Source organism: Myotis nattereri (assembly GCF_964212035.1).
Source record: "Myotis nattereri genome assembly, chromosome: 3".
Classification (NCBI taxonomy): domain Eukaryota; kingdom Metazoa; phylum Chordata; class Mammalia; order Chiroptera; family Vespertilionidae; genus Myotis; species Myotis nattereri.
Genome location: NC_138077.1, coordinates 57,927,792 through 58,071,970, shown reverse-complemented (window position 1 = coordinate 58,071,970; position 144,179 = coordinate 57,927,792). Strand labels below are relative to the sequence as shown.

Genomic DNA, 144,179 nt, shown 5'->3' with positions numbered 1-144,179 from the left:
AGCCCGTATGTCTCTTTCCCTTCCCTGAACTGCCATTATAGTTTCAATTGGAACCTCATGATAAAAAATAGGAGGTAAACAGTAACTATGGCAACAAAACAATAGTGCCTTTTCACTAGTAAAACTAAAACCTACTCATGACCAGAAATCATCATGTTTAGTTTTCCTATGGTTCATTCTTGCCAAATTCCCTAAGACTCTGGTCTGTGCTTATTGCATCCTTTGTATTCATTCCTAGAAGTGGACCACCATATTTGGGAACAGCAGTCTATGCTTGGAAAAGCAAAACATTTGAAGGGTACAAACATTTGAAGACCCTAGGGTCCTAGAGGATGGAGCTTTCTAAGGTAAAAAGCACTTATATATAAACATAGATGAATTTTGAACTTGATCAGCACATGAATATTTCCTCCCATAATAGCAAGAAATCTGGGTCTTCAGTTTGGTATCAATAGCCCAATTAAAGTTTCTCCTTGTACCATGTGAGACACAGGGAATCCAGAATATGCTAATCTAATCATCAGAGGCAGCCAGAGGGTGGATGATATGTAAAAATGGAACCTCAATATCATTTTGATTCTGTCTACTTATTCAGCAATTCTGCTTTTGCTGGATTGGGCACGGGGGAGGGAAGAGCATTATGGAGGAAGAATAAAAACAAAGAAATAGAGAATAGACACCTCATTTGTTCAAACGTAAAATTCTACATTCAGGCTTGTGTCATGAAATAAACAATTGAAAGTGGTCCCTTACTGGTAGATGGGGAGGTATAGCTGGTGAGGCTCATGTCCCCATGTATTCTGTTCTGTCTAGAAAAACCCACAAGCCTTTGGAAATTGGAGGCCTATCTGAAAGTTTTGGTAATTTGGGCTTTGACCTTTGGGTCTTTGCATGTGTTAATCTCTAACCCTTCATCTCATCCTGAATCAGAAGTGCATTGATTGGCCTCTAGGAAGTGGGGTAGGGTCAATGTTTGCTATGATATTTAGTACTTCAAGTATTTCAGGCACACAGATTAAAGTAATGAACAAACAGGTAGGTGTTCCCCTTCCCCTCAAACCCAGGGCTTTTAGCAGAGTATCTGTTGCTTTGTGATTATTAGGCTGTATCTGTTATCAGTAATCTGTAGTCATTCGGTTTCAGTTTTTTTAAAACCACTCCCATTTTTCACAGGGTGCTGGAGCTGCAGCTTACAATGAGAAATCAGGTAGGATCACCTCACTCTCAGACTTATTTAAGAAAGTGTTTACTCATATTTGTCCTCAGTGGATAAAGGGGAATGCAGAAGGAGACTGTCTTCCCTGCAAGTGTTCAGATGTGTAATTGCAGGACCTGTGGCAACCTGGACTGTGCCTCAGAAGGGGGACTGCTTCAGGGGCAGTGTGCATCAGCAGACACGTTCTCTAAGGGCTTCCATTGATCCCTTTCTTTGCCCACAGGATGTAAGACTCTTCTGATCACAAAAATACTATTGAAAAGAAAACTCTATAAGAAAGGAACATTTAAGAAGAAAACAAAGGGAGTTGAAGTTAAAAAGTATAATAGAAATGGAAAAAAACAAGATAAAATTGAGGAACTTTCAGAAAGTAAAAACTAAAATGAAAAATAGAAAACAAAGATAAAATTAGAAGACCAGTCAAAGGGCCCAATGTTTAATTGATAGTAATTCCAGAAACAATTAGATCAGGAACCAGAGAACTTAACAATGAAATTATTCAAGAAAACTTCTCCAAACTAAAGGACACGAGTTTCCAGATGAATGCCTTAGTGCTCAGTTCAATAGGAATAAAAAGGAACAAGAAGAATAAAAAGAGCAATCCCAGGGTATACCATGAAGAAATTTCAGAAACACTGAGAACAAAATTTTAGAAGGAAGAAAATAAAAAAAGGAAGAAGAATCAGAATGGTTTTAGATTTCTCACCATCAACACTGGAAGCTTAAACAAAATGGAGGAAATGTTTTCAAATTTCCAATACAAAGGAATTTCTAACTTTCAATATCGGCAAGAGCCTACTGATCATTGTAGACTCTGATTCAGGAGAAAATTCAAGTCTGTCCAAATAAAAGACATTCTTCCATATTTACATGTGTTTGGATATGTTTAAAGTAGCTCTGGAAAGATACATAAGAAGCAATAATATAAAAATTATAAGTGCACATATCCTTGACATAGCAATCCCACTGCTAGGAATTTGTCATACAGATAAAAGTGAGGAATAATCTATGTGCAAGGCGATTTGTTGCAGTATCATAGTATATTTTGCATTGTAGTCCCTTCAGACAAGCAACTAGCTAGCTAGATGCAGTGGAGGGAGACTCTTTGCTGCATACTTTCATGCCTTTGAATTTCATAGGTGTTATTACCTATTTAAAAACAAACAGGAGGTCATCCAAGATGGTGGCTTAGGTAAACACCAGAAATTGCTGCCTGGCACAACTACTTCAAAAATACAAAAAGTCAAAATGGACATCATCCAGAACCACAGGAAGGCTGGCTGAGTGGAAATTCTACAACTAGAAGGAAAGAGAAAAGCACACTGAGACTCAGAGGAGGTGCGGAAGTAAAGTGCAGAGGTATGGAGGTGCACGTGGAAAAGGCTGGCAACTGATGACGCGGTTGTCTTTTTCAATCGGGAGGGAGTCTCAAGCTCCCGACTGCTCTGAACTCCAGTTCCGGGTGAGTCTCTGGGGACTCAGACTCATACTGGTAGAAACTGGACTGTCTAGCATTGGTCGGAACTCAAGGGCGGTTTTCTCTCAGAGGTGCTTGCAGTGATTACTGGGACACTGAGACCCGGGGCCACATAGGGTAGGACTGAGAATCAGCCATAGCTGTTTGCTCCACCCTGTTGATTCCCTGAGACCCCGCCCCACCCAAGTTGTGTGCAGAGGCTTTTGCATATGAATGGCCTGGCCCTTTGCAATCTGAAAATTACCTAACAAACTGCAGCTGGGTCAGAGAAACCCAGAACTTCCAAAAGAAGGCCCAAGGCCCCATAGCAGCTTGCATTGCTTCACAGCTGGGCCTCATCTGGGCACCTCCAAACCCAAAACAAAGAAGAGGAATCTGCAGATCTCTCCATAGCTCCTGCTGGGTAGCCTCAGGCAGAGGCTAAATTAACACCTCCTTAGAGATCCAAGAGCCTGTGTACCTATTGGTCAGAGTGGGACCATCCAGATTACAACTCCCCAGATCCATAATGGACACACTCAAGGGGCAGACTCAGTGAGCACAAAAGCCCCACTGAAGCAAGTCTTGCCCAAGAAGGGTGTCTCTAGCACAGAAGTTGTCTCAGCGTAGACACAGCTGATTCTCACAGCCAATTGGCCTGGGGATCAATTCTTCCCAGTGATACTTACAACAGTCAAGGCTTAACTGCAACAATACTGTTCACAAAGCCCACAAAGGGGTGCACCAAGAGTGTCCACCTCAGGTAATTGGGGAGGCTGAGCCACTGGGCCCTATAGGACACCTAGCACAGAAAGCTACTCTCAACACAGGGAAGCATAATAAATGCGGAGACAAAGAAACAGGTCACAAATGACAGAAATGGAGGAAAGCAAACTACTGGATATAGAGTTCAAAACCACACTTATAAGGTTTTTCAAGAATTTTCTAGAAACCGCTGATTAATTTAGTGAGACCCTCAAGAAATCTAGTAAGACCCTCGAGGATATGAAAAAGGACCAACTAGAAATTAAGCATACACTGACTGAAATAAAGAATATTATACAGAGTTCCAACAGCAGACTAGAGGATCACAAGAATCAAGTCAAAGATCTGAAATTTGAAGAAGCAAAAAACACCCAACGGAAGAAAAAAGAAAAAGGAATCCAAAAATATGAAGATAGTGTAAGGAGCCTCTGGGACAACTTCAAGTGTACCAACATCAGAATTATGGGGGTGCCAGAAGAAGAGAGAGAGCAAGATATTGAAAACCTATTTGAAGAAATAATGACAGAAACCTTCCCCTACCTGGTGAAAGAAATAGACTTACAAGTCCAGGAAGCACAGAGAACCCCAAACAAAAGGAATCCAAAGAGGACCACACCAAGACACGTCATCATTAAAATGCCAAGAGCAACAGACAAAGAGAGAAACTTAAAAGCAGCAAGAGAAAAACAGTCAGTTACCTACAAGGGAGTACCCATACGACTGTCAGCTGATTTCTCAACAGAAACCATGTAGGCCAGAAGTGAGTGGCAAGAAATATTCAAAGTGATGAATAGCAAGAACCTACAACCTAGATTACTTTACCCAGCAAAGCTATCATTCAGAATTGAAGGTCAGATAAAGAGCTTCACAGATAAGAAAAAGCTAAAGGAGTTCATCACCACCAAACCAGTATTATATGAAATGCTGAAAGATATCCTTTAAGAAGAGGAAGAAGTTGAAAAAGGTAAGGATACAAATTATGAACAACAAATACACATCTTTCAACAAGTGAATCTAAAAATAAGGTGAATAAATAATCTGATGAACAGAATAAACTGGTGAATATAATAGAATCAGGGCCATAGAAAGGGAGTTGGCTGACTATTCTCCGGGGGGAAAGGGGTGTGGATGGTTCGGGAAGAGCCTGGACAAAAATCGTACACCTATGGATGAGGCCATGGAGGGGAAGCGGGTAAGGGCAGAGGGTGGGGTGGGAACTGGGTGGAGGGGATCTATGCGGGGGGGGGGGGGGGGGGGCGGGGCGGATAAAGAGGAACAACTGTAATAATCTGAGCAATAAAGATTTAGTTAAAAAAAACAACAAAGGGATAAAACAAACAGACAACCACTATCCCTTAATCTTTTAAAGCTTTTGTATAATAATTTTGAAAAGTAATCAATACAGTAAGAAACACTTTGGAAGCTGATATTTGCAATGCATATAACCAGTAAAGAACTAGTATCCAGAAAATATAAATGAACATCTTTGAATCAACAGAAAATGCAAGAATCCCCTTAAAAATATGGACAAGACCATGAAAAAGGAATTCACAGAAGAGGAAACTGACATGTTTAATAAACAGAGTTTTAAAAATACTCAGCATCATTAAAACAATAATGATGTATTATTTCACATCTATCAACTTGAAAAATGTAATGTCTGGCAATATTAAGTATTGAAGATGTAGAAGTTTAAATTAGAGCAATTATTTTGAAGAGTAAGTCAGGGTTTGCAAGTGTACTATTGAAAAGGCATAATTAAAAACCCACTAAATAAAAAGTAGGAGGAAAGATGTAAGAAATCATAAACTTAAAAACTATAAATAAACGAGTTCCCATATAAAATTTAAATCGAGTCTCAAGTTGTATTCAATCTGTAATTTTGCCCTTGGGAGGATGTCTGTTTCTCCTCCGTGGAAGGGTAGAGGCTGTTCAGGTGATTTGACCCCACCCAAACTCTGCGAGAGCCATTCCCATGAGTGGGCTCTGTGTGCATTGAAGATGGCTCAGGTACGTGCGTGACTGGGAAGGTGGGATGAGAGAATTACTTTGGTTTATTTCCCGCCCTCTGTGGTGTGAACACATGCATGCCACCCCCAAACAATGCTCCATATGCTGTTTACTCCTAGTTTCCCAGGGAAGAAGCCACACTGTAGCAGAACAAGGAGATCACAAGCCTCTAATAGAGCTCATCCCTCAAGGCAATACAGTCTCCTCACATCGACCTTCACCAGATAAAGCCTGTAAAGTACAGAGCCCTCCTCCTCTCCTCATGCTACTTCATCCTCCCCTCTCCCCCAGCCTTTTAAACATCTACTTCTTCCAACTTTAAGCCTTTGCTCCTTTCCTATATTACGGCCCTTTCCTTGGCAATTAGCAAAGCCCATGTTTCCCTTTGCAAAATCTTCACAACCTATGACATTAGTTGGAAGTCAGAGCCATTCCTTCCCTAACCATGTTAGACTAGAGGGAGGAAGGTGCTGGAAGCGGAATGCCTGGGAATTAAGGAAAGGAAGAGGACATGAAGATATTTTTGCCCTGAAGGAGGCAGTTTACTTCCCCTCCCTCCCTCCTATCTTCCGTCCTTTATTTTTATTTATTATTGTTAGTCTCTTACTGTGCCTAATTTATGAATTAAACTTTATCATAGGTATGTGTGGATGAAAGGGGCCACATGCTGACCTGACAAGCTCAGGGGAGGCCTGCATGGCAGTCTTGCAAACTCAGAGACCTAAAGTAACCACAAAAGATTGTCTGAAATTAAAGTTTAACTAAAGCAGTTATGGTGGATAGTTACGTCCTAGGCCGGTATCTTCACTGACAAGGTCAACCTTTACCTTAACTGAGCCTATCTGTGTTTTTGCATCTATTGTTACAGAAAAACTGGACAAGAACCAAACAGCACTCTGAGAGTTTGGAGTTACACTTTATTCACTTTTGCGGCCCTAGGGAAATGAATCCAAATTCTAAGCAAAGCTACAAGCAGAGCTTCCCTTTTTATGGAAGAGCCAGCCCTTTGTGTGCTTGCTGGCGGCAGCCTTGAAAACTACACAGTTCTATCAATTAAAAATGCACCTGGTATGGCATTGGGTGTATCTAGTCTCTGGTGTACAAGGTCAGACAGCTAATTTATCTCCCCCATTATTCAAGCAGGCTAGAAAGCAAGTTACTTTTTCAGAATAAGAGGCTGTCCAAAGAATAGCAGAGAATTCCAAACAGTTGTTTTACAGAATAGGGGTTTTCCTTCACATCCCCCTCCCCCCCCCTTGTCCCACAAGCTTTTCAGCCTTGTGGTACAACAACCACGGGATGTTATGGTGAACATGGGTGTTGATCGATCTTTTACTACTTCCTGCTAGAAAGGGACGATGTTCAAGGGGTTAACATCCCATTTCTTCCTCTTGGAAAGGTTTGTAGGGAATTCTTCGGGCTTGTAGGACCATTTGAAGTTTAAAAGTATCTAGATGGGATGAGATAAAGCAAGTTAACAGATTTAGAAGACATGCTCCTGTCTAGATCCCCCATTTCTAAATCCCCCCCCCTCCCCCCCATGCAGCCCAGGACTCAGATAACTTCTGTTTTATTTATCTTGTTTCGTTTTTTTGTGTAGGAAGCAGTAATTTTATGTTGCTTCTGTATTTCAGCAAGGGCAGAAGAGTTCTCCTCCTGGGACTAGCCTCGGGTTCCTGCAGCGTTTATAAAAAGATAAAATGAGAATTACTAGAAAGATAAAAACAATGATTATCTAGAAATACCAGAGCATTTTGCCTTTAAGAGAAGATAAGAAAGAAAGTGTAAGGAAGAATTCAGAGTGTTCTCTGAATCCTTTGGAGCAGGTTGATTGGCCAGGTCCATTGTCTTCTTGAGGGTGATCTGCAGTAGGTGTGTCTGGTCAGAGGTCATCTTCCAGTCAGGCTCCTTGCTGTCCTGGGCACAGAAGGAGCTGGGCTTGTGACCTGGCAGAGACAAACTATAACAAATGGTCCACTGGAAGGGAAGGAAAAAATTTCATCTTTAACAACCTCTATTAAAATAGGATTTTTCTCCTTAAAACTCCTCTATGGTTATCAAAAGTCAAATTAAGACTAATTTATCTACCGTATTCAATTTGGTCTGATGTTTGCATAAATACAACAAGAATGGTAACTGACTATCTTTGCTGGAATTTCATGATTGAATCTTAATGTGCCCCATAGGGCCAGGAAGCCAAGCCATCCAGCTGCCATCAGGCCTGCCTGCAGTATCTGCTGAGTTAGGTGAATCCCTCACCTGAAGCAACTCCACCTGAGCCCACGCTCTAGGCTTTAAGGCCCATCTCAGTAGCCCTCCTACTCGTTGCAGCCCAGAGTGTGTGGGGGTTCCACAGGGATGCAGAGGCATCCTTATTGCTCCTCTTCTACTCTGACCAACCACCAGTGATGGTAGGGCATGGGCCTGACGCTCCAGCATCAGGGCAGCCATCTTCAGGGCTCGCAAGCAGGATACCAGGCTTTTCCCATGGCACTCTTATTGGCTTCAAGTCTTTAGAGTTCAGACAGGTCTCTTTAAAACATGATACTTCAGTCAAAGTTTTCCGTTAATAAAACCACTATTAGGAACCAGTCTTATTGAATATATGCAAAGAAATGTATTGCCATGATTTATTAAGCATTGCCAAATTCTAGAGGAATTATATAAGGAGAAAAACATACTGACCTGACCTGCTCCAAGATTTCCTGATTTTCCCTGCCAGTCCCTTTTCATGGACTCTTCAGAGTAATATAACCATCTTTAAATGACAAGAAGAAATTTATAATATGTCTATATTCAAATAGATAGTTATAGCTTCTCCTGTAGTAAGGCCCCCCTTACTTGACTTTTTCTCTCAGAATGCACTAAAGGAGCTTTATTTCCTTACAGGGTTTTACATGTCACAGGTCCTCACAGGGTCTATAATTCCTGTAACAGAGGGCTAGTATTTACCACTTCACTACTTCCTTCTGTTCCAAACAGGCCTTCCCCAGTTTCCTACAGTTGAGGTTTGTACCACCCCTGACATGGGCATGGTCACACAGGCCTGCAAGACAGTATACAGGCTGCCAACTGTTAACTGTCTCTTAATAGAGGCCAAAACCTGATGGTTATTTTTCTTTGCCCAGTTGGGCACTTGCCCTCTCGGCAGCTACAGCTACATTCAAACCTGTAAGAGAATCAAAGGTGAATATAACATATTAATACAATGAAACATAATATTGGCACCATGGCCGCTTCAGGCAGCTAAATCTTCTGCTACTACACATGAGATATGGTAGGGCTATATGAACATCTTAGGGAGGTGACTAAAGTCTACTCTTGACCTTCCTACATAAGGCCAAATTGTCCTTGTCTCTTTGGAGCCATGTCCATGAAGATGCAGGCATCATCTAAGTTTATTATACAATTTTCTGCAGGTTACTGTCAGGGCTGTGCACTGCGGCCAGTTCTTCTTTCTAGCTATAAGCACAGTCTGTCCAATTTCCTTAATATGTATCCTGGCACAGGAGAAGGTTGTTTTGCTGTATACAGGTAGCTTAACCCCTATACAACTGAGCTTGGACCTCTGCCTAGCAAACTGCAGTCTATAAGTTCAATATGCAGCCTCCGGTTCTCCTAACCCAACGAGGTTTCGGCCAGTCTCTGAGTCAGACTCCTCCTCTCTTGGAGAATTTCAAAGTCCTGATGGCTCCCAGGTCCAGGGAGAGTGCCCTTTTCTTTGCCTTTTTGTTAACCCTGTTTATTAGTTACAGGGCCTTGCTATCCTTGACTTCCCACCAGTCCCCTTTGTGGCAGAGCAACAACCAGGCCTCTTCCAAGGGAGTGCACTGGAAGGGGATATTAGCCCCTCCTCTTCCAGCAGCAACAGGTACTGAACCCTTTCAGTACATTTGCAAACAGGGAGATTTCGCTAGCTCTATCCGCAGCTTTTATAGATCCCAGGCTTGCTGCTCTATTCCTGGGGCTGTAGGAAGGCTAGTACCAGTCACTGGCTTCTGTTTTAACTGTTGTAGCCAGTAAGCTAAAGGCCCAAGTCTTGTATTGCTTGTTGTAAGTACTCCTTACTCTCTGGGCAATAGAGGGGCAGCTCTAGTGGCAGGTAAATTTCAGCTTTCCCCACTTCTCTCGCTGCTGCTTCTTCTTTCTGGGCCGCAGCGGGCAGCTCAGGCATCCAGTCCCCCTTCTTTGACCTGGCTCTCAGGGGCTGAGTCTGCCTGGCAAACAGTTCTAAATCACCTGGGCAGCTGCAGACTTCAGCTCTGTTTCTCCTCTGCTTTTCTCCTGGGAGTTTAGTTGTTTTTAATGTATTAGAATTCTTTATTCTTAGAAACTTTAATCTTTTAATGATTACCAAAAGTGAACAGTCAGCAATTTTAGATTAATATTTATGAACACATTTTAAAGTACTTTTACTCTTAAGATATATCTAGACCAGCCGTGGGCAAACTACGGCCTGCGGGCCGGATCCGGCCCGTTTGAAATGAATAAAACTAAAAAAAAAAAAAAAAAAGACCGTACCCTTTTATGTAATGATGTTTACTTTGAATTTATATTAGTTCACACAAACACTCCATCCATGCTTTTGTTCCGGCCCTCCGGTCCAGTTTAATAACCCATTGTGGCCCTCAAGTCAAAAAGTTTGCCCACCCTGATCTAGGCCTTGAAGTTAGTTGATAATGCACCTGCTAGCAGTCTGCAGCCAGTAACATAACTGCTAACACCCCCCTTCTTTGTCTCAGCCCAGGCCCGTTGCTTTCCCTCACAGATTTCTTGCAGAAGGAGGCCACCTGAAATTCAGTTACAGATACTTTTCAGAATCAGGATGAGGGAGGAAGGGAAAGACCAGGTTATGTCCTCTATGAGGATTCTAATAAATAACTGAAAATGGCAAGTCAAATAAAACACATAACCACAAAGACAAAGACAACAGACCACACGAGACACACAATCAGGGGTTAATGAGGTCTATAGACAGTTAATAATAACTTCAGCCTTAGGTGGCTCATGTTGGACTATGATGTCACAGGCAGGGTCAGGGCCAGTAAATCTCTCCGCCCTGCAGAGCTGTTAGGCCTCTGTGTCTACCAAAGAGATAAGAAAACCATAAATAACAAGTTCTTTGAAATTTTCTACTTTGTTAATTTGCTAAGAAAATAGTTGAAAAGATTTCTCTCTTGCTTTTTTATAAGCAATCTCAGAACTAAGCAATCTTGGAACCTAGCCAGCCTTTATTTTAGCCTTTAAATCTACCCTAGAACTTCAAAAGTTCAATTTAATACAGCGAATTTACAACCCAGATAAGAGCAACTGATAGACAGAAATTTTTGTTAGCAAAGTGGGCTGATTCCTTCTGTAATGGCGAGCAAAAGACTCTGAGAACTGCTAGAGACTCTTGCAGCCCATCGCAGGTCCAGTCCAAATGTTCAGCCAGATGAATTAACAGAATGTAGAATAAATCAAAGTAGCTCTCACTTACACAGGCCAGTTAATGAGTAGCCAAACAGATAAAACACTCGTACTCACATTCTCTCAGTAGACTAGCCCAGACTGGAGCTGAGCAAATAAACGAAACAATGCCCAACTCCCCAAATGGGCATGGGGGCACTCCTGGCACCCATGTCCCGGAGCAGAATTCTCAACCAACTTCTTGGTGAGAACCTACCGGAGGAGTTAAGACTGTGTCCAGTCCCCCTTCTCAGTAGCAAATTGGCTAGTCCCACACAAACAAACAGCTGTTCACTCAGAGTTTAAACAAATTCCCAAATTCTAAACAAATTCCAAATTCTAAGAAATTCCAAATAAATTACAAATTCCAAACAAATTCCAAATTCAAAACAAATTACAAATTCCAAACAAATCCCCAATTCCAAAGGGAACTCTGTGGCTTCCCGGGAGGTGATCAAGCTTCCCCTCCACTCATTCTGAGAGGGCCAAATGGTAGGGGATTGGGGCCCCTACCTTACCAATTCTGTCAACAGGTCCCAAGGTGTGTCCGTCCACACTCTCCAGATGCTGGCCGGGTCCTGGGCTGAGGTCCAGGAGTGCCCGGAGTCCCCCCGGTTCAATTCTGCTAAATCAGCAGAGCAGCGCCTCCCGGGGGCCTATCCGGCTCCCCCAGTCCTCAAACCCAGTCCACACCGGAGGCCAAGAGGCCACGATGGTTGGTTCCCCAGTCTTCCCGAAATGTCAGGGAACCAATTATGTTACAGAAAAACCGAACAAGAACCAAACGGCACTCTGAGAGTTTGGAGTTACACTTTATTCACCTCGGCGGGCCTAGGGAAATGATTCCAAATTCAAAGCAAAGCTACAAGTAGAACTTCCCTTTTTATGGAAGAGCCAGCCCTTTGTGTGCTTGCTGGCGGCGGCCTTGAACACTACACAGTTCTGTCAATTAAAAATGCACCTGGCATGGCATTGGGTGTATCTAGTCTCTGGTGTACAAGGTCAGACAGCTAATTTATCTCCCCCATTATTCAAGCAGGCTAGAAAGCAAGTTACTTTTTCAGAATAAGAGGCTGTCCAAAGAATAGCAGAGAATTCCAAACAGTTGTTTTACAGAATAGGGGTTTTCCTTCACAGTATGATAACGTACCCTTGAAATGTCTGGGTAGCTTGTAATTTCCCTTTTTCTGGAGCCCTTGGGGCACAATCAAATTTGCTGGGCTCCAGGACAGATACCACAAATTCCTTCATTATCATATTAATTGTTCCTGCACCCACCTAAATATGTGTCCATCATTTTACTTTTTATCCAATCCCAGGGGTTTCCCATGCTTTGCTTTATCCCACCTCCTTAATCTATCACCAATGAATTTCATGTAACCCACCAATGTCCCTACTTTGATTGCAGTGTATAAATACAAATGTAACCCGCCATTCTCCAGAGTATTATCTCAATTCGTTGAGGTTCTGCTACCTGGCATATGTCGACAGTTTGGCTCAAATAAACTCACAAAAAGTCTTTACAGGTTTCAATGTTTTTTTTTTACATTAACATATGTATAGGGGAAAACATAGTATATATAGGGTTTGGTCCTATCTGCCTTTTTAGGCATTCACTGGGGGTCTTGGAATTTATCCCCCTGCAGATGTGTTTGTGTGTGTCAGGTGGGGAGGCAATATTTGCCTCCCACAATTTACCATTTATAGACTCAAGGCTCTTTTCCTTTATCTTGTCACTTCTCTAAAAATTAATTGTTCCTTTACTAAGAAGCTATATATATAAACTTACATTCTGAGCAAAACTTTGAGTTACTTATCTCTGGGCACTCCCATATGTGTCATACATTATATACAGGTTAATAAACTTCTGCTTTTTTTTGTTGTTGTTGTTAATCTCTCTTGTCAGTCCAATTTGCAGGGCCCCTCGTGAAAGCCTAAAATGGGTAGAGAAGGAGATTTTTCCTCTTCTACAGCAATATGTCAAACAGGAATAAGATTTTAGAAGTGTTAGCTAACATCACAGCAGTAATCATATTGCAATATATAAATGTATCAAACTAACCCATTGTACACCTTAACTTACACATTATATGTGAATTATAACTCAATTTTTTAAAGTTTTTTTTTAATATAAGAAGGTAAAATCAACATGTTTAAGGTGAAATGAACCTGTTTCTGAGTACAATGGATTAGCTAGTGGCTGACCTATGCTCACAGCTCAAGCAACCAAGAAATAGAAGCAAAATAGAGAAATCATCTGTGTAAGGCAGAGGAGAGCTGCTGAATCAACAAGAACTGGAGAGGCTCAGCCCCCACAGAGGAAGAAACTTGGGGAGGGAGAGCTGGCTTCTGAGCCACTTTCCCCGGGGTCATTTGCTGATTCTGGGCATGGGCCAGGGGCTGATCATTCCGGACCTTGGGAGACCGATGGGTGGAGTTATTGGAGGGGATTTGGGAGGTCTATGAGATTCTGGGGCTGCAAGAAGGTGGAGTTTCAAAATAGAAACAGAAAGCCGCTGAATGAAGAACAGAGCCTTCAGAAATCTTGTGAAACAGATTAGAATTACTAGATTTACCAGCAGGATTTCTGCTGAAAATCCTGAAGAGACAGGATTAAAATGGAGGTAGACTGAGCCTTACCAGGGCTGCACTCAGCCTCAACTCAGCCTGGTTCATTATTGGATTCAGGTGTCCAGCCTCAATGAAGTATAGTAACCTCCATCTTTGGTAAAAACTGCTGTTTAAAATTTTAACCCTGCTATTCTGGCTTCTGTAAACATTTGCTTCCTTCAATAATAGGGAAAATAGGACTACTCCCCACTCCAGAGAGGCCATAAAATATGCCCCAGACAGAGTTGTCAGTGCCAACACCAGGCCAGGCCTTGAGATATGGTTTTATGGCCCTGTCTCAGCAAACAGGACCTTTTCTCAGAAGGTCCGGAAGTCTCATTCCAAATTTGGAAAACAAAGAGCTGAAAAACATATAAATTGAAAAGACTTCCACCATATTGGGCCCCAGTATTTGAGAAGCAAGAGTTCCTCTGGGCCCACCAGCGAAAATGAACAGGACTCCAAATAAATTTGGCTTATTGATTAAGGCGTCTTCTGATTTACAATATAACACAATGAGAAAGAAGATGCTTTATAAAATTAAAATGTAATGTAGTTTCAAATTTAAATTAATGTAATTTTTACTTTATATGGGAACGTAAATGAACAAAAATGTCAAACAGTATTCCTGATTCAAAAGGGGTCCTGAGAAGAATTTGTTCTAGCAGTCATTCAAATGTACTGGTAGCCAATTTGAGACCCTTGGCATACAAGAATATCAATAATGGGAATATTAAAAAAGATCTACACTTTTCATCATATTCTCTAAAAGATTTCAGGTGAATTAAATATTAAATACTTAAAAATCAAAAGAAGCGCACCCCCACCAATGTGAATAGACTATCACAAGGGGAAATCACTTTTTCACTCTTGATGGAATAGAAATAAAAAGATGGACAGATTCATGACTTAGATAGTTTTACCTCTGATGCAATGAATACCAACAAAGCTGAGATTTAAAAATTTAGAAGGATGGAGGAAGTGTTTGCATATAAACACAAAAATTCAATAACTTAAAAGTATAAATAATTAAAAGAGTTCATACAAGAAGAAACATGATTTTAAATCATGACTTTTTAAACTTTTGTTCAAACTTTTCAGTAAAATAACTGCAATTTAAACCTACTTGGAAGTTTCATTCTGTACCTAAAAAAGAATTAGAAAAACTTTTAAAAAGTGATAAAATCGCCAGCCTGCAAGGGTCTAGAAAGCACACATGCTCACATATTAATGATAGCAATGTAAAGGGAGCCAGCCTTTCTGTGGGGCAAAATGGTACTTTATTGAAAAAATCATAAATATTCCTAATCCCTGACCAAGTAATAAAACTTATCCTGAGGAAATAATGTTTAATAAAAAAGTATACATATACAACATTTATTTTATGCCAGTAAAATACTGGAAGAAAGCTAAGATCCCAACATTACAGAAATATAGAAGCTAACTGTGGTGTACCAAAATGATATACTCTAATGATACACTAAAATCATTAAAGTAAAGGTGATAGAGGAAATAGAAAACATTTGGTTAAATCACACTACAGGAAAGGAAGAATACCAAATTGTGTGTACACACCCATAATTATAAAAGGACCATGAATATGTATGGGCAGAGATATAGAGAATGTTTCTAGTTGGACTAAGAGCCACAAGACTTGTAGTGAGTTATTCTGTAAAGGTGTTAAAATTATCTACACTAATAAAAGAGAAAAATGGTAATTGGCGTACGGCGATACCGTTTTCATTGGCTAATCAGGGCTATATGCAAATTAACTGCCAACTAAGATTGGCAGTTAACTGCCAACAAGATGGCGGCTAATTTGCATATGTAGGCACAATGCAGGGAGGCGAAAGGGAAAGCAGGAAGAAGCCCCCTGCCACTGACAGTGATCGGAAACCCAGCGGGGAGGTAAGAGCTGGGGGGCAGGGCAAAGGCGGCCCTGGGGCCGCCTTTGCCCTGCCCCCCAGCCATGATTGGAGAATCAGGCGCCTTTGCCGCCCTGGCCAGTGATAGCAGGAAGTAGGGGTGGAGCCAGCGATGGGAGCTGGGCATGGTTGAAGCTGGCAGTCCCGGGAGCTAGGGGTCCCTTGCCTGGGCCTAAAGCGAAGCCCAAGATCGCGGGGCCGCTTCAGCTGCGGGTCCCCGCTGCCCGGGCCGGACGCCTAGGCCAGAGGCGTTAGGCCTGGGCAGGGGCAGAGCCTGCAACTGCGGGGAGCTGGGGGTCCCCTGCCCAGGCCTGACACCTCTGCTGGAGGCCTCACGCCTGGTCAAGGGGCCGATCCGGTGATTGGTGATCGGAGGGTGATGAGGGTCAACTCCTCTGGCCGAGGCATCAGGCCTGGGTGGGGGGCGGAGCCGGGGATTGGGGGGATATGATGGTCCCCTTGCCCAGGCCTGAAGCCTGGGTCAGAGGCGTCAGGCTTGGGCGGGGGGTGGAGCAAGCGATCAGAGGGAGATGGGGGTCCCCTGCCCAGGCATGATTCCTGGGCCAGAGGCCTCAGGCCTGGGCGGGGGCCAGAGCCAGTGATCGGGGGGAGATGGGGGTCCCCTGTCCAAGCCTGACACCTCTGGCGGAGGCGTCAGTCTTGGGCAAGGGGCCGATCAGGCGATCGGAGGGTGATGGGGGTCAATGCCTGAGGGCTCCCAGTATGTGAGAGGGGGCAGGCTGGGCTGAGGGACACTCTCCCTGCCCCCCCACACCCAGTGCACGAATTTCGTGCACCGGGCCCCTAGTGTTTTTAGAGAATTTAATATTGCTATAATGAGAGCAGGATTTTCTTTGCAGGGCATAAGACTGGCTCTACCCTAGCCTATCTAATAATAGCCAAACATGGTAATTGACCGTACCTTCGCTATGCCTCCCATTGGCTAATCAGCACGATATGCAAATTAACTGCCAACAAAGATGGTGGCTAATTTGCATACTGCAGGCAGGGCAAGACAGCGTGAGCTGCCAGCGCTCCCCCATCCAGGCCAGCCCCAGAAGCCCCAGAAGCTGGCAAGGCAGCCCCAGAAGTCGGCCTGCCTTGCCGCCCAGGATCCGATCTGGTCCCGGGTGGCAAGGCAGGCTCGGCCCAGAAGCCCCAGAAGCTGGCCTGCCTTGCTGCCCGGGATCTGATTTAGTCCCAGTGGCAAGGCAGTCCGGGCCCAGAAGCCCCAGAAGATGGCCTGTCTTGCCACCCGGGATCCAATCCGGTCCCGGGCGGCAAGGCAGGCCGGGCCCAGAAGCCCCAGAAGCCGCCTGATATGGTAGTAACTCTATCAGTAAGCACTCTGAAAGTCAGTGACATAAATGCACTAATTAAAAGACAGATTATGAGGGTGAATCAAAAACAAAACCCACTTTAAATATAAAGACACATATAGATTAAAAGTAAATGAATTAAGCTGCAGCCTGTTTTGCTCAGTGGATAGAGCATTAGCCCGTGGACTGAAGGGTCCTAGGTTCGATTCCAGTCAAGGGCATATACCTCAGTTGCTGGCTTGATCCCCAGTCCCTATCAACGCATGTGCAGGAGGCAACCAATCAATGTGTCTCTCCTTTTCCCTTCACTCTCTCTAAGACTCAATGGAAAAATATCCTTGGGTGAAGATGAACAAAAACAAAGTAAATGGATTAAGTAACATTAAAGAGATTATAAGAAAAATACATTCCAAATTTTGTTAGTTGTATAATGGTTATGTTTCAATTATTAACACCTAAGAAATTGGGTGAAGGGTACATATAATATGCTGTAGTATTTTATAGTTTTTTTTACATGTATGAGATTATTTCAAATTAAAATATTAAAAAATTAAAAATTAATAAAATATTAATTGAAATGTATCTGCATTACATGAAAAATCTCCTAACTGCTTCTAGCATAATTTATTAAATTGTGCTAAAATTTACAAGGGTTCAATTAAAAAATATCTTAATTCTAAATGACTTAATAGAAAATATATAATAGTGCAGTTATAAGCACTTACCTGAAAATAAAAATTTAAAGAAGGGATTAGCCAAAGAAAATATATGCATAACCCATGGACACAGACAACAGTATGGTGATGGCCAGAGAGAAGTGGGGGGCAAGAGCTGGGTAGAGGGGGCAAAAGGGGGGAAATAGGGACATCCTATATAATAATAATAAAAGGCTAATATTTACATTGACTGAATGGCAGAATGACCGGTTGCTATGATGCGCACTGGCCACCAGGGGGCAGACGCTCAATGCAGGAGCTGCCCCCTGGTGGTCAGTGCACTTCCATATGGGGACTGCCACTCAGCCAGAAGCTGGCTCATGGCTGGCCTGCGCAGTGGTGGTGGCAGGCGCCTCTCCCACCTCGTGGCAGCACTAAGAATGTCCAACTAACGGTTTAGACCTGATCCCTTGGGGGCCTAAGCCTTTAGTCAGAAATCCCCCGAGAGCTCCCTGGCTGCCAGAAGGATGTCTGACTGCAAGCTTAGGCCTGATCCCCCAGGGAGTGGGCCTGAGTCGACAGGTGGACATCCCCCAAGGGGTCCTGTACTGTGAATGGGCGCAGGCCTGGCTGGGGGACTCCCCCGGAGTGCACAAATTTTTGTGCACCAGGCCTCTAGTATAATAATAAAAGGCTAATATGCAAATTGTCCCCTCGGGAGTTCGACTGGGAGCTTGATCACTTGCTATGATGTGCACTGACAACCAGGGGGCAGTGTGGAACATGGTGGGCAACCAGGGGTGGCAGTGGGGTGCTGAGGGAGCGAGGGAAGGAGGAGGTGGGGATGCCAGGAGGCAGGGAACCTGATCGGCCCTGATCACCAGCCAGGCCTAGGGACCCTACCCGTGCACAAATTTTGTGCACCGGGCCTCTAGTAAAAATATAGTTTTTGCTGCCTTCTTAACTGGACAGATGGAAAAATAATGTCGTTTACATTTAGTTATATGAACCTTATTGAATGCTCATTTTCATAAAAAGAGAACAAGTTAGAGGTAAACAATGGTCAGAGTGAGTCACTCCACTCTAGCAAAATGTTCTGTAGGGGAGGAAAAACAATTTTCCTTCTACCCTTATAAGGTCTTGGCTGAGACCCCCTATAATAAAAGACAGATTAACAAAAGAAAAACAAACAGAATTGTATTAACATGTATGCTTGGGAGAGACTCAGGGAGAATGCATAACCCCCAGAGGTGGCTTAGAATTCAGATTTAAATACCATCTTAATAGCTGAAGGGACATGGGTTGGGGGATGCAGGTCTCTTAGGGGAGAGTAAAGTATTTTGGGGAAAGATGAATGGGCCTTAGAAGAGTAAGATGAGACACATGATAGTTTGCAATTTGTCTGGGAGTTGTGTTGACTTCTAGTCTCCTCTCCTGTGAAGAGTCAATCTTCCTGGGTTCATGAAACTCCTGGGGAGGGAATTTATGACAACTGAGTTCCTTTTGGTGGCTCTGTCTTTAGATAGATAGGGGGAATTCAGAGAAAGCCTCTTCCTGCATTTGCTGCTCTGTGAGTCCCTTCAGCTCAAAATAATCAATATAGCAAAGCAGCATATTTGGGGGTGGCATGTCTTGAACTCCTACAGTCATATTGGGGGGTGGCATTCTCTACTACCCTTTAGTTCCAACTGAGAGTGTTAGCAAGCAGAAAGGAACTATTAGGTCATAGCCACCTGCCAGAAAGTAATTTGAGAAGTAGGACTACAGTGGGTAGAATTGTGCCCACCAAAAACATGTTGAAGTGCCAACCCCCATACCTGTGTATGCAACTTTTGGAAACTGGGTCTTTACAGATGTAATTAAGCTAAAATGAACTCATACTGAGTTTTATTGAAACACAGTCATGCTTATTTGTTTACAGATCTTCTAAGGCTGCACATGATGAAAATCATTAAAAATCAATTTGCTCAGGTTTTGAAAAGGGAAGTGATCTTCCCTCCACTCTTCATTTTCACTTTAGAAAACTTGCAAGGAATGGTTCATTTGTTCTCTGCCTCTTTGAGGTGCATGTAAATGGTTTTGAAATCTGTAAAAAGCCTTCTGCTGGATTTACAACCCAGGAATGTTTTTTCAAGGACCAGGGAACCATCTCTTTGAAATGCCATCCTCAAGGGAGATGGCACCCCATCTCCCAGTTTCCCTGGGAGGGCAGGAGCCTAACTTCCACTGGCATCTGGCTCCAAGTTGTAACTAGTCCCTGTCCCAGAGACAGGAGACACTTCTTTTGAATGAAGCAATTAGCTAACCCAGATGGACACCCCAATTACCAGGTGAATTTAGGATGAGCAATGTGTGACAAATGGTGCTGTCAAGTCCTCTTACTTGAGGACTAGTTATCATTTGCCTTGAGAACATGTGTGTAATGGATTGTATCTGCCTGGCTATATACAAAGCTGAGATTTCTTTCTGTCATTGCAATCCCTTTAGTGGCTTGCCTGTGATGAGTATCACACTCAGGCTTAATGCTTAATCAGTAATAAAACTATTTTTTTTCTCTTCTCCTTTATGGAGAGGTTTTCTGGGCTGGCAGAAGTTTTGTTTTTTAATTATATTTCTCCAGCAGTTGTTTCTGGTCTATGAAGGCAGAAATTGAGTACAGTGGGGCCTTGATTTACGAGTGTCCCGACTAACGAGTTTTTTGAGATACCAGCTGTCTCTCGGCCGATTTTTTGCATTGAGTTGATAGAGTAATTTGAGTTAACGAGCTCGGTCTTGGAACGAATTAAACTCATAAGTCAAGGCCCCACTGTAATTGTAACAGAGACCATATAAATCAGTGGTTCTCAACCTTGGCTGCACATTAGAATCACCTTAGAATCTTTTTAAAATCCTGATTTCTGGGCCTCATCCTCCTGAAATTCTGTTTCTTTGTTATGGGGGCGGGGAGGTGGCACAATATTAGTAACAAAGAAACAGAATTCCCGGAGGATGAGGCCCAGAAATCAGGATTTTAAAAAGATTTCCAGGTGATTCTAATGTGCAGTCAAGGTTGAGAACCACTGGTATAACTGGTCTAAAATCTTTATTATCTGGCTCTTTATAGAAAAAGGCTGCAGCTGACTTCTGGTCTATGTGTGCGCGCAAGAAAAGCTAAGTTATTCAGTATAGCAAAGTCAGAGGAATTTGGGGTAGGGTCCTGGGAACATGAGGAAGGTAAAGAGGAGGAGGTGGATCTTAGGACAAGGGGGTGCAAACCCAAATGTCTAGAGGGGTGGAAGTTAAAGTAAATGAGTGCAATGGGCCAAATGGAAATTTCAGTGAATAGAAGCCAGGAGTCAGCTGGTCCTGGCTCCACTTGATCGCTGATATGTGAGGAAGTAAACCAGCCAAACATTGGCAAACCATCCGACTTTTTTCCAAGAGAACCTGGAAATCTCACACTGTTAAAATATGAGCATCTAATTCAAATTTGAAAAGCAGGTCTCAAGACAGGCTTCAGTTGGTGATCACCAAGTTTAACTTCTGGTCTAGAGAGTGGGGAGGACTCTCCATGTTAAAATGGGATGAGCAGGATGTTTAGAGAGTGCCCTGGAGGAAATGGTTCGGGTGGGAAATGGCTGATAAATTCCTAGAAATATTTATGTGTGACCTGGGAGTTGATTCCAATGCTGAGATGTAATTAGTGAATATGTTAGTGATGATTTGAAGGGAAAAAAGGGGGTGGTGTCTCTAGCAAAAAAGCAGGGTGGAAACAGGAGCCAAGAAGCCGATTTCAATGTGGACTTTCTCTGGAAAAAATAGTCCCCCTGAAAAGAGATATATTGGAGAGGGCTATGGACCTTCCTACAGTGCACTGGATGGGAATGTGGGCTCTTTTATGTGGATACTAGAGGCTTGGTGCACGAAATTCGTGCACAAGGGCGGGGCCGGGGGGGGGGGGGCGGTCCATCTGCCTGGCCTGCACCGTCTCGCAATCCGGGACCTTTCAGACATCCCTCTCACAATCCGGGGCTGCTGGCTCCTAACTGCTCGCCTGCCTGCCTGATCACCCCTAAAACTCAAGCTTCTTCTTTTTTTATTTTTAATATTTATATTTCTTCTGTATTTCTTATTTTAAAAGTCAAGCTTCTAGAGAACATGAAGTATTTAACATTATTCCATATTCCTTACAGAGAGCTAAGCATGGTAAACACAGCAAATACTAAATACTTATGGGCTTCTATACAAACACTTTCCAACCAGGAATGTTTTAATAGGCAGTCTCCAAAAACTTGAACTGGAAAACCTAAAAGTAGAGTGCTCAGATTTCAGGCATCAGGTGCTATTAGCAGGATTTCTATCCCATTTAAACTTTAATTCTTAGCTCTCAACAGTCTGGACAAACTGCCCTTCACTGTCCCAAAGTTTCTTATTCGTCACTATCTCATGTTCCTTTTTTTTTTTTTTTTGAGTTCAATGTTTTATATCCACATCAGTATCAACGTACCATACAAAACCCACCTGCCAGCCTAGCTGGGTAGGCGAGGGGGGTGGGGGGTGATCCATGGCAGCATAGAAAATTGGGGTTCTTGTCCCAAAAGAGGAGAAAATGGGTTTATAGTCAAGGAAACAAAATCAGAACCCAACATGATCAAGGAGAAGCCTTGAAACTGCTTCGAGCAGAGATGCTGTGGGCAGCAGTGCATCTCAGCTGGTGCAGCAGTACCTGCAGTAGTCTTGGTTCCTGGGAAGCCTGGGGTCAGATAGGGCCCAGCTCTTGAGGTTATTTTTAATAATTTTGCTTTGGAAGAGGAAGGCTTCTGGGCAGCAGCTCCATGTGGCGGTAACCAGTGGGAGTTTCACTTCAGGGTTTGGAGGGGAAGTTGGGTCTGTGGGGCGGGGCCGGGGGCGGGGGCGGAGGCGGGACCGCCAGGCCCCAAATGTCACAGCTGAGGTTCTTGGAAGTGGCCCAGCAAAGTTCCTTCCTGCCTTCTTCTTGCCCTGATCCCAGGTCTATGGCTTAAAAATCAGGGCACCAGGCTGGGGCTGAGCACCCCAGGGGCCTTTGTAAACATGGCAGGTACAGGCAGGGGGACCATGGGGGAACTGTAGGAACTGGTGGGGGCAGCCAGAGCCAGGGGAGGGCAGTACTCATAGGGAAAGGGGGCATGTGGTGGAGGAGGTATGCTCCTCTAATAGAGACTTAGAGGTACAGAGACCAAGAGAGACAGAGAGGACAGAGATGGGGATAGAAAGAGTGACAGGAAGAGAGAGACTCAGAGAAAGCAAGAGAGAGATTGAGACAGAGAAAGATTCACAAAGAAGAGAGACAGACAGACAGAAAGATGTAGTCCTGCTCTGTATGAGTCAGCCGGCTGTAGGGGGTGGGGGGCGGGATGGGGGAGGCCAGGCTCGCACGGAATGTGCCAGTGGGATGGTAAGTGCATCCTTGTGTTGCACGAGAGAGGTGTGCTGGTAATGCAGCACCAGCTCCTTCAGAGACCCGTACAGGTTGCAGGGCCACGCAAAACCCAAGCCAGTGGCCGAGCGGTAGATAACACAGTGCTTGGTATCACAGTCCACCACCACAGAGCAGGCATAGCAGCCCCGCTGGCTGCTCTCACGGATAAGGAAGGTACCATCCCGCTTGCTGTTCAGCATTTCCTCAGACGTGTGCGGTTCATTCCTCATGGTGGAGGAGGTCATCCTCATCCTCCATCAGTGCATACTGGTCTTCAGTCTCAGTTTTGATTCCCAACCACTCGGTGATTTTCTTCTGCCAGGCGCCTTTCTGGGTGAGCCATACCAGGTACTGGTCTTGGGTCTTGCGCAGCTGCATGAGGTCTGGCTTCAGGCTATTCATGCACTTATCTCAGTTGTCCAAGGCCTGTGTCCACAGCTCCTGTTCCAGCTTCGGGCGGCTCTCGTGGATCTCAGCGATGCAAGACTTGAGCCGTTCTGAGTTCAGCAGGACCCTCTGCATCTCTTTCTCATGGCCCTCACGCCGGAAGCGCTCCAAGTACTCCTTGCTGCGCTTCTCTTGAGTCTGGCCCTGCTCTTGGAAGATCTTGATGGTTTCATTGAAGGCTTCGATTGAAGGTTTCATTGAAGCGGTGCGCTTCATCTGCAGTTCCTGGGAGGTGCATGTGTACTCCTCCTAGAGCTGGTCGTACTTGCGGCTCTTGTCCTCAGCTTCAAACCAAGGTAACAAACAAATAATTTCCACCAGAAGTCACGTCCAAATACTGTGAGACTAAGGACTATAGGGCTGACTATGTACATTCTAAGAAACAGGCTCACGTTCTGGCCCTAGGCACCCAGGCATCCTTCACAATCCCACAATCCTCTGGTTGCATAGGCCGGTTCTTCTAAATCCTCCTTAAATGGTGTTTCCTTCAGTCGCGTTGCAACGTCCAGGGCCTCTAGTTGGAGAGGATTTTTCTGTTCTTTGATGTTGGAACTATTGGAATCAGTGAAGTTTTGGGAATATTGCCACTGCCATGAACATGTCGGTCCCAAGTGCACTCATGAAACAACTGCCCATGCAGTCCACTGGTTCACAATGCGAAAGGTACTGGTCTGAGCCATTTTCCAACTGGATCTTCCTCTTCCCCAGCACACTCCAAACCTACACCAGGCTGACCACCCCAACCCCACAGACCCTTAAGACCTTCCCCCCTATTTCTTTGATGTTCCCCCACCAAACTCACACCCTATCACGTTGTCTAGGGGTGCCCCTAACGGCTCCCTGTTCAATCCACCGTCCATTCGTTTAGGACATGATGGACCCTGGCTCTTTATATATTAGGATTAGTGGAGAATAATTCACACAGGATAGTGAACTTGGGGACTTAGAGTAATGAGTGGCCTATAACAAGCCCTCAATACATTTTGGCTTTTGTAATTAGCTATTGTTTTCTGGAATACATCTGGAAACACAGATCCCTTGGCCAGGATGCACACTTGCCAAGAAAGAAACAAAGGAAGCTCAGCCACTTTTCAGTTCTAAAGGAAAAGGTTTGGTAACATGTGGTGGTTTTAAAACATGTCTGCAAATTCTTAAACACTCCTCCCAAGAAGTGGAGTCTAATTCTCCTCTCCTTGAATGTGGGCTGGACTTAGTGACTTGCTTCTAATGAATAACATATTGGAGAAAAGACACATAACTTCTGAGGGCTAATTCACAAAAAATGATCCAGCTTTGCTCTCTGACTCAATCCCTCTCTCTCTCTCTCTCTCTCTCTCTCTCTCTCTCTCTCTCTCTCTTTCTCTCTCTCTCTCTCTCTCTTTCTCTTCCTCTCTCTCTCTCTTTTTATCCCTTAGGAACTGAGCTGCCATGCTAGAAGTTCAGCTACCCTGAAGCTGCCATGCTGGAAGACCATGTGGTGAGCCCATGTGCTGATAGAGATGCCAGAGGAGCCCCGGCTATTGCAGCTACCCGCCCCCGTCTCCTGCTGCTTGAGTTTTCCCAGTCTAGGCACCAGATGCATGTGAGTAAAATAGCCCTTGAGATGACTCCAGTCTCAGCCACGATTGGACCACAAACACTTGAGGGAGATTGCCTAGATGAGCCCAGTTAAACCCCCAAATCTTGAGAGATAATATGGTAATGAGTGATCGTTGTCTTATACTACTAAATTTTGGGGAGGGTTGTTAAGAAGTAAAAGATAAGCTGGAATAATGTATTTAGCTCCTCCTATGTCAAGAATTTTTTTTTTTTTAAAAGTTAGGTACATTGCCTGATATAAAAAGAAAGCATGGTGAAATTTCTTTATGTCCACGCCTTTATTTCATTGACAGATTTTGGGATTTAGGGGAGAAATTGTTATGTAGGGTGGAGATCTTATTTCTTTTAATTTGGACATATGACTGATTTATAGAAACAGAAAAAAAAATCACCTCTTCCACACATCAAAGGCTTCTAGAATGTAAGGGCTTGAGATATCCACCTTGTTGTATGTAGAATAACTCACAAGTTTGTGCTTTCTGACTGGCGATAGATAAACATCCACATGTCAAGGGCATGTACCTTGGTTGCGGGCACATCCCCAGTGGGGAGTGTGCAGGAGGCAGCTGATCGATGTTTCTCTCTCATATCGATGTTTCTAACTCTCTATCCCTCTCCCTTCCTCTCTGTAAGAAATCAATAAAATATATTTTAAAAAAAACACACAAAACAACACATCCACATACCCTGAATTTGAGACTGCAGGAGGAAGGACATGGCTCATTTCTTCAGAAGGTGCTCTGGCTGGGCTGTGAACACACATGGATTGAGCAGATGGCACCAGGTCTCAATCACTGATGCTGTAAAATGTCATACCCAGTTATGTCAGGGGCTGGCTTCTCCAGGGATCAGATGCTGACCTGAAATGTGATGTGTAGGGCGTTTAGGGAGCACCCTTGAACAGCTGAGTCAACAAGCCCTTCCTTAAAGGGGACTCTGTGTGGTGCATCACTGTGGCCAACAGAAGTTGCCAAGTATTTCAGAAGAGATGAAAACTGGCTGAGTATGGATCCTCCATTTTGCTTCGAAGTATGACTTTGGAGAATAAATCTCTGGATTCCAACCAGGGTGATGATTTTCAAGTGGAACTGACTGAGCTGTGAGAAAAGGAGACTCAGAAAGCTATCGCTTCCCTGGAGTTTTAGGGATGATTTTATGAACCCCTGAGTTCTGAAATTTCTGGCTATGTGGCCAAATTCTGGGAAAAGTGTTTGTCAACTCAAATCTATGAATCTATTTTAGTTTCTGGTGTTTGGATTTGAACACATTTTTCACTACTCACTGGACTTGAGAAAAAGATTTTTGAAGTAAAATTAGTAAGGACACAGGATGTAATAAAAACATATGTGGATGTTGTATTGTTAAAAGCCACTTTTCTTGTACCCTATGACAACATCCCCAAAACAGAAAAGAAAAAGGATTTCTCCCTAAGTGTCTCTATTTATGAAAGAAGAAAGTAACAGTGTCACATGGGCATCCCTAAACCAATCCCACTAGAAGGGAATGAGTTGACTAAAACTGGCTTAGCCCAACCATTAGTCAAATGTGGCCTTGAGAGGGTATCTGTTTACCTAAGTACTTTGCTCTCAGTATCTAAACAAAGTTAATCCTACCAGATCTGAGGCCCTGAACCTAACTGTCCCCTATATCTGGGCTCCTGAGCATTAAAGAGTAAAAGCCAACATGATATAGAAAAATGTTAGTTACATGCAAACAAGTGGTTAGAATAAGATGGAACTTGGAGACATTGTAGAAAATAGGTCTACCTTTCATCTAGCGCCAGTATTCCACCTTTGTGTGGAAATTACTGAAAAATCGGTACAGTGGTCTGGTAGGGTTAAGTTCTCCTAAAGAGGAAGAAGAGACTGCCTTTGAGTAAGTAACCAACCTACTCAAAGTGTCCGTCACATTTAGCAAGGATTAACCAACTCAAAGTGGTCATAGCAATGTTAATACAAGACAAAATGGACCTTAAGACAATGAGAATGAATAAAGGAGAAAGAGTGTTACTCATTAATGACAGAAAGGAACAATTTACTTGGATGATATAAAAATTATGAATCATAACACAGTTTTAAATTAAGCAAAAGCACAAGAAGATAAATTAACTAAAAAGTGGTGAAATTATAGTAGTCCCCCCCTTACCCACAGTTTTACTTTCCACAGTAAATTTCCATTACCACAGTTAGAAAATATTAAATTTCCCCAACCATCAATATCATCTGCTCCTGACATCCAACCATCAACATTGTCATGGCTCAATGATCCAGGACCACCAGAAGCAGATGATCCTCCTTCTGATATATCATCAGAATACATCATTCACCTCACTTCATCTCATCACATAGGCATTTTATCATCTCACATCATCACAAGAAGAATAGTGAATATATAGTACAATAATATATTTTGAAAGTGACCACAATCACATAAGTTATTATACTATCCTATATAATAAAAGGGTAATGTGCAAATTGATTGAATGGTGGAATGAACAGTCGCTATGATGCACACTGACTACCAGGGGGCAGATGCTCAACACAGGAGCTGCCCTCTGGTGGTCAGTGTTCTCCCACAGGGGGAGCACTGCTCAGCCACAAGCTGGGCTGAGGGATGGTGAGACTCTACCGCCTCTGTGGCAGTGCTAAGGATGTGGGCCTAAGCCCTCAGTCGGAATTCCTTAGCCAACAGTCAAACAGCCCCTGAGGGCTCCCAGACTATGAATGTCATGCACCAGGCCTCTAGTTTACACTAATAAAAGAGAACGATGAGAATTAACCATCACTCCGTCACCCCACCACTCTGTTACACCCACAAGCCACGCCCACCAGCCAATCAGGAGCAAGTATGCCAATTAACCCAACTAAGATGGTGGGGGGCATGGAGCTAGAGCAAGCAGGAGGCTTGGGTTGCCCCTGGAGATGGAGGAAGCCAAGCTTCCCGCCTACCCTGGCTGGCCCTGGGCTCTGCTCAAGGCTACAAAGTTTCAATTATAGAAGATAAATAAATCCCCCCAAAAAAACAAAGGAAGAAAAAAAGGAGAGGCTGGGAGCTTGGGTCGCTGGGGGGCATGGCCAGCCTGAAAATGGCCATCAGCCCCTCACCCAGGCTGGCCAGGCACCCCAGTGGGGACCCCCCCACCCTGAAGGACGTGTGGCGAGCCTGAAAACAGCCCTCAGCCTCTCACCCAGGCTGGCCACACGCCCATGGGATGAGGGTCTCCCCACTGGGGGCCTTGACCAGCCTGCAAACAGCCATCAGCCCCTCACCCATGTTGGCCAGGCACCCCAGCAGGATGCCCACCCTGATCCGGGACACCTTTCAGGGCAAACCAGCCGGCCCCCACCTGTGCACCAGGCCTCTATCCTATATAATCCTATCTAATAAAAGAGGAACATGGTAATTAACCGTACATCCGATACCCTTCCCATTGGCTAATCAGGGCGATATGCAAATTAACTGCCAGCCAAGATGGCGGCCGGCAGCCAGGCAGCTTGAAGCGAACATGAGGCTTGCTTGCTTCAGTGACGGAGGACTCCAACGTTCCCCGCCTGCCTCTGCCGGCCTCTGAGCTTGCGGTTTGAAACATTGTTACAGATATAGAAGCTAAACAAAACCCCAGAAACCTGCTTTCAGCCAGCCGGGATTTCAGAGCTGGAGTTGAAACAGTGTTTCGATTATAGAACCCAAACAAACCAGATACCTGCTTTCAGCAGTGGAAGCCTAAGAGCTGGAGCCAAGCCTCAGAGCTAAAGCTGGCCCAGAATAAAAAGAAAAAAAAGAAAAAAAGGAGCGGTTGGGAGCTTCAGTCACCTGCCAGCCTGAAAACAGCCCTCAGCCCCTCACCCAGACTGGCCAGGCACCCCAGTGGGGACCCCCCACCCTGATCCAGGACACCCTTCAGGGCAAACCAGCTGGCCCCCACCTGTGCACCAGGCCTGTATGCTATATAGTAAAAGGGTAATATGCCTCCCAGCACCAGGATCAGTGGAGCCGTGAAGCCTCCCGGCACCGGGATCAGCGTGACAGGGGGCAGCGCCCAAACCCCCTGATCACCCTGCGGCTCTGTGTGTGACAGGGGGCGGGGCCACAACCTCCCTATCTGCCCTGCTCTGTTCGTGACAGGGGAAGGCTCCCCAACCCCCTGATCAGCCCTGCTCTGTGCCTGATAGGGGGGAGCTCCCCAACCCCCTGATCGCCCTGCGGCTCTATGTGTGACAGACTGCGGCGCCTCAACCCCCTGATCGGCCCTGCTCTGTGTGTGACAAGGTGCAGCACCCCCCCACTCCCCACCCCCCCATGGGCCCTGCTCTGTGTGTGACAGGGTAGAGCCATAACCTCCCCATTGGCCCTGCCCTGAGTGTGACAGTGGTGGCGCCCCAACCCCCTGATTGGCCCTGCTCTGTGCGTGACAGGGGGTGGCGCCGCAACCTCCCCATCGACCCTGCCTTGAGTGTGACTGGGGACGGTGCCCCAACCCCCCAATCGGCCCTACCCTGAGGGTGACTGAGGGTGGCATCACAACCTCCCCATCCACCCTGCTCTGTGCATGACAGGGGGCAGCTCCCCAACTCCCCAATCATCCGTGCTCTGAGCCCGACCAGGGGCTGCACCTAGGGATTGGGCCTGCCCTCCGCCACCCGGGAGCAGGCCTAAGCCAGCAGGTCGTTATCTCCCGAGGGGTCCCAGACTACGAGAGGGCACAGGCCAGGCTGAGGCCCCCCCCCCCCAGTGCACAAATGTTTGTGCACCGGGCCTCTAGTCCTATATAATAAAAGGGTAATATGCAAATTGACCCTAATAGCAGAACGACTGGGAATGATTGGTCACTATGACATACACTGACCACCAGGGGGCAGATGCTCAATGCATGAGCTGCTCCCTGGTGGTCAGTGTGCTCCCACAGGGGGAGCTCTGCTCAGCCACAAGCCAGGCTGATGGCTGCCAGCACAGTGGTGATGGCAGGAGCCTCTCCCCCCTCCTCAGCAGTGCTAAGGATGTCCAACTGCAGCTTAGGCCTGCTCCCTTCTGGCAAGTGGACATCCCCTGAGGCCTGCCGGGCTGCCAGAGGGATGTCTGGATGCCAGCTTAGGCCCGTTCCCCAGGGAGCAGGCCTAAGCCAACAGGTGGACATCCCCCGAGGGGTCCCAGACTGTGAGAGGGCACAGGCTCGGCTGAGGGACCCCCCCGAGTGCACAAATTTTTGTGTACTGGGCCTCTAGTATTATTATAATTGTTCTATTTTATTATTAACTAGTGTTAATCTCTTAGTGGACTAACTTACAAATTAAGCTTTATCATAGGTATGTACATATAGGGAAAACATACTATATATAAGGTTCTTTACAATCTGCAGTTTTAGGCATCCACTGAGGGGAGGCAGGGTCTTGGAATGTATCCTGTGAAAATAATGAGGGACTATTGTACAAAGATAAATTATCAAATCATGCACCATATATTAGACTCCATACCCTCACTACCACAGCTTTGTTATTTGGACCACATAAATATGAATGGTTAACTTGGCCTAAGGGTAGAACTGGATTCAAATGTAGGAGACAGAAATATTCCCTGCTATGAGGAAGAGGAAACTGTTAAGTAGGAGAGATGAGGCAAGGGCAAGGCCAGTGAGGGACACTGCTGTGAACTCTCAACAGCTCTAGCAGCTGGACAATGGGTTTATTTGCCTGAAGAAGAGATCTGGGCAGAGCATCACTATGTAAGTATAGCATCCTGCTGAGCTCTGGAGCAAGATTGCCTGAGTTTATATCTCAGCCTGATCAGTCACTAGCTGTGTAACCTCGGGGAAAGATTTTTAACCTTTTTGTGCTTCAGTTTCTTCATAGTAAAATGGAATTAATATTAATTTTCTTATAAATTTGTTGTGAGTATTAATTATTACACTTTATCATTTTTTTTACTACATTTATCCATGTTTTATGATTTTCAAGGACATTTATTTCTTCCAGGATAGATTTCTCAAAAGTTATGAATACATTAATGAATGTTTGTCTTGGTAACTGATTGGCTGTAGAAATGAAGGGAAGCAATCAATTTTAAAACCTACCCTAAAAGTTTGAAAGGTGCTCGCGATCTATGTGGCTGTCAGGACCCGGTCTCAGGGGGTTTGCAGTTTGAAAGGTGCTCGTAATCTACCTAGCAGCCAGGACCTGGTCTCATAGGGTTTGCAGTTTGAAAGGTGCTCATGATCTATGTGGCAGCCAGGACCCGGTTTCAGGGGGTTTTACCCAAGCAGTTTGAAAGGTGCTCAGGATCTACTTGGTGGTCAGGACCCGGTCTCATGGGGTTTGCAGTTTGAAAGGTGCTCGGGATCTACATGGCGTCCAGGACCCGGTTTCAGGGGGTTTTACCCATGCAGTTCGAAAGGTGCTCAGGATCTACATGGTGGCCAGGACCCGGTCTCAGATGGTTTGCAGTTTGAAAGGTGCTCGGGATCTACATGGCGTCCAGGACCCGGTCTCACTCAGGGGGTTTGACCCGCGCAGTTTGAAAGATGCTCGCGATCTACATGGTGGCCAGGACCCGGTCTCATGGGGTTTGCCATTTGAAAGGTGCTCACAGTCTACGTAGTGGCCAGGACCCCATCTCATGGGGTTTGCAGTTTGAAAGGTGCTAGTGATCTACGAGGCGGCCAGGACCTGGTCTCATGGGGTTTGCAGTTTGAAAGGTGCTCGCGATCTACGTGGCAGCCAGGACCCGGTTTCAGGGGGTTTTACCCGGGCAGTTCAAAAGGTGCTCAGGATCTACATGGCAGCGAGTCTCAGGTGGTTTGCAGTCTGAAAGGTGCTCGGGATCTACATGGCGGCCAGGACCCAGTCTCACTCAGGGGGTTTTACACGCGCAGTTTGAAAGGTGCTTGCGATCTACGTGGCAGTCAGGACCCGGTCTCATGGGGTTTGCAGTCTGAAAGGTGCTCATGATCTACTTAGGGGTTAGTGCCGCTTCTTCCCTGCCCCGCACGGCTTCTCCCATCACGGCTGGGGGGTGGGCAAAGGCTGCCCGGTTCTTCAATCAGGGCTGGGGGGCGGGGCAAAGGCCCCCAGTTCTTGCCTGCCCCCTGGGTTTCCAATCACCCTCAGTGGCAAGCGGCTTCTCCCGTCCTTTCCCTTTCGCCTCCCAGCATTGCATCTGCATATGCAAATTAATTGCCATCTTTGTTGGCAGTTAATTTGCATATCACCCTGATTAGCCAATGGGAAGCATAGCGGAGGTACTGTTAATTACCCTTTTTGTCTTCTATTAGATAGGATACACATTTGCTCTTTAGCAATGCATACAGGCATATCAAAGGTAAAGTTTGGTAAACAGTAAAAGGATTATCAGGTTAGGGAATTGCCTTGAGCCACCACTATCTCAACAGATGAGGTTCTTAGCATCAGTCCTGCTAACGCCCAAGGTCTATCAGCCTTCTGTGTTCCTTGGTGCACTCTCATGATACTATCAGCAGAGGGGCTTCCTGCATTCCTCCTTTTTGTTTTCTTAATAAATCTTGAAAAGTGTATGCCATCTGTAGGGCTTGAGTCCTTTTAAGACTCTTCATTCCGCATCTGCAGACTAGAAATAAACATTTAAGAACAAGAATGAGACAGACAATAGTGGCTATGCTAAGAGGCAGGTGTAAGGAGATCCAGTGAAAAGGATTAAATTCTTTCATGTCCTTTTTAAATTGCTGCCAGGCTTCTAAAGAACTAGTTTGTAAGTTTGCCTGGGATAATTATACAATATGCTGTTGCAATTCTAAAATATCAAGGGTTGTGTTACCTTTACCCCAAGCACCAAGAAGGTGATTTTTCACTGATTCCCAAGGGTGTAAGGTACTCTTATAGGGAATGGGGGTAACACAAATCTGGGAAAAATTATAATGACACTGTAAGGACATTCTTTGCTCTAAGCTGTGAATTTTATTGCCCATCCATAGAACTGTAGATTTTAATGCCGATAATTCTATCTCAAATTGGCTGTCAATTTTTTTTTCTGTACATTTTCCTTAACTTGATGTACAAACCGAGAAGTTTGAACAGTTTGTACCATGGATGAAGCAGCAATTCCTACAGAAGTAAGTAACAATACTAGAGCAAAGAGTCCTGCAATGAACATTCCAAGAAATCTTTTTTGTCATTTTAAGATTTTTACCAGGTCATGTAACAGTTGGTAGGTTTGATGAGATTCCCAAGGCTCCATTAGGTTAATAAGAACCCAAGTGAAAGCAGGTTGTTTTAAAATCATTAGGGAATCTTTTTGGAATGTAGAATTAATACAATGGGATAGTGTGCAGCCTGTGTATGACACCTCATACAAATGGCTTGTTGCATTAAGGCACATCTGGATAGGGCCTGAGAGGAGTATAAAAGGATCAAATACACAAGCGGTGGTAAATGCTGTCTTATTGGGAGTTCCCCATAAGGTACAAATGGAGTTATTAAAGCTATAGTTAAAACTATACCATTTTATAGGTGCAAGTGCAGAAGCTAATGTCCATTGTGTGTTTTGTAGGGGCCAATTATCTTGTTGTAATTGAGATCCAGCAAATCCTCCTCCATATCATGAGTGGAGTGATTTGCTTCAACTTATAGGTAGAATGTGGTCCCCTTCCATTTAAGTTGCTATTGTTAATATAAGCAGACTCATAGGGGCTCCAATCCACAAAGGAAAACTGTTATTAAGTTTGCTGCTGGTCGGGTGGTTACTATAGCAGTCTTGCCAATTGATTTCTTCCTCTGAGGGTTGCCATTCATAAAACTTTTTACATAATGGCTTAGCTTGATGTACAAACTAAGGGGATAACTTAGTAATGTTACATTTTCTGTACCTTTCCCAGGAGCAATTAGTGATAGTAGATGTATTTGGGCTTTTGCTTCCCTCTCCTTTGGTGTCCATAACCAGAAACGTCTTTTTAATTCTACACACAAAGGAGCAGCAGTTGAATTCTGTGTAATACAAAAGGGAAGCTGGATGGTGACATCCGTGTAATTATATCTCACCCAGATACTTCCTTGTCCCACCTGTGGTCCCCTTAGATGACCAAGGTGCTGGTATTATTGGTGACTATACTAGGCGGGGGATCAGCCCAAGTAAGGGGTCTCACCCATGGAGGGTCAGGAACATAAGTCCAATATACTTCCCCATTTGCCCCTGGTAGTATTACCACACAACTGATGACGCTAGCATGGCATTCTCAGGTGTTCTTGGGGTTTTTGTCTCCTCACAAATTCACTCAGCTTTCTGGACTGTCGTCTTCATCATCTCCCAGGTCATCTCCAGACTGTTTGTCATCTGTCTTGTTCTCCTCCCATTCCTTATCTTCAGCATGTTGCTTGGGGCTACTGCTTTTTGGGGCTGGAGTAGTTGTCTGTCTGCAGCCGCAGGTACAGGGTGAGGCTCCAGCTGCAAGGTCCTCATTAGTCTGGTCAGTTCCTCTCTTGGATCCATGTTGAAGTTTAATGTTCCTTGCAGGAATTCACATGGGCTTGGAGGAGTTTTCTGGAAATACAGAAGCATATCCTCGACCAAATGTTAACAAAGGGTTGGGACCCTTCCATAAACCAGATTTGTGATCTTTCCATTTAACCAAACCATTTTCCTTTGGTTTATTCTGACACCAGTGTACTTCCATAGGTTTCTTGCAAACATTGTTACAAGTGAAAAAAATTAAAGTAATTAAGGCTTGGTGTAGTCTACCTACAGGAGATTTCTCCAGCATCACTATTCCCCCTTTTTGTTTTTCAAGTTGGGATTTTAGCCACTGATGTTGGCATTCTATAACTGCCTGATCTTGGGAATTGAATGGTATTCCCGTAATGTGTGTTGAATTTTCCATTTTGTACAAAATTTCTGGAAATGACAGCTTGTGTATGCAGGTCCATTATCAGTTTTAATAATTTTTGGAATTCCCATGATGGCAAAAGCAGCTAGGCAATGATTAATGATCTGTTTTGTTGTTTTTCCTGTGAATGCAGTGGCCCATAGGACCCAATGCATCCAAAAGGAGTATAGTGTGTTACATCCATTTGCCATATATGGTCCCTTATCAATCCTCGAGGGCTAATTCCTGTATTAGGCCCTTCAAGCAGATGTAACATGCAAGTGGGACATTACTTGATAATCTGTTTTGCCAGCTGTCTAGTGATTGAGAATTTAATTGTTTAGACAACATTTTGGCAGGTTGATATAAAAGCTGATGAAATTCTGTGGCCTGTTTTAATAAAACAACCAATTGATTGGCATATGCATTTCTTTTTGATAAAGGACCATGCAAGGTGGTATGAGCCCTGATATGAGTAATATAAAAGGGATATTGTCTTTGCTGCACAATTTGCTGTACCTGTCTAAATAATATAAATACACTTTGGTCACTGAGACATCTTAATCGAGCAGTCTCAATTCTGTTTACAAGGCCAGCAGTGTAGGCAGAATCAGAAATAATATTAAGAGGCTCTTGGAAATCCTGCAATGCAGCCTTGATAGCTTCTAATTCAATTCTTTGCACAGAAGTGTGACTTATCTGAATTCATTGCATGATAAGCAGCTTTACCATCAGTAAAAACAGTTAATGCTCCAGGAATAGGCTCCTACCTAGTATTTTTTGGTATAATAATAGGGGTGTAATATAAAAATTGTAGTAACTTGTTTTTTAGTATGTGACAACTGAATTCCCCTGAATATCCACTTAGTCCAATCTGCCAATTTAAATCAGTCTGAAATTACATTTCTAATTGCTTTCCAGTGAGGGGAAGATAGATGCATTGGGGTTCTTCTCCTCTAAGCTGCCTGCAGTGCTTTTCGAGTTGAGTTCTATATATGTAACCAAAGTTTTAGAGGATTGATGGCGTAGGTGGACCCATTCAATAATAGTTGGAGAGTTCTTATTTTGGAAAATAACTCCAGTGGGACTATTTGCAGTAGGATTAATCTGCCCTAATAAAGGTAATTCAGGCTGTACCCATGCTACTGAGGAGATTGCCTGCTCAATCCTTTGTAACTCCTTCCTAGCTTCATCTGAATATTCAGGATGAGGAAAGATTAGAGTCATCCCTAAGTATATTGAATAAATTTATCATTTCTCCTGTAGAGATTTTTAGATACGGTCTTAACCAATTAATGTACCCTAATAATTTTTGAAAGTCATTTAAGGTCTTAAGGCAATCCTTTCATATTTCCACCTTTTGAGGCCTAATACATTGGTTTTCAATTATGGTTCCTAGATATTTGAAGGGCATTTCTCTCTATATCTTTTCTGGAGCAATCTTTAAGCCCCATTTAAGGGAGTTCCTTTTCTAATTGGGAAAACATTGCTAAAGTCTGTTCCTCCTGTGGGCTTGCTAAGAGCAAGACATCCATATAATGGATAATGTAATAATATTGGGAATATTTTGTCCCTTAAAGGTTGGATAGCTTGAACTACATATTTTTGACATGAAGTGGGGCTATTGGCCATTCCTTGAGGTAAAACTTTCCATTGATATCTTTTCATATGCTCTATATTATTAATAGATGGCACTGAAAAGGCAAATCTTTGTTTATCTTGAGGTGCCAAGCGAATGGTGGAAAAACAATCCTTAAGATCTACTACTGTAAAAAAAAAAAGATCTACTACTGTAAGAGACTGATCTAGAGGGATTTGTGAAGGTGCTAGGAGTCCAGGCTGTAAAGCTCCCATGGTATGCATAGTAGCATTAACTGCTCTAAGATCATTGCCACTTTCCTGTTGCCTTCTTAGGTATTGTCAATATAGCCATATTCCATGGGCTATTGGTAGGCTCTATGTGGCTAGCCTCTACTTGTCCTTATTAATTCATGAATATGACCTAATTTCTCCTTGGTTAATGGCCACTGATCCACCCATATAGGTCTATTATCTTTCCATTGTATAGGATCAGCATAGGGGCGAGGAGACTGAGCAGTGACCATTCCTAAAAAGGTTGATATCTTAATCCTGTCTTCCTGGGTTTCCTTTGGTTTGAATGGGTTCTTAATTCCCTGACAATTTTTTCCTAAGCCTTGACCGGATTGATATCACATCTGAGTTATTAACTGTTGTCCCTTGCCAGTAATAATATAAGCTTGTAAACCTTCTAAAACATCATGGCCCCATAAGTTGACTGCAATTCCAGAGACTATGTAGGGCTGAAACCATCCTGTTTGTCCTTCCTCATCTTGCTACTTTAACACTTCAGCACTACATTGGGTATTATCAGAAACTCTGACCCCTGTAATAGAGTCCATAGCTTCTACCATGGACCAATTTGGAGGCCAGAATTTTTTACTAATAACACGGACATCCACTCCAGTGTCTACTAAACCCTTAAACAGTTTTCCCTCTATTCTTAATTAATCATAGGACAGGTTTTATTAATTTCATGTACCCAAAAGATATCTGAGCTTCTAATCCTTGCGTTCCTCTTTTCCTATTTATAGCTTCACCTTGCTGAAATAAGTTAGAAGTAGGAGCTAGGCAATTCTTTGTCCTGGAGTAATTTGCATAATATGTTTGCATTCTAGTATTATTTTCATTTCTCCCTCATAGTCTGAATCTATGACTCCAGGCAAAACAGTTAGTCCTTTCAGAGTATTTCCACTCCTTCCTAAGACTAATCCTAACTCTCCCAGTGATACAGGCCCCCAAATTCCTGTAGGAACAGCTTGCCAAGCCATATCAGGGAATCCAAAGTGACCCCTACTGTGCTGTTGAGACCCAGGCCTGTGCTCCCTGGAGTAGTTTGGATGAGAGGAATTCCCTGTAAACGCCATGTTGTTGACAGGGTTGGGGGAAGCCCCTCTGGCCATTTCTCTGCAGCTGGCTGTTCCCTATGTTGCGATTTAATAGCTGCCCAATTCTATGAAATTTAGATCTACATTGAGTAGCCCAATGATTTCCTTTTTGACATCTATGACATAAAGAGGTTGGATCTGCGTTGTTTGAATCAGGAGGAGAAATACTCACACCTTTCCCTTGGGCTCCACCCTGAGTCCTTTTTGGTTGCCTATACTCCTTTTTGAAATGTCCTGGCTTTCCACAATTAAAACATTTTTTACTCCCTGCCATTATAGCGGCAGCAAGTATGTTTGCTTGAAAAATGCCTGATACCACATCCTGACATGCTGGAATTATTTCTGAAATGGTACCATTTCTCTTAGCGGAGTCAGACATTTCTTACAACCAGCATTGGCATTTTCATAGGCTAATTGCCGAATTAAAATGTCTCCTGCCATTTCATGTTGTATTTGTCATCTCACTGCTTGAGTGAGGCAAGCCAAAAAATCAGAAAATGATTCCGTGGGTCCCTGAATACACTTACTAAAAGCTCCCTCAGGATCCCCTTTTGCTGGTAAAGCCCACCAGGCTTTTCTTCCACAAAGTCTAATCTGCTCATAAGCTTGTTGCACATACTGTGGCTGATTCTGCAAGTCACTGTATTGTCCTCGTCCTGCTAACATCTCAAAAGTTATTTGAACATTCTGCCCTTGATTAGCATGAGCCTGCTCTTGACATCTCTCTAAAAATTCGCCCTTCCATAACAAATAATCTCAATCCAGGGCTGCACAGGCCAGAGAATACCAATTGAAAGGAGGTAGGTATGCTTCATAAATGTTAGTCATAATTTCTCCGGTAAGTGGAGTGGTGGGTCCATTTTTGTACTATGCTCTCATGCAAGGCCTTTATCATCTTAAAGTAAAATTTGTCATGCTGTCTTATTATTTGATTTGGGAAATGTGGATTAGCTACCTGTATAATAGGAAAAGCAAGTCTCTCCTCCACCGTCATTTCCTTTAATCCTTCTCAGGTAGCTCTTTGCACAGTTAATTCTATTAGCAGCGAATTAAATATTTCAGGATCAGGACATGGACGTGGAGGGGGACATGAAGGTCACTCCTCCAATTTTTCTTTCTGCTCCTCTTTAGGAGCGGAGGGTGTAAGGGGAGGAGGTCTATCCTCTTTTGCCTCTCTAAAAGGTTCTAGCAAATGCAATACCATGCTCCACAAAGAGAACCAATTTGGGGGTTTTCCCCTGCTGATGAGCTATTTTCAATTTCCGACCAACTCTTTCCCAACACTCAACATCTAATGTACCCTGGTCATGAAACCAGGGATTATGTTCTATAATAATATGCAAAAACTGTAAGAGAATACCTTTGACACCTTAATTACTTTATCCTTGAGCATGTTAGCCAAAAGTCTACAATAATGTTTTTCCCCTTTACTCTAATTCTGCCCCATTGTAACCTGGCTGAATCAAAACGTTCCCATCCACATATGGCAGTGTGACTTTGACGTTGGCACCGGCTCTGTGTGTGCTGAACCTCCCACCTTTCTGGTGAATTTTCACATTTTCTTTTTCACTTTGTTTCTCGCTCAGGTGAATCTTCTCCTCCAATCTCCTTTTTTGGGTGCCAGAATGCCGAGACCTGCATGGCTGGGTTCAGGATCTGAAGGAGGGGCTGACACAAAAATGAAAACACTAGTTAAGAAATGTGAATTATTAAGGGTGGGTGCCAGGTGGTCTCTCTTTCATGAAGAGCACACTGACCTCTGGCTGATCTGCTTTTTATTTACTTGAATACACATTTGTCCTTTAGCAATGCATACAGGCATATCTAAGGTAAATTTTGGTAAACAGTAAAAGGATTATCAGGTTAGGGCAGTGGTTCTAAACCTTCATAATGCCGTGACCCTTTAATACAGTTCCTCATGTCATGGTGACCCCCCAACCATAAAATTATTTTTGTTGCTACTTCATAACTATAATTTTGCTACTGTTATGAATCATAATGTAAATATCTGATATGCAGGATGTATTTTCATTGTTACAAATTTAACATAATTAAAACATAGTGATTAATCACAAAAACAATATGTAATTATATATGTGTTTTCCGATGGTCTTAGGCGACCCCTGTGAAAGGGTCATTCAACCCCCAAAGGGTCTCGACCCACGGGTTGAGAACTGCTGGGTTAGGGAATTGCCTTGAGCCACCACTATCTCAACAGATCAGGTTCTTAGTATCAGCCCTGCTAACGCCCAAGGTCCATCAGCCTTCTACATTCCTGAGTGCACTTTCATGATAGTATCGGTACTGGGTGGCTTCCCGCACTATATGTCTGTTCTTGTGCTAGTACCAGGCAGTTTTAGGAATAGTGGCTTTATAATACAGCTTGATGTCTGGTATTGCGATCCCTCCTACTTTGTTCTTCTTTCTCAGGATTGCTGCAGCTATTCGGGGTCTTTTTTTATTCCAGATGAATTTTTGGAGAGTTCATTGTAGGTCTGCGAAATATGCTGTTGGTATTTTAATGGGCGAGTGCATTGAATCTATAGATTGCTTTGGGTAGTATGGACATTTTAATGATGTTGATTCTACCAATCCATGAACATGGTATGTTCTCCCATCTGTTTATATCTTCCTCTATCTCTTTTTTCAGTGTCCTGTAGTTTTCCCAGTACAGTACTTTTATCTCCATAGTTAAAGTTTATTCCTAGATATCTTAATTTTTTTGTGTGCAATGTTAAATGGGATTCTTTTTTAGATCTCTCTTTCTGTAAGTTCACTATTGGTGTATAAAAATGCCATAGATTTCTGGGTGTTAATTTTGTATCCTGCTACATTGACGAATTCATTTACTAAGTTTAATAATGTTTGATAGAGTCTTTAGGGGTTTTTATGTACAATATCATGTCATCTGCTAATAATGACAGTATTGTGTCTTCTTTTCCAATTTGGATGCCTTTTATTTCTTTTTCTTATCTGATCACTATTGCAAGCACTTCCAGTGCTATGACAAACAGGAGTGGTGAGAGTGGGCATCCCTGTCTTGTTCCTGTTCTTAGGGGAAATGGTTTTAGTTTTTGCCCATTGAGTATGATGTTGGCTGTTGGTTTGTCATATAAGGCTTTTATTATGTTGAGATATGATCCCTCTATTCGCACTTTGCTGAGGGTTTTTATCAAGAAAGGGTGTTGGATTTTGTCAAATGCTTTTTCTGCATCAATTCATATGACTATGTGATTTTTATCACTCAATTTGTTTATGTGATGTATCATGTTTCTTTATTTGCAGATATTGTACCATCCTTGCATCCCCGGGATAAATCCTACTTGGTCATGGTGTATAATCTTTCTGATGTAATGCTGGGTCTGGTTTGCTAGAATTTTGTTGAGGATTTTGGCATCCATGTTCATGAGGGATATTGGCCTGTAATTCTCTTTCTTTGTGTTGTCTTTATCTGGTTTTGGTATTAGGGTAATGCTGGGTTCATAGAATGAACTTGAAAGTGTTCCTTCCTCTTGAGTGTTTTGGAATAGTCTGAGGAGGATAGGTCTTAGTTCTTTGAATGCTTGGTAAAACTCCCCTGTGAAACCATCTGGCCTGGGCTTTTGTTTGCTGGAAGCTTTTTGATAACTGCTTCAATTCCATCCATAGTTATTGGCCTATTGAGATTTTTAGATTCTTCCTGATTGAGTTTTGGAAGCTTGTATTTTTCTAGGAATATGTCCATTTCCTCTAGGTTGTCTAGTTTGTTGGAATAGAGTTGTTCATAGTATTTTTTTTTTTACAATCCTTTGTATTTCTGTGGGGTCTATTGTTATTTTGCCTCTTTCATTTCTGATTTTGTTTATTTGGGTCCTCTCTCTCTGCTTCTTGGTGAGCCTGGCTAGAGGTTCATCAATCTTGTTTATCCTTTCAAAGAACCAGCTTTTGGTTTCATTGATCTTTAGTATCGGGGTTTTTGTTTTTTTTGGTCTCTATGTCATTTATTTTTGCTCTGATCTTTATTATGTCCTTCCTTATGTCCACTCTGGGCTTTTCTTGTTGCTCTCTTTCTAATTCTTTAAGTTGTAGAGTTAGATAACTTATTACTATTTTTTCTCATTTTTGAGAAAGGCCTGTAGAGTTATAAACTTCCCTCTCAGGACTGCTTTAACTGTGTCCCATAGATTTTGGAGTGTTGTGTTTTCATTGTCATTCGTTTCCAGGATGCTTTTAATTTCATCTTTGATCTCTTTGGTAACCCAATCATTGTTTAATAGCATGCTATTCAGCTTCCAAGTGTTTTAATTTTTTTTATTGTAGTTTATTTCTAATATTATGCCATTGTGGTCTGAGAAGATGCTTGATATGATTTCAATCTTCTTGAATTTGGGAAGACTGTCTGGAACCCAATATGTGGTATTTTTTAAAAAATGTCACATGTGCACTTGAGAAGAACATATATTCCATGGCTTTGGGGTGAAATGTTCTGAAGATGTCAATTAAGTCCATCTGATCTAGTGAGTCATTTAGGATTGCTGTTCATTTGCTGATTTTTTGTATAGAGCAGTGGTTCTCAACCTTCTGGCCCTTTAAATACAGTTCCTCATGTTGTGACCTTATTTTTGTTGCTACTTCATAACTGTAATGTTGCTGCTGTTATGAATCATAATGTAAATATCTGATATGCAGGATGGTCTTAGGTGACCCCTGTGGAAGGGTTGTTTGACCGCCAAAGGGGTCGCGACCCACAGGTTGAGAACCGCTGGTCTAGAGGATTTATCCAGTGATGTCAGTAGAGTATTAAAGTCCTCTACTATGATTGTATTGTTGTTGATCTCTCTGTTGATATCTTCCAGGAGTTCTTTTTATGTATTTGAGTGCTCCTGTGTTGGGTGCATATATGTTTACTAGAGTTATGTCTTCTTGTTGAATTGCTCCCTTTAGTATTATGAAGTGGCCTTCCTTATCTCTTGTTATGGCCTTCACTCTGAGGTCTATTTTGAAGATATAAGTATTGCTACCCTAACTTTTTTTCATTTCCATTTGCCTAGAAGATATTTTCACTTTCAGTATGTGTGAATTTCTTGTTCTGAGGTGCGTCTCTTGTATACAACATATATATGGGTCATGTTTTGTTATCCATTCAGCCATTCGATGTCTTTTGATTGAAGCTTTTAATCTGTTATATTTAAAGTTATTATTAATAGGTATTTGTTTGTAGCCCTTTTAATTTTTTTGCCAGTGTTCCTTTTTACCTTTTTATTTCTTCTTTTTGCACCAGTCCTTTTAGCATTTCTTGCATTGCTGACTTGGTGGTGATAAACCCCCTTCGCCTTTTTTTGTCTGTGAAGCTCCTGATTTCACCTTCAATTTTGACTGATAGCCTTGCTTGAATAGAGTATTTTGGGATTTAGTCCCTTGCTTTGCATCACTTTGTAAACTTCCTTTTATTCCTTTCTGGCCTGATGTGTTTCTACTGAGAAATCATTTGATAATCTAATGGGAGATCCCTTGTATGTAACTTTCTGTCTCTTTCTTGCAGCCTGTAAGATTCTTTCTTTGTCTTGAACGTTTGCCATCATTATTATGCCGTGTCTTGGTGTGGGTCTTTTTGGGTTCATCTTGTTTGGGATTCTCTGGGCTTGTGTGACTTTTTCTTCCCCAAATCAGGGAAGTTTTCTGACATTATTTCTTCAAATAGGTTTTCTAAACCTTGTTCCTCTCCCTGTCATTCTGGCATCTCTATTATTCATATGTTGCTTCATTTCATGTTATCCCAAAGCTCCCCTAGGTTCTCCTCCTGTGGTTTAATATTTTTCTCCAATTGCAGTTCAGTTTGGGTGTGTTTTGCTTCCCTGTCTTCTAATTTGCTAGTTTGGTCCTCCACTGGAGAAAATATTCTTGCAGCATTTGAAAACTATTATCCAGGAGCCCATGTCACTGACAAATAAGAGAAGTTCTGACATTTGTCTTCATTGTCTCATTTTCATTTCACTTGTTAATGTGAATAAAAGTATCGACCAACTTTTATGTCAGAACTACACTCATTAATTGCAGCCACAAATTGTCTATAAATATTAGCTAGGCAACAATCTTTGGAAAGTCATTGACTATTTGAAATTTATAAGAAAGAGTATTGTATATTTTATTATTATTTGTAAATTATGTGCTATACAATGTTTATATTTAAAAAATTTATAATGAACAAAGAGATATATGCTCTCCCCCCCCCCACCCCCCCCGCAAGAGAGCTGGTTGTTCAATATCTAACAGTACGTCACAGGTAATCAAGCATGGCATAGTGTAAAAAAATATTGTTTTTCTTTTTAAGTATAACTTAGATTGTACTCTTTCTGAGAGCTAATGCTTGTCTTGAGATAAATGCATGTGTGTCTGATTCAATGTTAGCTGCCACATGACGAGGAAAAATCTTTACTCTTCATCTCACACAAACTTGGAAAGATCCGGTCTATTCTGGACTGTCTGTAGACGCCTCCCTCCACTTCCCACCAGATGGTAGTATTAGTGAACCTAAATGACTCCTGTTTGGGAACATGCACATTAGGAATTACTGTACTGGCAGAGTGAAAGGTATTGGAGACTGTGGAGGTTTGAAGAAAATGAATTTCCTGAAAGTGACATGAGCACAGGAAACAAAGCCAGGAATGGGTGTGTCCATCATAGCTCTCAGCCACACAGTAGTGACTATTTCCCCACAAGGTGTCCCAACCCAAACCACAAGTAAAATCAGAATCCTCTTCTCCCCAGAGTTTGGGGGTCCGGAACTGGGCAAACAGCTTATCGTTTACCTCACATCATCATTTTCAGGAAATAAAATCTCTGAGGACTGCACTTGGAGTGGTAACAGAGAGGATGGTTGCTTCACTTCTTCTAAAGTCACATCATATTTAGTGGACCTAGGCCAGGAGTTTCAGGAACAAGGACAAGAGGTGCTCACAACTCGCTGGTTCAGAACAGATGGGAAAACCACCCTTTCCCCAGTGTATATTGCAATGGATGAAATGGGGAGGGTTTGTAAAGAGGTCTATTGAGAAGTTGAAAGGAGCCTGATGCTAGAAGTTTGCATAGAAGGTTGTAGAGAAGCCAAAAAAGGAAATTTAGATGAAGCAGAGAAAGGGAAGGTCAGCTCAAAAATGCAGCTGTGGTTTTTATATTAAGATCAACCCCTGGGGGTAAGAGATCAACTAAAGGACTTGTATGCATGCATATAAGCATAACCAGTGGACATAAGACATTGGGGGATAGGGGAGGCTAGGGGACTGTCTAGGGCGGGGGGATAAAATAGACACATATGTAATAACCTTTGTAATACTTTAAGCAATAACTTAAAAAAAAATCAACCCCTGGCATGGCTCAGGGGTTGAGTGTCGACCTATGAACCAGGAGGTCACGGTTTGATTCCTGGACAAGGCACATGTCTGGGTTGCAGGCTCGAACCTCATTGTGAGGTGTGCAGGAGGCAGCTGATCAATTATTCTCTCTTATCATTGATGTTTCTACCTCTCTCTCCCTTCCTCTCTAAATCAATAAATATGTTATTTTTTAAAAAAAGATCAGCTGTGGCTATGAACTGAAAGGAGAACTTAGATCAGCCATGTGAACATGGCCACTCCTATGTTGGAGGGCCACTGTCCCCAGGCCTGGAGGGAATACTTGCTTCCCTGGAAGGAAATGAGTTTCAGGAGGTAGACACCCATAGGAGATAGAGAATTGAGATAGGATAAGCACACTGTGGGAAGGGGGAGGGTAGAAGTTCAGGAGTGAATAGGTTCAAAACAACTTAGGAGAGAAGACAAAGTACTCCAGGGGCTGATGACAGTCAACAACTTCCTTCTTGTAGCACTTTCTTTCCTTGGCTTTCAAGACCTGCCCTCCAGATCCTTTGTTAGCTTCTCCCCAATCCACCCAGGGATGATGAGTGGAATTTGAGTGGCTAGGTACACTGCTGATAATGAAATAAATCCTTGAAAGAAAAGCAGAAATGGCTAACTAAAACTTCTACTATACAGGGTGGGGCAAAATTAGTAGCTTTACAGTTGTTTATATGGAAAAATAATACAGTAATTAATAAATAATAATACAAGAATAACCTATGTGTTTCACATATCTATACTAATAATAGCCTAGGTGGCGTCATGCCCTCGCGTGTAACAATGTCTCATGGTGGCCTCCACAAGATGGCCTCCACAAGATGGCTACATGCACAGCAGAGGCGGGGCCTGATGGATGCTCCACACAGTAAGGCCTGGGGGTCCCGCAGCTCTGTGAGGCACTGAGGAGGCGGGTCCTGGCAGAGGAGGCAGGTCATGGCAGGGGAGGGCAGTTGTGAGTGATCAGGATGACTTAGAAGGAAAGGTGGGGGCCATCAGGTCAGCAGGGGAGGGCAGTTGGGGGCAATCAGGGAAGCAGGGGAGCAGTTAGGGGGTGATCAGGCTGGCAGGCAGAAGTGGTTAAGGGCAATCAGGCAGGCAGGCAGGCAGGCAGGTGAGCGATTAGGAGTCAGAGGTCCTGGATTGTGAGGTCCCTGAGTGATCCGGCCTAAACTGGCAGTTGTACATCCTCCAAGAGGTCCCAGGTTGGAGAGGGTACAGGCTGGGTTGAGGGACCCCCCACCCCCATGAACAAATTTCGTGCACCCGGCCTCTAGTAATTATATAACTATGGGTGTTTGCCTCACCCATAAATAAAGGGTTTCAGTTTCATTCTGATATATTCCTTGAAAATGATGATGTGAGGAAAAAGAGAAACTCTTGCCCAGTTCTGGATCCCCAAACTCTGGGAAGAAAAGGATGTTGATTTTACTTGTGGTTTGGGGTGGGACGCCTTGTGGGGAATCAGTCACTGCTGTGAGGCTGAGGCTATGACTTGCCCTTCTGTGCCCTCACTATCTCCTCTTCTGTGCACCAAGCTGCTTTGAACTGGATGATGAGCACCACCTGCAGGCAGAAAACTGGAGAAAATATCTGAATACAGTTCAGCATTATTATAGATCAGAACAAATGCCCCGTGAACTCTCTTTGGATCATCTCTGAAATGTAGTTTCTTTTTGATTAAGGGACAATATGGCAGGTCCAGTCCTGCAGGGGGAAGCAGCCCTAATTTTGGCAGAATCTGAGAGACGTCACTACCTCCTTCGCAGAAGAAACAGAATCCACCAGGGAAGGACTTTCATACCTTCCATCAACAGCCATTCAGAATTCCCCACTTCTCTACTCCATCTCCACCTGTTCCTGGTGGGTGGGAAAAGTGTCCCCTTCCTCAGGTTACTACTGCCTCGAGGATTCCACCCCATCTTCTCCCACAACCTGTATCTTCAACTTCCCTTCACTTCTTTCTACCAATATTTAAACATGCCTAAGACTCTTCCATGTTAAAAAGATTTTAAAAGCCAGAAAACAACATAACAACAACTGCCTGATCTTATAACTCCATAAACTGCTGCCTAACTCCCTTTCCGCTTCAGTCACACTTCTGGAAGAGCTGGCTTTGCTTGTCTCCACTTCCTTCCCTTCCTTCCCTCCATCCAGGGCCATCTCCGACTCCTGCCCCGACTAGGAGACAGTGCTTGCAAGGTCCTCAGCAGTCCAAGAGACACTTCTCCAACCTGATGCACTGGTAGCGTTTGAATGAAAATCGCTCCCTCTCACTGGAAGCACTCTTATTATAGGTCAAGGATGCACACACTCCTAGCCTCTCTTCCACCTTTCTGGACTCCTCTGGGTGTTCCTACCTGGTAGATGTCATTATGATCTACTCCCCCACTTTTCAACTATTTTCATCTCATGGCACACATAAACCAATTACTAAAATTCTGTGGCACACCAATAAAATATTATATTTTTTGCCAATCTGACAAAAAAATAGGTATAGTTTTGATTCATTCACACCAGACGGCTATTGTTGTGCTGGCTGTTGTCATATTTTTATTTGACAATCTAAGGGAAGAGAGGTCAATGTCCCTGACTAAATAGTCAGGTATTGCATGTTTTAAAAATTCTTGTGCACACCGGTTGCTCACGCCATCTGTCATCGTGAGCATCTTCTCTCACTGCCCTAATCCTTCATCCAGTCCTGCAGCTGTGCCTTCAGTATGGATTTGGAATCCTACCTTTTCTCAGAAGGTCCTCCTCTGCCAGCACCCTGGTCTCAGCCACTCCCATCTCCCACCTGGGACAACACAGTAGCTGCTTGTAGGTCTCCCTGCCTCTTCTCTAGCTGCCACACAACAGCCAGTGGTTCTGTACACGTACAACACAATGGCATGCCCTCTTCTCACACCTCCAAGGTTATCCCCCTTCATCCCTAGGCCTCAGGTTACACCTCACCGCCCATAAGCCCTCCCTGAACCTGTCCTAATTTGTTCCATTCTCTGAACACCTCTGTACTCCTGCCAAGAGCACACAATCTGTTGTGTCCTAACTCCTCTGTCCCACAGCTTCCTGAGCTCAGAGAGGGCAGGAACTGTGTCCATCTGTTGAATCCATCCCAAGTGCATGGCACGTTGTAAATGTTATGTAAAAAACCTGTGAATGTACTGTCCTCCCCTCCTACCCCCATTTCTAGACAAACAATATTAGCAGATCCAGGAACAAACTGCAAAGGAAGGAAAAGGAGGTAAAATTCTCACAGCTCATTAATTGTTGAAAGAAGTTCCCAAATGGACCCCAAATGTTCTAAAGATCCACAGTTTGATGAGCTATTTTGCTTCCTTGTCAAATGTCCTGTTGAGGCAAAAATAAAGCTGCAGGAAATCTGTGACACAAAGCTGCTGATTGCCCCTGTGGCTTGTGTGTGTGGTAGATGAGCCCTGGGTTTAGGGACCGTGTTCATCCAAATACCTGGATGGCCTTGCCCTGGGGCCCAGATGAAAGTGAAAATTCTGAGGGGTTCACTCATCAAATCTGAGGTTGCTGTTTACAGCCAAAGGCAGTTACCTAAGAGCAGGGAGGAGTTCCCTCCCCCACCCCCCAAAGGAAAGTGAAAGAGGCAAAGTTAACTGCTTGAGCTGGGGTAGGACTAGCAGTCTTGCCCTGACCAGGGCTGAGGATGGCTGCGCCCGGCTACTTCCCGCTGCTGGTCGAGGGGTCCTGGGGTCCCGATCCCCCGAAGAGCTTGATCACCAAGTTGCAGTTGTACTTCCAGAGCCAGAAGAGATCCGGAGGCGGGGAGTGTGAGGTCCAACAGGAACCCGGCAGCCCGGCCCGCTTCCTAGTGCTCTTCCACCCGCTTGACGGTGAGGGGCGCCGGGGCGGGGGTGAGAGGAGACCATGGGGCTCTCCCTGTGGGGACCCTTGGACTGGGGCGCGCAGCGGGACCGGCTCCAGCAGCAGCCTTATGCGGCGGGCGGGTTGCAGAATGGACCAGAAATGCGCGGGGTCGCTGGCTTCCTCTGCCCCATGCTTCTAGGAACTCAGCGGTGCTGCCTCTGCCCTGAGGTGGCGGGTGGGGGCAGAACCGCACCAGGGAGAACGGAAAGGCACTGAGAGCCTGGGTACTCGCCTCCTTTTACAAGGCTAATTGTGCATTAATGTATTAATACCCAGAGTGCTAATAGCAGAGTTGCATCTCTTGCGCTCTTGGACTTCTGCTTATTAAGGCAGCAGTTCTAGAACTCCCAAGGTTTATGGGAACACGATTTTAAGGGAAGAGAAAGTTTCCCGGGATAAAAGTCCAAATATACGTTAGGGAGATAAATTTGGTTGAAAATAGGCACATTGGTTTCTGTTGGGAGAGACCATGAAAATCAGACCTTTGAAGTGATCCATGCAGTTATTCTGAGTGAGGACAAGTGAGTCCTTAACAATGAAAGTCAGTGTGGGGCTGGAAGAGACATATTTGTGTGCTGTTGTGGATTTGGTAACTGATTCTATGGGAATGGGCAGTACTCCATTTGAGAGGGCGGAAGAGGAAGAGCCCTTCTTCCTTCTGTTAATTTTTAGCGGGGAGGGGGATGGGGCTAAGCCAGTGGTCAGCAAACTCATTAGTCAACAGAGCCAAATATCAACAGTACAACGATTGAAATTTCTTTTGAGAGCCACATTTTTTAAACTTAAACTATATGGGTAGGTACATTGTTATTAACTTAATTAGGGTACCCCTAAGCTGGCCTTTGCTAAAAACGTCCTCAATCTGATCGAGGTATGTTCGCTGAGGTCAACCCCTTCCAACTCTCCCATCCACACTCATCTTTTATCTAATGAAAAAAGTATACAAGACGAGTGTGGATGGGAGAGTTGGAAGGGGTCGACCTCAGCAAACATACCTCAATCAGATTGAACTCTTTAAAAGGTGGCTTCTAGGTTTTCATTTATGCAACTAGCACTAACCACTGCAAATGAGACTGCTGACTGCCTGGCTCACTCACCTCCTGCATGAATTTCACGCCTCCCCTGAGCTATGTATCCCGCGCTCTGCCAGCGCTGAGTCTCCTATCACCCTATTGACTAACACCCCCCACTTCTTCTAACTCCACTTCTTCAAAATAGACTCGCCAAAGGCCAAAAACCAACTTCTGCGAAAGGGCCACAAAGTTTCAATCTCACTGAACGTGCGCGCCTGCACGTGGTATTTTGTGGTAGAGCCACACTCAAGGGGCCAAAGAGCTGCATGTGGCTTGGGAGCCATGGTTTGCTGACCACTGGGCTAAGCAATGGGAGGAGTCATGAGATTTCCCCATGGGTCATGGAGCTTCCCAGTGCTTCTGGGGTCACCTGGGGAGGGGCAGAGACCTGCTTAAAATCACATTGCCTGGGTGAAATAGAGTTATTGCAGGGAGATGACAGCTTGCTCTTGATCACCACTGTCTTTGTTGGCTGTTCGCTGGCACCTGTCCCTCGGTTTCAGGCTGGTCCTCAGACTGGGTTGAAGGAGGTTGAGAGTTTTGAGCTTTTGAGGGGGAAGTTCCCCCCTCACTGGCAATTGAGCAGCTGAGTTCTCTCCTCCCGCTTGCTTTTGCTGTTGAAGAAAAGGAGGCCCTGGCTGGTGGGTTCAGTGGTTAGAGCATTGGCCAGTGCACTGAAGGGTTGCAGGTTCAATCCTGGATGGATGTGTCTCTCTCACATCGAAGTTTCGTTCTCTCTCTCTCTCTCTCTCTTCCTCTCTCCCTCCTTTCCACTCTCTAAAAATCAATGGAATAAATATCCACTGGTGAGGATTAACAACAATAACAACAACAACAACAAAACCACACAAAAAAAGAAAGGGGGAGGACGAATATCAAACATCTGCTTGCTTAAGACAGTCACCAGGTCATTTAGGGGGAAGCACGTGATCAGACACTCCCAGAGCACACACTTTTTCCATTGGAATCTCACAGGAGAGGATGTGGACAACTCCTAATCTCACTTTCCTTCCCTGGATTTGAGAAGCGTTTGGGCCAGAGAAGAGGCAAGGAGGCTTACAAGGCCATGAGAGCAATTGGGAAGCTTTAAGCAAGAATCCAGAAAGGAAAGATGAAACCCAGAGAGGAAGGGGTACACAGAGGAGTGTGAAAGAAGTGAGGCAGGCAGGGGGCAGGAGACAGGAGACCTGCTGGGCCTAGAGCTTTATGGAAACAGGTACACAGTTTTCCAAGGATTAATTTCACCAAGGAATGCACAGAAGGGCAGCTGTATGATATAAGTCATTTTCTCAAGGGATGTTACCACTTTGATTCCAACTGTTAGCATCACCAAGATTCTGGTTCTTAGCAACTCCTCTTTCTTCTTTAGCATCTCATTAACCCTCAGCAGGTTAAACAGACACAGCCCAGCTCTGTCCTAGAGACTCAGGAACCCTGAGTGAGGGTAGGTGAGGGCGTCAGCACTTTGAACAAGCACCCTCGGTTTCTCTGAGGCACTAAAGTTTGAGAATGCTGGTTGTTGATGTCCCTGGATGAACAAAATGCGAGCCCATTATAGGAAATACACACAGCATAGAAATACAACCAGTGCAAAATATGATTCTGTGATGATAACATCATTCTGTTCTAGCCCTCAAATTAGAACCTATTTCAGTCTCCTGCTAGGCTTCTTCCTTCACCTGTTCTAGCCCACGACCTCCTACCTCCACCCCCAGGCTGCTCAATGGCTCCTTTGTGTTACCCCCAGCACAGACATCTCATAATCCCTGCAACTGATGACCTTTTATGGTCAAAGTTCTTGAGGAGTGGAAAGTCCCAGTCAGTTTCGGTTTCCTATCAGAAGACAGCTTTCTCAGCAGCAAGTTGCCAGGCAATTTGCTAACAATGAATGACCTGCCCTGGCAGTCCTAGGGCAGGAAATCTTGTTTTTTCAGGAAGACCCATCCCCTCCACACCAGGAAGGGGACTCAGCAGGTGCAGGCTCGTGGTATAACATGCCTTTAGTCATATAATTCACATAATCAGGCTGAGCCACCAGCATTTCTCTGTGGAAATGACTGTAGAGCAACCTGAACTATTGAGAAGCTGCATCTTACTTTTATATAGTTTATTGAATTTCTGAAAAGTTGAGTGTAAATTGACTTGGGAGATTTTTGGACATTTATCATCCTCTCTGGTCATAATTTGGCTCCTGATTATTGTCAGTCTCTTTGGGGTAAGGAAACCCATTAATAACAGTAAGTGTGGATGGTTTGAGATTAGTGCAGAAAGGACGTAGGTCAGGGTGGCTGGACATCAGAGATTCAGCCTTATTCCTCCCAGATTCAGCTTTTCCTTGTTGGGGAGCACTTACTGATCTTGCTACCCTCTGCCCTCTTGAAGTAGTGATGCCCATGCATATTGCACACAGAACAGAATGGCACATTTATTTATTTTTAATTTATTTTTAATAGATTTCAGAGAGGAAGGGAGATAAAGATAGAAATATTAATGATGAAGGAGAATCATTGTTTGGCTGCCTCTTGCATGCCTCCTATGTGGGATAGAGACCAAAACCCGGTCATGTGCCCTGACAGGGAATCAAACTGTGACCTCTTGGTTCATAGGTTGAAGCTCAACCACTGAGCACACCAGCTGAGCCAGGCTGACATTTTAATTTTATAATTTAATTTAATTGGTTTAGTTTATTCTCACCCAAGGACATTTTTTCCATTGATTGGAAGGTATAGGGGGGAAAGGGAGAGAGAGAGAAAAAGAAACACTGATGTGAGAGAGACACATCAATTGGTTTCCTTCTGCACTCGCCCTGATTGGGGCCAGGGGATGGAACCTGAAACCCAGGTATGTGCCCTTGACCAAGAATCAAACTCCTGGCCCTTCCATGGGAGGGTTGACACTCTTACCATGGAGCAACACAGGCCAGGGCCAGGCTGGCACATTTAAATGCATGGCCCTAGCCAGTCACGGGTTTCATCGATTCCCGTCAAGGGCACATGCCCAGGTTTCGAGCTCCATCCCCATTAGGAAGCATGCAGTAGGTAGCCGATCAATGATTCTCTCTTATCATTGATGTTTCTATCTTTCTCTGTCCCTCTCCCTTCCTCTCTGATATCAATAAAAAAATAAAAAAAAACAAATGTCTGGACAGGACTCTACCAAAGTCTAGGGAATAATAAAAGGAAGGTATCACAGAGGTCCATGGACAGCCTGACTTACAAAACTTAGCTTCCTCTCTGGCACCGGGTTCTTATGCAGCCCTTACTCAATCTTAGGGCAGCCCCTTAGGAGTCTCTGTGAAGACATCTTTCCTCCCATCAGGAGTGAAATTTGAGTCTTAAATTATTTTTGGGGGTCTGTTTCATTCTATTGGCATCCTATCCTTCCATGGATGGTTGAGGTGGGAAAGCTACTTAAGCCTCTCTTTTTGAAAGATTCCTACCTGTATCTTTGGCCTCATTAGGCCAACCATATCAGAATGCAACATGGTAACCCAACATTCATGGCAGGGATACAACAATGAACAGCAGGGAACTCTCAAAGTTTCCCCTTCACCCCAACGTTTTTGTACCATCTGACTATGTCGACTACATCTTCTCATCTACACTCACTCCCTATTCTCCATAGTCTGTGATACACTAGCTTTGCCTTTCTTTCTCTGCCTGCCTCTTATAATTATAACTTACATTTGCATACCTCTTGTGTGTGTTACAAAATTCATTCACAGAACACTGGTTTGAATGAGAAAACAGATTTAAGAGATGTGAAGATAGTTTCTCAATGTCACTCATCTAGAGTTGGAATTTTAATCCAGGTTTTTTGAATGCTTATGTTCACTGTTCAGTTTTTTTCACTATAGCCCAGCTGCCTGATGTGCGATTTTGTTTTTAAATCTCTCCATCCATTTTTTCCTTTTCCTTTTCCTATCAGATGTGAGACTTTTATCTTCACAAGTTAACAGCATTGATTGACAAACTTTTAAACTAGGCTCCTGGCTATTCTGCTCCTGGTTACCAGAGTCACCTTCCTAAAACATGGCTTTTATCATGCCATGTCCCATCACCCAATGTTCATGGGCTCACCGTGATGGATGCTTTAATTATTTCATTTACTGTACAATAAATATTGCTCCCTTTTTGAGTGCCCACTGAGCATCAGGTACTATACTACATTCTTTATGTTTCTTCAGTTGAATCCACATAACACCCATATAATACAATCATTATTAATTGCTTATTATACAAGAAGACTGAGGCTCCGGAAATACTTAAGGTTAAAAAAAAAGTTTAAAGATAGAATTCAAATCCATGACTGCTTGATAAACTTTTCCTTTTTTTTCCTTTTTTTCCCCCATGTAAGGTCTCTCTTGGGGAAATGACTGAGTAATTGATTGATGATGACAAAGGCTTTGGAAATACGGAATAATGTTGTGAATAAAGATTACTTGATGGTTCTTCTTCTCCTCCCTTCTTTTTTGATATTTCAGTGCGGCAGAACGTTCTGGAGAGAGAGAACCATGAGTTGGCATTGCCAGGAAAAGGAACATTTAAGTTAACGGTCAAGTTGCCTCCAGACCCAAATGAAGTCCATGATGCCTCTAAGGAGAAAATTCCAGCAAAGGTTAGTAAAGGAGCAAGTAGACAGGAAGTAGGGTGTTCTCCCAAGGTGTGTGGGATGGGAAGCACAATGAGGAACACCTAGTGGAACTAAAAATTTAAATCAAACTGCAGTGAGAAATGCAACTTACAGATGTGGTGGGACAGGTATGGAATAATGAAGGAGGAGGCACGTTTTGTTTGCTTTTAGACACTTTCAGAAAAGTCAAGATTTGGGGGTTATAATAAGGATGGTTTATGATATAACATTTTGTGTTGCTCTTAACCTGAAACTTGCTGTATTAGTTTTACTTTTACATTGTTTTGAGGAGATGGCGATCCATACTACATGTATTAAGTATTTCCTAAAATGGTATAGTAATAGTATATTTACCTTGTTGGTTTGTTGGACTGTTGTGAGGGTTGGATGAGACAACCTGTGTAAAGCAAATGGTACAGTGTTCATGGGAAAGACTCAATAAATGTTAAATGGGGAAAAGATGCAGATCTTACCCCATGCCTCAGACACTTGGTAATCACTGGGGTTTCTGTTATTTGAGACTAGTTTTTGCCAGTGATTTTTGCTCTGAGTAACTGGAGGTGCCACTACATAAGGGGGATCATTCACAAGCATTATTACTGTATTTTTTCACGATGTGACTGCTGACCTTATATCTCCAGGCTGGTCTCAGGCACATTTTCTTAATGTAAAGAAATTTGCATTATTGGCAATTTATTAATGCTACTTTATTGTTTGAATTTCAGGAATCCAAGGCCAAAGAACATGACAAAGAACCAGGTAAGGTTTCAATTGAGATGACTGGCCTTCATGAGGCAGTTTTGTTTTGATTAAAGATGGCACTTGTAGACATACATCATCCTTATCCTCTTTACTTCACAAGGCAGGTTTTTCTCAACTTGGCAGTGCCTTGGGCTCATTCTCATTATACTCCCAGCAACCTGTTCAGAGGGTGAACACTGGGGCAGCCATTTGAGCTCTAAAGGCTGAGGTCAGAAGGATGGAAACAGCTCTCTCTGTGGGGACTGGGAGACACCTTGCAATTGAGTGGAGGGCTAAGAGGGCCTGAAGGAAGGTGATGAACTGACCTTTAGAGCCCTCTTGTGCCGAAGCTGCCATGGAGAAGCAAGTGCATGATGTATCAGTGGGTGCTGTTTGTGGCCAAGTCAGTTTCTGAGCACTGGGTGTGGGAAGTGCTGTCCTCAGGAGTCACTACAGGAAGGTGTGGGTCCTCTGTGGATGAAAGCTTGAGTGCTGGGTGCAGAATGCGGTGCAACCCTCCAGAGCAGCAGCTCCTCTCCTCCATCTGCTGTAAGAGTTCCGGACACCTAGTGGCTGTTTTGAAGTCTGTTGCTTAACTAGTGTCTGGGTGTTAGCCTGTGGCCCTGACATTTACTAAAGAAGCCAGTACCTCTACCCCACTTTTCTGGGCTAAGCATGGTGTTATAAAGGAGATGAAAGAGTGAAATGTGTTGAAAGGCTGAGCAAGAGAGATAAAGTGATACATATCCAGATCTTAGGGGAGAGAAAATTCCAAAAAAAAAGTGTAAGTATTTTCTTCTAAAGTAGAAATTGTCTTGAGAACATGTTTAGATTTTTGCAATTTTCTCTTTTTGAAAATGGTACTGGGATGAGAGCTTGGGGTCATTGTCAGGGTTCTTGGTCCATTGTCAGAACTCTAGTAATTCATTAGAATGGTGATCAAAATGAGGATAAAGGGTGGTTGCCTAGTAGTCCCATATCTAAGGAATGAGGAGAGCAGAGGACACAGCACCATGAAGGCACTAGGCATGCCTGAAACCCACAGCTTCAGGTTAAAGATTGACAGGCAGTGATAGAGTAGGGAAAGGCACACACCAACATCAGGGGCATGAGCACTAAGCCAGTGTCCTGTTTCAGGTCACGCTGAGCTGGGTTGGGGCTCAATGGTGGAAACCAGCAAGTGGAAGAACTAGAAGAGAGACGAGTAAGAGCAGAGAAATACTGGCCACATGTGGTCAGCAAATTCCGTTTATTCCAAGTCTATATTTGAGGCTTAGACTGGCTTCTAAATCCCAGAGCACTGTCTGACCTTCCTGTAAGAAAATATGTTAGCGACAATGTGTCTGAAGCCATGTGTGTCATCTGCCTCCAAACATCGTCTTGAGAACATGTTTAGATTTTTGCAATTTTCTCTTTTTGAAAATGGTACTGGGATGAGAGCTTGGGTTCATTGTCAGGGCTCTTGGTCCATTGTCAGAACTTCTGTCTTTTTTATTTGTCTTCAAGTGCATAACCAGTTTGCCCACCACCTACTAGAAATTTGTCTTTTCTTTAAGCTTTCACATATGTTGGTCTCATTCATTCCTCCCTCCCTCATACTCATTATCACTTTACAAAGCCAGCATGGCAGAATACCCTGCTTGGTCTCTCTGTACCAGATGTCTTTCTCCTTAAATCTAACCAGTCTTTTGTATTGCGGGATATCTGTTCATCTTTTTCACAGAAACCTTCCCTGGCTCACCTTACCACCAACTGTAAGATAAAGTCCAGACCCCATTCTTAATGAAGCTGACTTTTCTGGCCTCATTTCTTTCATCTCTGTACATGAGAGTTCCTTGAGCTTTTTTGGTCAGATCACCATTTCCTAAATAGTTTGGCACAACACGATATTCTGCTTGTACTCTGTTGCTCACAGTACACTCTACCCAACTTTTCTCTATCTAAATTCCATAGACCTTTTGAAATCTACTCAGATTTCTCCTCTTCTCTAAACCCTTTCCAAGCCAGCCAATCCCTTTATCTCTTTTTCTTGGCATCCTGACTTAATTGCTGGTGCTCTTTATATGGCAATGCCTCTCTTGTGATGAAGCTTCTAATAGTGGGGTGATAAAACTGTATTGCTAGCAAGGCTCTTATCATTCACTCAGTCCAATACTCTCATTTTTAAATTAAGAGATGTGCCCAAGCTCACATGGCTAAAGAGTGGCAGAGTCAGGGGTTGAACTCATAGGGCCTCACCTCCAGCCCAGTACTCATTCTGGTTTGTCATTCATGACTCATTGAATGCTAGTTTATGTTGCTGTTGAATCCTCAAGCTATTTTTTATGTGGCATAAATGTGTGTGTGTGTGTGTGTGTGTGTGTGTATTTGTTGGGGTGATCTAAATGCTGTAACAAACAAGTCCCCAGATTACAGTGCAGTGTAGTTGGCAGCTAGGGTGGTGGGGCAGTGTAGTTGGCAGCTAGGGTGGTGGGTGGAGTGTAGACTGCTTTATGCAGTCATTTGGGAATCCAGGCCCCCTTGATACAGGCCTGCAAGGTCACAGCAAGAGAGAATGGAGATCCATCTGAAGGAGACACGTATAGGTCATGCTTGGAAGTGGAATTCACCCCTTCTTCCCATATTCCATTAGCCACACGAACTCTACTATAGGAACTTAACTGTAGGAAGTCTGGGCGATATTTCCCAGAAAGAAAACAAAATGGATTTGATAAGCACATGACATTTTACTCTGTCATAATAAACATTTACAAATGTTAGTTTCTTTTCTTATTTTTCTTGAATAACTCCGTTAGAAAATAAGTTCCTTATCCAATGTTTTTTTGTATGTACCTCTCCACATATCCAGTACCTTTAACATACCAAGAGCTCCAACTGTATATTTGTGCAAAGAATGTGTAAAGATACTATTATACCCATCATGCTTCTCTGCACTGGATTAAGCATAGAGTAAGACTGACCTTATGCATATGTGTAACTCACTTATGGTCAACAATCGGGAGGAACAAGCTGGCTGGAGTGATTGCTATTCACTGAATTTAATGTACATGTATAGCCTCTAGGCCATTTAACTGTCTCTGTGTATCCCCTAGTCATTCAGTGCAAGCATCTTTTTTTTCTATTCAGTGATGGGAAGTACTGCTTTTCATAGCATAAAGTGTTAGATCATGCTCATGTTTGCCATCATCAGATATTCTTGCTTTCCTCCAGTGGTCCAAGCACTAAATCTCCAATTCAACAGATATTCATTGAGCCTCAAGTATATACCATGTGCTAGCAATACCAGGATGCATAAACATGTTCCTTACCTTTGAGAAACTGAGTTCAATAAGTATACTATGGTGCTGTGATAGAAGTATATGTTAGCAGAAAAAGGGGTAATAAAATTGAACATCAATATCACAATTCATTTAAGCTAAAAGCTCTCTAAGATTTGTTTTTATTTGAGTTAGCTAAGAGGTTGGGAAGGAAAGAGGGCAGTGTCTTATGATAATTTACTTTGCTGAAAACATGGTAGATAAATATAACATCTTGACCTTCTTTGTATCCCTAAAATCAGATGCATCAGAAGATACACAAATTTCTCTCAACAAAAGATCAGAAAAAAAGGAAGATATCCCAAAGCAATGTGAAAATATTCCCTCTTTGGTTGCATTTGAAAATCTCAAAGCAAATGTGACTGACATGACGCTAACCTTGTTGGTGGAGAACATAAGTGGCCTGTCCAGTGCTGATTTTGAAGTGGAAGTAATACAAGATTTTGATGTTGGCGTAGTTACCTTTCGAAAATACATAGGTAAGATGAACTGACCCTTCATGTTCAGTCTTCTTTGCACAGCACTTTTGGGATTTGGGACACCCAGCTAATGGAATGTCTCTGAAAGTTGGACTCTTGTTAGTAGCTGGTAAGAGAGGATGCCAAGTTAATATAGATCCTTTTTTTTTTTTTTGAAAGAGAAGCAATTTTGTTGTGAATCCAAATTATGGCATGTTTAATGAATTAAATTTATTGTATGAGTTTTGTTTGTGTGTGTGTGTGTGTGTGTGTGTGTGTGTGTGTGTGTGTGTGAGAGAGAGAGAGAGAGAGAGAAAGAGAGAGAGAGAGAGAACCTAAATGAAAATCTAATGAAGTCCATGGATCTTAAAGTGATTCTGAGCACAGGAGTGAGTGTTTTCACGTGCTATCTCATTGAGAGAAGTAAATATGGATCTGTGTTACCAAATTGGATTTGAAGGTAATAATTATAATACTAGCAAACACTCAAATGCTATTAGTATAAGTCAGGTACTATGCTAAGCTCTTTACATGTATTACTTAATTTGTTCTGTTCACTAACCTTTTGAGATTATTATTATTTCTCATTTTATACCTGAGGAGACAGAGGTGCAGACATGCTAATAAATGAAGAACTGGATTTGAACCCTGGCAGCAGACCTCTATACAGCCTGTTCTGTTATCCCCTTTGCCATATATCTTCTCAGTATTTTCAGGGTCATCCACATTTGCATGGAGAGTAAGTGCATGTCATGCAGAAAATGAGTGTTATTTGAGGTCTGTGGGAGGAGTCTGTGAGTTGGAAGAGCCATCTCCAGAAAAATGGGAACATTTTCCAATTCCAAGTCATCACTATTCCATAGCTGAGGCAGTGGAAGAGCACAGGTCATGCCTTGCCCAGGTGGCTCCATTGGTTATAATGTTATCCCATGCACCAAAAATGTTCAGGGTTTGATGCTGATGTTTTTCTGTCACACTGATGTTTCCCTCACTCTCTCCCTTCCTTTCTCTCTTAAATCAACAAAAACATATCTTGGGTGAGGATTAAAAATAAAAAAAGAGTGAGGTCATGATGTCAAAATTCTAGCTTCAACATTTAACTTATTATGTGAGGTTGGCCAAGTTACTATCCTCTGTGTGCTTTGTTTTCTTCACCTATAAAATGGGGATAAGAATACCTGCCTTATTCAGTTTTTGTGAGAATTAAAGAAATAATATTTGAAAAACTCTTAACATCGTTCCTGGTAAGGACATGGTAAGGACTCAATAAGGGAGCTACTCTACTTTCAAGTTTATGATTATTTCTCATAAAGGAATAACTAGATGGACCTGCTTTTGTTTAGTGAGCAAAAACTTTGAATTCCTATTATGTGTACATGTCTAGGTGCTGTAGTAGTAATATGAGATGTTGATGTTGCCGAAATGAATAATTCTTGGTCCCTGTTTCTGAGGAACTCCTACGAGCCAGGGTGGGAACCAATACACAAATGAACAGTGAAGACCAAGAGGAGAAGTTGCCTCCAGTGGCTGTGAACAGCAGGCTGTGGGGAATGGGAGGAAAGGGGACCCAAACAGGGCAGTGTGGCTTTGCCCTGCCTCCATCCTTCTATGAAGCTTAGACTCCTGCAGTACCAGGCTATCAGGTCCCCAGTATACTATGTTCCATGTCACTGCTGTTCCCTCTGCCTGAAATGCTTCCTCCCATATCTATCTGGTAAACTCTTCTTCATCTTTCAAAACTCAGATTGGTGACTACTTACTCTGGGAATCCTTGTCTGAGTGCCAATATTAGTCTTCCGGCCTCATTTGATACCACAATAGACCACTTGTTTGCTTTCAAGACTTCCTCCCTCCTGGAAGGTGAATGTTCAAGAACTTGTTGTATTCAACTCCCTCCCCAGCTCCTAGCATAGTGCCAGACACAATGTGGGCCCAGCATCAATATTTATTTATTTGAAAGAGATAATTGGGTTGAGTCCTGAAGGACCAAGATAAAATATTGGAGGAGGGTATTTCAAGCACAGGAAACCATATAAACAAAGACAAAGGAGAATGGTTTTCAAAATAATGACTAGTTTCTGTGGCAGTATGAAAATAAAATGAATGGCATGGAATAACCAGAGGTGATATTTAGAAATTCGTTTGGAGTCAAATAGCAAAGGACATATTTCACCTAGCTCAGGAGTGTGAACTCATGCCTGCAGGTAATGGGGAGCCACTGAAAGACTTGAGAAAGGGGTGAAGTGAAGAGATTTGAATAGTAAAGAGTACTCAGGTGGTTATATCAAGGAGGGCTGGAGCGGGCTGTTAGTGAAGGTAGGGACACAACTCTGTGGTAAGACATTCATAAGTGCATCATTGTTCAGAGACTGGGAATTTTTGGCAAATAAATTGCCTGCTCCACCCCCTGCCCAGGCCTGACACCTCTGGCCCAGGCTTCAGGCCTTGACAGGGGACACCCAGACCCCTCCGATTGCCGGCTCCGCCCCCCGCCCAGGCCTGATGCCTCAGCCAGAGGTGTCAGGCCTGGACAGGGGACCCCCATCTCCCCCCAGTCAATGGTTCCACCCTGTCCAGGCCTGTTGCCTCGGCCAGAGGCGTGGACCCCCATCACCCTCCAATTGCTGGATTGGCCCTTTGCCCAGTACTGAGGCCTTCACCAGATGTGTCAGGCCTGGGCAGGGGACCCCCATCTTCCCCTGATCACTGGCTTCTGGGAGGCTTCTGGGGCTTCTGGGGCCAGCTTGTGGCCCGGGATCAGAACCCATCATGGGTGGCAGGCAGGTGGCTTCTGGGGTTGCACATGGGGGCCTGGATAGTGGCTCTTGTGCTGGTGGCAGCGCTGTCCTGCCCTGCCTGCAGTATGCAAATTAGCGGCAATCTTTGTTGGTGGTTAATTTGCATATAATGCTGATTAGCCCATGGGAGGCGTAGCAAAGGTACAGTCAATTATCGTGTTTGTCTATTATTAGATAGGATAATTTTCTGATTGATTAATTTTGGTTTGCAGATGCCATGAAATTTGTTGAAGATTGTGCCATGCACCATTCAGTGACACGACTTCAGCTTTCTCCAAGACTTCTGGAAGCGACAAAAACAATCAGGGTTGAAAACCTGCCGCCTGATGTTGACACCTATAATTTGAAATGTTTATTTGAAAATCCACAAAATGGAGGGGGAGGAATTGTCAGTATTGAATGTTTTCCTGAAGAGAGTTCAGCTCTGATAGAATTTTTTGACAGAAAAGGTAATGTCTATTAGCCTGATTTTGTACACCTTACCTGGCATAATTTAAATATGTTAACAGATCTTATTATTATAGTTATCAGTTAAATTATGATATATTTTATTTTTATTCATATATTTCCTTGGTAATCCAGTTTGGAATTCTGTTCATCTGCGATATGATACTTAATGTGTCCAGTGATTCAAACATTAAAGAAGTAATGTCACTTTGTTGAAAGATATCAAGTTTTTCTTATAAGTCTCTACCTATGAGAACTGAAAAATATGTAATTCTTAGAATCCTGGAAATACTGTGTTAAAAAAGAGATTATCTGCTTTTTAACTGTACATTTGGCAGAAATTCTCAAGTTAATTTCAACAATTTTAGATAAAGAAATACTCAGAAACGCATATGCTCTTAGAAACTATCACTATGTCCCCTTTCACCTGTCAGGATCATCATTCAGAAGTTAATAGGGGCGATTTCACATGATCAGTGGGTGCAGTGACCCTGTGAAAACCATGTCCAGCTGAACCTCAGGGAGCCACTCCTGAGGGTTTTGTAGACATAAATTGCTAGTTCTCTGAGACACTTGCAAAGCCGGCTTAGAGATTCCATTCATGTTCAGAGGTCAAGACTGAGGAATTAGTGAACCTGACTTCCTAAGGAAAGGAGAAACATTGTGTTTGGGGTTAAACGGGGGAGCGTGAGATAGGATCAAGTGATATGCCACCCACTTAAGATAAATTGCTTCATGGGGTGCTTGGAAGAACCTTCTTCAGCTTTTATGAGTTGGAGAAGGTGGGGTGAAGGTATGTTTTAGCTTAAAATAGAATGAAAGACCTAGTGTTCCTTGGGCAAAGGTAGAGCTACATAAACCTGGCTACTCTAGAATTTGGCTCCCAGCCAATGGTGGGAGTTGACAACTTTGTGGCTTTTGAATAAATTGAGGGCATGGGGCAGTTGGGTGTGTCTTCAGAATGCCTAGTTACTTGGGTACCACTAATAGGAAGTATTTAATTGAGGCTTATCTTATTTTTTAAATTTTTTATTGTTTTAAGTGTTACATATAGTATTACATATGTCTCTTTTTTCCCCGAATTGACCTCCACCTACCTACCCCACCCTCCAGCACATGCTCTCACCCTGCTAGTGCCTGTGTCTATTGGTTATGCTTATATGCATGCATACAGGTCCGTTGGTTGATCTCTTTCCCCCATTCCTCCACCTTCCCACAAAAGTTTGACCATCTGTTTGATGCTTCTCTGTCTCTGCATCTATTTGTTTTAAATTAAATCTTTATTGTTCAGATTATTACAGTTATTCCTCTTTTTCCCCTCATAGCTCCCCTCCACCCATTCCCCCCCTTCTGCTCTCACCCCCCCCCCACTGTCCTCATCCATAGGTGCACGATTTTTGTTCAGCCTCTTCCCACACCCCTTTCCCCCCAAGAATAGTCAGTCCACTCCCTTTCTATGGCCCTGATTCTATTATAATCACCAATTTATTCTGTTCATCAGATTATTTATTCACTTGATTTTTAGATTTACTTGTTGATAGATGTGTATTTGTTGTTCATAGTTTGTATCTTTACTTTTTCTTCTTCTTCCTCTTCTTAAAGGATATCTTTCAGCATTTCATATAATACTGGTTTGGTGGTGATTAACTCCTTTAGCTTTTTCTTATCTGGGAAGCTCTTTATCTGACCTTCAATTCTGAATGATAGCTTTGCTGGATAAAGTAATCTTGGTTGTAGGTTCTTGGTATTCATCACTTTGAATATTTCTTGCCACTCCCTTCTGGCCTGCAAAGTTTCTGTTGAGAAATCAGCTGACAGTCGTATGGGTACTCCCTTAGAGGTAACTGACAGTCTTTCTCTTGCTGCTTTTAAGATTCTCTCTTTGTCTTTTGCTCTTGGAATTTTAATTATGATGTGTCTTGGTGTGGTCCTCTTTGGATTCCTTTTGTTTGGGGTTCTCTGCACATCCTAGACTTGTAAGTCTATTTCTTTCACCAGGTAGGGGAAGTTTTCTGTCATTATTTCTTCAAATAGGTTTTCAATATCTTGCTCTCTCTCTTCTTCTGGCACCCCTATAATTTGGATGTTGGTACTCTTGAAGCTGTCCCAGAGGCTCCTTACACTATCTTCGTATTTTCGGATTCTGTTTTCATTTTGCTTTTCTGGTTTGGTGTTTTTTGCTTCTTCATATTTCAAATCTTTGACTTGATTCTTGCGATCCTCTAGTCTGCTGATGGGATTCTGTATAATATTCTTTATTTCAGTCAGTGTATGCTTAATTTCTAGTTGGTCCTTTATCATAACCTCGACGGTCTCATTAGATTTCTTGAGGGTCTCATTAAGTTTATCGGTGGTTTCTAGAAAATTCTTGAAAAACCTTAAAAGTGTGGTTTTCAACTCTATATCCAGTAGTTTGCTTTCCTCCATTTCTGTCATTTATAACCTGTTTCTTTGTCTCCGCATTTTGGCTGCTTCCCTGTGTTGATAGAGTGGCTTTGTGTGCTAGGTGTCCTATAGGGCCCAGTGGTTCAGCCTCCCCAATTACCTGAGGTAGACACTCTTGGTGCACCCCCTTGTGGGCTTTGTGCACAGTCTTGTTGTAGTTAAGCCTTGATTGTTGTAGGTAACACTGGGAGGAATTGACCTCCAGGCCAGTTGGCTATGAGAATCAGCTGTGTCTGCAGTGGGAGAACTTCTGTGCTAGAGAAACCCCTCCGGGGTAAGACTTGCTTCAATGGGGCTTTGATACTCACTGAGTCTGCCCCCTGAGTGTGTCCTTTATGGATCCGAAGAGCTGCAATCTGGATGGTCCCACTCTGACCACCGGGCACACTGGCTCCTGGATCTCTAAGGAGGTGCTAATCTAGCCTTTGCCTGAGGCTACCCGGCAGGAGCCAGCTGTGACACAATGCAAGTTGCCCTGGGGCCTTGGGCCAGGTGCAGTTTGTTAGGTAATTATCAGATTGCAAAGGGCTATGTCTTTCATATGCAAAAGCCTCTGTGCATGCTTGGGTGGGGCGGGGTGCCAGGGAAGCAACAGGGCGGAGCGAGCAGTTATGGCTACTCTCAGTCCTGCCCTCAGAGGCCTTGCTTCTCAGTGTCCCAGCAATCGCTGCAAGCACCTCCGAGAGAAAGCCGACCGATGCCACAGTACAGTTTCTCCCATATGAGTCTGGGTCTCCAGAGACTCACCTGGAACTGGAGCTCAGAGCTTGAGACTCCCTCCCAATTGAAAAAGACAACTGTGTCCTCAGCCGCCAGCCCTCTCCGCATGCACCTCTGTACCTCTGTATTTTACTTCTGCCCTGCACCTCCTCTGAGTCTCGGTATGCTTTTCTCTTTCTTTCTAGTTGTAGAATTTCCACCCAGCCAGCCTTCCTGTGGTTCTGGATGATGTCTGTTCCGTCTTTTAGTTGTATTTCTTATGTGGTTGTGCGTGGCAGCAATCTCCAGTGTTTACCTATGCCGCCATCTTGGTTTTTCTCTCTGCATCTATTTTTGTTCATCAGTTTATGTTGTTCATTATATGCCACAAAGGAGTGAGATCATGTGATATTTATCTTTCTCTGACTGGCTTATTTTCCTTGGCATAATGGTCTCCTGTCCCATCCATGCTGTTGCAAAGGATAGGAATTCCTTTTTTTAACAGCAGTATAGTATTCCATTGTGTAGATTTACTACAGTTTTCTTTTTTTAAATTTTTTTTATTGCTTAAAATATTACAGAGTAGTACATTTGTCTCCTTTTTTTCCCCGCCCTTGACCTTCCCCCAGCCTCCCCTACCCTCCAGTGTCTTGTGTCCATTGGTTATGCTTATATGTATGCATACAAGTCCTTTGGTTGATCTCTTACCCCGCCCACCCAAGCCTCCCCAGCCTTCCTGCTGTAGTTTGACAGTCTGTTTAATGCCTCTGTATCTATTTTTGTTCCTCAATTTATAATGGTCTTTATTAACCATAAGTGAGTGAGATCATGTGGTATTTTTCTTTCACGAACTGGCTTATTTCACTTAGCATAATGCTCTCCACTTCCATCCATGCTGTTGAAAATGGTAAGAATTCCTTCTTTTTTATAGCAGGATAGTATTCCATTGTGTACATGTACCACAGTTTTCTAATCCATTCATCTACTGATGGGCACTTAGGCTGTTTCCAGATCTTAGCTATGGTGAATTGTGCTGCTATGAACATAGGGGTGCATATATGCTTTTGGATTGGTGTTTCTGTTTTCTTGGGATATATTCCTAGAAGTGGGATTACTGGGTCAAATGGCAGTTCCATTTTTAATTTTTTGAGGAAACACCATACTGTTTTCCACAGTGGCTGCACCAGTCTGCATTCCCACCAGCGGTTCACCTTTTGCTTGGCATCCTCGCCAGCACTTGTTGTTTGTTGATGTGTTGATGATAGCCACTCTGACAGGTGTGAGATGGTACCTCATTGTTGTTTTGATTGGCATCACAGATGATTAGTGACTTTGAGCATGTTTTCATATGTCTCTCTGCTTTCTCTATGTCCTCTTTTGAAAGGTGTCTATTTAGGTCCTTTGCCCATTTTTTGATTGGATTGTTTATCTTCCTTTTGTTAAGTTGTATGAGTTCCCTATAAATTTTAAACCCTTATCAGAAATAACATTAGCAAATATGTTCTCCCATGCATTGGGCTTTCTTGTTGTTTTGTTGATGGTTTCTTTTGATGTGCAGAAGCTTTTTATTTTGATGTGGTCCCATTTGTTTATTTTCTCTTCATTTCCATTTCCCTAGGAGCTGTATTTGTAAAGATATTGCTATGACATATCTGCTATTGTTAAAGATATTATTATGACATGTCTGCTGTTTTGCTGCCTATGTCTTCTTCTAAGATTTTCATATTACGTTTAAGTCCTTTATACATTTTGAGTTTATTTTTGTGTAAGTTGGTGATCTAGTTTCATTTTTTTGCATGTATCTGTCCAATTTTTTCAACACCATTTATTGAAGAGACTGTCTTGACTCCATTGTATGCTCTTGCCTCTTTTGTCAAATATTAATTGAGCATATAATGGCTTGTGTCGATTTCTGGGTTCTCTGTTTTTTATCCATTGGTCTATATGTCTGTTCTTGTGCCAGTACCAGGCAGTCTTGAGAACAGCGGCTTTGTAAGATAGCTTGATATCTGGTATTTTGATCCCTCCAACATTGTTTTTCTTTCTCAAGATTACTGTAGCTATTTGGGGTGTTTTTTTTTTTTAATTCCAGATGAATTTTTGGAGAGTGTGTTCTAGGTCTTTGAAGTATAAGGCTGGTATTTTAATGGGGATTGCATTGAATCTATAGATTGCTTTGGGTATTATGGACATTTTAATGATGTTGATTCTATCAGTTCATGAACATGATATATTCTTCCATTTGTTTATGTCTTTTCTCTATCTCTTTTTTCCACATCCTGTAAATTCCTGAGTATAGTGCCTTTACCTTCTTGGTTAAATTTTTTCCCAGGTGTCTTAATTTTTGTTGCAAAGGTAAATGAGATTTTTCTTTTAGTTTCTCTTTCTGTGAATTCATTATTGGCGTATAAAAAAAGCCATAGATTTCTGAGCATTAATGTTGTATCCTGCTACATTGCTGAATTCACTTATTAAGCCTAGTAGTTTTTTGATAGAGTTTGTAGGGTTTTCAATGTACAATATCATGTCATCTCCGAATAATGACAATTTTACGTCTCCTTTTCCAATTTGGATGCCTTTTATATATTTTTCTTGTCTGATCACTATGTCTAGCACTTCCAGTACTATGTCAAACAGGAGTGGTGAGATGGGCATCCCTGTCTTGTTCCTTTTCTTAGGGGAAATGGTTTTAGTTTTTGCCCATTGAGTATGATGTTGGCTGTAGGTTTGCCATATAAGGCTTTTATTATGTTGAGGTATGATCCCTCTATTCGCACTTTGCTGAGGGTTTTTTTTTTTTTATCAAGAAAGGGTGTTGGATTTTGTCAAATGCTTTTTCCGCATCCATTGATATGACTATGTCATTTTTGTCTCTCAATTTATTCATGTGATGTATCACGTTTATTGATTTGTGGATATTGTACCAGTCTTGCATTCCTGGAATAAATCTCACTTGGTCATGGTGTATGATCCTGCTGGATCCGATTTACTAGAATTTTGTTGAGGATTTTAACATCTATGCTCATCAGGGATAATGGCCTGTAATTGTCTTTCTTTGTAGTGTCTTTACTGGTTTTTGGATTAGGGTAATGCTGGCTTGGTAGAAAGAACTTGGAAGTGGCCTTCCCCTTGAATTTTTTAGAATAGTTCGAGGAGGATAGGTTTTAGTTCTTTGAATGTTTGATAAAACTCCTCCGTGAAGCCATTTGTTCCAGGGCTTTTGTCTGCTGGAGTTTTTTTGTTTTTTTTTTTAATTACTGTTTCAATTTCATCTATAGTTATTGGCCTATTGAGGTTTTTTGATTCTTTCTGATTGAGTTTTGGAAGGTTGTATTTTTCTAGGAATATGTCCATTTTGTCGAGGTTGTCCAGTTTGTTGGAGTAGAGTTGTTTGTAGTATTTTTTTTACAAACCTTTATATGTCTGTTGAGTTGTTACTTCACCTCTGTCATTTCTGATTTTGTTTATTTGTGTCTTCTGTCTCTGTTTCTTGGGGAGCCTGGCTAGAGGTTCATCAATCTTGGTTATCCTTTCAAAGAACCTGTTCTTGGTTTCATTGGTCTTTTGTATTGTTGTTTTTTTCTTGGTCTCTTTGTTGTTTATTTCTGTTCTGATCTTTATAATTTCCTTCCTTCTGCTTACTCTGGGCCTTTCTTGTTGCTCTATTTCTAATTCTTAAAGTGACAGGGTTAGATAATTTATTACCATTTTTTTCTTGTTTTTTTGAGGTAGGCTTGTAGAGCTATGAACATCCCTCTCAGGACTGCTTTCACTGTGTCCCATAGATTTGGGATTGTTGTGTTTTCATTGTCATTTGTTTCTAGGATGCTTTTTATTTCTTCTGTGATCTCTTTATGACCCAATCATTGTTTAATAGGATGCTATTTAGTGTCCAAGTGTTTGCTTTTTTCATTGTTTTTATTGTAATTGATTTCTAATTTTCTGTCTTTGTGATCTGAGAAGATGCTTGTTATGATTTCTATTTTCTTGACTTTGAAGAGAGTTTTTCTGTGTCATAATATGTGGTCTGTCTTTGAAAATGTCCCATGTGCACTTGAGAAGAATATATATTCTGTAGCATTGGGGTGAAATGTTCTGAAGATGTCAATTAAGTCCATCTGATCTAGTGAGTCATTTAAGATTTCCGTTTCTTTGCTGATTTTTTCTTTAGAGGATTTATCCAGTGGTGTCAATGGGGTACTAAAGTCCCCTACTATGATTGTATTGCTGTCGATTTCTCCCTTGATATTTTCCAGAAGTTTTTTTTTTATGTATCTGAGTTTTCCTGTATTGGATGCATATATGTTTATCAGAGTTATGCCCTATTGTTGAATTGCTCCCTTTAGTATTATGAAACGGCTCTTCTTATCTCTTGTTATGGCCTTCATTTTGAGGTCTATTTTTTCAGATTGTATTGCTACCCCAGCTTTTTTCTGATTTCTATTTTCCTGAAAATTTTTTTCCATCCCTTCACTATCAGTCTGTTGAGTCCTTGGTTCTGAGGTGGGTCTCTTATAGACAGAAAATGTGTGGGTCATGTTTTCTTATCCATTCAGCTACCCTATATCTTTTGATTTGAGATTTTAATCCAGTGACATTTGAGGTTGTTATTGATAGGTAATTGTTAGTCGCCATTTTTATTCTTTATGCATGTGGTCCTTCTTCCCTTTCTATTTCTTCTTTTTATAGTAGTCCCTTTAGCTATACTTGCATTACTGGCTTGGTGGTAATAAAGTCCCTTAGTCCTTTTTTGGCTGTGAAGTTCCTGATTTCACCTTAAATTTTTATTGATAGCCTTGCTGGGTATAGTATTCTTGGATTCAGTCCCTTGCTTTGCATCACTTTGTATATTTCATTCCTATCCCTTATGGTCTGATGTCTTTCTGTTGAGAAATAAGTTGCTATTTTAATGGGAGATTTCTTGCTGGTAACTTTCTCTCTCTCTCTGGCAGCCTTTAGAATTCTTACTTTGTTGTTGATGTTTGCCAGTTTAACTATGATGTGTCTTGGTGTTGGTCTTTTTGGGTTCAACTTGTTTGGGAGTCTAGGTGCTTCTTGGACTTGTGTGGCTTTTTTCTTCCCAACATCAGGGAAGTTTTCTGTCATTATTTCTTCAAACAGGTTTTCTATTCCTTGCTCCACTTCCTCTTAATCTGGCAACCCTATTATGTGTATGTTGTTCGTTTCATGTTGTCTAAAAGCTGTCTTAGACTCTCCTCCTGCTTTTTAGGTTTCCTTTCCAGTTGCTGCTGTGTTTGTGTGTTATTTTCTACCTCGTCTTCTAACTTACTGATGCAGTACTTCACTTCTTCTAGTCTGCTGTTGAAGCCTTCAATTGTTTTCTTTATTGCAGCTATGTCATTCTTCATTTCCTCTTGATTCCTTTTCATGTTGATGACATTCTCATCCAGCTCCTTATAATTCTCATTGAGTTGTGTGTATTTGTCAGCCAGGCGTTTAAGCATCCTTAAAACCATTACTCTGCTTTTTTTCTCTGACATGTTACTTGTCTCCACTTCATATAATTCCTCCTCTGGTGATTTCTCTTTTTCTTTCCTTTGCAGATTGTTTTTTATTGTCTCCCCATTTTTTGCTGTAACGATTTAATTGTTTCTATGTCTTAGGTCCAACTACTTTGCTATCCAGGTTCTTTTGAGGGTGGTGCTATGTAGTTGATGATTTTGGGGACCAAGTGGTGCAAAATCTCAAATTCCCTGGGCTTGGTGATCTAGTGTAGCTCCCTGCTTGAGCTATTTGGGTTCTCCTGATGTACTTGGGTCTTGAATGTTAGTTTCTGGTTCATGGATGAAGTCTTGCCATGGATTGTCTGGCAATGTGACTCACCTCCAGCTTTATTGTGCAAGCTGTTGTGGATGTGATTGTGGTTCCAGCTCTTGTGAAAAGGGTTGCCTGAGATCTCACTGGAATGTGTTCACTGTGAATTCCTGGAGTGCACAGCCTGGAAGGAGGGGGTTACAGGGCCTGAGGCTCAAGTACTATGACTTTGGCCATTGTTGTGTGACTCTTGCTTGGGTAGTCTCACTCTGCAACTCACTATGAGGATCTCAGAGTCCATGACGGTGGGGGGCAGCTGTCCCATACTCTGCAGTAGAGGCAGTGGGACTCTGGCCAAGGTGATTTCTCTCTGTGAGTGACGAGGGGGTCAGGAGCCAGCAGCTGCGGATGTGGGAGTTTCATAGTCTGTGGCTGGAACAGTGTGGGGAGTCCTCAGTAACTCACCCAGGTGTCCAAAAGCAAACACCAGAAGGGGGAAGTCATGGATCCTGCTGAGGGAACTTTGCACCCTTGGTTGGAGAGGCATGTGCCCAGTGGCAGCTCATAGAGGGGCCCCGCATGCTCGATCAGCATGACCACGGTTTTCAGAGGTCATTAGCCAGGGAGGGGAAGTGCCAGTTTTGTTGCAGGGGCCCTGTTCCCTTAGTTGGATATGCACACACCTAGTGGAGCTTCAAGGAGGCACCCTGGGGCTGCCTTCCAGTGCGGCAGACTCAGGGGAGCCTGTGCACTGGTTCGGTGCAACTGGGGTGTCTGGAGGTCAGCTGCCAGGGAGGGGGAAGTCCCACTTACTGCTGCAGGGGCCTTGTGCTCTTTGTTAGATACGCTCGTGCACCCAGCGGTGGCTCACAGAGGCACCTGGGGGCTGCCTGCTTGGGTGGCAGACTTGGGGGACCTGCTCACTGGATCAGGGTGACCATGGTATCTATGGGCCATCAGCCGGGGAGGGGGAAGTCTGAGTTTTTGCTGCGGGAACCATGTGCCCTAGGTGGTGGATGTCCTAGGGTCTGCAGGTCTGTGGGCAGGGCAGCAGGATTTTGGCAGTTGTGACTGCAGTGTCCCAGGTAGTGTCTAAGGCCAGTCTTGGTGATGGTGATGTTGAGTTCCTAGAGGAGGCCTCTCCCCCTTGAAGATGGCATGAATTCTGTGACTGAGCCTGGCAGCCTGGGGAGTGCCTACATCAATGCCAGGGGCTCCCTGTCCAAAAGAGCCTGGTCTACTAGCTCCTGATACTCCTGCAGTGTCTGACTATCCCTCACTCACTCACACACACAGCATACATGTCCACATACCCCCTCACTCACTCGCACCCTCCCCCTCACCTCAGTCCTGCCAGCCGCCTTCTTCCCAAGTCTCTTGAGATTTATTTTATACCCGAGCTACACCTGTGAACAGTAGGATCCTCTCAAAGGTTCCATTTCACTTGACATCTTTGAACCATCTGACTACGTTGGTCATGCCTCCTCCCTAACCTTGCTCATTCCCTGTTTTCCAGGGTCTCAGATACACTGACTTTCCCGTTCTCACTCTGGACATTTGCAGAGCTCTGCAGAGTGCTACAAAGTGGATTTATAGACATCGCTTTACAGGCATTGCTATTATTGTAATCCTTATTTTACAAATGAAGAAACTGAGGTACAGAAAGGTCAAATCACTTGACCAAGGTTCCACAGCTAGTGAGGGACAGAGGCAGGATTTGAACCTTGGCAGTCTGGGCCCATAATCAATGCTTTTAAGTTCTCCACTTTTCCCCAGTTTCCCGTTCACCTATAGCATGAATTTTTCTTGTTTGAAATTTCACCACTTATGGTGGGTTACCAATAATGAGGCAAACTGTCGATAAAGATGGGTTAAGAACAGAATTTATTTAGCAGCATTGTTTTATATGTAGAAATGATTCACTCTGAAATCATTTGGTTCCATGTGGTATCAGTGGTCACTGGTACTGCCCAGGCTTGTAGCGTGTACGGGGCCACATGGGAAGTTGAGGCTATGTGTCTGGATCTCTGAAGGCCTTGTTTTTTGCATTATGTCTGGCTCAAGGCCGAGGATCCAATCATTACAAGTGAAGTTATTTTTAACGTCTTTCCACAAGGATGCTATTTTAATCCAAGTTGTTACTGGAATTCATTCTAATTCCCTTCCTTCTTAGACTCCTTGTACCTGTCTAATAACTACCACAAAATGCGTTTGGGAAGGAAGAGTATACACCCACCCACACACAGACATGCCCATATACCATCCTAGCGACTGTCCCAGTAAAAGTGGCAAGAGACTGATTATAGTAGGAATGGGGGAGGTGCAGGATTTGCTGAATCAGTCTCTGGGCTGGGCTCTGATGACTTTGAGGATGACCTTGGTTTTGAACCCTTGGTAGAAGGGCAAGAGCGTGGGCTTTGGGGTCAAAAAGACACTGATTTGAATTTTAGCTCAGACATTTACAGTCTACATGACCCTATACGAGTTATCTATTTTTTACTAGCCTGAGGTGTTGCTGTTTTTTAAAAGATTTTTATATATTTTTATTGATTTCAGAGAGGAAGGGAGGGAGAGAGAGAGATAGAAACATCAGTGATGAGAGAGAATCACTGAATGGCTGCCTCTTGCATAGCCCACACTGGGGATCAAGCCCACAACCCGGGCATGTGCCATTGACCAGAATCGAACCGGAAACCTTCAGTCCACAGGCCCATGCTCTATCCACTGAGCCAAACCAGCAAGGGCTAGCCTGAGTTTTATCATTTGTAAATAGTGATGATGATACTAATAGTGTGTCTATCTCAAGGGTTGTCATGAGGATTAAGTTAATTAAATATATGTAAAGCACTTAGAATAGTGTCTGACACTTAGTAAACTCTGATAATTATTATTATGCGCCTCCCCTGAGAAATAATAATGGAAGCTAAGTCATCTATGAAGCCTAAAATTGCCAGAGGCACAAGAAACAGCACATAGTATGATTCTCAGACAAGGTTGGCTTTAAGCACCAAAATATTCTTTACACTGGCCCAAACAGTATCCCCATGCTTGTGACCAGAGTCATATCTATTTCTTAACTTGGTGGTGATATATCAGTGTATCACAAAAACGGAAAACGGAATTTACATAACAGAATTTCACCATACAGTGGTCTTGGCCAGAAAGTAATTACTCCATTACACAAGGGATACCTGTGCAGTGTTAATACATATCAATTCATATTTGAGCACTTTGAGAGTAGAGCTGCCCTTTTAGTACTATGTTGTAACATCAAAGTTCTACAAACACTAGGATTGCCCCCCACACCCCACAATAGGAAAGTTTTGTTTGTTTTGATTTGAAACCTATTACCCTGGGATTACTTTACTTTATTTCTTTCCTTCTAAGTGTTAGACACCATCATGACCAAGAAGCTCGACCTCAACAATATGCCGCTCTCCGTGTTCCCGTATTATACCTCCTTGGGCACAGCGTTGTATGGAAAGGAGAAGCCTCTGATCAAGCTTCCAGCACCATTTAAAGAATCTTTGGATCTTTCTTTATGGAAGTTCTTACACAAAAGGAATCATCTGATTGAGGAGATAAATGAAGAAGTGAGACGTTCTCACTGTGAGCTAACATGGTCCCCACTCAATGGTGAAGTTACCATCAGACCTGCAGCCACCTTAGTCAATCAAGGAAGAAAAAGAATCAAGAACTGGAAGAAAGATGCTTCCACAGCCTTCTTTGGCATCAGGTCTAGATTTAAAGCTAGCCCATTTAAAGTGGACCCGGTAGTGTGGGATATCATGAAAAATGAGTTAGAAGATGAAAGAATTTCGATTGAGTTTGATACAGACATGGGGATTGTAACCTTAGTGGGGAAATCAGAGGATGTACAAAACATTGAGCCACAAATCAAGGAATTAATAGAAAACGCCACTCAAAAAGTTAAAAGAGAACAGCTAAGTCTGAAGGAGAAAGTGACCATTTCTCCAAGAAAGTATTCTCTTTTGTGCCACAGTGGTGTGCAGGAGCGTCTCCGCAGGGAGTACCCAGAGATGGAGATTTTTTACGACAGAGCCACCCAACACATGTGCTTTAAAGGACTCGGTATAGATGTGTATAAAGCAAAGTGTGAAGTCCAGGAAAAGGTGTACACCATGGTTCAGAAAAGCATTCAGCTCCCCCCTGAGGTTTTGCAGTTTTTGCAACAGGTCGACTGTTCAGAACTCTCCAAGTCTCTTTTGATAGCACAGAAAATTCTTGCAGTTTATGAGCTAGAGGGCACAACTGTTTTCTTAACCGGCTGTTCTTCTGAAGTCCTCTTAGAAGCTGAGAAGCAAATGGTCAGTGCCTTAAGTTATAAGCGCATAGACGTCGAGGACAGGGAACTTCTTAGCAGCAAGAAATGGAAAGCCATCACTAACAATTTGCCAAAGAAACATAATTCCTCCTCAAAGACTCTAACGATCAATGAGTTAACTTCAGGAACCACAGCTGAGATCATTATTGCAGGCTGTGTGAAAGAAGTAAATGAAATCTACCACTTCCTTTCTGACTTTCTGGAAAAAAACATGAAAATAGAGAGATTCCTTGAAGTAAAGCCTCCCTTAGTTATTGATTATTTAAAGGCAGAGAAGAAGCTATTCTTGCAAAAGATAAGGATGAACAAGCTAAATGTTCAGGTAGATTTCAATGCTAGGAACAAACCAAAAGGCATTTTACTAACTGGCTCAAAGGCTGAAGTCCTGAAGGGAATGAACATCCTCAAGCAAGCCAGGGATTCAGTTTGTGTTAAAAGCATCAGTATTGATAAGCCAGGAGCCAGCCAGTTCTTCCGGGATAGACCACGGGATTATAAACGTGAGGTACGGTCATTTGGTTGTTTTGTGGAACTACTGCAGAATGAAGGACAGAAGGAGGGAGGTGGCAGTGATGGGCAGAAGGCCTCCTGTCGGACAGAATTGGCCCCTGGAGTCTCGCTGATTGTACAGCAAGGCGACTTGACACGGTTTCCTGTTGAAGTGGTGGTGAATGCCGCAAACGAGGACCTCCGTCTCAGTGGGGGCCTGGCTGCTGCTCTTTCAAAGGCAGCTGGCCCTGAGCTCCAAGCAGACTGTGACCGGATAGTGAAAGAAATGGGTAAGATTGCAATTGGCCATGCCACCATCTCGAAACCAGGAAAGCTCCCATACCACCAGGTGATCCATGCAGTAGGACCCAAGTGGAACAGCAATGATGCTCATGAGTGTGTGTTACAGTTAAAGAATGCCGTGAAAAATAGTCTCCATTTGGCTGATAAATGCCAGTACCAATCCATAGCCATCCCTGCCATTAGTTCTGGAAACAGTGGCTTTCCCTTATCCCAGTGTGTGGAGGCCATTGTTTTGGCAATCAAGGAATCCTTCCAGTATAACTGGGCTGGATGCACCTTGAAAGAGGTTTACCTTGTTGATTTCGCTGAGAAGACTGTTGAGGCCTTTGCTGAAACTGTGAAAACTGTATTTCAAAACAACAAGCCTGATGCTGCTTCCCTGCCCAGTGTACCTGCAGGAGTCCAGCCGGGCCCGAGAAACAATGATGGAAACAGACAAATGCTGCTGTGCCCAGGCGGTCTGAGGATCCTGTTGGTGAAAGGAGACGTGCAGAATGCTATGGTGAGTGTCCCTTTTACAGAACACCCGCTAGGTGCTGCAACTCCAGGGAGTTTGTTGCCAAAGGAAGATTAGGATCAAGGGAGAATTAGGGAGAAAATCCCATGTTCTCCATGCCGACCTGGAAACAAAATTCCTTAGACAATTGGGCTACTTCTCCACGGCATTTACTAATAGAGGGTGTCCAGTTATCTGTGGACCTGGAAGATCACCAGGTTCCCAGTAAATGTGAAAATCCACAACAATGGTTTACAATTTCAAGGCTCTCTGTTTATTCAGGGCCTTCATACCTGTGATATTTTGGCAAATCTGAGGTTAATTTCCTATCAAATTTACTGATATCAGATATAGAGCATAGAGTGGTGACAGAAGACAGGAATCTTGTCAGTGGAACTGAACCAGGTTGAGCCTGGAGGCCTGAGTCTGAGGACCAATCAGCACCCAGCACCAGTATGAAGCTGTGGGAAGGAAAGTGGAAACTGAACCTGAAAGTGATCTGAGTACTATGTGGGGACAGTTATTGTAGGTGTGCCAGGGGGGTCATGTGTTTTTTTAAAACATATTTAACAACCTCTTCAACACGGGCTCTAGCTAATGGAAATAGCCCTGGAAGCCCCTGCTGTGCCAGATGTTCCTTCCTTTCTTTGAGGATTGTGGGCAGGCCTGGGGAAGAGATTCCTAGGGAATGCCATGTGCCTATCTTCTTTGGAGAAATACCTATTCAGATCCTTTGCCCACTTTTAAATTGGGTTATCTTTTTAAAAATAATATTTTTATTGATTTAAGACAGGAAGTGAGAGGGAGAAAGAGATAGAAACATCAGTGGTGAGAGAGAATCCTTGATCAGCTGCCTCCTGCACGCCCTCTACTGAGGATGGAGCCTGCAACCCGAGCATGTGCCCTTGACTGGAATCGAACCTGGGACCTCTCAGTCCACAGGCTGACACTCTATCCACTGAGCTAAACCAGCTAGGGCAATTGGGTTATCTTTTTATTACTTAATTTTAAGAGTTTTTATGTATTTTGGATAGAGGTTCCTTACCAGATTATGATTTGCAAATATTTTTTCCATTCTGTGGGTCATCTTCCTTATATCATAAGCTTAAATGATAATTACAAGAACAATGGCTAACAATGATGACTTAGTATGTGCCAGGCACTATGCTAAGTGCTTTGCTTGCATTTTCTCAGTCAATGCCATGAGGTAGATTCCAGGATTATTATTCTTCTCAAAGAGAAGAAGGAATGAGACTTAGAGGGGCTAAGTAATTCGCCCAACTCTCACAGCTAACAAATGGTAGAGGCAAGATTGGAATCTGTTCAGGAACTACTTCAAAAATATTATAAAATGATTTAGTTTCTCATTAAAAAAACCAAATACATAAATAAGAAACTCTTTTGACCCCAAGTCAGTAATTGGAATGTTCCATTTCCTGTCGATTTTGAACACTAAATAGTACGATCTTTCTTCCATTCCTTTTTCTCCCATAGATGTTTGAGTCTGATGCCACAGTACCTGCCATGTGTTGCTTGTCCAGGACCCATGCAGGACAGCTTTGAAAATGACTTAGTCACATTCCTTCTCCTCTCTTCTCTTGGTGTCTTACTCTAGCTGATTAATCTGCTCAAATGTCCTGCTGGAAAAGCTTCCATGGCTTCTCACTGTCTGTCGGGAAGTCCAGATGGCCTGGCACTTGAGGTCCTCTGCAGTCCACCCCCACGGTAACATTGCCAGCCTGGCTTGCACCATTTTGCTGTAGAAGCTGTCTATCAGCTCAACAGCTCACACCCACCATGCATGTGTTCCCCCTTCTGAATGATTTCCCTGTCTCCCCCTGCCTGCTTCAACTGTTCCCAAAGGGCCCATATCACACAGGATGTACTCAGTGGCCACCAATGGCACTTCCTCTAGACTCCTTCAGTGATCCCACTTTTTGACAGCTCTCTTTTGTCCTGGAGTGTAATTTAAATAAGTATCTAATAACACATTGTCTTGGGTTGTATTTGTGTCTGAAAAAGTCTTCTTAGTTGTCCCCATTGTGCCAAGTCCGATGGCTCAAATACAGTAATCCTTGATGAATGCTTTTTATTAGAATTTGAAACAAATTGTTGGTTTTTGTCTTTAGGCTGATGTTGTCGTCAACTCCATTCCTCGGGATCTCAGCCTTAATAGTGGGCCCCTTTCTAAGGCCCTCTTGGCAAAAGCTGGGCCAAATCTCCAGAAGGAATTGAATGCAGCTGGACAAGGGATAGCTGTGGACGTGGGCACGATTCTTCAAACCACTGGTTGTAATCTGCAATGCTACCAAGTGCTTCATGTGGTGGCTCCGAGCTGGAAAAATGGTGACACATCTTCACACAAGGTGGGGTCTGGTTTTAAATTCCCCAGGAAATTGGTTACCCCTTTGTTCTCTTTTCAATTATTGTACCCTGTTTCTCTTCTGCAATAACATCACATTCATGGCAGGTTCCATCATTATGACCCTTTCTTTTAGTGTAGCTGACTGCTCCTGAAGACTAGTTATTGAAGATAGGGAAGAGTTATTGAAGATCGCACATCTTGTTTAAAAAAGTTGATTTCAGAGGGGAAGGGAGAGGGAGAGAGAGATAGAAATATCAATGAGAGAGAATCATTGATCGGCTGCCTCCTGCACGACCTCCTACTGGGAATCGAGCTTACAATCCAGGCATATGCCTTGACCAGGAATGGAACCATGACCTCCTGGTTCATAGGTTGATGCTCAACCACTGAGCCACACTGGCCAGGTAAAGATAGCACATCTTTAGTGAGGAAGGTAAGGTGAGGGCATGAAGGATTAGTTGCTTTGATTCTTTCCTTCATTGCTAAGTGCATGTGAACCTTTTTGAAGGGTTTCTTACGTGCTCTTTTCCTTTTCCTGTATTTTTCTTTCCCTTCTGACTGCCCTTAGCCTGCCTTTTGTTGAAAGCAAAAAGGAGTAGACAGAGATCACAAAGTTGCTAAATTCTTTTTTTCCTAACTCCCATTTCTAGGCAAAAATGTATAAGAATGTTCTTTGTACTTTTCAGATCATGCAAGACATAATCAGAAAATGTTTGGAAATGACTGAGAACTTATCCTTAAACTCAATTGCGTTTCCAGCCATAGGAACAGGCAATTTGGGGTTTCCTAAGACTGTTTTTGCTGAATTGATCATTTCGGAAGTGTTCAAATTTAGTAGCAACAATCAACCAACAGCTTTACAAGAGGTTTGCTTTGTGCTGCACCCGAGTGATCACGGGAATATTCAGGTACAGCTTTACTCATTTCTGGTTATTTTGCCAACTGAGCCCTAATGGTATCCAATGTCTTCTTGGTCTAACGGGTTGTTTCTTCCATGTATTTCCCATGCAGGAAAGTAAAAGAACACTGTTGGCTAGTTGAAGCATGGGAATTTTTAAGCAAAGTTATGGATATAGAAAAAAAAAATTAGCTTCTTATTTAGGAAAACTTCAAACATGTACAAACATAAACAAAATAGTATAATAAACTCCCTTATAACCATCACTCATCTTCACAATGATCAACCTATGGCTAATATGTTTTATCTCTATCTCCTTTATTGCCCTTTTTCCCATACTATTTTTAAAATTATTTATTTTTAATAGTCACTGAGAATGTTTTTATTGACTTTTGTTTTTAGAGAGAGAGGAAGGAAGAAAGAGAAAGGAAGAGAGAGAAAGAGAGAGAGAGAGAGAGAGAGAGAGAGAGAGAGAGAGAGAGAGAGGTGAGAAACATTGCTCACACACTTACTGGGAATTGAACCTGAAACCTAGGTATGTGCCCAACCCACAACCTTCTGGTGTATGGGAAGACACTCCAACCAACTAAACCACTTTGCCAGGGCCCCCTATTATTTTGAAGCAAATCCAGATATACATTTTACCCATAAACAAATCAGTATTTATTTTATTTTATTTTTTAAAAATATTTTATTGATTTTTTACAGAGAGGAAGGGAGAAGAAGAGGGATAGAGAGTTAGAAACATCGATTCAGCTGCTTCCTGCACACTCCCTATTGGGGATGTGCCCGCAACCAAGGTACATGCCCTTGACCAGAATCGAACCTGGGACCCTTCAGTCCGCAGGCCGATGCTTTAACCACTGAGCCAAACCGGTCAGGGCAGTATTTATTTTAGACATTGAAATTTAAAAAGTAACAACACCATGACCCTGGCTGGTGTGGCTCAATTGGTTGAGCATTGTCCCATGCACTGAGAGGTCGCAGGTTCGATTCCCAGTCAACGCACATACCTTGATTGCAGGCTCGATCTCTTTTTGGGGGCATGTAGGAGACAGTCAATCAATGTTTCTCTGTCAGTGCTGTTTCACTTATCTCTCTCAAGTCAATAAAAACATAATTTTTTTTAAACAAGGAAGTGTTTTCCTTCACTTAAAAAAGTAACACCACCACAATACTCTTTCACACATGAAATAAGTTGACAATCATTCCTTTATTTCATCAATTATCAAGTCAATGTTCAAATTTACAACTGTCACATAAATGTTTTGTTTTTACAGCTTGTTTGTTTGTATCAGAAGCCAAACAAGGCCTATATATTGCAGTGGAGTTGACATGTTCCTTAACCTTCTTTTAATCTATAGTATTTTCTTCCATATGAACACAGAAATTTTTATCTATAATAATAAAAGCATAATATGCTAATTAGACTGGACAGCCGAACAACCTTGTGGCCATCATTCTGCACGTCCTTCCAGATGAAGCTGTGTTGGTGGGGGCCAAGGCAGAGACGGTTATGGGCAATCAGGCAGGCAGGCGAGCAGTTCAGAGTGATCAGACAGGCAGGCAGGCGGTTAGGGGTGATTAGGAAGGCAGTTGAACTAATAGGGGTGACCAGGCAGGCAGTTAAGCTGATAGGGGTGATCAGGCAGGCAGGCAGAGTGGTTAAGGTGATCAGGCAGGAAAGGAGGCAAGCAGTTAGGAGCCAGCGGTCCTGGATTGAGAGAAGGATGTCCGACTGCTGGTTTAGGTTTGATCTCGCTGGCAGTTGGACATCCCCCAAGTGGTCCCGGGTTTTGAGAGGTTGCAGGCTGGGCTGAGGAACACCCCACCCATGCACTAATTCCATGCAATGGGCCTCTAGTACATAATATAAAAGCATAGTTGTGGTCCTATAAATAGGAGATTGTCAGGATGAAATACAACTGAAGGATATGGTAAGAATGAACTCAGCACATACCCTTTGGAATAGGAGATTTGGTACAAGAAATCATAGAGAGTCCATCGACCAGCTCACATTTGCTGAACATCAGCTATGGGTGAGCCACTGGACTCTACATTATGGGAGAACAAGAGGCATTTAATAAGAGGCCATTATCCCTGCCTCCAAGTCCTTAGAGTCCAGTTGAGTAAATGATATTAAATGTTTGGAAACTTCCATGCTAGTGCAAGAATTAAATGAACAGATCAAGGCTAGCAGCCCAGCAGATGTCCATGAATCATTGGACCATTTGAATTTTTACGTCATTCATTTTTTCCTGGATCTAATACTACCTTTAAGTTCTTACGAAGCAAACAATTCTAATCTAAATTCTATTCAGACAACCAAACCACCTGACCAAGATAGTATGGTCTATTTAGTTGGTCTGAATAACTATAGTAATTTCTAGTCAATAAATGCTTTTTGAACAACCCCCCTATGACCCGCTTTACACAAGGTGATGTGGATCATGGGATGGGTATGTAGGACATACTTCCCCTCCTGTCAATCATAATTACTCTGGGAGCTAAGATTTATACACATACAATGAACTAAATTAGAGAGAAAGTGCTGAAGTTTTTGAATGGGTGAATAGGGGAGCGAGTCCTATGACATGGACCTGAACCTTCAACTTTCATTATTGCTGTGCAACCCCAGGGCCTGTTTCCTTTCCTAAAGGCTCAGGTTCCTCTGCAAGTATTCAGGAGAAGGATTAGTCTCTACAGACACCTTTACTGCCACTGGAAATAGTATTGATTGTCTTCACATGACTGTGACACTTTTTCACTTAAGACTTTTGATGACAGTTAAACTTTGGTTATATTTGCACACACAAAAAAACAACACCAAAACTTATTGAGATGTTTAGAGGTAACAGAGGTTGCAAAACATGGTCTGAACATGGCCTCTAGATGTGCTTTATTTGGTCTAGTTTTAAAAATTTTTGAATCAGTTCCTAATATTTCAAAATCAAACATTTCACATAATACTCCAGATGTCCACTTGTACCTAAAATTTCAAGCATTCTGACACATTGGGTATGGGTTTCTGTCTGAACAGTTTGCTGTGGCTGAATGGCAGGTGCTGTATAGTCCTCCGGAGTCACATTCTGCACCTTTACACTTGTAGCTTCCTGCCTGGCCCCTGGAGGTCTATGAGTCTGACACCCTCAGTCTATAGTCTGTTCCAGTTCTTTTCCTTTATTGTATCAGCCTTTTAGCCAAGATGTTACTTGGTACTTTTTGTTTTTTACCAACAAAATTCTCTGTTGCTTGTTTTACAAAATTGTGATGATTTTGGAGTGTCACAACCAGGCAAAGAAATGGAACTCATAAGTTCATTAAACCTAAAATACAGCCTCTTGCTCCAAAATGCACTACTCCACTAGCCATTCCTGTTTTGGTACAATTAAGAAGTTAAAAACTGAAGTATCTGTGTTCTTGTAATTGTCTTTCTCTTAACACTATATTTTTAACAACTGGCAACTTACTTGTTCTTACCGAATATGAAAGAAATATATATTCATTGTAGGAACTTTGAACAATGCAAAATGCATAAATTATTTTAGTCATATTTCATTCTAGTCTTCTTCTATATATATGTACTTTGCAAAGTGGTGTCATAATAATATAATTAAAGTTAACCTTCTTTCATTTAATAGTGTAAAGTGAGTAGTTCCCTATTCCATTAACTACTCTTTGAAAATGCAATTCCTAATGGCTGCTAAATATTTTAACACAGGGATATACTAAAATGTATTTAACCATTTCCCTATTGGATTTTAAACTGTTGTATTCTCTTCTTGATTTTAATGAAAAGCACTGTAATGAATATTTTTGTATTTACATCTTTGTTCCCATTTTGATAATTTTCGTGGGATGCATTTGTAGAAATAATATGTGTATTTTTATAACTTTAAAAATATATAATGATAATAACAATACTTTGAGAATTGTTCTCTCATCAATATTTGTGCATTTATGATCATAAACTGTGATGAATCAAATTTGTCTATCTACTAAGGATTGTAGTAATCAAAACTGTCTTTGTGTTTCCAGGCATTTTCAGATGAATTTGACAAAATAGCCAATGGAAATTTCATCAGTGACAAAATTGCCAAGACTCAGAATACACAAGGTTCAGTAAAGATATAATTTCATTTTTCCTAAATTTATTTCATTCTTATTTTGTTGTTCTTTTCTGGGGTTCAGAAAAAAATATTAAATTAAGAAATTATTTCTAGTTATTAAATTACTATTTAATGATAAGTGAAAGATGGCAGTGATGATTTTTTTTAAATAATTTTAAATTAAATCTTTACTGTTCAGATTATTACAGTTTTTTTCTCTTTTTCCCCCCCATAGTTCCCCTCCACCGAGTTCCCACCCCAACTTCTGCCCTTACCCCTGCCACTGTCCTCATCCATAGGTGTGTGATTTTTGTCCAGTCTCTTCCCGCCCCCCCCACCCATTCCCCCCTGAGAATTGTCAGTCCACTCCCTTTCTATGTCCCTGATTCTATTATATTCACGACTTTATTCTGGTCATCAAATTATTTGTCTTCTTAATGGATATCTTTCAGCATTTCATGTAATACTGGTTTGGTGGTGATGAACTCCTTTAGCTTTTTCTTATCAGTGAAGCTCTTTATCTGACCTTCAATTCTGAATGATAGCTTTTCTGAGTAAAGTAATCTTGGTTGTAGGTCTTTGCTATTCATCACTGGATATTTCTTGCCACTCCCTTCTGGCCTGCAAAGTTTCTGTTGAGAAATCAGCTGACAGTCGTATGGGTATTCCCTTGTAGGTAACTAACTGTTTTTCTCTTGTTGCTTTTAAGATTTTCTCTTTGTCTTTTGCCCTTGGCATTTTAATTATGATGTGTCTTGGTGTGGTCTTCTTTGGATTCCTTTTGTTTGGGGTTCTCTGCACATCCTGGACTTGTAAGTCTATTTCTTTCACCAGGTAGGGGAAGTTTTTTGTCATTATTTCTTCCAATAGGTTTTCAATATCTTGCTCTCTCTCTTCTTCTGGCACCCCTATAATTCGGATGTTGGTACTCTTGAAGTTGTCCCAGAGGCTTTTTACACTATCTTCATATTTTTGGATTCTGTTTTCTTTTTGTTTTTCCAGTTGGGAGTTTTTGCTTCTTCATATTTCAAATCTTTGACTTGATTCTTGTGATCCTCTAGTCTGCTGTTGGAACTCTGCATAATATTCTTTATTTCAGTCAGTGTATGCTTAATTTCTAGTTGATTCTTTTTCATATCCTCGAGGGTCTCACTAAATTTATTGGCAGTTTCTAGAAAATTCTTGAAAAACCTTAAAAGTGTGGTTTTCAACTCTATATCCAGTAGTTTGCTTTCCTCCATTTCTGTCATTTATAACCTGTTTCTTTGTCTCCGCATTTTGGCTGCTTCCCTGTGTTGATAGAGTGGCTTTGTGTGCTAAGTGTCCTATAGGGCCCTGTGGCTCAGCCTCCTCAATTACCTGAGGTGGACACTCTTGGTGCACCCCTTTGTGAGCTTTGTGCACAGTCTTGTTGTAGTTAAGTCTTGATTGTTGTATGTATCACTGGGAGGAATTGACCTCTAGGCCAATTGGCTGTGAGAATCAGCTGTGGTTATGGTGGGAGAACTTCTGTGCTGGGAACACCCTTCTGGGGAAAGACTTGCTTCAGTGGGGCTTTGGTGCTCACTGAGTCTGCCCCCTCAGTGTGTCCATTATGGATCTGAGGAGTTGTAATCTGGATGGTCCACTCTGACCACTGGGTATACTGGCTCTTGGATCTCTAAGGCGGTGTTAATTTAGCCTCTTCCCCGAGGCTACCCAGCAGGAGCTATGGAGAGATCTGCAGATTCCTTTTCTTTGTTTAGGTTTTTGAGGTGCCTAGATGAGGCCCAGCTTTGAAGCACTGCAAGCTGTTGTGGGGTCTTGGGCCTTCTTTTTGGATGTTCTGGGTCTCTCTTACCCAGCTGCAGTTAGTTAGGGAATTTTAGATTGCAAAGCGCCAGGGCATTCATATGCAAAAGCCTCTGCACACAGCTTGGGTGGGGCAGGGTCTCAGGGAATCAACAGGGTGGAGCAAACAGCTATGGCTGATCCTCAGTCCTGCCCTAAGAGGACCCAGGACTCACTATTCCACAGTAATTGTTGCAAGCACCTCTGAGAGAAAGCCGCCCTTGAGTTCTGCCCGATGCCAGACAGTCCAGTTTCTCCCCGTATGAATCTAGGTCCCCAGAGACTCACCCGGAACTGGAGTTCAGAGCAGTTGGGAGCTTGTGTCTCCCTCCCAATTGAAAAAGACGGCCGTGACCTCAGTTTTCAGCCCTTTCCGCATGCGCCTCCGTACCTCTGCACTTTACTTCCACATCGCACCTCCTCTGAGTCTCAGTGTGCTTTTCTCTTTCCTTCTAGTTGTAGAATTTCCACTCAGCCAGCCTTCCTGTGGTTCTGTATGATGTCCGTTTTGTCTTTTAGTTGTTTTTTTGAAGTGGTGGTGTGAGGCAGCAATTTCTGGTGTTTACCTATGCTGCCATCTTGTTTTTTCTCCTAATTTTCTTTCTTGATGTAGCGGTTAATTCGGCAGTGATGATTTTTATGAAAAAAATCTATTTGTGAGAAAGGAGATATTAAATCATCTTCCATACACCCGGGCATGCAAGATACTGGCCATGATTGTGCAATCTTGAGTGGAAGATTAAGCAATCCAAGTTAGATAATCTGTAAAGGGGGATTTAAGTAGTGATGAGGCTAGTATTTCCTAAGGATGATGTGACCTGTGTTTTTGGAAATAGACATATTTAAAGATACAATACCAACCAAATGCTTCTTCTCTGTCAAATTTGCTGTTACATGTTTGGCTTTATCCTATTTGGAGTTTTCTGAGGCTTCTTGAATCTCAATATGTATGTCTTCCATCAAATTTGGGAATTTTTCAGTCATTTAATCAATTAGTTTTCCTGCATTCGTCTCTCATCTTCTCTGGGGACTCTAATAACATGAATGTTAGACCTTTTGATAGTGTCCTGCCAGTCCCTGAGGATCTATTCTTTTTTTCCTTTTAATCTTTTTTTCTCTGTTTTTCAGATTGGATATTTTTTATTGATCTGCATCCAAGTTCACAGATTCATTTCTCTGTCTACTATTGAGCCTATCCAATGTGTTTTTAAAATGTCAGATATTGCATTTATAAGTGCTAAAATGTCCATTTGATTCTTAATTTATAATTTATATTTCTCTGCAGAGACACCTATTTTTCCACTCATTCCAAATCATTTCCACTCATTCAAATATCTTTATTTTGACCTCAGGGAGCATATTTATAGTAGATACTTTAAAGTCTTTGATAAGTCCAACATCTGGATCATCTTGACATAAGCATCTATATTGAGTATCTTTACCCTTGAGAACTGCTCACATTTTCTTGGTTCTTTGTATGACAAGCAGTTTGGGATAATAGACTGGTTATTTTCATTGTTATGTTTGACACTTGGGTCTTGTTAAAAATCTGGAAAATGGTAATTGTTTCAGCAGGCAGTCAGTCAGTTAAGTTCATCCTAACAGTCCTGTCTCACCTTCTCTGGGAGGCGTTCCCATGTCACTTCAGTTCTCAGAGCCTTTGCTGTGCTCTTGGGACGGCTCCCCCATGTGCAGCTCCAGGGTGGGCTTAGGATTTATTCCAGTTTGTCACAGAACAGGGGTCCACCTTCTCCAGCTATCCCCTCAGCAGAACTCCCCTCACACTCTTGGCTTGCAGGAGCCCATTTTCTAGGCCTCTCCCCAGAGAGACAATGTTCTCTTGGAGTTTAAATTGCCTGTTCTGTTGCCACATAGCTTTGTGTGATCTGGGTTGTCCTCGGGCAAAGTGGGGAGAGAGAAGAGAGAGAGAGAAATAATAGGTATTTCCCACATACAGTCATTTACACTTTTCAGACCATAAGGACCCTTTTCCCTGGATCTTCTGGATAGACACACAGAACTCTAAGAGCTTTAACTCCCTGTGGGGCCACTATGGAGTTCTGCAACTGGGGTCACCTTGGGGGTAGGGCCTGGATTAATAAAAACAAATCTGGGACTTGTATGCATGCATATAAGCATAAGGATGGATGCAGACAACAGGGGGTGAGGGTGAGGGCAGGACTGGGGGCGTGGGGGATAATGAGGGGATAAAGGCACTTTGTAATATCTTAATTAGTAAAAAATGCATATAATGTAAAAATAAAAGAATATCAGGATAAAAAATATTTAACTCAAAAAGAAATATTAAGTATATGTACACATGCATTTTTCCAGTGGAAACTGTGCCAATTTCTAAATAAAGCTCAATTGAATCTCAAAAAAATTATGGAAAATAAGGAAGATCCCTGCCATACTCTTCAGCTCACAGGGCCCCCTTTTCTCAATCCTCTGGTCACAAAAACAGGGATCCTCTGAGAGTTTTGCTACCTGTGCTCATTGTGCAGTTCCACAAGTAGGGCTACCCTTGTGTCAAAGCTGGGAGAGAAAAAAGGAAAATTTCAAAACTTCCCTCTTCACAGGTTGCCTCTTCAGGTTTTGACTTACCTTTCCAATCTGCCTGCTGCTGCTTACTTTTCAGTCCTCACTTAGTAGATATTATATTTGCCTCTTGTTTTAGTTGTAATCAGTTGGAGAGAGGTTCTCATGGGTTGACTTCACCTTGGCCAGCACCAGAAGCACACATTTGATATGTTTTATCTAAATATGTAAATGGCTAAGCTACCATCTGACTGTCCGACTGGTAGCTATGATGTGCAATGACCAATAGGGGGCAGACGCTCAATGCAGGAGCTGCCGAGCTTCCTTGACTTGACAGTGGTGGTTCTCAAGTGATACACCTTGGAACCAGAGACTAGGGAGCCCGATTCCAGGGTGTGCCACCCGAGAACTGCCCTCTCAAAATCTGGGACCCCTTGGGGGATGTGGGAGAGTTGGTTTTGGCCCAATCCCCGCAGGCCAGGCTGAGGGAACCCACCTACCGGATGGATCCCGCTCACTCCGCAGATGCCCTTCAAGTCACAGTGCTACCCTGGGTGTGGCTGGCCTGTAAGGGACCACAGGAGGTTGGCTCCAGGGTATACCTGGCCCATCTCACCCAGTCCCACCCCGCCAGCCACCTTCTAATTAATTTCCTTTCAATGTGCATGAATCCATGCACCAGGGCACTAGTATTTTACAAGACTTTTTCAGAAACAGACCATCCTTATGGCTAAGGGTCAGGCCAGGGGTCCTCAAACTACGGCCAGCGGGCCACATGCGGCCCACCGAAAACATTTATCCAGCCCGCTGGGTGTTTCTGCCACCGCTGCCTGTCCTGCTTAGCAGCCGACTTGTCCTGGGCCCCCATTGTGCATGTGTGGAATGTCTGAGGGACAGTGAACTGGCCCCCTGTTTAAAAAGTTTGAGGACCTCTGGCTCAGGACCATATTAAAGGCCAGAGATACAGGGTTTGGTATGGAGACGGAGAGAAGTACGTTATGGGAGGGCCACATGTGAGGAGCATGAAACTTAAGTCATTCTTGCTATTGTTAACTTGATTATCAACTCCATTTCTTTTTTCTTTTCAGTTTTGTATGGGACTGTTACCAGCCCTGCTTCAGGAGTGCACGAAATGAAAATTGGCCCCATCATCTTCCAGGTGGCCACTGGAGATATTGCTAAAGAAGAGGCAGATGTGATTGTGAATTCAACAACAAAGACATTTGATCACAAAGCAGGTACTTTACTTGTAGGACTTTTGCTACAGTAATGGTCACAGTAGATCCCTTGAAGGAGGGTTTCTATAATGAAACTATTCTGCAGTTGCTATAGCCAAACTGGTTTCTACAACTTTGGCTCAGTAATAGGAATTAATAATTTTAAAATTATTTTGACATGGTTTCCTATAATTGGTAACAGTTATTTCCTGAATTTTTCTTTTTTTGATCAGAAATGCTAAGGTTGTAAGATTCCTCTAATAATGGGGAAAGCCTTTAGATAATGAGGCAATCATTGTGATCTAAGTGCACTGTATTGATTTTTTATCCATGTTTGTAAATATGTTGATGTTCTCATGTAGGGGTCTCCAAAGCAATTTTGGAAAAGGCTGGACAAAATGTGGAAATAGAATGTTCTCGCCTAGGTAAGGCACGATGCTGCTTTTCAGTGCTAAAGTATAAGTGGAAGGCTGAATGTGGGAGGCTGTGGAGAGGGAGACAACATATTAATCTTAAAATCATACATTTTACTAAAGAATTACAGTCATAGAGAATTAGAAATGAAGAGGAGTGAAAAGTGAGATCATGGCTAAAAAGAGAAGGTAAGCGAGACAGATTCATCAGAGGTAGTATTTCAGGAGTCTCTTATTGGCGTAAAACGCTTTATTTGACAAAGCAGACATTTTGCTTTGTAAACAATCAGAGAGTAGGTTCAGCATCTGATTTTGCATCTTTCTGTTTTGTGTTTCTTAGCTCAACAGCACAACAATGGTTATATAATTACTGATGGTGGATCACTGAAGTGCAAGAATATTATTCACGTCGTTGGTGGAGCTGATGTCAAGAGATCAGTTACCTGTGTTTTGCAAGAGTGTGAAAGCCTGAATCACTCGACCATTTGCCTCCCAGCCATTGGGACAGGTTGGTAGCCTCTCAAGGCTAAATTCTTAGGTGTCCCTTTTTCCTTTGATTTCCTGCTAACTTGAATGCAGTTGATGCTGAGTCTTGAGTAAGGGCAGCTTCCTCACCCCAAGGCAGTCACTGAGGGAATGAGCAAGACATCTGCTCTCTAATATGGAGGGGAAGAGAGAGGAAAGGAAAGGAGCAAAGAGAAAGAACAGCCATCTCCTTCTCTTTTCACCGGTTCCTTTCTCTTTTGCCATCTCTTCCATATCCCCCCTTATTTAGTACTTAACCTTCCCCTCCATCCCCTCTCTATGGAGAATATGAGTCGATCGCCTCCCACCTCCCTGTAACCGACTCCCAGATGAGCATTGCCAAGCCTCTTCTCTCAGCTCTTGAGCAGTGGCTGTGCAGGTTGGCCTTAGGGCATCTCTGCACAGAAACCTTTCAATCACCTTAACCCAGTGGGTTCTAATGGGTCAGAAACTCAACTCACCACCTTTCTCTTCTCAGCCTACTTGCCTCTTTCAAGTTTCCTGTTTTCCTCTAACTATATAATGATTGTATGATTGATTCTCCATATAGAAAGATGTGCTTTGGGTTTATCATTACTAAGGTTATGCTCTTTGAGCTCTTTCACAGGATTCTGAGTTCTATGCATTGATTAGGAATTTTTGCGCGGTCTCCCTTAAGAGAGCTGGTCAGGGGAGGGAAATTCCCTCAGGCTTGAAGTGGAATGGAGCTGACCTGTTCCAGAGAGGGACCACTTGGCCCTGGATAGATCATTCCATTGCTCAGGAATCTAGGATTGAATGTCTGCACTGGCCTGGTAGGCCATCCAGAAGTTTAGCCTCAATAAACTTCCCCATCCTTGTCACTTTCTGAACCTGCATTTTAGCTGGTTCTCCTTGCTTACCTTCTTTGCCTATCTCCATCACCACCTGAGCTGGTCCTTAGACTAATGGATTTGGGATGCTTTCTCCCTTAGTGGTGTTTATGAGTTGAGTTTGACTGGGAGGGATGTAGACAGCTTCTGGACTTAAAGGAAGTCCTCTACCTAGTACCTACAGATATCTGCCCTCAGGGAGAGAATGGGTGGTCAGTGATTCCTGCAAGCACCTCGAGTTCAATGAAAACTCCAAACCCAATTCATTGTCTTCTCTCCCAAAAAACTTACCTCCTGTTATATCCCTGATTATATCACTTTCTATTTAGAATCCTTGACTCTACTCTCTTTATCACTCCCATGTTTATTAGTTTATTAATTAGTTTGATTAAATGTTTTCTGAGTGACTGCCATGTGCCAGGCACCGTGCTGAGGCTTGGAGGACAGAAAGATTACTAAGGAAAGGACTCAGTCCACAAGAACCACCTAGCTAATTGTGAGACAGACATGTAAACAAACAACCGCAGTACTGTGTGCCCATGATATAGACATGAAGATGTGTGGGTGACAAAAGAAGGTACATTAGGTCAGGTACACAGAGCAGGTATACAGGCAGTTGGTCCCTAGGTCCTCTTGACTTTATTTCCTAAATATCTCCTTGCTCTGGTCCCCTTTTTATTTAGCTCTTGTCTTTGCTTAAACTTTTATTATAGCCTCCTATCTAGACGTGGGCTCTCTGCTCCAGTGCCTCCTATACCCCCACCCCACTGGTATGGGAGGCCCTGCAGACTTATTTTTCTCAAACACAGATCTATTTCTCTGAGCACACCAGGTGAGGCTGCACATATCACACCCCTATTACACAGTTGTAGGCTTTCCTTCAGTTTTCAATACTTAACCTATTGAAGACCACTTGTCTTTACATATTATATGCATTGTGTCCTAAGTGCCTACATGAGCATCTAGCTTTTGATGGGACACATGAAATATTTGTTGAAAGTGAGTGACTATATCTAAACACTCCGACTTAAATTCTTCCAAATATCATGAGATAACCACAGCTTTGCAAAGGAGAATTTCCCTCTTTCCCTGCTCATCTAATTAAAAACAACAGCAAAAAACCTGAGCAAACCTTCTTGGTTAGTTTTATGTGGGGTTTGTCTACATTCCCACAATCGTCTACAGAGCCAAGTCACAGAGGTCTACTCTTATTTCTGCAGTAATGGTGGGCACCATCGATGGGGATAAACCTAGTGGGCCCTTAGTCTATCACACCAGGTTTGTCAGGGGACTTCTACACTGTTACCTGCTCCTCCCCCACCCAATGTGACAGCTGCTGTTCAGATGGGACTGCTTCCATGGTTTTTCATGAGAATTTTCAAGGAACTTGCCATGATCTTACCAACGCAGTAAGCTGAAGGAAAAAAGGTATGGAGCATGCTTAATTAGGAGACGACCTGCTCAGGTGGCAACCTTAAATCCTGCTAGTCAGCTAAAATCTCACCAAGTGTGGGAAAAAAGACTTCCTGGAGGTTCAACATAACTTGTATGTAAAAAAGTATATATAATAACAAAAACTTAGAGCTCTAGGCGTCTTACTAAATTATCTTAGCGTAAATCAAGTCCCCAAAGAAAAAGGATGCACTGTAAAGTCAATTGATGATTAAGCAAAACAAAAATTGTTGTCTTTAAAGAGCATGATAATTCAATATGCATTAGTATCTTTTACTTTGGATGTTTTGAGAACACTAGTGAGCCAAGAAAGATTAACTGTGCTTGGTAACACAGAGAAACACAATGAGCTGGACTCGGCCAAATAGAGCAAATATGAACATCAGACATCAAAAGTTTGATGTCCTTTTTTAATTGTTGGGTTGTTGGCTTCTTGACATCCTGGAACAAGAACTCTCCACTGCATCTAGGGCTGCAAAAGCATTTTCTGATGGATTGTTAGAAAAGTACATGGAGGTGAAAAATTTGGGGTGGGTGGATGCATTCTCTGAGAATTGGAATCCCTAATTCATTCCTCAGCCTTCTCCAATTGTGTCTTTATTTTTCTAGTCATTTTTATTCGCCTTTCTAGGACGTGCTCAACAAGACACAGATAAGGTTGCTGAAGCCATAATGGATGCCATTGAAGACTTTATCCAGAAAGGACTAGTCCAGTCTGTGAAAAAAGTTAAAGTTGTTATCTTTCAGCCTCAAATAATGGATGTTTTTTGTGCCAACATGAGAAAAAGAGAAGGCTCTCAGGCTCCCTCACAGTCTGTAATATCTAAAATTGCATGTGAGTTGTTGATTTTTATGAAATGCATGTTCCTAATGTTGAGGTCATATGAGAAATAGCTAAAATTCTACAGTATTTTTTGTGGTCGTTTATTAGCTTCCCCTGGTTGTATTGATATATAATTGATATATGTCACTGTTTAAGGTGTACTGCATAATGGTTTGACTTTACATATGTTACTGCAATATGTTTAGTTAGTTTCCATCATCTCATGCATGTCTTAAACAGAGAAAGCAAAATGATTTTATTTCCTTGTGATGAGAACTCTTAGAATGAACAGCTTTCATATATATCATACAGGAGTGTTAACTATAGTCATCATGCTGTACATTATATCCTTGGTCATTATTTATCTTGTAACTGGAAGTTTGTACATTTGACCTCTTTTTTCAATTTCCCCTTCCCCCAATCCACCTATGGTAACCACAAATGTGATCTCTTTTTTCTATGAGTGTGAGGTTTTTTTTTTAGCTTTTTTAGTGAGATTTTTAACAAAATAAATTTTTTTTTATTTCAGAGAGGAAGGGAGAGGGAGAGGGAGAGAGAGAGAGAGACAGAGAGAGAGAGAGAGAGAGAGAGGGAGAGAGACATCCATGATTAGAGAGAATCATGGATCGGCTGCCTCCTGCATGCCCCCTACTGGGTTTGAGCCCACAACCTGGGCATGTGCCCTGGACCAGAATTGAACCCAGGACCCTTGGTTCCTCAGGCCAATGATCCATTCACTGAGCCAAACCAGCTAGGGATGTAAGTGAGATCTTATGGTATTTGTCTTTTTCTGTCCGCCTTGAATCGGCTAATCTTTAATGAACTACCAGAAAGAAAAAATTAAGAAAGCAATCCCATTTACAGTTGTATCAAAAAGAATAAAATATGTAGGAATAAATTTAACCATGAAAGTGAAACCGATAAGACACTGATAAAAGAAATTGAAGACCACAAAATAAATGCAAAGATATTATGTGCTCACGTATTGTAAGAATTAATATTGTTAAACTATCCATTTTCTCTAAAGCAATCTACAGATTCAGTGCAATCCATATCAAAATTCCAATGGAATTTTCTCAGAAACACAACAAAGAATTGTAAAGGTTATATATAACCACAAAAGTCCCAAAATAGCAAAAGCAATTTTGAGAAAGAATAAAAAAGGTAGAGGCATCACAATTCCTGATTTGAACGTATATTACAGAGCTACAGTAATCAAAACAGTAGGGTATTGGTGTAAAAATAGAAGCATAGATCAATGGAAGAGAATAGAGAGCCCAGAAAGAAACCCATGCATATATGGTCAATGAATTGATAACAATAGAGCCAAGAATATACAATGGGGGAAGGGTAGTTTCTTTAATAAATAGTGTTGGGCACCTACTTCAGTAGCACGTATATATATAAATAAAAGTCTAAGTGACCGTTACGACTCGTCGACTGAATGGCTGGTTGACCAGTCACTATGACACGCATTGACCACCACGGGAGATGCTCAACACAGGAACTGCCCCCTGGTGGTCAGTGCACTCCCAAGGCCAGCCTCCCGCGGTCCCTCCCCCACAGAGGCCAGCCCAGACTGGCCCTGATAAGGACTGGGTGAGAAGGTCAGGCCAAGGCACCCCACCTGTGCACGAATTTGTGCACCGGGCCTCTAGTGCTAAAATAAATGGTGTTGGGAAAACTGGACAGACATGAAAAAGAATGAAACTGGCCACTATCTTACACCATACACAAAAATCCACTCAAAATAGATTAAAGGCTTGAATGTAAGACCTGAAACCATAAAACGTCGAAAGGAAAACATTAGGGGTAAGCTTCTTAACATCAGTTTTGACAATAATTTTTTTGGATTTGACACCAAAAACACACACAGCAAAAACAAAAATAAACAAGTGGGAATATATCAAACAAAAAAGCTTCTGTAGAGCAAAGAAAACCATCAATATTTTTCTACTGAATGGGAGAAAATATTTGCAAGTCATATACCTGATTAGGGGTTAATATAAAAAATATATAAAGAACTCATACAACTCAACAGAATAAAACCCCAAACAATACAATTTAAAAATGCACTGAGGATATGAATAGATATATTTTATCCAAAGATGATATACAAATGGCCAAGAGGTACATGAAAAGGTGCTTAGCATCACTAATCATCAGGGAAATGCAAATGAAAATAATAATGAGATATCACTTCACACATATTAGAATGATATTATGGAAAAGTCGAAAAATAAGTGTTGACAAAAATGTGGAGAAAACGGAATCCTTGTGCACTGGGAATGTAAACTGGTACAGCCACTATGGGAAATAGTAGGAGTTTCCTAAAAAAATTAAAAATATAACTAACACATGATCCAGTAGGTACACTTCTGGGTATTTATCTGAAGGAAATGAAATCATTATCTCTAAAAGATATCTGCTGCCACATATTTCATTGAAGCAGTATTGAGATAGCCAAGGCATGGAAACAACAACATTGGCAAAATAAATGGCTAAAGATGTGGTATATACAGGGTGGGGCAAAAGTAGGTTTATAGTTCTGAGTATGCGAAACTGAGTTTATTCTTGTATAACTACTTATAAATTATTGTATTACTAGAGGCCAGGTGCACGAATTCATGCACAGGTGGAGTCCCTCGTCCTGGCTGGTGATTGGGGCCACAGGAGTTTGGCTGGTCATGGCTTCTTGGCTGTGGGATTGCACTGACCCCTGATGTGCAAGTCATAGCTACGGGCCGGTCATCTGGTTGTAACAGTTGCTTAGGCTTTTATATGTATAGATTTTCCATATGGACAACTGTAAACCTACTTTTGCCCAATCCTACATAGATGATGGAATATTATTCAGTCATAAAAAAGGAAATCCTTTTATTTTCACCAACATGGATGGACCTTGAGGGCATTATGCTAAATGAAATGTCAGACAGAGAAAGACAAATAATGTATAATAAGTCTAATATGTGGAATCTAAAAAAACCTGAATTCAGATACAGAGAACAGATTAGTGGTTGCCAGAGGTGGGGTGGTGGTAGGTGGGCAAAATGGGTGAAAGTGGTCAAAAGGTACACACATCCAATTATAAGATTAATAAGTCCTACAAATGCGATATGCAGCACGGCAACTATAAAAGAAAAAAGAAACAAAGAAGGTAGGGAGGGAGGAACAGAGGAAAGGAGAAAGAAAGGGAGAAATAGCTAATAGCTAAGCATTCTTTTTCTTTTTAAATCCAAAACAATTGTTGCATTCCCTTGTGTTTCTGTTTTAGCATTTTTCGGCTTCTCAAAACAACCTTCCCCCAAACAAAAGCCTTTGGTTTTGGAGAAGAAAATGGAATCAGCAATTTTTCAGGTGTGTGGTGAAAATGAAACATCTGTAGAAAACGCCCTCTCCTGCCTACAGAATCTGATGGAAAAGGAACAGAGTCTTTACACCAGTGAAGAGGAATGTATCAGAGACTTTGATGAAAAGGAATATCAGAAATTGAATAAGCTGCTGAAGGACTTGAATATTTTGGTGGAATTGGACCATCAGAAACCTTTGATTAAAGTTTCAGGGATTAGCAGAGATGTGGAACAGGCTAGAAATGCAGTTGAGGAGATGATCAAGACAGTTAGATCAGCCAAAGAGCAGGAATCCAGAGCAGATTATATCACTGAGTTTGTAGAATGGCAATATGATGACAATAACACTTATCGTAGTTTTGAGAAAAGAACGAATATGAAATTGGAAGAGGCAAGAATAAAACAGGAAAAAACAGTTGATGTCCAAATTAATAATCAGAACTACACGGTGGATGTGAAAACATGCATTGCTACAGGTGCAAACGGACACAGTTTACAAATTCAGCGCATCACGAAACCTCAAGGTGAGTCAAACTTTCATGCTTGTTATCCACTATTTTACACTTACTTTGGGCTTAACACTATTTTGTACATCTATCAACACTGTAGTCAAGTCGATAGAATTCAAGTAACTCTTATGCATTAAAATAGAAAACTTACAGAGTTTGCATTAAGGTTGGGAAAATACAGCCTGGGTGAGCCCAACATCCTGAGGATAACCATCTTAGTGGTAACATAGCCAAACCTTGCCTTTTTGTAGTTCACAAGCTTCCTACAGCCAGTTCTTCTGGGAGGTAATGGCTGCTTCAGTCCGGAGAGGGAAAGCCATGGGGTTTAAAGAAATGTGGCCCAAGGTTTTATTTAGAACAAAATGGGGAAGACAGCCTGGTCAGAAAGTAGGCACTTTCTGCCTCTGTGATTGGTACCCAGAAAGGCCCCGGAGCCTGCAGGATCTCCCAGAAATCACTGCGTCCTCTGCCCTGAAAATAAAGTTCCTAGACACATACATAAGAAGCAGCCTCAGATTCTCTGACTGGATCTGTTTCTGAGAAGGGAATGCTTGTCTCATATAGAGGTGAGACAGACTTCCAACCACAGAATTCCCCCACTGAAAACTAGTAAAAATGGCTTCCCTTTCAGTACCTTTTCTTCATCTTTTGGGAGATAAGTGTGAATGAATTCCTCACACCCTGAGCAACCCTGGGGCAATGAGAACTCAAGAATAAAATCTCATTTAGCAGAAGAGGAGATGGAGCTGCCCCCACAAACTGCCACATAGCAAAACCCACCCACCCACTCAATTCTTAAGGATGTTGTGAAGAATAACGAAGGAACAGATGTGGATGGCCTTGTGGTGGGAGCTCTAGCAAAATTCCATGCATTTGTAAACAGGAGAATAGCGACTGTTTAAAACATCATAGGGAAATAATTGATTATTGAATTATGACAGATTGGAGACTGAGCAGAATATGCAGTGTAGTCTGGGCATGATCAAAACTTGTGAAGATGTAGGGACACAGGTTCCATCCCTCAGAGATTTTGATTTGATTGGTGTGTGTGTGTGTGTGTGTGTGTGTGTGTGTGTGTGTTTTAATAAGCATTCAGTTGGTTCTGTGGTAGTCTGTGGTCTATGCTTTGAAAAACATTCTCCTAAAAATATAAGAAATGCATTGAATACATTGAATCAGGAGCTTGTAAAAGAAGAAAACACATGATATTCGGTTTTTTGAAGCATACCAGGGAGGGGGGCTGTGTAGATGAGCCTTCCTGGGTTCAGAGTATCCTCAAATGTCTACTTTGCAGTTGAGAACCCTAGTCACTGGAGTGATATGAAGCAGCAGCGTGTCTGTCTGGTTGAGCTACAGCCTGGCCAACCAGAATACAGCAAAGTGGCAGATGCCTTCAATCAGACCTGCTCACAATTCAAGATAGAGAAGGTAAGCATTCTGATGACATGGAGTTTCTTAATGGTGAAAATAAGGAGTATCATGTTCCTGGATAAATACATTTCTATTTACTTCCTATCATATTTTTAACCCAGAATTAGAATATTTCATGGTAATTAGATTTTAGACTCTAGATTTTCCTCATCTCCCCATAATTCCTGAGACATTAATACTGAGATTTTTGAGTAATTTATTACAAGATAACAGATTGCAATATGATATTAGAATACTGAAGACATATATTTCCTTTGTGAAGCAAGCTAATAAAAATTCAAAGTATGGCTTCAAAGCTGGAGTTGATAAGAAGCAAACCACCACAGAGAGACCAGTGAAGGCTCCTCAGGGTTGGGTTATGTGCCTTTGCCCCAGTGTTCACAGGCGAACAGAGCTTGCTTCCTAAATAAACCTACTATTCCTTTCACTGTTCATCTCATTTACTAGTATTTTGACATCTCCTACTCTTAAAAATTAATTTTTATATTTGAAATTTGTGTTCTTTCTTGACTTCTATGGCAAAAATTCTTTGTTGTTTTCTTCTTCATTAATAAATTTGTTATCACTGGAATCTGTTTCTCCTCCAAAGCTCTCATCCTAGCTTTACCTACACGATTTATACTTTGGTCTTCTGTCTCTGCACTTCACCAGGGAATGTTTTTACCCTTCATGGATGCAGCTATTATTTTAATGTTAATAGCTCCCAAATCAACGTATCACTAACCTGGATCTTTGACTCTAGCTCTAGAACATTTTCCCAGTGAACTAAAAATATCTTCACTTGATTATCTGTCTGCTAAATCAATTTCCTAAAACTTAACTCATCATCTCTAAGTAATTATTTTCCCATTCCTTCTCTTTTCTGACCTAGGTTTCACCACTCCCTGAGTAAAGCTAGAAATCTTTTTTTGGTTTAGTTTTACATATGTCTTCTTTTTTCCTGATTGATCCCCCAAAAGCTAGAGATTTTTGAGTTCCTTCTCTTCATCCATAATAATGAGTGTGCCAATAAGGTCTACAATTCCTGTCTTTGCAAATTTTCTTTTACTTTCCATTTGCATGGCCACAACTGCTCTTTAGAACTGGGGCCATGCCCCAAACACCAATGTGAGGGGATGCTCTGATGAACTCCAGCTGCTTCTCCCAAGAGAGTGAACCTGGGACAAGTGCATTTATATGTTAAGTGACTGGAGAACACCAAAGTCTTAGCATTGCTCCAGACTTCAGAGGCCTAGTTCTCAGCCTGGCCTCCCTGTGCTGTGCAGCCAGACTACATTGCTATTTACTGCCCTGGCCTGGAATCCTGATTTCCTCCATTATGTTGTCACCCTTCTGTTGCCAATTCAAGGGTGCCAGTGCCTTTTGGCCCCATTTGTGGTATTCTCCCCCATTCTGTTTACTCATGTAGTTAAGCACATAATAATTCAAAAAAGATTTGAAATGTCCTAAGAGATATATACCAGAGAGAAACCAAGATAGTGGCAAAGGAAAACACTGGCACTTGCATCCTCCTACAACCACATCAAAATTACAACTAAAATACACAACAACCATCATTCAGAACCACCTGAAATCTGCTGAATGGAAGTCCTACATCTAGAGAATTAAAGAAGAAAGCACATTGAGACTGGTAGGAGGGGTGAGGTGCAGAATGGGCTGGTCTGATACTCACCTGTGGCATGTTTTTAATCAGAGCGAAATCTTGATTGAGGAGGACTTCCATGAGGAACAGTCCAATACCAGGCCCCAAGCCCAGGGTTCCATTGCTGAGAAGAGAACTCCCATGACCTCTATCCAGCTGTAAAAAACAGTTGGGATTGTGTCTGAGTGACATGGAGGCTACTGGAATCCCAGGCAGTTCCTCTTAAAGGCCCATGCATGGACTTAGACTCATTACTTCTGAGCTCCAGCGCTGGGGCAGCAGCATGAAAGGATCAAGGGACATAAGGGGACATAAATTGTCTTGCAGCAGGGAAAGCCATCTTCTCCCTCCTTCTTTTGGCTATTGTGGGCATCCCTAACCCTTTTCCTTTTCAACTTCCTATAATTGTGTATTTAAGATAATAGTATATACTTGAGTTTTGTTTTTCTATTCATCCATTTGGACCATTTTTATCTTTTTAAAAATATGTTTTTAATGATTTCAGAGAGAAGAAGAGAGAGGGATAGAAACATCAGTGATGAGAGAGAATCATTGATTGGCTGCCTCCTGCACGTTCTCTACTGGGGATAGAGCCCGCAACCCAGGCATCAAACCAGAATCAAACCTCAACCTTCTGGTTCAAGGGTGCACTTACCAGAATCAAACCTCAACCTTCTGGTTCAAGGGTGGATGCTCAAGCATTGAGCCACCCTGGCCAGGCCAATCTTTATCTTTTAATTGGAGGGCTTAGTCTGTTTAATGAATTTACTGATATGTTTGGGTTTAAACATGCCATATTAATCTTTTTTCCTATGTATCACTTCTACTCTGCTCCTTTTCTCTCTTTCCTACCTTATATTACATTAAGTATTTTTATCATTTCATTTTTATGCCCTATTAAAATGTTCATTACTTATCCTATTATAGTCCTTTCATTGGTTACTTAGGGATTATTAAACTCTAGTGCAAATTTCCCAAACAATGCAATGCACTTTGAACACTTTAAACCATTTATCCCTCCTGCCTCTTGTACTACTTTTACCTGTATTTTAATTCTATGTATATTTGAAACCCTATAAAACATTTTAATTTTTTAATACAGTTATTGTATATTTACCCTTTTAGCCCACTGCCCTTCCATCTTTCTTGCATTTTCATGCCTACACCTTGGGATCATTCTCCTTCTGCTTTGACTGTTTTTTCAGGTGTAGATCTGGTTGTAATGTTTCTGGTAGTCTAAGTTTTTGTCTGAAAATGTCTTCGTTTCACTTTCATTCTTTGAAGGATATTTTTGCTGGGTGTAGAGTTCTGGATGACAGTTATTTTCTTAAGCACTTTGAAGGTGCTATTCTATTATCTTCTGACTTTTTTTTTTTCACTCTTCACTGCCCTTCTATCTTGGAATTTGGTCCGTTAAGTCCTTGTTGCCTTCAAACAGCTATCCCTCTCACTCCCAAGCCCTTTTAATAGTTGTTGGCAAGAGGATTGGTCTGAAACAAATCGTTTAAAACAGCCAGAAGCCTGCTGCTAACATAAACCTACTAAGTAACATTTTAAGATTTACTTGCAGTGTTTTTTTAACCTTATAATTTATCACATTACGAATATAGAATCAGATTGCTGTTTTCAAAACTTCTTGAAGTAATTATTTTCTTTGTGTGGTTATTAAATTTGAGAAGGCTGGGTGCTAGCTTCAGCAGCACATACACCAAGAAAAAGGTGAGGAACAAGAATGAAAAGACTAAGGAGTAAGAATTATTTCAAAACTCTAAGATGAAATTTTTAAGGCTTTTGGAAGAAGAGTAAAAGAAATAACATTTAAGGTAAATAGAAACAAAATGGAAGTAGACAGTTTAAAGATTAGAAACTTAATTGTAGATAAAAAGAAAAATAAATTTTAAAATCACAAATCAGATTAACAAAAAGCATGATAATGCAGAGACTTTGAGCTAGAGGTCAAACTGTATCTTAATGAAAAAACAGGAATCCTAAAACTGAAAAAACGAACCAACCAAATGATGGCAGGTAACAGTATGAGAACTGAGAGTCCTTTAGAATGGAAGAAGATTCTGACAACTTTATGGAACTACCACTGCCTATTGATCAGGGAAGTTCTGAGGCTGATCTGCGATCCAGGATCCAAGGAGTTTTCACCACAGCCCTGGAACCACAAAGAGGATGGTCATTGCATGGCCACTTTGAAATGCAGATCGGTGTAGCCACTATGGAAAATGGGGTGGAGGTTCCTCAAAAAATTAAAAATGGAATTGCCTTATGAGCCAGTGATCCCACTTCTGGGAATATATGTAAAGAAACTAGAAACACTGGTTTGAAAGAATATATATGCACCCCTATATTCATTGCAGCAGTATTTACAATAGCCAAGATTTGGAAGCAGCCCAAGTGCTCATCCGTAGATAAGTGGATGAGAAAGTGGCAATACATTTACACACTGGAATACTTCTGTGGGCTGTAAAAAAAAAGGAAATCTTACCTTTTACACCAGCATGAATGGAACTAGAGGGGATTATATTAAGTAAAAAAATTCAGAGAAAGACAAATGCCATATGATTTCACTTACATGTGGAATCTAGTGAATAAAATAAACAAAATAGAAACAGACTCATAGATACAGAGGACAGACTGATAGCTGTTAGAGGAGAGGGTATTGGGTGACCTGGTGACAAAGGCGAAGGGATTAAGAAGTACAAATTGCTAGGTACAGAAGAGCCACAGAGGTGTAGATTACAGGGTAGGGAATATAGTCCATGATATCGAGATAAATGAATATAGGACTAGGTGGGTACTTGACGTGGCGGGGGGGCCACTCTGTAAAGTACATAATTTTTTAACTACTTTGTTATACACCTGAAACTTATAGAGAATGATGTTGAATGTAAACTGTAATTGAAAAATAAATTAGAAAATAAAAAGCCTGGCCACTTTGGTCTACAGCCAGGCTCCCTGTCACCAGGATTCATGCCCCACTCTTCCAATTGGATGAGAGATTAATTTTCATGAACTAATTTCCTTCTTGCCTAGACACTCTAGTGCTTCTCCCATGGTTAGACCTTAACTAGGTAAACCATATCTTAAAAGGACTGAAGAGGAGAGAGGCTAATGGACAAAGAGGGATAGACTGCAATAGGAGCAGTAATTACAGCGAAAGTAAGAAGCAGGAGTTGAGCTGCCTTGGTGGTCCAAGATCCTAAATATTGCTTGCTGCATGTGGTGCATAAAAGATGTTAAAAATTAAAACAACTTTTCCCCCAAGGCTTGATTTGTGAAGCACTGGATCTAAAAAGATTTCTGAATGCAGAGAGCTGCCATCTGGCATTGAATTTGCTGTTTATCGTAATTTTTACTTATAAAAAATAGTGGTCATGCCCTGGACAGTGGTGGATCCATTGGTTTGAGTGCCATCTGGAACACCAAAAGGTTTTGGTTTAATTCCTGGTCAGTGCACATACCTATGTTGTGGGTTTTAGTCTTGTTTGGGCACATATGGCAGGCAATAGATGGATGTTTCTCTCTCACATCCATGCCCTCCCACCTCTGTCTCTGTCTCTATCTCTATCTCTATCTCTATCTCTATCTCTATCTCTATCTCTGTTTTTCCCCTTCCTCTCTCTAAACTTATCCTCAGGTGAGGATTAAAACAACAAAAAAATAGTGATCATGTTTCATTTGCTGTATCTGCCACAGGCCCTTGGCACTGACAGAATGTTTTTCCTTATTGATTTGCAGATTGAGAGAATCCAGAATCCAAGTCTCTGGCAGTCCTACCAGACAAAGAAAAAAACCATGGATGACAAGAATGGCCATATACAAAATGAGCAGCTGCTCTTCCATGGGACAGATGCTGACTCCTTGCCACATGTCAATCAACATGGCTTTAACCGCAGTTATGCAGGAAAGAATGGTAAGGAAGTAAGTCACGTGGCTGCTCCAAAGGAGGTGTCAGCCAAGAGAAGCCAAGCTGGCTCAGGGGTCCCGCAGATTGCATTGTGTTCCCTCATGACTCATGGCCAGGGTGCAGCCAAAGTTTCAGGTCAGACTCACCATGTTTCCTCCCAAAGGGACTGACTGGCCCTTTGAAGTGTAGGAATGATTTGTAAACATAAAAAACACAATTTTTTTTTAAAAGAGGCTTTAGAGAGAACTGAACATTATATTAACATTATCTGACATATTGAGTCAATACATCAAATTATAGACAAATTGAAATTCTTAAAAACGTTGTTTTTCTTTTCACAGCTACGAAATACGGAAAGGGAACCTACTTTGCTGTCAATGCCAGTTATTCTGTCCATGATACTTGCTCCAAACCTGACGCAAATGGGAAAAAGCATATGTATTATGTGCGTGTGCTCACTGGATTGTACACACTTGGAAATCATTCATTAGTTGTGCCTCCTTTAAAGAACCCTCAAAATTCTCTTGACCAGTATGATACTGTCACAGATAATGTGAGCACTCCAAGTTTATTTGTGGTATTTTATGACTACCAGACTTACCCAGAATATCTCATTACTTTTAAAAAATAACATTTTGGTATCCTTCACAGAAGACATTATTTATCTACACAAGTAATTTTCAACATTTTTCAACTCATGGCACACATAAACTAATTACTAACATTCTGTAACACACCAAAAAATATATTTTTTGCCAATCTGACAGAAAAAAACCAATGGTATGGTTTTGATTCATTCACAGCTATTGTGCTGGCTCTTATCATTAAAAATATATATTTTTATTGATTTCAGAGAGGAAGGCAGAGGGAGAGAGAGAAACATCAATGATGAGAGAGAATCATTGATCGACTGCCTCCTGTACGCCACACACTAGGGATTGAACCTGCAACCTGGGCATGTGCCCTGACCAGGAATTGAACCGTGACCTCCTGGTTCATGCTCAACCATTGACCGTGACCTCCTGGCTGATGCTCAACCATTGAGCCACGGCGGCCAGGTGGCTGTTGTCATTTTTTTACTTGACTATCTAACGGAAATGAGGTCAGCGTCCCTGACTAGTCAGGTATTGCATCTTCTAAAAACTTTTGTGGCACACCAGTTCAAAATTGCTAACCTATACTATGTACAACAAGTTTTAGATTTTTTCTCTTAACTGCTTATTCTAAGATCTAAGGATCCTTGTCATTGACATCAGACTTTCTTCAGCTTCTCTTTCATAACTGCAGCGACCTTTTCTTGAAATCAATAAATTTGAGAATTTAAATTAGATTAATTTAGTTACAACTGTGTGTCCACAACCATGGACATCAAATCTGTAGAAGAAAAGAACAGGTTTATATTTCTAGGAAAAAAAGGAAAGCCTTAATCTTAAAAGCCAAGGGCACAGATATGCAATTTTAGCTGCCACTAAAGAAAGGGATGCCAAGTTACTGTGGGGAGCACAACTTACTGAGTGGACTGCAGTCTTTCCTGGGGCAGAGATGGTGTCTTATTCATTTTATTTTATCCCTGGACTGAGGCCTGCATCTGAAGTCCAATAGATTTTCCAGAAATGTTTCATGAACCAATTAAGAATGAAAAGGTCCCTCCAGCCGGTTTGACTAATGGATAGAGGGTCAGCCTGCGGACCAAAGGGACAAAATGTGCACCAATAAAAAGGTGCACATTCTAGTCAAGGTTTGATTCAAGTCCAGGGCATAGGGCATGTACCTCGGTTGCAGGCTCCTCCCCGGCCCAGGCTCTGGTTGGGTGAGGATTAGCAAAAAACAAACAAAAAACCAAAAAGACTGAAAGGTCCAGTCAGACTCTTATCCAAGTAGGAACCATTTCTTCTACATCCTTGACTTGTTGTCATGTTGCCTTAAATTGAACAGATTCCATGATAGGGAACTTCGTTTTTCATGAGCCAGCCCTTGATGGACTCCAGTTGGGGCTCTGGGACTGCAGTGCAGCTGGGCTCTGCACAGCTCAGGGCTGTGGTCTGCCCTGTCGCGTAGATGAATCGTGTCCCCTGGAGTTGTGCAGCACAGCAGCCCAGGCCCCAGTTGGTCCTTTTAATGTTGAATCCGAATCTGCCTTCTTATAACTTTTCATTGGTGCACATTTGGTCCCAGTGGAAACAGTAGGATAATGCCTGCTACATTTTCAGTGTGAAACCCTCTGTTATATTAAGATGAAATGAACTCTAAGATGATTAAATGGCATATTTTATTTGGCAGCCTAGCTTTTGATGATTTAAATCAAATACACACACCAAAGGAATGAAATATAATGCTAATTTACTAACTCACTATCTGTTGGACGGTAAAGGAAAGTTTCTTAACTTTTCCCTAGGTAAATCTCAGGCTCAAACACTGCTTATTGAGCACTTAGCTTGTACCAGATAGTATAATAGATGCTTTCATATACAGTGCTAATTGTATTCCCCAAACAATCCTGTGGGGTAAGAATTATATCCCCATTTTAAAGCTGTGGAAACTGATGCTTATAGTGCAAGCAGCTTCCTTGCCTGAGGTCAGTCATCTAGGTAACGGCCCTCAGAGCCAGTAGAATCAGGTGCTGTGTCATCAAACCTCTGTTCTTCTCATGACAGAACATGGCCTCTAGATGAATGTTACGAATCCAGGAACATCTCAGCTAATCTTCGAACAGCTTTTATATTTCCTCCACTTTTTCCTTCTGGCTCTGGTTTCTATCCTAGTTTTCATCTGAAGCTCTGTAGGCTGAGGTCAGAGCTGATGCTCATGCAAAGCCTGTGCAGATGGTGCACTACGACAGCAGGGGTCGCTCTTCCCTGGCTCAGGGAACAGCACCTGCCCTTCAAGTAGAGGTAGGTGGTTGAGAGGGCCACAGTGGCTGCTTCATGAACATAGACATCTTGACATTTCTCTTGCTGTTGTTTGTTTTGTAAGGGGGTTGGGCACTGGCATCTCAACTAGGGCTTGACCATGAATGTAAGAAATCAAAAAGGAGAGGCCCGCTCTTTATTACTGTTCCTCCAGTGGTTTGGTTAACTTAGGGCCAGGCTGAATATCAGGGTGCATTGAATCAAGGTATAATGATCCAGTCAATAAATGTTAAGTTACCCCCAATCAAGAGAAATATGTCACTTACCTGCATTTTGAATAAAAGACTTGGAAAATGTCATGTGGTGGTGATCATTTTTATCCTCAAGGCAAATACAGGAGAGCTTGATGATGAACACAGGCCACTGCTGAGAAAGACCACAATTACATATGACAGCATCAGAGGATCCTCAGAGTAGTAATACTGTTTGAGCCCTGGCAGGGTGGCTCAATCAGTTGGAGTGTCGACCCAAGTACCAAATGGTTTCCGGTTTGATTCCCAGTCAGGGCACATATTGAGATTCTGTGTTCGATCCCTGGTCAGAATACATGCAGGAGGCAACCGATCAATGTTTTACTTTCACATTGATGTTTCTCTCTCTATTTCCTCCTCTCTCTCTAAAATAAATAAGTAAATAAATAAATGAATGAATAAATAAAATTTTAAAAATCAATAAAAAGCATATCTTCGCGTGAGGATTAAAACAAAAATAGTCTCTCTTAAAAAAATAATCGGCTAACAATTACCAGAAGGGCACAGCGCAGGTTTAATTCAGTAAATCTGAAGGGCAAACTGACCCCAACAAGGAGCCCCTGCTGAAAGAAGCCCACCTTGAGCCTGTGATAGGTCATGGTGGTCAACTCCAGGGCAGAGGTTCTTCAACTGTTTTTGGTATTTAAATCACCTGAGGTGTCTGCTGAGACTGTAAATCCTGGCCCATCCCAAGGGAGTCAGATTCTGTAGATCTAGAGGTTGCCCAGAAATCTGCATTTTCAGCAAGCACCTCAGATGCTTCTGAAACCCCTGGTTCCCACAGCCACTTAGGACTCTGATGGGACCCAGGCACTTTGGCCTTTGTGGGCCTCTTACTCTATTAAGTATTAAAACTTGTACTTTAGCCGAAACCGGTTTGGCTCAGTGGATAGAGCGTCGGCCTGCGGACTGAAGGGTCCCAGGTTCGATTCCGGTTAAGGGCATGTACCTGGGTTTCGGGCACATCCCCAGTAGGGAGTGTGCAGGAGGCGGCTGATCGATGTTTCTCTCCCATCGATGTTTCTAACTCTCTATCTCTCTCCCTTCCTCTCTGTAAAAAATCAATAAAATATATTAAAAAAAAAAACAAACTTGTATTTTGCAACTTCATTGATATAAACGTGAATGTAATCAAGGATGGATTAAACTTTTTTTTTAAAGAAACTAAACCACTTTTGTGGACCCCTGAAAGCTCAGGGGCCCTAGCCACTGTGCCTACTTGTATAGGTCAGCCCTACTGTGACTTTAGGCAAGGGATGAGCTTGTATTCCTTAATCCCTCTAGCCCAGTGGTCGGCAAACTGTGGCTCGCGAGCCACATGAGGCTCTTTGGCCCCTTGAGTGTGGCTCTTCCACAAAATACTGACTTCTGCACATGGGCCACAAAGTTTCAATCGCACTGTATGTGTGCGCCCACACGTGGTATTTTGTGGAACAGCCACACTCAAGTGGCCAAAGAGCCACATGTGGCTCACAAGCCGCAGTTTGCTGACCACTGCTCTAGCCTCTAGGGCAGTGGTTCCCAATGGGGGTACACACCCCACAGGGGGACAATTTGATTTTTCGGGGGCAATTCTAGAATGAGTTATTAACAGTGAATTTTTTGCCTTTCTTATGGTTCTAGAGGCCTCATAAAAAGTATATAAATATATATTGTGACATATTTACGCATTTCAGTTCTCTTTGTTTTAAAACTTTATTTGCTATTTTTTCATATCACTTCATATTATTATTATTTTTTAACAATTTCTTAGTGATTTCTTCCTCAGTACTTCAGTTGTCCTTTCATTCTTTTGTTTTTCTCTTTCATTGATGCCATGTTCTTTGGAAGCTTGTTTAGACCAAGTTAATGGCCTTTTAGGCTTCCTCCACATGAATGTGAGTTCACTTTATGAATAATAAGAATTATATGTCACAGGGAGTGGGGGGACATCAGGTTTTAGAGATACTGAAGTGGGGCTTGGCCAAAAAAAGGTTGGGAACCACTGCTCTAGAGTAAGTGCTTTAATAATTGACTTCCGCTCACTCAGGCAGCTCTTCTGAGAAACAGAGGATGACATGGGACCGAGGTACACAACAATCACTGCTCTAGGGTCAGTGCTTTAATAATTGATCTGCCCTAGATGGTTTGGCTCAGTGGATAGAACATCGGCCTACGGACTGAAGGGTCCCAGTTCGATTCTGGTCAAGGGCACATGCCTGGCTTGCAGGCTTGATCCCCAGAAGGGGGCTTGCAGGAGGCAGCCAATAAATGATTCTTTCTCATCATTGATGTTTCTATCTCTCTCTCCCTCTCCCTTCCTCTCTGAAATCAATAAAAATATATTTAAAAAAATAATTGATCTCACTCACTCAGGCAGCTCATCTGAGAAACAGAGGATGGAAGAGGACCGAGGTATCCAGGTGGGTGACAGTCTTCCCTTTCACTCTCTTCTCTCTCGGGCTCCACACTCGAAGAGAGCCAGGATCTCTTGCTGCATCATAATCTCTTTATTTGAAGTCAGGAAATTATATCCTATTACCTATTTACACTTTGAGTTCATTCATATCAATGTATTTTTTTAAAACTGTATTTTTTATTGACTTCAGAGAGGAAGGGAGAGGGAGAGAGAGACAGAAACATCAATTGATTGGCTGCCTCCTGCATGCCCCACACTGGGGATCGAGCCTGCAACTCAGGCCGGGAATTTAATCGTGACCTCCTGGTTCATATGTTGATGCTCAGCCACTGAGCCACAACAGTTGGGCCCAATGTCTTAACTGTTTCCAGCTCTGCATGTCAAAGACTATTACCTCTGAGTCAAATGCTTTGTCCCAGAACAACTTTCAAATGTTTCTGACCTACACGAAGAAATACATTTTATATTAGGCTCAGTATACACACAGATAGATATACCTGAAAAGTTTTATGAAATATATTTACCCGGAAAAAAAAAACTTTTCCTGCAAAGTTTCACAGAATACTTACATTTACTATTGAATTAATTGAAATTACCTATTATGTCCAATTAAAAAAATGTTGATCTCACTTGCTAGGTTGATTTTATGACTCACTAAGGCAGTGGTTCTCAACCTGTGGGTCACGACCCCTATGGCGGTCGAACGACCCTTTCACAGGGGTCGCCTAAGACCATCCTGCATATCAGTTATTTATATTATGATTCATACCAGTGGCAACATTACAGTTATGAAGTAGAAACAAAAATAGTTTTATGGTTGGGTCACAACATGAGGAACTGTATTTAAAGGGCCAGAAGTTTGAGAACCACTGCACTAATGGGTCACAACCTGCAACTTGAAAAACAATGGTCAAAGGAGTAACAAACATAAAAAAATAAAATTTTTGAAGACAAACAATGTGTATTTCTGCAATAGAGATACACCTATTAAGGTTCATGGACATCATACCCTTGGCTACAACATCCTCTGCCCCAATGCATTTGATGGAGTATTGCCAACAAGGCATTCTTTTAAAAATAACCCGCTCAGATATTTAACGAACAGCTGCCGTATTCTGGCCACTGATCTGACTCTGCGAATACAGCAATAATGAAAGTCCAAACCCTCATGCTGTGAGATTCTGGTTGGGGAAGATAAACAACAATCAAATCAATAGGTAAATATATAGTGATCAGATGGTGGTAAGTGCTACAGAAGGGTCTTTTCCAGATCCTCCTTTCCTAGTCATGTTCACACAACACCTCCCTCCCTTGCTCTTTCCTGGAAGGCAGTTTTTTTATTTATTTACTGATACCTTCAGTCTGAAGCCTGAGAAGGATGGGGCCAGTAGTGAGCTAATCAAAAAGGTGTCGTAGTCTATCTTTTGTTATGCATTTGTTTCACAAGTGGTTATGCAGAAATCAATATGCTTTTCTAATTTCTAAATTCTTTTTTTTTTAAATTTTTTTTAATTGATTTTTTACAGAGAGGAAGGGAGAGAGATAGAGAGTTAGAAACATCGATGAGAGAGAAACATCGATCAGCTGCCTCCTGCACACTCCCTACTGGAGATGTGCCCACAACCCAGGTACATGCCCTTGACCGGAATCGAACCTGGGACCCTTCAGTCCGCAGGCCGACGCTCTATCCACTGAGCCAAACCGGTTAGCGCTCTAATTTCTAAATTCTTACAGAGTAATGGTATTATCCCCAGATCTTGCAAATGTAATGAGTGGGATCAATTTCACCAAACCAAGCCAGTGGAAAAGTAGTACACAGAAAAGTGGTATAAGTGGTGAATTAGAAGAGTGGACACTGGTGCAAGGGAACTGCAAAGGTGGGAGAAGCAGGCACAAACCAAGGTCAGGGGCATCATGGATGGAGGAAGTGTGATTTGAACCAGGGCTGGTAGAGAGTTTAGACAGAAAAAAGGATGAGGGCCTATCAGGAAGGAGAAGTGGCACAGACAAGGGAGGTCTTACCACTGCAGATGAGAGATGAGGTGGGAGAGTTAGTTGGGTGAGGGTCTGTGGAGGGCTCTGAAATCAGAACACAGATTCTGGATTTTATCCTATTGGCATTGGGAGTGGCTGAGAAACTTTGAGTAGGGGGATGGTTAAAATAGCGACATTATGGCAGAGTGTGGGAAGGACGAGAGATTCTTGCAATAGTCCAGTTATTAAATGTTAAGATCTAAATAGGAAGGTATAGTAGACAAAAGCAATGGGCAGAGTCAAGGAGGACTGCGCTTGTCCAGACTCAGTATGAGATTTCCTTGGAAGGTTGAATAGAGCATGTGGAGATGCCTCAGGCTTTTGGGCTTCAAATTTAGGAAACTGGTGGCACTGGATATGGACAAGCAGAGCTGGGATGTGGGAAGAGAGCATTTTTCAGTGAGACAGGACTAAACACAACCACCGGATTCCATCATTAGGAGGTCATGAATGTCCCATCACAGAGTATACTTTCAATACAGTAGGACGAGATGGAGAGCCAGTTTGCAGTGGATTAAGTAATGAACAGGATGTAAGCAAAACTGGTATGACAGACAAAAACACTCATTGAAATTTTGCTAATAAAATGAAAGAAAAAATGAATTACAACCACTTCACACCCACTAGAACTTTTATAACCATAATAAAAATAGTAAAGAGAAATAACAAGTGTTGGTGAGGTTGTAGAGAAATTGGGACCATCAGATGTTGCTGGTGGGAAGATAAAATGAAGCAGATGGTATGGAGAAAAGTTTGTCAGTTCCCCCAAAAGTTAAACATAGAGTTACTAATATGACCCAGCAATTCCACTCCCATATATGTACCCAAGAGAACTGAAAACATATGTATGTATTGTAGAGAGCGCCTGGGAAGGCACATGAGCTGATTGTCGGTTGAATCCAGTGGCAGTGGCGTTGGCAGAGCCACATCCTGAAAACATACCATGCCAGAGGCCAGTATGTTGTCAGCCTGACCCTTAACTCGGGTGCAAGGGGGTGGGTTTCATTATCTAAGTTCAGCCAGGTGCAAGGAACAGACGCAATTATCCAGGCTCAGCCAGGAGTGACAATTACAAAGAAACCATAAGAATGAAGAATTGCAGCTTGATCTGTAACCATGATTTCCCATGGTTTCCTTTGTCTTAAACTATAGTAAAACTTCCTAGAATCATACTGTATATAATAAACGCGCTGAAGCAGCTCTGGGTTGCTGTCCCTCCATCAGAGGGCAGTGTCCCACTGGTCCCAGCTTTCCCTACTGTCTCTGTGTCTGTCTCTTTCTTTTTCTCAATCCCCCATCGCCCCTACTCAGGACTCGTCGTCCTCTCTCTGCCGTTCTGGTTGCAGGCCAGAGGGAGAAAAGTTATATTTGGTGCCTGGAACTGGGAACTGAATAATGGGGAACTCTTAGCCAGGTGAGGGGAATGCTCCAGGAGTGTGCACACAAAGAACTCAAGAAGTAAGGTAAGGAGCGTAAGGTAAGAATTGGGTGTAAAACATGAGAAATTCAGGTGTGAATGATGTGACAGCTGAGACCTGCGTGGCTAGGGTTCAGGACCTGAAGAAGGGCTACACAGAAATGACATGACTAGGCAAGAAATATGAATTTGGAAATTATAAGGGGCCAGGTGGAGAGCCCAACTCTAGTGGAGGGTTTCACTGGTGGCCAGGCCCTGGTAGCTTTTTATTCAATTTTAGATACACATCTTGCCCGTAGTCAGGCAGGCAATTCCGGTAGCAGACAGACTATCTTAAAGGTCAGTAAATATTCGTATAGATTCACTTTGAGACTATTAGGTCAGAAAATTGCTTGAGCCACCATTGTCCTGACTAAACAATCAGTGCATAGCTTTGGCCTTTGCCGAAGCTCAAGGTTCATAAGCCTTCTGGATTCCTTGTTTATACTTTCCTGATAGTGTAGACAATGGATAGCTTCCAGAATCTCCCCCCTTTCATTTCCTTAATAAATCTTGAAAAGTGAATGCCGCCTAAAGGGTTTGAGTCCTTTCAAGACTCTTCATTCTACATCTGCAGATTAGAAATAAACATATAAGAACAATAATGAGACAGGCAATAGTGGTTATGCTGAGAGGGAAATGTAAGGAGATCCAGTGGAATGGATTAAATTCTTTCATGTCCTCTTTAAATTGTTGCCAGGCATCTAAGGTATTAGTTTGTAAGTTTGCTGGAAATAATTGTACAATATGCTGTTGTAATTCTAAAATATCAAGCGTTGTGTTACCCATACCCCAAGCGCCAAGAAGGTGATTTTTTTATTGATTCCCAGTGGTGTAAGGTACAATTATAGGGAATGGGGGTAACACAAATCTGGGAAATATTATGATGACACTACAAGGATATTCTGTGCTCTAGGCTGTAGATTTTATCACCCATCCACAATACTGTAGACTTTGGTGCTGATAATTCTATCTCAAACTGCCTGTCAATTCTTTTTTGTATAGACAAGGTCTTAGTTATAGTTTCCTTACCTTGTTGTACCAACTGAGAAGTTTGAACAGTTTGCACCATGGATGAAGCAGCAATGCCCACAGAAGTAAGTAACAATACTAGAGCAAAGAGTCCTGCAATTAACATTCCAAGAAATCTTTTTTGTCATTTTAAGATTTTTACCAGATCATGTAACAGTTGGTAGGTTTGATGAGATTCCCAAGGCTCAGTTAGGTTAGTAGGAACTCAAGCGAAAGCAAGTTGTTTTAAAATCATGAGGGAATCTTTTTGGAATGTAGAATTAATACAATGGGATAGTGTGCAGCCTGTGTATGACACCTCATACAGATGGCTTGTAGCTTTAAGGCGCATCTGGATGGGGCCTGAGAGGAATACAAAAGGATCAAATACACAGGCGGTGGCAAATACTGTCTTATTGGGAGTTACCCATAAGGTACAAATGGAATTATCTGAGCTATAGTTAAAACTATACCATTTAATAGGTGCAAGTGCAGCAATTAATTTCCATTGTGTATTTTGTAGGGGCCAATTTTCATGTTGTAATTGAGATCCAACAAATCCTCCTCTATGCCATGAGATGGAGTGATTAGCTTCAACAAACAGATAGAATGTGGTCCCCTTCCATTTTAGGTTACTATTGTTATTGTATGGAGACCCACAAAGGAAAAACTGTTATTAAGTTTGCTGCTGGTGGGGTTGTCACTATAACAGTCTTGCCAATTAATTTCTTCCTTGGTGGGGTGCCATTCATAGTACTTTTTACATAATGGCTTAGTGTGTGGGGGGGGGGGGGGCGGGGGGGGGCGGGGCTTGTCTTAGTAAAGTTACATTTTCTATACCTCTCCCTGGAGCAAATAGTGATAGTAGATGTATTTGGGCTTCTGCTTCCCCCTCCTTTGGTGTCCATGCTAGCCAGAAGCCTCTCTTTAATTCTACACGCAAAGGAGCAGTGGTTTGATTCTGTGTCATACAAAAGGGAAGCTGGGTGGCGACACCCGTGTAATTATACTTTGCCCATATACTTCCTTGTTCCACCCGTGGTCCTCCTGGATGACCATGGTGTTTGGTATTATTGGTGACCACATTAGGCAGGGGATCAGCCCACATTAGGGGTCTTACCCATGGAGGGTCAGGAACATAAGTCCAATATACTTCCCCATTTGCCCCTGGTAGTATTACTGCACAGCTGATGACTGCTGGCACAGCAAGAAAAGATGTTCTCAGGTGTTCTTGGGGTTTTGGTCTCGTCACAAATTTGCTCAGCTTTCTGGACCATCTTCTTCACTATACCCCAGGTCACCTCCAGCCTGTTTGTTGTCCTTGTTCTCCTCCCACTTCTTATCTTCAGTGGGCTGCTTCGGGTTGCTGCTATCTGTGGCTTGAGTAGTTGATTGTCTGCAACTGCAAGGTGTGGCTCCAGGTGCAGGGTCTTCATTAACCTGGCCAGTGCCTCCCTCTGATCCATGTTGAAATTTAATATTTCCTGTGGGAACCCACACAGGCTTGGAGAAATTTTCTGGAAATGTACAAGCGTATCCTAGACCAAATGTTAACAGGGGATCAGGGCCCTTCCATAAACCAGACTCTGGATGTTTCCATTTAACCAGACCATTTTCCTTTGGCTTATTCTGACACCAGTGTATGTCTATGGGTGTCTTGCCATTGGCATTACACGTGAAAAAATTTAAAGTCCATTAAGGCTTGGTGTAGTCTGCTATAGGTGATTTCTCCATAATCCCCCCTTTTTTGTGTTAAATAATATTAAGAGCCTTTTGGAAATCCTGCAGTGTGCTGAATTTTCCACTTTTTACAAATTTGCTGGAAATGACAGCTTGTGTCAATGAGTCATTTTAATTAAGTAACAAATTTGTCATTTCTTTCAGAGAGATCCTATCTAATAAAAGAGAAACATGGTAATTAGCTGTAACTTTGCTACCCTTCCCATTGGCTAATCAGGGCAATATGCAAATTAACTGCCAACCAAGATGGCGGCTGGCAGCCAGGCAACTGACGAGAACAGAAGGCTTGCTTGCTCCAGTGACGGAGGAAGCCAAGGTTCCCCGCCTGCTGCTGCTGGGCTCTGAGCTGCTCTCTAAGAAACATTGTTGCAAATATAGAAGCTAAACAAAACCCAGAAACCTGCGTTCAGCCGGCCAGGATCTCAGAGCTGGAGTCGCAACAAAGTTTCAAATACAGAAGGTAAAGAAAGCCCAGAAACCTGCTTTCAGCAGCCGAGGTCTCACAGCTAAAGCCAGCTCTCAGCTCCAGTGACAGCCATAGAAGGTAAATAAATCCCAGAATTAAAAAAAAGGAAAAAAGGAGAAGTTGGGAGCTTCAGTCAACCACCAGCCTGAAAAGGGCCCTCAGCCCCTCACCCAGACTGGCCAGGCATCCCATTGGAGACCCCCACACTGAAGGGGTGTGACCAGATGCAAACAGCCATCATCCCCTCACCCAGGCTGGCCAGGCATCCAAGCGGGACCACCACCCTGATCCAGGACAACCTTCAGGGCAAACCAGCCAGCCCCCACCCGTGCACCAGGCCTCTATCCTATATAGTAAAAGGATAATATGCCTCCCAGCACCGGGATCAGCAGAGCCGAGAGGCCTCCCGGCCTGGGATCAGTGGAGCTACAAGGCCTCCCGAACCTGGGATCAGGGGCGCTGAGAGGCCTCCTGGCACCAAGATCAGCGGAGCCGCGAGACCTCACTGCCCCTGTGTCAAGCAGAGCCGCGAGACCTCCCAGCACCGGGATCAGCGGAGCAGCAAGGCCTCCCAGAACCAGGATCAGCGGAGCCGCAAGGCCTCCCAGCACCAGAATCAGCAGAGCAGCGAGGCCTCCTAGCACCAGGACCAACGGAGCAGCAAGGCCTCACTGCCCCTGTGTCAAGCGGAGCTGCGAGGCCTCCCAGCACTGGGATCAGCGGAGCCACGAAGCCTCCTGGCCCCTGGAGCAGCGTGACACGGGGCAGCGCCCAAACCCCCTGATTTTCCTGCGGCTCTGTGTGTGACAGGGGGCGGGGCCACAACCTCCCTATCCACCCTGCTTTGTTCGTGAAAGGGGAAGGTGCCCCAACCCCCTGATCAGCCCTGCTCTGTGCCTGATAGGGGGGAGCTCCCCAACCCCCTGATCGGCCCTGCTCTGTGTGACAGGGTGCGGTGCCCCAACGCCCCCCCATGGGCCCTGCTCTGTGCGTGAGAGGGGGCAGTGCCCCAACCCCCTGATCGGCCGGCTCTGTATGTGACAGGGGTGGCACCACAACCCCCTGATCTGCTCTGCTCTGTGCGTGACAGGGGGTGGCGCCGCAACCTCCCCATCAACCCTGCCTTGAGTGTGACAGGGGGCAGCACCCCAACTCCCCAATTGGCCCTGCTCTGAGCCCAACCAGGAGCTGTGAGGCAGGCACCTAGGGATTTGGCCTGCCCTCTGCCAACCAGGAGTGGGCCTAAGCCAGCAGGTTGTTATCCCCCGAGGGGTCCCAGACTGTGAGAGGACACAAGTGGGGCTGAGGGACAAGCCCCCGGTCAGTGCACAAATTTTTAAAATTTGTGCACTTGGGGGGGAGGGGGGATCCCTGGGCTGGCCTGTGCCCTCTCGCAGTCTGGGACCCCTCGGGAGATAACGACCTGCTGGCTTAGGCCTGCTCCCGGGTGGCAGAGGGCAGGCCCAATCCCTAGGTGCAGCCCCTGGTCAGGCTCAGAGCAGGGCCGATTTGGGAGTTGGGGCACCGCCCCCTGTCATGCAAATTTTTGTGCACTGGGCCTCTAGTTTTTAGATAAGGTCTTAACCAATTAATGTCCTTTAATAACTTCTAAAAAGTCATTTAAGGTTTTAAGGCAACTTTTTGTATTTCTATACTTTCTAAGGCCTAAGATATTGACTTTAATTACAGTTTCTAAACATTTAAAGGGCATTTCCCTTTATTTCCCCATAGAGTGATCTTTAAACTACATTTAGAGAGAATATTTTAAAAACTTTTTTCTTTCTTTTAGACAGAGCAACACACTTGGTTGCTTTTTAGATGCTGTCCAATACTGCCATGTACACATTAAAAGAAACTCTCTTTTTACTTATGGTGTCTCATTAATGATGAGATTTAATGCTTGAACAATAACTTTTAGCTTACTTTGTAAATAATAGCGGAAGAGATTTTAAGATTTCTCCTTTTTATTAAGCTTAAAATTTACTTTTAAACGGCATTCTTTTTGGCTAGTGCTCATTTGCATATGTATGCAAATTTTACTTTGGACTTTACTAGCCTTTGTTTAAACTTCCCTGAGATTTTATGACCCTTTTACAATTTTTTCAAATATTTAACTTTAGAATTCATTTCTCTCTTTCAAAACTTCTTCTTATGGCCTTTAAAAATGCATTTTTACTCTAATATTCTTTCTTTCTGTCATTAACTTGTATATACCTTCAGCTATTTGTTATAGAACCTTTAATCCTCTTTTTCCTTTAAAATGTATGTCCTGCCTACTATTATTAAAACTACTAGAGGCCCGGTGCACAAAAATTTGTGCACTTGGGGGGGAGGGGGGATCCCTGGCCAGGCCTGTGCCCTCTCGCAGTCTGGGACCCCTCGGGAGATAACGACCTGCTGGCTTAGGCCTGCTCCCGGGTGGCAGAGGGCAGGCCCAATCCCTAGGTGCAGCCCCTGGTCGGGCTCAGAGCAGGGCCGATTTGGGAGTTGGGGCACCGCCCCCTGTCATGCACAGAGCAGGGAGGATTGGGAGGTTGCGATGCAACCCTCAGTCATGCTCAGGGTAGGGCCGATTGGGGGTTGGGACACCACCCCCCTGTCACACTCAAGGCAGGGTCGATGGGGAGGTTGCGGCGCCACCCCCTGTCACGCACAGAGCAGGGCCAATCAGGGGGGTTGGGGCTCCATACCCTGTCACGCACAGAGCAGGGCCAATAGGGGAGTTGGGACACCGCCCCCTGTCACACACAGAGCAGGGCGGATCAGGGGGTTGGGACACCGCCACTCTCACACTCAGGGCAGGGCCAATGGGGAGGTTATGGCTCTACCCTGTCACACACAGAGCAGGGCCGATCAGGGGGTTGGGGCGCCGCACCCTGTCACACACAGAGCCACAGGGCGATCAGGGGGTTGGGGAGCTCCCCCTATCAGGCACAGAGCAGGGCTGATCAGGGGGTTGGGCGCCTTCCCCTGTCACGAACTGAGCAGGGCAGATAGGGAGGTTGTGGCCCCACCCCCTCTCATACACAGAGCCGCAGGGCGATCAGGGGGTTTGGGCGCGCCCCCCTGTCACACTGATCCTGGTGCCAGGAGGCATATTACCCTTTTACTATATAGGATAGAGGCCTGGTGCACGGGTGGGGCCAGCTGGTTTGCCCTGAAGGGTGTCCTGGATCAGGGTGGGGGTCCCCACTGGGGTCCTGGCCAGTCTGGGTGAGGGGCTGAGGGCTGTTTTCAGGCTGGCGGGTGACTGAAGCTCCCAACTGCTCCTTTTTTTCTTTTTTTTTTATTCTGGGCCAGCTTTAGCTTTGAGGCTTGGCTCCAGCCCTTAGGCCTCTGCTGCTGAAAGCAGGTTTCTGGCTTTTGTTTACCTTCTGTATTTGAAACAATGTTGCGATCCTGCTGGCTGAAGTACGGCGGACTAAAGCAGGTTTCTGGGGTTTTGTTTAGCTTCTGTATTTGTAACATAGTTGCTTAGAGTTGCAGCTCAGAGGCCGGCAGTGGCAGGCGGGGAACGTTGGAGTCCTCCGTTACTGAAGCAAGCAAGCTTCATGTTCGCTTTAAGCTGCCTGGCTGCCGGTCGCCATCTTGGCTGGCAGTTAATTTGCATATCGCCCTGATTAGCCAATGGGAAGGGTAGCGGTCGTACGCTAATTACCATGTTTCTCTTTTATTTGATAGGACTAGAGGCCCGGTGCACAAAAATTTGTGCATCCCTCAGCCCCACTTGTGCCCTCTCACAGTCTGGGACCCCTCGGGGGATAATGACCTGCTGGCTTAGGCCTGCTCCTGGGTGGCAGAGGGCAGGCCCAATAACTAGGTGCCTGCCCTGCAGCCCCTGGTCGGGCTCAGAGCAGGGCCGATTGGGGAGTTGGGGCACCTCCCCGTGTCAAGCACAGAGCAGGGCAGATTAGGAGGTTGCGATGCCACCCCCAGTAACGCACAGGGTAGGGCCGATTAGGGGGTTGGAGTGCCGACCCCTGTCACACTCAAGGCAGGGTTGATGTGGAGGTTGCGGCACAACCCCCTGTCATGCAGAGAGCAGGGCAGATCAGGGGGTTGTGGTGCCACCCCTATCACATACAGAGCCAGCCGATCAGGGGGTTGGGGCGCTGCCCCCTGTCATGCACAGAGCAGGGCCGATCAGGGGTTTGGGGAGCTCCCCCCTGTCACGCACAGAGTAGGGCCAATAGGGGAGTTGGGGCACCGCCCCCTGGCACCCTGGCATCCACAGAGCAGGGCCCCTGGCACCCAAAGAGCAGGGCTGATCAGGGGGTTGGGCCACTCCCCTGTCACACTCAGGGCAGGGTTGATGGGGATGTTGTGGCTCCACCCAGTCACACACAGAGCAGGGCCCATGGGGGGTGGGGGGGTTAGGGCGCTGCACCCTGTCACACACAGAGCAGGGCCGATCAGGGGGTTGGGGCGCCTTCCCCTGTCACGAACAGAGCAGGGCGGATAGAGAGGTTGTGGCCCTGGCCCCTGTCACACACAGAGCCACAGGGCGATCAGGGGGTTTGGGCGCTGCTCCCTGTCACACTGCTCCAGGGGCCAGGAGGCCTCCTGGCTCTGCTGATCCCAGTGCTGGGAGGCATATTACCCTTTTACTATATAGGATAGAGGCTTGATGCATGGGTGTGGGCTGGCTGGTTTTCTCTGAATGGTGTCCTGGATCAGGGTGGGGGTACCTCTTGGGTGCCTGGCCAGCCTGGGTGAGGGGATGATGGCTGTTTGCAGCTGGCCACACCCCCTTCAGGGTGGAGGTCCCCACTGGGGTGCCTGGCCAATCTGGGTGAGGGGCTGAGGGCCGTTTTCAGGCTGGCGGGTGACTGAACCTCCCAACCTCTCCTTTTCTTCTTCTTTTTTTTAATTCTGGGATTTATTTACCTTCTATGGCTGTCACTGGAGGTGAGAGCCAGCTTTAGCTCTGAGGCTTGGCTCCAGCTCTGAGACCCCAGCTGCTGAAAGCAGGTATCTGGGCTTTGTTTAGCTTCTATAATTGAAACACTGTTGCAACTCCAGCTCTGAGGCCAGCTGGCTGAAAGCAGGTTTCTGGGGATTGTTTAACTTCTATAATTGCAACATAGTTGCTTAGAGTGCAGCTCAGAGCTGGGCGGTGGCAGGCAGGGATCCTTGGCTTCCTCCATCACTGGAGCAAGCAAGCCTCCTGTTCGCTTCAGCTGCCTAGCTGCTGGCCGCCATCTTGGTTGGCAGTTAATTTGCATATCGCCAGATTAGCCAATGGGAAGTGTGTCTGAGGTACGGTTAATTACCATGTTTATCTATTATTAGATACTAGAGGCCCGGTGCACAAACATTTGCGCACTCGGAGCGGGGGGAAGGTCCCTCAGCCTGGCCTGTGCCCTCTCACAGTCTGGGACCCCTCAGGGGATGACCATCTGCTGGCTGAGGCCTGTTCCCCAGGGGATTGGGCCTAAGCTGGCAATCAGACATCACTCTGGCAGCCCAGCAGCCCTAGGGGGATGTCCACTTGCCAGTGGGGAGCAGACCTAAGCTGCAGTTGGACATCCTTCGCGCTGCTGAGGAGGCAGGAGAGGCTCCCACCACCACCGCTGTACTGGCAGCCATCAGCCTGACTTGTGGCTGAGCAGAGCTCCCCCATGTGGGAGCTCACTGACCACCACAGGGCAGCTCCTGCATTGAGTGTCTGCCCCTGGTGGTCAGTGTGTGTCATAGTGACCAGTCATTCCCAGTCTTTCTGCTGTTAGGGTCAGTTTGCATATTACCCTTTTACTATATAGGATAGAGGCCTGGTGCACGGGTGGGGGCTGGCTGGTTTGCCCTGAATGGTGTCCCAGATCAGGGTGGGGTCCCGCTTGGGTGCCTGGCCAGCCTGGGTGAGGCGCTGATGGCTGTTTTCAGGCTGCCTGCACCCCCTTCATGGTGGGAGTCCCCACTGGGGTGCCTGACCAGCCTGGGTGAGGGGCTGAGGGCAGTTTTCAGGCTGGCCACACCTCCTTTAGGGTGGGCGTCCCCACTGGGGTGCTTGGCCAGTCTGGATGAGGGGCTGAGGGTTGTTTTCAGGCATGCCAAGCCTGCAACTGAAGCTCCCAGTCTCTCCTTTTTTCTTTTTTTTTAATTCTGGGATTTATTTACCTTCTGTAATTGAAACTTTGTTGTGGCTCCAGCTCCGATGCTGGCTGGCTGAAAGCAGGTATCTGGCATTTGTTTAGCTTCTATAATTGCAACATCGTTGCATCTGGAGCTCAGAGCTGGGCCAGGGCAGGCGGGGAACCTTGGCTTCCTCCATCACCGGGGCAACCAAGCCTCATGTTTGCTTCAGCTGCGTGGCTGCTGGCCGCCATCTTGGTTGACAGTTAATTTGCATATCGCCCTGATTAGCCAATGGGAAATGTAGTGGAGGTATGGTTAATTACCTTGTTTGTCTATTATTAGATAGGAGGATATTTAAACCTTAATTTTCCAATGATAATTAAAGGTAAACAGCCAGCATTTTTTAGATTGGCATTTATTAACATACCTTTTGTAATTATTCTAAGAGATACAATTAAATTTAAACTGGTTTTAATATTAAAAATTTGATATTAAGCATTTGGTTCAGATCACAGAATTAATCTTCTTTTTTCATTAGGCTAGTAAAGTATTATATTCTAGGTTGAAATTTTACCACATATAGTACACATAAGGATTACAATATATTTTGAACTACTAATTTCTCCAGAGAAAATATAACAATTAGTTTTCTTAAAAATGAATTTCTATACTTTATGTATTTTGTTATTACAATAATATAATTTCTCCCAACTTAATTTGAATTTTAAACTCCAGGAGGTCTCTAATTTTAGGGGGTAAGTTAAAAACTTAACATTTCTTGGATTAGTAATACTTTTACATTTTTAAGGATATTTTTAAAATAAAATACAAGGCATATTTAATTAATAGACTCAATTATATGCTGCTATCTGTGTTATGGGCCACGTGTACCACTTATATTCTCTCTCTTCCCATTCCTATATTCTGTTTGCTCTGGGGAAATTTAGTAATGGCCTGGCCATCTACTGTTTCTTTTCTATTAAACTAAATTAAAGTCATGCTTAATAAACTAACAATAAACAACAAAGACAGATAAAATAATAATCAATAGATACATGGCCAATGATTTCCTTTTTAATATCTAGGACATAAAGAGGTTGAATCTGCCTTTGTTTGATTCAGGAGGAAGAATGCTCACCCCTTTCTCTTGATGTCACCTTGTGTCCTTCTTGGTTGCCTACATTCTTTTCTGAAATTTCCTCTTTTTTCCACAATTAGAGCATTTTTGTAGGACCATTTTGTACTATGCTCTCACACAAGGTCTTTATCAATTTAAAGTCAAATTTGTCATGCTGTGTTATTATTTGATTTGGGAGATGTGGGTCAGCTAATAGGAAAAGCAAGTCTCTCCTTCACCGTCATGTCCTTTAATCCTTTTCTGATAGCTCTTTGCATAGGTGATTCTATTAGCAGCAAATCAAATGTTTCAGGATTAGGACTTGGAGGTGGAGAGGGGCATGAAGACCTATCCTCCAATTTGTCTTTTTGCTCCTCTTTAGGAGTGGAGGGTGCAAGGGGAGGAGGTTTATCCTCTTTTGCCTCTCTAAAAAGCTCTAGCAAATGCAATACTGTGTTCTACAAGGAGAAACAATTTAGAGGCAAGTTTTTCTCCTGCTGATGAGCTTTTTTTCAAATTCTGACCCACTCTTTCCCAACATTCAACATCTAATGTACCTTCTTCTGGAAACCAAGGATTATGTTCTATAATAATATGCAAAGACTGTAAGAGAATACCTTCTGATACTTTAATTCCTTTATCCTTGAGCATGAAAACCAAAAGTCTACAATGAAGTTTCTTCCTTTTTAACCTAATTCTGCCCCATTAAAAAAGACGTTCCCACCCTACTTACAGATCGCGATTCCTGAAGCTGGTGTGGGCTTTGTACACAGAAAATTTTCCCCCACCTTTTTGGTGATTTTTCCTCACCTTTTCAGTGATTTTTCCCCACCTATCCGGTGAACTTCATTTCTGCTCTAGGCAAATCTTCTTCTCTAGGTGTCTGTTGTTTGAGTTGACAGATGTGAATGATGTGACAGCTGTGACCTGTGTGGCTAGGGTTCAGGACCTGGAGAATGGCCATGAACAAATGATGAGACTAGACAAGAAATATGAATTTGGAAATTTTAGGGGGCCAGGTGGAGAGCCCAACTCTAGTCGTAGGGCTTCACTGGTGCCCAGAGCCTAGTAGCTTTTTATTCAACTTTAGATAGACATCTTGCCCTTAGGCAGGCAATTCCGGTAGCAGACAATCTTTAAAGGTCAGTAAATATTAGTATAGATTCACTTTGAGACTATTAGGTCAGAAAATTGCTTGAGCCACCATTGTCTTGACTAAACAATCAGTGCATAGCTTTGGCCCTTGCCAAAGCTCAAGGTCCATTAGCCTTCTGGGTTCCTTGTTTACACTTTCCTGATAGTGTAGACCAGCCGTGGGCAAACTACGGCCCGTGGGCCGGATCTGGCCCGTTTGAAATGAATAAAACTATTGAAATAAAAGACCGTACCCTTTTATGTAATGATGTTTACTTTGAATTTATATTAGTTCACACAAACACTCCATCCATGCTTTTGTTCTGGCCCTCCGGTCCAGTTTAAGAACCCATTGTGGCCCTCAAGTCAAAAAGTTTGCTCACCCCTGGTCTAGACAATGGATAGCTTCCAGCATTCAGGGTCTCAGGAAAGAGATCTCTACTCTCAAATGCTTAAAACTATGCTTAACGCTAGAGGATGCTCTGTTAAGTGTAGTCAAATTCTTGATTTCTTAAGTTTTGTTAATGAAACTTGCCTTTGGTTTCCTGAAGAGGGAACCATTAACTCTCAAACCTGGGAAAAGGTGGAAAGCAGTTGCGTGACCGATACACAGCAGAAGTTCCAGAGAAGATTCCTATTTCTACTTTCACACTTTGGTCTTTAATTCGTGATTGCCTTGATCCAGAGCAGGAAAGTTTAAGAATCTCTAAGCAGGGTGTGGCCACGGCTTTACAGCCTATAGTGGAGGGGTGTGAATCTCTAAAAACACCACCTCCCTGCTCTTTGCCACCTCCTCCTCCAATTGCAGCTCCTGCCACCACAGTTAAAAGCCCGCCTGATAAAGATGTACCTCCTACTTATGAGCAGGAGCTAGAGTTTGAGGCAGAGCGGGACAAGTGTCACCGTGAGTGGGATGACTCAGATAATGAGGAAGATTTTGCTTGCAGTTTTGCGAAAATGACCCTAGCTATCCAGCCTTTAAGGCTAGAAGCAGGAGCACAGCTGAAAATGAAAGTAACTTCTGCACTGATGCTGTCTTCATTACAGCAAACGTTATGGGAGGCAAGGGAAGCTGGAGAGGATATTGCAGGATTTTTGTTGTAGAGAGGCCAAACCCTACCAATCCAGAGCGGATACTGCGAGTACATGAGCCTATTCCTTTTACAACGCCCAAGGAGTTAAAAACCTCTGTTTCTATGTATGGCCCCACTTCTCCTTTTGTTTTGAGCTTGCTTGACTCTGTAGCTAGTGAAGTTCTGCCTTTTCTCGACTGGCAAACACTAGCTAAGGCTTGCCTTTCCCCTGGAGATTAATGTAGAAGTCCAATTGGATTGAACTTAGTGCGGAACAAGCGGCTAGAAATCAGCAACATAATGTGGCTAACATTCTCAAAATGTTGGTAGGAACCGGGGCATATCAAGGCTTACAGGCTCAGATGACATTTCCTTTGCAAGCTTATCAACAGATAAATATATGTAGCACTACGTCTTGTAGGGAGTTGCCCACTAAAGGAGAAAAATCCATGGACATTACTAAAATTAGGCAGGGACCTGAGGAGCCCTATCAAGACTTTGTGGCATGGTTGCTTCAGTCGGTAGATAGAATAGTTGGAAATCCTGTCACAGGATCTCTATTAGTGAGACAACTGGCTTTTGAGGCTGCTAATAGAGCAGGTCAGGAGGCTCTGTGCCCCTACAAGAAAAAGGGGTCAACTTCTGATTTCATCCGTATTTGTGCTGATATTGGGCCCGCCTATGTTCAGGGAGTGACTTCAGCTGCCGCATTAAAGGAGGCTCTACAGAGTCGCCATTCAGGAGACAAAGGAAAAGGGACTTGTTTCACTTGTGGGAAGCCAGGTCACTTTGCAAAAAATTTCAGGCAATGAGCCACCTCAGGGTAGCAGGGAAGTTCCACTCCTAGCTCCTTAGCTCAGCAGCCATGTCTTTGTCCTCGCTGCCGCAGAGGGAAGCTCTGGGCCAGTAAATGCCTCTCCCAGACAGACATTAATGGTCAGCCTCTTGACCCACATCAGGAAAATGGCAAGCCCTGGCCCTGCCAAACAGTGCGGGCACTGTCACTCACCCCGGCACAGCCGTACCATCCCAGCCAGCTGATCAATCCACTGTCAGGGAATTTACTATGTCACCCCAGGGAGCACAGGATTGGACCTCTGTCCCACCGCCAAAATATGTACTAACTCCCAACGTGGGACCTACAGGGATTTATAGGGTACAATAAATCCCTGTTTATAGGGATTTATGGTGCCATTACCTAAGGCAGGGGTCCTCAAACTACGGCCCGTGGGCCACATGCGGCCCGCCGAAAACATTTATCTGGCCCACCGGGTGTTTTTGCCGCCGCTGCCTGTCCTGCTTAGCAGCTGACTTGTCCCGGGCCCGCAGTGCGCACGTGTGGAATGTCTGAGGGACAGTGAACTGGCCCCCTGTTTAAAAAGTTTGAGGACCTCTGACCTAAGGGCACCATAGGACTTATTTTAGGAAGAAGTAGCTTAACCATGAAAGGATTTCAAGTTTTACCAGGAGTAATAGATCAAGACTATACTAGAGAAATTAAAGTTATAGCACAACAAATACCATAATTCAAGTTCTGCCAGAAACTAGAATAGCTCAAATTATACTTTTGCCTTATCATACAGCCGGAAACTTCTCTCCACAGAGCCTCGGGGAGAGGGAGGATTTGGATCCTCTAATCCAGTGTTTCTCAACCTGTGGGTCGCGACCCCTTCGGTGGTCGAATGACCCTTTCGCAGGGGTCGCCTAAGACCATCCTGCATATCAGATATTTACATTATGATTCATAACAGTGGCAACATTACAGTTATGAAGTAGCAACGAAAATAATTTTATGGTTGGGTCACAACATGAGGAACTGTATTTAAAGGGCCAGAAGGTTGAGAACCACTGCTCTAATCCAGTGGTTCTCAACCTTGGCTGCACATTAGAATCACCTGGGAATCTTTTGAAAATCCTGATTACTGGGCCTCATCCAATGAGGATTTTAAAAAGATTCCCAGGTGATTCTAATGTGCAGCCAAGGTTCAGAACCACTGCTCTAATCAAATGTACTAGAAGCAGCTAGTTAAACAAGGGCGCCCAGAACTAGAGTTGAAATTAAACGGGAAAGCCTTCCTAGGAATAATAGATACGGGGACAGGTGTTTCAGTGACTGCCTCCAGGCACTGGCCCTCTGCATGGTCTCTTAATACAGCCACTGCCGATCTACAAGGCATTGGACAAGTCTCTCAACCTCAAGAGAGTGCGCAGCTTATTAAATGGGAGGATCCAGAAGGGAATACAGGATATTTTACACCTTATGTGCTTGATCATCTACCTGTTAACCTCTGGGGAAGGGACATTCTAGAACAAATGGGGCTATTACTCATGAGTCCTAACGCTGTGGTCACAGCACAAAGGTTAAATCAAGGATTTTTATCCTGTTAAAGGATTAGGCAAAAGGCAGCAAGGCAGATTATCTCCTATCCCCACGTCCACACAGCCAGGGAGAAGAGGGTTAGGACACAAGGACCCACAGCCTTTTCATTAGGGGCCTTGGTCATTTCTCCAACCCAAAAGACTGCTGCAAACATTACTTGACTCTCTAAAGACCCTGTTTGGGTTGATCAATGGCCTCTAACTGGAGAGAATCTTCAAACAGCGCAGCTTCTAGTGCAAGAACAGCTTGAAGTTGGTCATATTGAGCCTACTTATAGTGCTTGGAATACACCTATTTTTGTAATTAAGAAAAAATCAGCTAGGTGAAAGCTTTTACAAGACCTCCAAGCAATAAATAGGACCATAGAGGTTATGGGCCCCCTTCAACCAGGGCTATCCTCGCCTACTGCTATTCCTCTTAATTATGAGGTACTATTCTAGATTTAAATGATTGTTTTTTCACTATACTTTTGCATCCAGATGATTGCAAACAATTTGCATTTAGTGTCCCTGCAATAAATTTTAAGGAGCCAGTGAAAAGACATTGCTGGAAAGTGCTGCCGCAGGGAATGGCTAACAGTCCTACTCTATGCTAGGACTTTGCGGATACAGCTATCTACCTCATATGGCAGCAACACCCCCAGGCATACATCATCCATTATATGGATGACATCTTACTAGCTCATGAGAATGTAAACACTCTTCATAAAGCTTTTGCAGACTTACAACACTCCCTTTTAACAATGGGGCTGTGTATTGTGCCAGAAAAGGTGCAGAAAATTTCTCCTTTTCAATATCTAGGCAGTCTAATCGAGGGACGTACTGTGCGTCCTCAACGCTTACAAGTTCGGATAGATACATTAGTAACTTTAAATGATTTTCAAAACTTACTTGGGGACATTAATTGGATCCGTCCCTCATTGAAATTGACTACTGCAGATTTAGCTCCTTTGTTTGATATTCTTCAAGGCGAACCCTCGCCATCTTCTCCCAGACAATTAACTGCTGAAGCTGATACTGCTTTAACCAAAGTAGAAGCCACCCTTCAAGCTCTCAGTTTACAAGGGTAGATTTAACTGCACCCCTTCAGGTGTTAATTTTCCCCACTACTCATACTCCCAAGAGGGTCATTTGACAGGAACCAGGAGTCATAGAATGGCTCCATCTGGCCCATTCTCCGACTAAGGTGCTAACACCATTTCATGATTTAGTTTCTCAACTCATAGTGAAAGCATGAATACAGATTAGCTCAATTAGTAGGGCAAGAGTCTTCCCTCATTATAGTGCCATTTACCACGGCACAGCAAAGTTGGCTATGGCAACACTCTATTAATTAGCAAACGGCTCTTGCTAACTCTCCTGGTCAAATTGGGAGTTATTATCCTGCTAATGAGATTTTACAGTTTTTGTCTGTTACAGCTTTTATTTTTCCAAAAATAGTTAAGCAGTGACCTCTCCCTCAAGCACTGATCATCTTCACTGATGGGTCCAGCTCAGAGAAAGCCGGATTTCATAGTGAAAAGGATTCTAAAGTATTTCAGACAAATTATTCCTCTACACAATGAGTAGAAATCCAAGCTCTCATTTATGCTTTAGAAAATTTTACCTCCGAGCCCGTCAACATCTACAGTGACAGTGCTTATGTAGTAGGAAGGGCTATTATTATTGAAACTGCTACCATTGGGCATACGAACTCTGAAGAGCTATTCTACTTGTTTATCACCTTACAAAGAGTTATTCAAAAACGGCAGTTTCCATGTTTTATTGGCCATTTTAGATCCCATTCTGGCCTTCCCAGTGCCCTGGCTGCAGGTAATGAGGAAGTAGATCGTCTCATTGCCTCAGTAGAGAAGGTCACTCCATTTTGCATGGCACAGGCCTCGCATGCCATACATCATCAAAGGCCTCTGCCTTGCACAAGGAATTTCATGTTTCCTGAGAGCAGGCTCGCCAAGTTGTTAAGTAATGCCCTCAGTGTGTTATCTACCTCCCTGTACCAGCATTAGGGATAAATCCTTGAGGACTTAAACCTAATCAAATCTGGCAAATGGATGTCACTCATGTGCTGAATTTGGCAGATTTCGGTGGGTCCATGTCTCTGTAGACACATGCTCACACTTCATTTTCACTACTCCCCAAACAGGGGAAAGCGCAAAGCATATAATTAACCACTGCCTAGCTGCTTCTCCTATCATAGTATGGCCCCTGGAGATAAAAACAGATAATGACAGATAATGGACCAGCTTATACTAGCTTCTCCTTTCAGTAGTTTTGCAAGCAATACCAAACAATGCATAAAACAGGAATTCCTTATAATCCTCAGGGACAGGCAATTCTAGAAAGAGCCAATCGAACGTTAAAGACACAGTTACAAATACAAAAAAGGGAGGTGAAAATGGCAGAATAGATGGACATGTCCCGAGCCTTGTCTTGGAGCAAATAGAATGAGCAGCTGAAATGAATAACATCCAACTGGAATTGGCGAAAGAGACTCAGCTGGTGAGACAATTTGCAGCTGGGAAGGGCAGAGGACGCCTGATGAAAGGTAAAATCGAGGATCTGGGCAGGAGAGTCTGTCAGACCTCTGAGCCCAGAGGGTCAGAGGGAAACCGCACAGCACCAAGCCACGTCCCTTGGGAGAGGCACAGTGTCTGACTGTGGAAAGGAGTTCCGCAGGACTGCTGGAGGCAGGGGATACTAGATCTGGGTCCACATCACAAAAAACTGAGTCCAGTGGGGCCATCCTGAAGGGCTGAGCAGACCACGCAGTGCCGGCAGGAGAGGAGCTCACAGAGGCGCAGCCTTTCCCTTCTCTTTGGCCTGTGCTGTTCATAGGACCTTTCGGATACAGACACTCACCTGTGGCTGAGGTGCAGGAGAAGGTATGGATGTGTGGAGTATGGGGAGAGGAGGGGGTCCAGGAGAAATGGCAGTGAGTCTGGTGCTTAGTCATTCCTGAGCCCGGGACCTGGGCAGCTATCTTCTCCTGAAGAGATAGCCCCTCCCTCCAGTTTCCAGGTGACCAATACAGCCACATTCAGATTCCACCCTGAATGGTACAAAGTATTTAAAAAAAAAAAATCTGAATAGTCCCTGAGAGTCCACAGTGTCTGGCCTAAAGAGAGGCCCTCAGTCCTAGCAACAGGAAATTGAGAAACCACAGACAATACAGAAGACTGGGATTTTAAGCCAGCCAAAGGAATGAGACTTCACTTTTTCATTTTTATTTTTTTATTATTATTTTGTTATCTCTTTTTTTCTTATTTTCCTTTGTTTTCCTTTTTTGTTACTTTATTTTCTATTTCTTTTCACATTATTTTTCCATCATTCTATTTTATTTGCTATTTTTTATTTTTTATACCATTTTAAAATCAATTTTTTGTAAATTTATTATTATTTTCTCGTTCTTTTTCTTCTTATCCACTTGCCGGGGTTCTTGTCCCAGCATCAAGAAGGGATCAGGAATCTGGAGAAGGGGCTGTGCGTAGATGACATAGGAATCTAGAGACTAATAAAGAGTCCGGAGATGAAATATAATTTTGAAAGTCATTGGGGGTCAGAGGACCTTCAGGAACTGAAGACTCCCTCCTTGTCTAGGACCCTTGCTTTTATTAACACAGTTTTTCCTAAGGCAAGGTGGAGATAATACACTTCAAAGGGTAAGGTTTCAAAGGGTACAGAAGCATTGTCAGTTTGGGGAATAGCCTACAGCTGTCCAGGTGTTTGGCCAACAGGAGGCAATAACATGTAGATTAAGATGCCCTTTAACTGTCTGGCAGCCACAATCAGTTTCCTATTCAGGTTTGGGGAAATGCCTTTAACCATTCCCAACAGGTGACTACATGTGTGACTCAACCCTGTTGAGTCCCCAAGTCTCATCAAACTTTTGATGAAACTCGTGAAATTATGACATGCTGGAATTGGTTCCCAGCATCCACTCATCCCCTTTCTACTTCATCTATACTGAACTGAGGTTCTCCCCATATTCATCCATTTCTTAACCTTATTTTCTGTATATAAGCTCAGCCTCTACAGATTCTGCCCAACCCTCTTTGGTGGTTGCTTGGTGTTTGTATTTTTTTTGAGGGGGGCATTTATCTATTGGCTCTGTGGTGTTTTCTCCCCATACATATATATTTTCTCATTTTTCTTTTCTCTCTTATCTTTTTTTCTCTCTTTAAGATAATTTTTGCTCTCTTTTCTCTCCCGTAATTCTCTTTTCTCAGGTGGTCACTTATATTGGAGTTATTGATGTGAGTACATTCGTGCTTTGTTCCCTTAGTGTTGTGTCTTGTTGAGGTGAATTTTATCCTGTCTGGCCAATGTGCTAGAGAGCGAGCCACATAACCAGACACTTGGAGAGAAAACTCCATCCACGAACAGGTCAATAATACCCCAGACCCAACTACAGAGGCAGGAAGAAGGCGACAGTGAGGGAGAGAGCATGAATGAGTGAGGGAGCAAAAGAGGAGTGTGTGGTTATGTGGTGTGTGTGTTTGTGTGTGTGTGTGTGTCTGTGTGTGTGTGTGTGTGTGTGTGTGTGTGTGAAGCACAGTTAGATCCCACAGGACCTTTGGGGGCAGGCTAACCAGGCTTGCCTAACTAGGCAGCCTCTGCTATCCTTGCAAACAGTACCGGAGGCCTGCTCTTCCTCAGAGGTCTCATCTTTTTTAAAAAGAGAGCTGCTGTAACTGGGATCCCAGCCTCATCTCATCCCAGGGTGCCCTCAGATAACACCTGGGACTCTACAGCCACCCCTGCCAGGGACCTGTTACCTCGGCTGTGGTCCTACAGTCACCGAGACTCCTGCCAACCCTGGCACAGGCTCCTGTGAGCTCTGAAGTGTTCCTCTCTGACCGGCCCAATGCTTTAGCCCAGGGCACTGCAACTATGTGAGCAGCAGACATGTGAGCAGCCCGCTCCTGTCCAAGAAGAAGCAGCCCTATGAACAGCCCGCCCCAGGCCTAAGTGCAGCAGCCTCATGTGGCCTGCCCCTATCTAAGGAGCAGCAGCTGTGTGAGTGACCTGCTCCCACGTCCGAGGAGCAGCAACCATGCGAGCAGCCTGCCCTGTCTGATAAGTAGCAGCTGTGTGAGCCTACACCCTATACCTGTCCAAGGAGCAGCAGCTGCGTGGGCAACCTGCCCTTGTCTGAGGTGCAGCAGCTGTGTGAGCAGCCTGCCCCCTTCCGAGGGACAGCAGCTCTGTAAGAAGCCTGCACCCATTCAAAGAACAGCAGCCAACCAAGCAGCCCGGCCTGGTCTGAGGAGCAGCAGCCACATGAGCAGACCACCAACATCCGGGGAGTGGCAGCCCTGCGCAACCTGCACCAGTCTAAGGAGCAGCAGCCACACACAGCCTGCACCCATCCGATGAGCACCAGCTGGGTGAGCGTCCTGGAACCTTCCGAGGAGCAGCCTGGTCCCATACGAGGAGCAGCAGTTCTGCAAGCAATCTGCCCCTGTCCAAGATGCAGCAGCCTCACGAGCAGCCCACCCAAACTGAGGAACAGCAGCAGCATGCAGCCAGTCCCCATCCAAGGATCAGTAGCCATGTAATCAGTCCACCACCATCCATGGGACAGCAGCAGTGTGAGTAGCCTCCACCCACCAACAGAGGAGCCACCACTGCTGCAAACAGCACCCACCAGAGGTGCCACTGCCACCCAAGGAGCAGCCACTGCATGACTCGACATCAAGATCCGTTAGTAAGATAAAAAATAGGAAGACAAAGAAACCCCCAAAGAAAAGGAAAAAGCCTCAGAAAAGCAGCTAACTGAAACAGAGGCATGCAATATGTCAGAAAAAGAATTCAGAATAAGGGTCATACAGTTCATAAACCAGATGGATGAGAAAATTAATAACTTATGTAAGAATCAAGAAGAAATGGATGAAAAAATCAACAACTTATGTAAGAATCAAGAAGAAATGAAGAGTGATATAGCTGCAATAAAAAACACCATGGAAAGTTTCAACAGTAGACTAGGAGAAGCGAAGGACCGAATTAGAAGACAGGGAAGCAAAACACACCCAAACTGAACTGCAATTGGAGAAAAACAAATTAAAAGACAGGTGGAGAGCCTAAAGGAGCTATGGGACAACATGAAGTAAAGCAACATACGAATAATAGGGGTGCCAGAACAACAGGAAGAGGAACAAGGCTTAGAAAACTTACTTGAAGAAATAATGTCAGAAAACTTCCCTGATGTGGGGAAGAAAAAGTCGCACAGCACAGAGAGTCCCAAACAACATGAACCCAAAAAGACCAACACCAGGATACATCATAATTATGACGGCAAATGGTCAGGACAAAGAGAGAATCTTAAAGGCTGCAAGAGAGGGACAGAAAGTTACGTACAAAAGATCTCCCATTAGATTATCAAATTATTTCTCAACAGAAACACATCAGGCCAGGAAAGAATGGATGGAAATTTACAAAGTGATGCAAAGCAAGGGACTGAATCCAAGAATACTCTATCCAGCAAGGCTATCATTCAAAATTGAAGGGGAAATAAGGACCTTCACAGACAAAAAAAAAGGCTAAGGGAGTTTATCACCACTAAGCAAGCAATGCAAGAAATGCTAAAGGGACTGGTTTAAAAGAAGAAATAAAAAGGTAAGAAGGAACACAGGCACAAAAAATAAAAATGGCTACAAACAAATACCTTTCAATAATAACTTTAAACGTAAACAGACTAAATGCTCCAATCAAAAGACATCAAATGGCTGAATGGATAAAAAAAAACCATGACCCATATATTTGCTGTCTACAAGAGACCCACCTCAGAAAAAGGACTCACACAGACTGAAAACTAAGGGGTGCAAAAATATCTTTCAGGCAATTGGGAAAGAAAGCAAGGGTAGCAATACTTATATCTGAAAAAATAGACCTCAAAGTGAAGGCCATAACAAGAGATAAGGAAGGCCACTTCATAATATTAAAGGGATTGACAAAACAAGAGGATATAGCGCTGATAAACATATATGCACCCAATGCAGGAACACCCAAATACATTAAAAAATCCTAGAAGGTATTAAGAGAGAGATCAACAATACAATCATAGTAGCGGCTTTAATATACCACTGACATCACTGGATAAATCCTCAAGACAAAAAATCAACAAAGAAACAGCAATACTAAATGACTCACTAGATCAGATGGATTTAATTGACATCTTCAGAACATTTCACCCCAAAGCCACGGAATATACATTCTTCTCAAGTGCACATGGGACATTTTCAAAGAAAGACCACATATTGGGTCACAGGCAAAGTCTCCCCAAATTTAAGAAGATTGAAATCATATCAAGCATCTTCTCAGACCACAAGGGCATAATATTAGAAATAAACTACAATAAAAACAATAAAAAAATTAAAACACTTGGAAGCGGAACAGCATGCTATTAAACAATGATTGGGTTACCAAAGAGATCAAAGAAGAAAATAAAAAGCATCCTGGAAATGAATGACAATGAAAACACAAAAATCCCAAATCTATGGGACACAGTGAAAGCAGTCCTGAGAGGGAAGTTTATAGCTCTACAGCCCTACCTCAAAAAATTAAGAAAAAAATGGTAGTAAATCATCTAACTCAACAACTCAAAGAATTGGAAAGAGAGCAACAAGAAAAGCGCACAGTATCCAGAAGGAAGGAAATAATAAAGATCAGAGCAGAAATAAATGACATAGAGACCAAAAAAATCAATACAAAAGATCAATGAAACCAAGAGATGGTTCTTTGAAAGGATAAACAAAATTGATGAACCACTAGCCAGGCTCACCAAAAAGCAAAGAGAAAGGACCCAAATAAACAAAATCAGAAATGAAACAGGCAAAAGAACAACAGACACCACAGAAATACAAAGGATTGTTAAAAAATAATATGAACAACTCTATTCCAACAAACTGGACAAGCTGGAAGAAATGGACATATTCCTAGAAAAATACAACCTTCAAAATTCAATCAGGAAGATGCTAAAAATCTCAATAGGCTGATAACTATGGAAGAAATTGAAGCAGTCATCAAAAAGTTTCCAGCAAATAAGTGCTTTGGGCCAGACGGCTTCACAGGGGAGTTTTACCAAACATTCAAGGAAGAACTAAAACCTATCCTTCACAGACTATTCCAAAATATTCAAGAGGAAGGAACACTTCCCAGCTTATTCTATGAAGCCAGCATCACCCTAATACCAAAACCAGATAAAGACAACACAATGAAAGAGAATTACAGGCCAATATCCCTCATGAACATAGATGTCAAAATCCTCAACAAAATTCTAGCAAATTGGGTCCAGGAGTACATTAGAAAGATCATACACCATGACCAAGTCGGATTTATCCCGGGGATGTAAGGGTGGTACAATATCCACAAATCAATAAACGTGATACATCACATAAACAAATTGAGAGATAAAAATCACATAGTCATATCAAGTGATGCAGAAAAAGCATTTGACAAAATCCAGCACCTTTCTATTTTAAAAAAATATGTTTTATTGTATTTTTTTACAGAGAAATGAAGAGGGATAGAGAGTTAGAAACATCGATGAGAGAGAAACATCGATCAGCCGCCTCCTGCACACTCCCCACTGGGGACATGCCCACAACCAAGGTACATGCCCTTGACTGGAATCGACCCGGGACCCTTCAGTCTACAGGCCGACGCTTTATCCACTGAGCCAAACCGGTCAGGGACCAACACCCTTTCTTGTTAAAAACTCTCAGCAAGGTGGGAATAGAAGGATCATACCTCAACATAATAAAAGCCATATAGGACAAACCCACAGCCAACATCAAACTCAATGGGCAAAAACTAAAACCATTTCCCTTAAGAAGAGAAATGAGACAGGGATGCCCACTCTTACCACTCCTGTTTGACATAGTGCTGGAAGTACTAGCCATTGAGATCAGACAAGAAGAAGAAATAAAAGGCATCCAAATTGGAAAAGAAGTAGTAAAACTGTCCTTATTTGCAGATGACATTATACTGTACATAGAAAACCCTAAAGACTCCATCAAAAAATTATTAGACTTAATAAATGAATTCGGCAATGTAGCAGGATACAAAATTAACGCCAAGAAATCTATGGCATTTCTATACACCAATAGTCAACTTACAGAAAAAGAGACTAAAAAGCAATCCCATTTACCATCGCACCAAAAAAATTAAGATACCTAGGAATAAACTTAATTAAGGAGGTAAAAGACCTGTATGCGGAAAACTTCAGGATGTTGAAAAAGAGGTAGAGGAAGACATAAACAAATGGAAGAACATACCGTATTCATATTGGTAGAATCAACATCATCAAAATGTTCATACTACCCAAAGCAAACTATAGATTCAATGCAATCCCCATTAAAATACCAACAGCATATTTCACAGATCTAGAACAAACGTGTGGGAAACTGATATAGGGTTAAGCCTTGGACTGACCTGTTGGTAAAGTCACAAACAATTCCCAGCTTAGAGGGCACAGTCCTCTTAGCATAATTAGGCTTGACCTTATAACACTCCCTAGATCTTATCTGGGAAGCTAAGGGGCTGAGGAAGTGCAGGAAGTATAACCATGGTGTAAACAAGTGAAACTCACAAGAAAAGTGTAACTTTGGTAACCACTACCTTGTTTACCGCTCACTATAAAAAGCTTGGTGAGGCCTGAGAACAGTGGAAGTCCTTCCTCTTGAGTTGGACTTGCCCGCCTGGTCCCCCAATATTCCCAAATTATTCTCGTGTCTTTTCCATTTCATTTGTTGTGGGGCTCCTCTTCCAGACCTGAACCCTGAACCACGCAGGACGTGGAGGGGAACACTTACGACAAAACGTTCCAAAAATTCATCTGGAATTTAAAAAGTCCCTGAATAGCTGCAGCAATCCTGAGAAAGAAGAACAAAGTAGGTGGGATCTCAATACCAGATATAAAGCTGTATTACAATGCCACTGTTCTCAAAACAGCCTGGTACTGGCACAAGAACAGACATATAGATCAATGGAATAGAATAGAGAACCCAGAAATCGACCCAAGCCATTATGCTCAATTAATATTTGACAAAGGAGGCATGAACACACAATGGAGTCAGGACAGTTTCTTTAATAAATGGTGTTGGGAAAATTGGACAGATACATGCAAAAAAAACAAAACTAGACCATCAACTTACACCATACACAAAAATAAACTCAAAATGGATAAAGGACTTAAACATAAGATGGGAAGCCATAAAAATACTAGAGGAATCCACAAGCAGCAAAATCTCAGACACATACTGAAGCAATTTCTTCACTGATACTGCTCCTAGGGTGCCGGGAGCCGGTCCATGCTTGCTGTTTCAAGGGACCTGGCATATATGGCATACTGTTCTTAATATGTTTGCTCACCTTCTTAGCGCTGTGTGTTTTAACCAAGGTCACCTCTCCGAGAAAGGTTGTTTCCCCAGGTAGGAATTTTTCCCTGAAGTCAGGGAGGGGATGCCTCTCCTAGAAAGGTTGTTTCCCCAGGTAGGAATTTTTCCCTGAAGTCAGGGAGGGGATGAAATCCCTTAACTAAGTGCCAGGCAGGTAGTTAATCACTTTAACTACGAACAATCATGCTTAAGCTACATAATCTTTACTCCCTGGAATGGAGATAAGAAACGCCCTAACCTTTGTAATAGAGATTGATAGGATTGGAATCAACTGGTATAAATACTGTTGAAACAAGACAACAGCAGACAGAACTTAGGAGACAGAGAGAGAGAGACAGAACCTAGGCACAGAACCTACACAGAACGTTCTCGAGAGACAGAAGAACTTCGCTGGAGAGAACATGGCAAAAGATCCTGGACTGAACCTGACTACAGAAATTGGCAAGAGAACCTGACTAGAACCTGGTGACTGAACTTGGCTGGAGAACCTAGAGAGGGAACATGGCTACAGAACCTGGCTGGAGAACCTAGCAAGAGAACATGGACACAGAACCTGGCTGGAGATCCTAACCAGAACTTCGCTGGAGATCCTGGCTAGAGATCCTGGCAAGGCTGCTGATCAACTGAACGCTGTCTCCATGTCATTCCTTCTTCGCCGACTCCGTCTACACCTTTGGGGACCCCTGGACCCGCTGGGGCTGGACCCCAGCACTAGGGCAGTGGTCGGCAAACTCATTAGTCAACAGAGCCAAATATCAACAGTATAATGATTGAAATTTCTTTTGAGAGCCAAATTTTTAAACTTAAACTATATAGGTAGGTACATTGGTATTAACTTAATTAGGGTACTCCTAAGGCTTAGGAAGAGCCACACTCAAGGGGCCAAAGAGCCGCATGTGGCTTGAGAGCTGCAGTTCACCTTTCGTGGTCCTAGGGCAATGGAAACTAAAGAGAAAATAAAAAAATGGGACTACATCAAAATAAAAAGCTTTTGCACAGCAAAAGAAACCATAAACAAAACAAGAAGAAAGCCCACTGCATGGGAGAACATATTTGCCAATGTCATCACCAATAAGGGTTTAATGTCTAACATTTACAGGGAACTCATACAACTTAACAAAAAGAAGATAAACGATCCAATCAAAAAATGGGCAAAGGACATAAAGAGATACTTTTAAAAAGAAGACAGAAGGAAGGCCAAGAGACATATGAAAACATGCTCAAAGTCACTAATAATCTGAGAGATGAAAATCAGAATGACAATGTGGTGCAGGCACAGTGACCCAGAACTGACTGCTGAGGGGGCTATAGATCAGGCCCAGAGAGAGGCCTGGAGAGAGAAGCAGGGTCTGATCCATAGCCTCCGTGGCAGCTGTTGATCAGCCCTTGCCTCTCTCTTTCTCTCCGGGCCTGGCCAGCTGCTGCACCTCTCTTTCTCTCTGGGGCTCCATGGGGGCTGCAGATCAGCCCCGCCTTTCTGACCAGGTTCAGAGATAGGCCCAGAGACATTGACTGGCATAGAAACCCACCAATCAGAACCAACTCTGGGTGAACTGTGAGGAGCCAATGGCTGCCTAGGAGGCGGAGCTTTTGACACTGACTGGCATAGAAACTGACTAATCAGAACCTAATCTGGGTGAACTGTGAAGGCAGAACCTAAGGTGGGAGATGAGGAGAGGTTTTAAGGACAACAGCTATTTGGTGTAAGGTGTAAGAAAGTGGTTCAATTTTTTAATGACAGGTTTGGCAGTATAGTGCATATGGCTGGCTATCAGTCCAGATATGGGGATTATGTATTTTTGTCTGCCAAGTGCATCTCCTCCTGATGAAAAAGGCTCCCCCCACCCTCATTTAAGCAATCCTATCCTATATAATCTATCCATACTACCAAAAGTGTAATATGCAAATTAGTCCAGGTCGACTGGCTATCTTCCTATGTCCGACTGCCTTTCGGACAAAGCCATGGTGGTGGGGGCTGAGGTAGAGGCCTTGAGGGGCGATCAGGCCGGCTGGGGAGGGAAGTTGGGGGCTAGATCAGGCCAGCAGGGGAGGGCAGTTGGGGGCGTGATTAAGCTGGAAGGGGCAGAAGGGCAGTTGGGAGGGATCAGGCAGGCAGAGGCAGTTAGGGGCAATCAGGCCGGCAGGGGAGAGCAGTTGGGGACTAGATCAGGATGGCAGGGGAGGGCAGTTTGGGGTGCAATCCTTCAGGCAGGAAAGAGCAGTTGGGGGCGAGATCAGGTCGGCAGGGGAGGGCAGTTAGGGGAGATCAGGGATAAGATCAAGCCAGCAGGGGAGGGCTGTTGAGGGTGAAATCAGGCCAGCAGGGGAGGGCAGTTGGGGGCAACCAGGCTGGCAGGGGAGGGCAGTTGGGGGCAAGATCAGGCTGGCAGGGGAGGGCAGTTGGGGCAACCAGACTAGCAGGGGAGGGCAGTTGGGGCAAACAGACTAGCAGGGGAGGGCAGTTGGGGGTGATCAGGCAGGCAGAGGCAGTTGGGGGCAAGATCAGGTCAGCAGGGGAGAGCAGTTGGCGGTGAGATCAGGACTGTAGGGGAGGGCAGTTAGGGGTGATCAGGCAGGCAGGCATAGGCAGTTAGGGGCAATCAGGCAGGCAGGCAGGTGAGCAGTTAGGAGCCAGTGGTCCCAGATTTCGAGAGGGATGTCCTATGGGATCAGGCCTAAACCAGCAGTTGGACATCCCCCAAGGGGTTCCCGATTGGAGAGGGTGCAGCCTGGGCTGATGAACACCGTCCCCCCCCTGCCCCCCCCCCCCCCCGCACAAATTTTGTGCACCAGGCCACTAGTACAAGAATAAACTTTGTGAGTCTTGTCCAACGTGGCTCAGTGGATGGAGCATTGACCTGTGGACTAAAGGGTGCTGTGTTCAATTCCAGTTAAGGGCACGTACCTCAGCTACAGCCTCCTCTCCGGCTGGCAACCAATCGATGTGTTCCTCTCACATAGATATTTCTCTCTGTTTTCCCTCTCTCTAAAAATCAATGGAAAAATATCCTCGGGTGAGGATTAAAACAATAAATAAATAAATAAATAAAATTTTAAAAAGCATAAGCTCTGTGTTTCATGTACTTACGACTATAAACCTACTTTTGCCTCACCCATAAATAGTTTCAGTTTAACTCTGATTTTATTTCTTGAAAGTGATTGTGTGGGGAAAAAGAAAAACTGTTTGCCCAGTTCTGGTGCCCCAAATTCTGGTGAGAAAAGGATGTTGATTTTACTTGTGGTTTGGGGTGGGACACCTTGTGGGGAATCAGTCACTGCTGTGAGGCTGAGGCTATGACTTGCCCTTCTGTGCCCTCACTATCTCCTCTTCTGTGCACCAAGCTGCTTTGAACAGGATGATGAGCACCACCTGCAGGCAGAAAACTGGAGAAAATACCTGAATACCGTTCAGCATTATTATAGATCAGAACAAATGCCCAGTGAACTCTCTTTGGACCATCTCTGAAATGTAGTTTCTTTTTTATTAAGGGACAATACGTCAGGTCCAGTCCTGCAGGGGGAAGCAGCCCTAATTTTGGCAGAATCTGAGAGACCTCACTACCTCCTTCACAGAGGAAACAGAATCCACCAGAAAGGACTTCCATACGTTCCATCAACAGTTATTCAGAATTCCCACTTCTCTACTTCATCTCCACCTGTTCCTGGTGGGTGGGAAAAATGTCCCCTTCCTCAGGTTACTACTGCCTCCAGGATTCCACCCCACCTTCTCCCACAACCTGTATCTTCAACTTTCCTTCACTTCTTTCTACCAATATTTAAACATGCCTAAGACTCTTCCATCTTAAATGATTTTAAAAGCCAGAAAACAAACATAACAACTGCCTGATCTTATAACTCCATAAACTGCTGCCTAACTCACTTTCCGCTTCAGTCACACTTCTGGAAGAGCTGGCTTTGCTTGTCTCCACTTCCTTCCCTTCCTTCCCTCCATCCAGGGCCATCTCCGTCTCCTGCCCCGACTAGGAGACAGTGCTTGCAAGGTCCTCAGCAGTCCAAGAGACACTTCTCCAACCTGATGCACTGGTAGCGTTTGAATGAAAATCGCTCCCTCTCACTGGAAGCACTCTTATTATGGGTCAAGGATGCACACACTCCTAGCCTCTCTTCCACCTTTCTGGACTCCTCTGGGTGTTCCTACCTGGTAGATGTCATTATGATCAAGCCCCCCACTTTTCAACTATTTTCATCTCATGGCACACATAAACCAATTGCTAAAATTCTGTGGCATGCAAAAAAAAATTATATTTTTTGCCAATCTGACAAAAAAAAAAAAGGTATAATTTTGATTCATTCACACCAGACAGCTATTGTGTTTGCAGTTGTCATATTTTTACTTGACAATCTAAGGGAAGAGAAGTCAATGCCCCTGACTAAATAGTCAGGTATTGCCTGTTTTAAAAATTCTTGTGGCACACCACTTGAAAATCACTGATCCAGCTGGTTGCTCACGCCATCTGTCATCCCACATCCTTCATCCAGTCCTGCAGCTGTGCCTTCAGTATGGATTTGGAATCCTGCCTTTTCTCAGAAGGTCCTCCTCTGCCAGCACCCTGGTCTCAGCCACTCCCATCTCCCACCTGGGACAACACAGTAGCCACTGGGAGGTCTCCCTGCCTCTTCTCTAGCTGCCACACAACAGCCAGTGGTTCTGTACACGTACAACACAATGGCATGCCCTCTTCTCACACCTCCAAGGTTATCCCCCATCATCCTTAGGCCTCAGGTTACACCTCACCGCCCATAAGCCCTCCCTGAGCCTGTCCTAATTTGTTTCATTCTGTGAACACCTCTGTATTTCTTCCAAGAGCACTCATTCCCCTGTGTCCTAAGTCCTCTGTCCCGCAGCTTCCTGAGCTCAGAGAGGGCAGGAACTGTGTCCATCTG

At 43.2% G+C, this 144,179-nt stretch overlaps 1 protein-coding gene and 1 pseudogene across 2 annotated transcripts; one reads left to right on the top strand and one right to left on the bottom strand.

Moving 5' to 3' along the window:
• Positions 1-22,751: 22,751 nt before the first annotated feature.
• Positions 22,752-24,152, bottom strand: LOC308515357 (phosphatidylinositol 3-kinase regulatory subunit alpha-like; annotated as a pseudogene). The gene is made up of 2 exons: positions 24,095-24,152; positions 22,752-23,576 (listed from the first exon to the last, which is right to left on the bottom strand). The product of its transcript is annotated as a phosphatidylinositol 3-kinase regulatory subunit alpha-like (transcript).
• Positions 24,153-48,642: 24,490 nt separating this feature from the next.
• Positions 48,643-109,043, top strand: LOC308515027 (protein mono-ADP-ribosyltransferase PARP14-like). Its single transcript, XM_081085435.1, has 17 exons — positions 48,643-48,913; positions 54,504-54,637; positions 55,378-55,411; positions 58,953-59,189; positions 62,179-62,415; positions 74,720-76,971; positions 79,095-79,331; positions 80,017-80,238; positions 84,267-84,345; positions 89,794-89,943; positions 90,285-90,347; positions 90,676-90,843; positions 93,795-93,998; positions 97,261-97,860; positions 99,140-99,273; positions 104,666-104,840; positions 105,176-109,043. Exons 1-17 carry the CDS (start codon positions 48,727-48,729, stop codon positions 105,463-105,465), a joined length of 5,403 nt encoding a protein of 1,800 aa, XP_080941561.1. The 5' UTR covers positions 48,643-48,726; the 3' UTR covers positions 105,466-109,043.
• The last annotated feature ends 35,136 nt before the right edge of the window (positions 109,044-144,179 follow it).

Excerpts from the sequence above, each read along its gene's own strand:
- LOC308515027 (XM_081085435.1), top strand. The coding sequence starts at position 48,727 with ATGGCTGCGCCCGGCTACTTCCCGCTGCTGGTCGAGGGGTCCTGGGGT. Across the intron at positions 55,412-58,952 it reads AGAACATGACAAAGAACCAG|ATGCATCAGAAGATACACAA; the intron begins GTAAGGTTTCAA and ends CCCTAAAATCAG. Across the intron at positions 90,844-93,794 it reads CCTCCCAGCCATTGGGACAG|GACGTGCTCAACAAGACACA; the intron begins GTTGGTAGCCTC and ends TCGCCTTTCTAG.